We start from the raw sequence: 144,179 nt of genomic DNA, 5'->3' as shown, positions 1-144,179 counted from the left end.
GCCTTCCGGGTACTATTCTCCAATGTCTGATAGTGGAGAAAGGCTCAGACATGCTCAAACTTTGTCTCTTTTTTCCTCTTGGTCACAAACTAAAACAAAACTACCTAGAAGTTTGGACCTGGCCTGGGGCACTGGGACAAGAGGGGCCCACCCTGCCTCAGGCTGTGCCCATCAGGCTGGAAATGGGGTGCAAGGACAGTAGGAGGCTGAGTGCACAGCAAGCACAGGTCCTAAGTGGGGAGACACGGACAACAGGACAGGAATCAAGGGTGTACACGTCTAGGCAATTGTGATACTGTCTTCGGAGTTGATCAGTAGTTTATTTTATTCCTTCTGAGCCAAATTAATTTTTCCCTCTGTTGCCCCTTATCTATTGCTGAGTGAAATGATCCTTCATAGATCCCAGTGCTGACAGAGTAAGATTTCTTGCTTTCTTCTGAGGTTCTGGCATTTCATTCACTGGGTGCACCTTGCCTGGAGCCAAGATGAATAAGAATAGGCAAAAAAAATTAAATTAAATAAAGCAAGTAAAACAACTGGCACAAAGGACTTCAAGAGATAGTGCCTATTATTACCACTACTCTTATGCTCTGCCTTGTTTCTTTCTTTTTTTTTTTTTTTTGCGGTACGCGGGCCTCTCACTGTTGTGGTCTCTCCCGTTGTGGAGCACAGACTCTGGACATGCAGGCTCAGTGGCCATGGCCCACGGGCCCAGCTGCTCCGCGGCATGTGGGATCTTCCCGGACTGGGGCACGAACCTGTGTTCCCTGCATCGGCAGGCGGACTCTCAACCACTGCGCCACCAGGGAAGCCCTGCTTTGTTTCTTTAGTTTACACTCTTGATGCCCAGTGGGGCTGGACCTGAACCCCAGTGTGATAAGTGAGGCCTCTGACCCCTTTCTAGTCCTTTCCAGCCACTCCACCTCTCCCAAATGAGCTGTCCTCCACGACTTTGTCACCCAGCTGCTGCACCACTTTTGCCAGGCCTCACCCACTAGATTTGACCTACCAAGATATTGTAGTGATGCAAGTTCTTGGCCTCTTTGAATTAATCAGAATCTCAGGGGCCTGGGCATCATTATTTTTCAAAGCTCCCCATGTGATTCTACCATGCAGGCAGGGTTAAAAACCCACAATAGGGGATCGGAGGCTATACCTTTTTTGCTCAGTCCTTCTCACCCTGGTCCTGTCGTCTCCTAGCACCCTCCCTTCCCTACTGGACACTGCTGCTGAATTCCCTGCAAGTCTCACAACCAAGGTCACCCCACTTTCTCCGTACACAGAGAATACGTGTATCCATGGTAGACACGAAGATGCATCACTCAGATATGCCTTCAAGAAAGGACTTGTGGGGCTTCCCTGGTGGTGCAGTGGTTGAGAATCCGCCTGCCAATGCAGGGGACACGGGTTCGAGCCCTGGTCCGGGAGGATCCCACATGCCGCGGAGCGACTGGGCCCGTGAGCCACAACTACTGAGCCTGCGCGTCTGGAACCTGTGCTCCACAACAAGAGAAGCCGCGACAGTGAGAGGCCCGCGCACCACGATGAAGAGGGGCCCCAACTTGCCGCAACTAGAGAAAGCCCTCGCACAGAAACAAAGACCCAACACAGCCAAAAATTAATTAATTAATTAATAAAAGAAAAGAAAGAAAGAAAGGACTCGTTGCCCAGATTTGGAGAGAACATGATCACCTGACAGCCTCCAGCTATTTACTCCTTCAGGATCGCCTCAGCTTTGGCCAACATTAGCCTCTTCTGGGGATGCTGCAGCCAGGGACTGAGCGTGACTGTGGTACCAAGAGCCTGACATTTCTGCGCAACAGGGACTCCTCTGGGCAACCTTCATCCACGGGCCAAGATTTTGTGAGATGGGCGTCATGTCAGACTGCCCCCCCCCACCCACTTCCACTTCTATTCTTTCTTTTTAGAGGTCTTACTCCCCAATAAACTTTCCACACTCATAATTCCATCTCCTCGCCAGAGGACACAGCTGACTCATATGCCCTATTTCACTGGTTCTCAGAGTGTGGTCCCCCGACCAGCAACCTCAGCATCACCTGGGAACCTCAGCATTACCTGGTTAGAAATGCCAACTCTAGGGTCCCCTCCCAGACCTACTGACTCGGAAACTCTGGGGCCCAGCATCTGTGTTTTAACAAGCCCTCTACGTGATTCTGAGGCACAGAGTTTGAGAATTGTGGCCTTGCTGTATTTCAGTAAAAGTTCAAACCACCTGATATCCTGTAGAGTGAAATGAAATCACCTACCCAAGATACTGAGTGCTGCTACTAGAGGTGCTGCTAGCGCCCTCCACTGGTCAGGGATATAATGCAAAATATACCAGACATTTGCCAGTAGCGAGCTACACTTTGCCCTACCCAAGGTAGCACTCTTAGTATTTTACACACTGGGTGTGCCCAGTCTGTAACTCTCCAAGCCCATAACCCCAGCAGCCTGGTCACTCCATTGCAAGCAACAGAATCAGTGCAGCAAAATTAACCACAAGGTCAAAATCTGACTTTGAACTGTAAAGATACAGCATTCAACATTTATACTGCCAACTGCTTTCTATAGTAGCTCAAGTATTTAACTTACAGCACCTCCTGATATTTAATTTTTCAGAGCTAACAATGTATCTGATGTTCATAGGAAGTGGACTCAGATATCGGATTAACCTGCTCATAAATTCTACATTTATCTTACCAGGACCTTGTGAGCCAGGTTGTAAGAGCACAGCATGTTTACAAGATTCAGAGCTGACTGCCCGCACCTAATGGCTGGGGCATTTCTTGCTGTGACCCACCCTGAAGGAGAAAGGAAGCAGATCTTCAGACTCTTTGGCCCCTCTTTGTAATGGTTCAAACAGATTCTCTTATTAAAGTTTCCTCCTTAATTACTGACATACGTGCAATTCAAGTTACTTTCTTGCAATTATGTTATTCAGCAATAATTGGTTTTCTAGTTTTAATTGGGCCTTAAATTAGCAATGGCTTTCATGAAAGCCATTACAGTGATTTCTAACTACAGTTTCTGCTGCTTTTTGGGTACATTATATTTCAAACAGAATGATTCACCAGTAGAAGAAGTCACAGCTGTGGCAAACTCTTACACGGGTTTCTATTAATGATTACAAATTGGGCGCTATTCTGTTGTACCTGAACATTTGCTGCAAATACTATCCATTGAGCCTTGCTATGTCACAAGCGAGGCTGCCTTCTGCCCAGGGTTAGAGCACACAATTCTCTTCGTGATGAAGATCCAGCCATGTGACCAGCTATTTAGCTCAGTTAAATGGGGAAAAGGATCTATTTCTTACCACTTGCTACTGCAGATAAACATAATACAAAATAAAGAAGACCAAATTATTCTTGAAAGCTATCGAAATCAAAATTTTGTTGAACCTATAGAAAGCATAATTCCATTGGTTTCTTCCTTTCCTAATGGGACCATCTACTCAAATCAACCCAACAAATGTGCTGAGTGTCATGTATGCACTACTCATTGCAAAGGACACTAAGCTAGTAAGAGACAACATATGAGCTTTGGAGTCAGACCATGTGGATTAGAATCCCAGCTTTGCTACTTCTTGGCTGTGTAACCTCAGGCAAATTACTTAATTTCTCTGAGGTTCTATTTTCTCATTTGTAAAATATATCACAAGGTGGTTGTGTGGATGAAGTGATTTACTACATGTAAAGTACTTTTAAAAGAGCCTGCCATGAGGTAATCACTTATTAAATACTAGTTCCATTATTCTAGTTCAAGGTGGCAAGGGCTTATCTATATTGCTCATCACTGTATTCCCAGCATCCGGAATAGTGACTGACAGACAATAAGTGCTCTACGACTACAGAAAGTACCCTAAGAGAGAAGGGATTTAAAGGAGAGAGTAATTGTATCTAGTCTGGGGTATACCAGTCAGGACATTTGGTAGTAAACAGATGGAACCTCCAAAAGGAATAATTGAGGAACATTTCATGCAATAATTCCATACAAAGGAATGGGACAAATTAATAGAAACAAACAAAAATGGTAAACCACTGCAGGGTTAGCAACAGCAGAGCACAATTACTACCCCTAGACCTGAAAAGGCAGAAACTGTAGAGAGGGGCCTCTGACGGGAGTGGCAGCCTTCAGTATGGAGCGCAGTCTCAGCTACCTGCGGCCACACAGGAAGGGTGTCAGGGCAGTAAATACCCTGACTTCTCTCTCTATTGCCCCCTGATATTGTCCCATTGGCCAAACCCAATTAGAAGCCAGAGGGTAAATGACACAATCTATGCAGGTCAGCCTCCTAGGCACCCAGCACAGTGGACAAGGGTAGAGAGTGAATCTGGAGAAGTAGATGGAGAACATTTAATTTACAGGGAAATTAGGAAGACGTTTTGTAGGGGTGGAATTTAACATGAGCCTTTAAGCAAGGTTGGGTTATGTATGCAAAGTGAAGTTGAAAGGGTGGGGAAGGTGTCCCAGGTGGAGAGAAGAGCATAAGTAAATCAAGACAGAAAATAGATTCAGGAGTCAAAATTAATCCAACTTGGCTGTACAATACAGCACATGTTTGTAAGAAAAGATAACATTTAAAATGTAGATTGGGACATTTCACAGAATGTCTGAAATGACAGGGCAAGACGGGGGACTTGATTTTGGAGGCAGAAGAGGCCACTGAAGTTGGGGGTCCAGCAGATACGGATCAATTCTATCGTTTAAGAAGTCTGATTTTATAGGAGTTCATCAAAAAGACTAGCAAGTGAAAAGATGAGTGGTAATAAGATAATTTGAGAAGTTTTAATAATTGTTCAAGGGAGAGAAAAATAAGGATATGAACCCAGATGTGAGCAACAGAGGTGGAACTAAGGAAGCAGACGGGTTATGTGGGACGTGGGGGACAGGGCTCAAGAGTTCACAAAGAATCAAAGACCATTCCAATATGTCTGACCTGGATGGCTGGACACTTAAAAGGAGGAAGGTAAGGATAAAGGAGATGAGAAAATGTCCAGCTCCTGGGGGCAGAAGAGTAGTGACAAACAAGTCATTGAGTGTCCTCTCATGTATTCCCCACAGACCTTGTACAGACACACTTGGATTCCAGCCAGCTGGATTCCTCTCCAGCTCATTTCTACTTGTACTCATCCTTGTTACCCTGACAGCCCACCGGTTAACCTGATTTGGTTTCCTTAGTATGTGACTCACTTCCAGGTTCCTGGCTCCGTATCATCCTGAAGCTCAATCCTGGTTCTGAACCCTCCTCAGGACTTCAAGCTATTTGTGTACTTCTTCATGGTGCAGAGATTTTTTATGTATGGTTTCTTGCCATATCCTAAGTCCCCAGAACATACTTGATACATAGTAAATACTTAATAATAAATGAATAACCGTGGTATATTATCCAAATGATTTGGAAGTAGCTGAAGTTAATTTCTTTTTTAAGTAACAGATTTTACTGCTCTAAAATAGACATACGTTCAATCAGTTGGTGGTAGGAGGTGGATTGGCGGGGCTATACAAGAACTGGTTGGTGATGGAGAGGGGATTCTACACCTTCCAGGATGAGTTCATGGCAGAGGTTAGACAATAGAAAGCCCAGAGAAGTCTGGGGGAAGATCCAGAACAGGGGTACTTGTGCTTTGCTTCCTGGGTAAAGCCCGAGAAAACAAAAAGCCTCTTAGACCCAGAACCCCCTGCACCAACTGGGTCTCCAGTAGATTAAACATGGCTCAAGTATACTTAAGCAGAGAAGAATTGACAGCCCACAACCATCAAGTTTACTCATCCCTGAAGTAATGTAGAAGAGTAAAGAAAGTAACCTGTGTCCTTAAGAGGGGTACAGCCACTTCTGTACCTGAGAGGCCTTGACATCTAGACAAGAAGGATGCAGGTGACCAGTATGGCCCTGGTGCCCAGAAAGCAGGGTGGAGCCTGCAAAGTTCAGCAGCAGTTGCAGTGTGGTTAGTGCCCCCAAAGTAAAAACATCTAGCCAGAGGTGTTAGTAGTGGACACAGCATATGACCATGGAAGAAGGAGTTGGGGAAAAGATGCTGTCTACCAATGACACATGGTTACTACTTGAGGCCCCATGATTGGAATAATCTCTGGGCAAAAACAAGTTAAAAGGAGAGGGTGAGAACACTGAATGGATTGAGTTTCCCTGGAAGTGACTACACAAAGTTTTCTGCTCCAGGTGAAATGAAAGTTTGAGAGCTAAGGTAGGTTGAGTTATAGGGAAATAAATTTTTTAAAGTTCTATTTTTGTACATCTGACCTTGTAACTGCAAAATTTATACCCATGTAGTAGCTATCTTATAACATTTTACCATTATTATGCACTTGACTCGCATCTGTGTCAGGCTCAGTGGCTGTACATCAGGTACAGTCTTCACAACCTCATTATCAGTAGAACACCCACAGGCGTGGAGACCTGATCTGTGGCCCAGGTCAAAATTCCTGCCAATATCTGGCCGTGTGAGCTTCTTGGGTCTTAGGCAGAGCTTACTCTTGTATGTAGTAGCTTCCAGATAGCAGCTTGTTTGGTCATCTCTGTGTTGTGTCCCAGTTCCTCAGTCAATTTATTGAATCTGATTGATTTCTGTGGCCAACCTTTTCTCAAACTCCGGCATGGATTTGGTGGTTACAGACAGATTCAGGGAACTGGACTGGAGCCAAAAAATGATTCCAGAAGGATAGTGAGCTGGTCTCTCATGCAAATACAGATCTGACCTGAAAACCTTTTGTTTGTTTCAAGGTTCAACTCTGCAGACTGGCATTTAAGAACCTACACAGACCAATCTCCAAACAGATGAAAAGCACCAGGCTTTTCATCTGTCTCAGCTGTCTTTTACATCTGTTCCATTTATTGCCTGAAAACTCCTTACTTCACCTTCTACTCTCATACACCCCTCAAGTGCCAGGTCTAGTGTCACCTCCTTTTTTGAAAACTTTCCTAACATCCCTGGGCAATTAATCACTTACTCTTTGGGCTCCCACAAATTTGGTACACACTTTCTCTAAGGCATTTTTCACAGTGTTCTCTAATTATTTATGTTTGTACTTTTTCTTCCATTAGTCTGTGAGCTATTCAAGGGGAAGGATTCATCATGTGTCTAACTTGTTTTGAATTATTCCCAGTGTGCCATGCATCTTCCTGCATAAGTGTGTGTGTGTGTGTGTGTGTGAGAGAGAGAGAGAGAGAGAGAGAGAGAGAGTGTGTGTAGAAAATTCCCTGGGAATCACATAACCCTAAGATCTTCCTATAGAATATGACATGATTAGGTCTAGTGCATTTTGAATTGTTCTCAGCACAATCTCATTCCTACCTGAGTCCCATAAAGGAAACCTCTGTCTCTGAGAAGTTAGATGACTTGTTCCCAAAGCATGGCTCCCAGTCCAGCAGCATCAGCATCATCTGGGAACTTGTCAGAAATGCAGATTTTAACAAATTGGGTATAGAAGGAATGCAGTGCAACATAAACATGTAGGACAAGCCCACAGCTAACATCATACTCAATGGTGAAAGACTGAAAGCTTTTCCTTTAAGATCAAGAACAAGACATGGGCGCCCACTTTCCCTACTTCCACTCACCATATTACTGGAAGTCCTAGCCATAGCATTTAGGCAAGAAAAAGAAATATAAGGCATCCAAACTGGAAAGGAAGAAATAAAATTGTCTTTTTTTGCAAATGACATATTACATATAGAAAACCCTAAAGAATCCACCAAAAAGAAAAAAAAAAGCCTGTTGGAACTAATATACAATTTCAGTAAAGTTGCAGGATACAAAGTCAATATGCAAAAATCAGGCACATTTCTATACACTAAATGATAACAAAGTATTTGAAAAGGAAATAAAGAAAACAAACCCATTCACGATAGCATCAAAACAAAAACATACTTAGGGAATAAATTTAACCAAGGTAGTGAAAGATCTGTACCCTGAAAACTATAAGGCATTGACGAAAGAACTTGAAGAAGGCACAAACAGATGGAAAGATATCACATAATCATGGATTGAAATAATTAATATTATTAAAATGTCCATAATACCCAAAACAATCTAAGATTCTATGTAATCTTTGGAATTAGAATCAAAATCCCAATGACAGTTTTTACAGAAATAGAAAATATTGTAAAATTTGTATGGAACCGCAAAAGATCCCACATAGCCAAGCCAATCTTGAGAAAGAAGAGCAAAGCTGGAGGCCTCACTTGTCCTGATTTTAAACTATACTACAAAACTTGTAATCAAAATAGTAAGATACTGGCATAAGAACAGACACATAGACTATGAATGGATCAAGGCCAGAGCCCAGAAACAAACTCACACATATATGGTTAACTAATTTTTGACAAAAGAGGCAAGAATACTCAATGGGGAAAAGATAAGTCTCTTCAGTAAGTGATGCTGGGAAAATTGGATATTCACATGCAAAAGAATGAAACTGGACTCCTATCTTACGCCACTCACAAAAATTAACTTGAAATGGGTTAAAGACTTAAGTGAAAGACATGAAACCATAAGACTCTGAGAAGAAAACCTAGGAAAAGCTTTCCTTGACATTGGTATTGGCAATGATTTTCTGGCTATGACACCAAAAGCACAAGAAACAAAAGCAAGAATAATCAAGCAGGACTATATCAAACTAGAAAGCTTCTACACATAAAAAGAAATGATCAACAAAATGAAAAGATAACCTACAGGACAGGAAAAAGATGTTTGCAAATCATGGATAAAGGGCTAATATCCAAAGTACATAAGGAACTTATACAAAAAGCAATCTAATTAAAAAATGGGCAAAGGAGCTGAATGGACATATTTCCAGAGAAGAAATACAAATGGCCAACAGGTACAAGCATTCCTTGTTTTACTGTGCTTCTCCCTTTTGCACTTTGCAGATGTTGTGGTTTTTGTGGGGTTTTTTTAACATCTTTATTGGAGTAAAATTGCCTTACAATGGTGTGTTAGTTTCTGCTGTATAACAAAGTGAATCAGTTATACATATACGTATGTTCCCATATCTCTTCCCTCTTGCGTCTCCCTCCCTCCTACCCTCCCTATCCCACAGATGTTGTGTTTTTTACAAACTGAAAGTTTGTGACAACCTTGCATTGAGCAAGTCTGTCAGTGCCATTTTTCCAACAGCATTTGCTCACTTCATGTCTCTGTGTCACATTTTGGCAATTCTTGCAGCATTTCAAACTTTTTCATTATTATTACATTTGCTATGGTGATCTGTGATCAGTGATCTTTAAATTTTTTTTTAATTTTTAAATTTTTTAAAATTATTTTTTAAACTGAAGTATAGTTGATTTATAATGTGTTAGTTTCAGGCATACAGCACAGTGGTTCAGTTATACATATATACATATATGTATACATATATGTATATATTTTCAGATTCTTTTCCTTTATAAGTTATTAAAAAATATCCAATATAGTTACTATACTGTGTAGAGCTATACAGTAGGTCCTTGTTGGTTATCTATTTTATATATAGTAGTGTGTATATGTTGATCCCAAACTCCTAGTTTATCCCTCCATCTCATTTTCCCCTTTGGTAAACATAAGTTTGCTTTCTATGTCTGTGGGTCTATCTGTTTTGTAAATAAGTTCATTTGTTTTTGTTTTTTTTTTTAGATTCCACATATAAATGATATCATATGATATTTGTCTTTCTCTGTCTGGCTTACTTCATTTAGTATGACAATTTTTAGGTACATTCATGTTGCTGCATATGGCATTATTTCATTCTATTTTTTTTGCGGTACGCGGGCCTCTCACTGTTGTGGCCTCTCCCGTTGCGGAACACAGGCTCCGGATGCACAGGCTCAGTGGCCATGGCTCACAGGCCTAGCCGCTCTGCGGCATGTGGGATCTTCCCAGACCGGGGCACAAACCCGTGTCCCCTGCATCGACAGGCGGACTCTCAACCACTGTGCCACCAGGGAAGCCCTATTTCATTCTTTTTAATGGCTGAGTAATATTCCACTGTATATATGTACCACATCTTCTTTATCCATTCATCTGTTGATAGACATTTAGGTTGCTTCCATGTCTTGGCTATTGTAAATAGTGCTGCAATGAACATTGGGGTGAATGTATCTTTTCGAATTATGGTTTTCTCCGGATATATGCCCAGGAGTGGGATTGCTGGATCATAATGGTAACTCTATTTTTAGTTTTTTAGGGAACCTCCATGCATAGTGGCTGTACCAATTTACATTCCCACCAACAGTGTAGGAACATTCTCTTTTCTCCATACCTTTTTCAGCATTTATTATTTGTAGACTTTCTGATGATGGCCATTCTGACTGCAGTGAGGTGATACCACATTGTAGTTTTGATTTGCACTTCTCTAATAATTAGTGATGTTAAGCATCTTTTCATGTGCCTGTTGGCCATCTGTATGTCCAAATGTAGACATTTGGAGAAATGTCTACTTAGACTCTGATCAGTGATCTTTGATGTTACTATTGTAATTGTTTTGGGGTGCCACAAACCACGACCATATAAAGATAGCAAATGTAGGGCTTCCCTGGTGGCGCAGTGGTTGAGAGTCTGCCTGCCGATGCAGGAGACACGGGTTCGTGCCCCGGTCCAGGAAGGTCCTGGTCTGGAATGAAACCCATAATGTCTTGGAGGTATGCCTGTATATATACAATGGAATATTAATTAGTCATAAAAAAGAAGGAAATCTTGCCTTTTGTAACAACATGGATAGATCTTGAGGGCATTATGCTAAGTGAAATAAGCCAAACAAAGACAAATAGTATGATCTCACTTATATGTGGAATCCCCCCAAAACTGAACTCATAGAAACAGAGGGTAGATTGGTGGTTGCCAGGTTTGGGGATTGGGGGAAATCGGTGAAGGTGGTCAAAGGGTACAAACTTCCCATTATAAGATGAATAGTCCTGGTGAAGGTGGTCAAAGGGTACAAACTTCCCATTATAAGATGAATATCACGTACAGCATGATAACTATAGTTAACAATGCTGTATCGAACACTTGAAAGCTGCTAAGACTATAGATCTTAAAAGTTCTCATCACACACATACACACACACAAAACTATGTGAGGTGATGGATGTGTTAACTAACCTTATTGTGATAATCATTTTGCAATATATGTATATCAAATCATGATGTTGTATAAAAAACTTACAACATTGTGTAAGTTGTGTAACAAACTTACACAATGTTATATGTCAGTTATATATATATATATACACACATATACACACATATACACATATATACACATATACACATATACACATATACATATATATATATATATATATATATATATTATTGTTGTTGTATGGCCACTCTGCGGGTTGCAGGGTCTTAGTTCCCTGACCAGGGATAGAACTTGTGTCCCCTGCAATGGAAGCATAGAGTCCTCACCACTGGACCACCAGGAAATTCTCTCAATTATATCTTAATAAAGTTGGGGGAAAAAGAAGTGCAGGTTCTCAGGCCTCACCACAGAGCTACTGAATCAAACTCTACAGGACCCAGCAACCTGTGTTTCCACATTCCTTCCAGGGGATTCTGTGCATGTCAACCACTGTCAAAGACCCACTCCAGGTATCTCTGTGGTTACTAAGGCAGGGGATTGGGGACTGGCAGGGAATGGGGACAGCTGAGGTGGGTGGACGGTTGACGAGGAGTGAATCTACCGCCACAGTGCGTTTTTCTAAGATTCGGGCACTAGTAAAATCCATGTGGGATAAGGTGAATCACTCTTCCATCCCCCACCTGTTGCTGTCCTGACAGATTTTTCATCCCAGCATTTTTGCTAAAATTAGAGCCCTCTGAGGAGGAGGGCTGTACCTTCTCGCCATGGATGAAATCATCCTGGTGCTTTGATGGATAAAGAGAGATCGACATTCTCTGAGAGCTGGCAGGCTTCCGGGCATTCTCCGTTGTCAAGGCAGCGCCCATGGAAGACTCTGCAGGGGAACACAGAGCAGTCCCATCACCCCAAGGATATACGCTGCGGCACTCTTGACAGGCAGGAAGACAGGGGAGTGAAGGTTTAGTGTTTCATAATCATTTGGAGGAAATTGTGTTTTATTTATGTTCATTTTTGATTGTATTTGAATTTTTATTACAGCTATTTTTCAAAGATGCAAAAGCATTGGAGGCAATCCTGGGGGAACACGCACCTCAAAAGAATGTGGCAGGGGTCGACCTGATTGGCTGAGGGGGTGAAAATTATTCATATTTTAAAGAGCAGTCTGAAGTTGGCTTTCAAAGGGACCAAATCTGAATAAAACTCGAAAGTTTTAAATCGCGACTATGAAGGACCTGGTTTTAAAAAGATGATTTAGTATAAGTGAATCACAGCGCCACCTAAGTGATGTGGAGAGGAATTCAAACTGAGAAAACAGAAGGAAGAATTGGGGATGAATCTCAATTAAATGGGCTGATTAATTGTGTGGACCACATCAGTGGCTACTTTTTCAGAATCCCCCTTCTCTGACATAATTGAGCCTGCAGTTGGGTCCGTTTATCGTCCCTGGATCTCAGCTCAGTGGCACTAACTCTTCCAGCTGCCTCCATTACCAATGCTGGTCACCAGGGTTACTTCCCCAGTGGGACTGATGGTGTGGCTACCAGCACCAATCAATGAAGTGGGCCAGAATGACTAAGCAGTGCACCTGTGTGTCTGCACTACAAGGAGGTGCATTTCATGTGGAGGCACGATCAGTGTCCCACTCCTACTTGATTAGCAAATGACTTTGATGCTATTGGAACTAAAATGAAAATGGACGTTTTAATTTGAAATTTTTCATGTTGTGATGTTTGCCTCTACAAACATATTTTTTGCAAGAATGTTGAGTTTTAAGATATAGTTTTCCTTTTCCATCATGGTATGAAGTTAGTTATGGGAAAAATATGTTCTCAATAAAATGAGGAATGGCAAACGGAGACAAGGAGCATTTCTTCTCCAATGTATCACTGAAACAGGACACGGGCAAATATTTTAGGGTACAAAGGTATGTGCCAGTGCCGGATGCTGGTACTTTTCTTACAGTATCTGATTTCATAATTCTTGGGCTTCCCTGGTGGCGCGGTGGTTGAGAGTCCGCCTGCCGATGCAGGGGACACGGGTTTGTGCCCCGGTCCAGGAAGATCCCACATGCCGCGGAGCAGCTGGGCCCATGAGCCATGGCCGCTGAGCCTGCGCATCTGGAGCCTGTGCTCAGCAAGGGGAGAGGCCACAACAGTGAGAGGCCCGAGTACCACAAAAAAATAAAAATAAAATAAATAAATACATAATTCTCCCTATTACGTGATAATATGACAACAAAAAAGTTGGTTCTGAGAAGAAAGTGCCTTTGGACCAAGAGTCAAATAAGAACATTTTTGTTGATAAAAACTGTAAATTAAAAAGTTTTAAAAAGGCATTTTGATTAGCAATATTAGCTGTCACTGATTGAACTGTGCCCAGGACTTGATGTTTATTCACTCGTTAATTCAACTCATATTTAGTGAGCTACTAATGTGTGCCAGGCACTAGCGTGAGCTACAATGGTTAACAAGCCAGACTTGTGTGTACATTCACCCAGCTTGTCAGAGCAGGTGCCTACTGTAGTTCACCGCTGAGGAAACTAAAGCCAGAGACATGAAGAAACCTCTGGAGAGTTCTGCTTTTGAAAATACTGATGTCTGGGCTCTACCCTAGATCAATTAAACCAGAATCGCTAAATATGGGGCTGGGGGGCCAGTCTTTTCTTGTAAAGTTCCCTTGGGGGTTCTGATGTGTAGCCAGGGCTTGGGGACACTGCTGCGAGGTCACCCAGGCCGCCCATGGACAGGAAGCCATGAAGTCAGGTGCACGTAGAACATTGCTATTGACTGAACTCGGTGTCCATGCAGTGGTGTCACTGGTTAGCTGGGGGATGCTCCCGGGGCCTCATGGATTCTCAGCACAATCTCTGCTCTAGGCCTCTCAGTTTCTTGAAAAGTTCTGTCAAGGTTCCCAGTTTGAAGACAAATATGTGATCCTCTAAAGGCTTTTCACTTAATAGCCTACTACACGCCGTGCAGCGTGTGTGCTTTGTAACTTCACTTAAGAGGTTTGTTATATATATATCCTGGTAAGAGCAGTGGCAGAGATAGTGGGGGAGGGAAAGCGCCGGGGAAGGCTCCCCTTGTCCTCTCGGAGGAGAGCAAGTTATCGCTTTGTTTTCAAATAATGCAGTTGGTAATGAGTTTTCGGATGTGCGTGAGCTGTAAATCGTTCTGAAAATTGAACTGAAGATACAGTATCGTAAATCTCTTCTTTGGTGGTGGAATATTTATGGGGAGGGCAATCTAATCAGTTATGTGGGTATGCTGTGTCTGACGGCTGACTGAGCGGGACCCTGTACTGAGGATCTATCGCCTATTAGAAAATTCCTCTGGGTGAGCACACGCCTGTGTCAGCTGGAGGACTATTTTTAATGGGAATGATCAGATGATCCTTTAATAGAATCAATCTGGAATGCACTGGTGGAGCAGGTAGGGATATCTGGGGCAGCACAGTGCCAGGACGGCAAGGACGGGCAGGCTGCACAGTCACCTTCCTGGGGCAGACCCCTCACCTGGTTGCTGTGGAATTTGGTTCCCTAAATCAATGCTTGTTTATTCTAGGAGCTCAAAATTCTACAGAAAGGCACATTTCATTAGATTTGTTCTGAAATTCATTATCATCACTATAAATACCTCTGTGTGGAAAGTAATGAAATAAAGCCAAAAGAAGTAGTGAAATCATGGCAAGCTGTGAGCAGTGAAGAATCAAGGCAGCAGTATATACAACACTGTCGTGATTTTTCTTCTGAATAATTATGGCAGTTATTTCAAAGATAAAAATCTATAATTACTATTTATAGTTTTCAGACATTTGGGGGGGGGTGTTGTAGTGAGACACTTTTTTCAAACAAAATCTGATTTGCAGCCACGTTATGTAAAACGGGTCAAAGGTTGAAGCTGGGGAAGTGACTCAAATCTTGGCCTACTTAGCCTCTAACAGCAGTATCTCCCTCCAAAGTACCTCCCTCGTCCCCAAAGTACCTCCACCACCCCAAGGTCATGCCAATCACTAACAGCTGACCTAGTTAGGACTCTCTCCTTTCATAGATGAGGAAACCAAGTCCAGGAAAAGTCAACTGGCAGAGAGAGAACAGAGACAAGGATGCTTGAATCCATTCTTGCGCTCCTTCGGTTAACCCACACTGCCTATTGACACAGAAGAACTTGGTCACTTTGGGAGAGATAACTCATTTGATCAATTTCACCTCCTTCAAGTCTTTTCTTAAATTTCACCCTCATTTTCCTAATCAACTTTACCCTGATCACTTCATTTAAAGTTTCAAGTCTCCCTCTAGCTCCCTGTACACCTTACACTGTTATATATATATATATATTCTCACAGCACTTATCATCTCCCTGCCTATGATATCATTTATATAATTTGTTTGTGTTTATTGTCTGACCCCCGCTCCTACCAGCCCCTCCCCCAACCACTCTCCACTGGAATCTCAGGGTCATGAGAGAAGGGCTTTTTTTGCAGGGGGTCTATTTGTTCACTGATGTATCCCTAGTATATAGAACAGTGCATGGCATATAATAGGTGCTCAATACATATCTGCTGAATTAATAAATTTTATGAAAACTGACTATAGATTAATGAGATGGTCTCCACAAGTTATCCATGACTGTCTTGCTCATGACCATGTATAATCAGGTTTTATTGGGGAATAGAAAAGGTTCAGCAAGTCAAATTAGTTCAACCATTTTCACCCTCCAAGTGAAAGGTAATTGCCCTCTGAATCAACACTCTGTGTTAGTTTTGCTTTCAGTAGCATCTGCCTATTGTGGACATGAAGACAGGCATGATAGGACTAGGCTGGTGGCTCTTTTCTTTTTATGGCTGAGTAATACTCCATTGTATATATGTGTCACATCTTCTTTATCCATTCATCTGTCAATGAACACTTTTAGGATGCTTCCAGATCCTTGCTATTGTAAATAGTGCTGCAATGAACATTGTGGTACATGACTCTTTTTGAATTATGGTTTTCTCAGGGTATATGCCCTGTAGTGAGATTGCTGGGTTTTCTCAGGGTATATGCACTGTAGTGGGATTGCTGGGTCATTTTAGTTTTTTAAGGAACCTCCATACTGTTCTCCATAGTGGCTGTATCAATTTACATTCCCACCAACAGTGCAAGAGGGTTCCCTTTGCTCCACACCCTCTCCAGCATTTATTGTTTGTAGATTTGTTGATGAGGGCCATTCTGACTGGTGTAAGGTGATACCTCATTGTGGTTGATTTGCATTTCTCTAATGATTAGTGATGTTGAGCATTCTTTCATGTGTTTGTTGGAAATCTGTATTTCTTCATTGGAGAAATGTCTATTTAGGTCTTCTGCTATTTTTGGATTGGGTTGTTTGTTTTTTGGATATTGAGCTGCATGAGTTGCTTGTATATTTTGGAGATTAATCCTTTGTCCGTTGCTTCATTTGCAAATATCTTCTCACTTTCTGAGTGTTGTCTTTTCATCTTGTTTATGGTTTCCTTTGCTGTGCAAAAGCTTTTAAGCTTCATTAGGTCCCATTTGTTTATTTTTGTTTTTATTTCCATTTCTCTAGGAGGTGGGTCAAAAAGAATCTTGCTGTGATTTATGTCAAAGAGTGTTTTTCCTATGTTTTCCTCTAAGAGTTTTATAGTGTCTGGCCTTAAACAAATGACAATGAAAACACAATGACCCAAAACCTACGGGATGCAGCAAAAGCAGTTCTAAGAGGGAAGTTTATAGCAATACAGTCTTACCTCAAGAAACAAGAAAAATCTCAAATAAACAACCTAACCTTACACTTAAGCAATTAGAGAAAGAAGAACAAAAAAAAAACCAAAGTTAGCAGAAGGAAAGAAATCATAAAGGTCAGAGCAGAAATAAATGAAAAAGAAATGAAGGAAACAATAACAAAGATCAATAAAACTCAAAGCTGGTTCTTGGAGAAGATAAACAAAATTGATAAACCATTAGCCAGACTCATCAGGAAAAAGAAAGGAGAAGACTCAAATCAGCAGAATTAGAAATGAAAAAGGAGAAGTAACAGATGACGCTGCAGAAATACAAAGGATCATGAAAGATTACTACAAGCAACTATATGCCAGTAAAATGGACAACCTAGAAGAAATGGACAAATTCTTAGAAAAGCACAACCTTCCAAGACTGAACCAAGAAGAAATAGAAAATATAAACTGACCAATCACAAACACTGAAATTGAAACTGTGATTAAAAATCTTCCAACAAACATAAGCCCAGGACTAGATGGCTTCACAGGCGAATTCTATCAAACATTTAGAGAAGAGCTAACACCTATCCTTCTCAAACCCTTCCAAAATATAGCAGAAGGAGGAACACTCCCAAACTCATTCTACTAGGCCAGTGGCTCTTAATTCAGGGAGTCGATGAACTTGGATGGGGGAAAGATTACTATTTTATTTTAACTTACCTCTAGCTGAAATTTAGCATTTTATTCAGCTACAAATGTAGGCAACGAACTGCAAGAGACTTTGTTAGCAATAGAAATCACAATTTTTTCATATCATGTTATTGTTTCAGATATATCAAAATATTTTCAATTATTCCCACTTCAAAATTATGGTAGCTATTACACTGGTCTCTAGATTTTATTATTTAATGCATTAATAAAGAATCATATATACTACTATATCAAAAATTTGTTTAAAATGTTTGATATTTCAGTATATTTTGCTTCCTGTGTAATACTATGTATTTTTAAATTAAATAATTAATTTATTTTTTGGCCACACCACACGACATTGTGGGATCCTAGTTCTCCAACCAGGGATCAAACCCATGCCTTCCGCGATGGAAGCATGGAATCCCAACCACTGGACCGCCAGGGAAGTCCTGTAATACCATGTATTGTATTTTATGCTTTCAAAACCATTACTCTAAAAAGGAGTTCAGGCATCATCAGATTGCTAAGGAGGCCCATGGTATTATTTGTACCAGGAGAGAGTACAGTGGGAAGTCCTTGCTGCTGGATGACTCCAAAGAAACATTCGAGACCAGACTCACAACAAGAAGAGCCGCATCCTGCTCCCCTCTAGCGAGTGTTCTCTAGGTGCCAAGTCTGGTCTCTGCAAGCCCAGTTTCACCAAGATACTTGGGCCAACCCAATGCAATTCTGTAGTAATCAGGATTTCCAGCCCTCAAGAGGTGGATCTTGAAGTTATCAGCTATGTGAAGCCCTCCCGGCTACTCTATCTGAAATTTCAACAACTGTACTCCCATACATACTTCCTAAACCCTGTCTTGCTTAATTCTTACTGTTATTTATCATACTATGTATTTTGGTTATTTGGGGTATTATCGCTAGAACGTAAGCTACATGAAGGTAGGGAATTCTGTGTTTTATTCATGCCATGTCTTCTATAATAAGTGTGCCTAGAATAATGCTTGGAACAGAGATAATAAATAGACATCGGTCGAATCAATGAATGCATCTTGACGCCTTTATTTTGAACTATGTTGTGTCTGTGGGGGACACCGGCATCTCTTGTCTTTCTAACTGACCTGTCTTCCTAATATTACCCTGCTGTGTTTAATAGATTGGATGATTAGGTGAGTGCTTTTGTGTATTTCAGTGACCTCAAGTTTCCTCACTGGATTGGACACCTGGCCCAAATCACAGGCCCTTGGGCTGGACCCTTAGTTCTTCATTACACTAGTCAAGATAGACAAATAGGGGGCACTTGGGCAATCAGTCCTGCACTCATGGCAGACATAACTAATTGATTACAATGCTCTTTTGCTTGGCTCAGGGTTGGTTTCACAGTCCTTCCTAACCTAGTGGTCAGGAACTACTATTCTTTGGAATGGCACCCAGGATTTACTCTTTGGTCAAGTCCTGAGCTAAATCCTATTTCCTCACCCTTCAGCTACTGTCTGGGATCCTGTTCTAGTTTAAACTCACTCCTAGAATCTTGATGCCTCCCTGTACCACTTGCACAGTCCATGTCTGCCTCACCAGGTCCAGTTCATTTATTCAAGAGACTCAGCTCTAGGTAACTTGGTATATCAGTGAACAATATACACAAAATTTCCTGTACACATTCTTGCATGGGGAGAGAAGCATTAAATAATAAACACAACATAGTTAAATTATGTAATATTTCAGAACATTAAAATGCTATGGGGGGCTTCCCTGGTGGCGCAGTGGTTGAGAGTCTGCCTGCCAATGCAGGGGACACGGGTTCAAGCCCTGGTCTGGGAAGATCCCACGTGCCACGGAGCAGCTGGGCCCGTGAGCTACAAATACTGAGCTCTGCGTGTCTGGAGCCTGTGCTCCGCAGCAAGAGAGGCCGCGACAGTGAGAGGCCCGCGCACCGCGATGAAGAGTGGCCCCCGCTTGCCACAACTAGAGAAAGCCCTCGCACAGAAACGAAGACCCAACACAGCCAAAAATAAATAAATGAATAAATAAATTAAAAAAAAAAAAAAAGACCAGATAAGTTTCTTTAAAAAAAAAAAAAAAAAAATGCTATGGAAAAAACCTAGAGCAGGACTTAGAGTGAGATTTTGAATTTTCATTCCCCTGCAGGGGGCCAGCTGGACAGTTTTGTTCGATTGGCCCTGTCCCTTGTGGCCCTGTCTTCTCTGTTTTATTTGCCTAGTGCTCAATCCCAGCTTGGTGTGGGGACAAGTTGTGACACACATTGTAGATGCTCCAAGGAGAGGCAGGGCAAAGCAGGTCTGGGCTAAGCACTGCTGTGGGGAGCTGAGAAAGTAGCTTCTGACATGTTAAATATATATATGGAAAGGAAGTAGAAGTAAAGCTGAAAGCATGCTAACAACAAACTTTATTCTTGCCACAGTTTCTCCTAGGGTTAGTTCCTGCAAAACCTGTTTGAAAATTCAAAATCTAACAAACCTTCATTCTTTTTCATCTTTCCCACTGAATGAGCTTCCTACCTTGAGGCTATCCAAGTTAGAATTAATTAAAAGTTCATTTCCTCAGTCTCACCAGCCACATCCTAAGTGCTCAATAGTCACATGTGCTAACAGTTACCATATTGGACAGTGAAGGTATAGAACACATCTATCATCACATAAGATTCTGCTGGACAGCATTGCTCTGGACTGTGAGCTTGGATGGGTCCAGAGCTGAGTGGGTAACTGGGATTGGGATTGACATATACACACTAATATGTATAAAATGGATAACTAATAAGAACCTGCTGTATAAAATAAATAAATAAAATTAAATTAAACAAAAAAAATTTTCTGCACCATGAAGCTTACATACTGGAGGGAAGAGACAGACTATAACAAATGAACATAATACTTCTTGTTATATTATTACATTTAATATATTATGTATGCCATAAGATTATATCTTATAGGTACTGATTAACTAGTATATTAGAAGATAATAAATGCTATTTAAAATGCCAGTGTTAGACGGGCTTCCCTGGTGGCGCAGTGGTTGAGAGTCTACCTGCTGATGCAGGGGACGCGGGTTCGTGCCCCGATCCGGGAGGATCCCACATGCAGCGGAGCGGCTGGGCCCGTGAGCCATGGCCACTGAGCCTGTGCGTCCAGAGCCTGTGCTCCGCAACGGGAGAGGCCACAACAGTGAGAGGCCCGCGTACCGCAAAAAAAAAAAAAAATTCCAGTGTTAGAGGCCAAATGCAAACCAATAAGTCAGATTCTGTGGGCATGAGGTCCTGGCATAAATATTTTTCAGAAGCTCTCCAAATGATTTGAAAGTGCAGCCAGATTTGAGAACCACTGCTTTCATCCATGGAAAATATCATTATTGCTCTGTGGGAGTTCTTCCTTTTGTTTTGTTAATTCATTTATTCATTAATTCATTTATTTAAATAAATAAATGTTTGTTTATTAAAAGGTAGCACCTCCATTTTCCAGCTTTGTTGTAAACACCAGGGATACAGTAATGAAGAAAAGAGACAAACTCCTTGCTCTCATGCTGTTCACACACCAAACAATTGTTTTTTTTCCTTCATCATCTCATTTAATTCACACAACACACATAGGCAGTGACCATTATTATCTCCACTTTCCAGGTGAGGAAACTGAGCATTCATCCAGTTAAGAAACTTGCCCAAAGTCATACAACTACTAAGTGACAGAGCTAGGACTCACACCCAGGCCTGGAGGAATCAAAAGACCATATTCTCATAGCCTCTCTCATAACTGCATTTTCCCAGTGACAGGCCTTTATGCATGCTTCTTGCCATCTTATTTTCAATACTTCTTATAGACCAGTTTCATGATATAATTTAATGGAATTAAATCTGAACAGCTCAAAATGATGTAATTGATTGCATTCAGTTTCCATAACAAATTACTAATTTGATTCACACCAGCTGATGTGACACCTAGAAGGAGGGAGTAGAGCTGGGTGGGTAGTTAGGCCTTATTGATCCATGATATATGTGCTAACTAACTGTGTAAAAGAAATGTTATTTAAAAATCTCCAATGGGCTGTGATTAAGCAGACCACACAGCTATCATCAGCTTACCTGTTAGACACCTGGAAATTACTATAATCTGCCTGATAAATTCTGAAATTAATTTTCATTAACTCTCCCTATATGGGAGATTCAATGAGGATATCTCCATGTATCGTATGAGATACTCTCAATGCATGCCTCATATATGGATCATACGTTTATGTGAGATCATATATTTATAGAAATTCTAAATTTTTGGTCAGCATTTCACATTCAGTACAACTGTGTGTCATTTTAGAGATATATACTGTTATGGGCTGAATTGTGCCTCCCCTACACGTCAATGTTCAAGCCCTGGCCCCCAGGACCTCATAATATGACTGTATTCAGAAATAGGCCTTTAAAGAGGTGACTGAGTTAAAATGAGGCCATTAAGGTGGACCCTAATCCAGTGTGACTGGTGTCCTTATAAAATGAGGAAATTCGGACATACAGAGTGACACCAAGGATGTATGTGCACAGAGGAAGGGCCATGTGGAGACACAGCAAGAAGGTGGCAATCTTCAAGCCAAGGATAGAGGCCTCAGAAGACACCAAACCTGCTGAAACCTTGATCTTGGACTTCTAGCCTCCAGAACTGTGGGAAAATAAATTTCTGTTGTTTAAGCCACCCAGTCTGTAGTTAATTCTGCTATAGCAAGCTAATACACAATGCTTGTTACATTCAATTAAACAAATGATTACCATTCTATGCCTGACATAAAACTATACTGTTAGGGAGATGTTGTGGACCCTTTCTTCAAGGAACTTACAGTTTCTTAGAAAGACACATACATGGATGAGACAGAGAGTAATAGGAGGTCCAGTAGAGAAAATAAGTGCTACTCCGAAGCGAGATGGAGCAGCAGGGATCCCCCAAAGAAGAGTTTGAAAAGAGGGAAGTACCGAGGTTGGGTGGGGTAGGGGGTAGAATGGACAATAGCTCAGACGGTGAAGGCTTATGAGAGAGTAAAACAAAGAGGTGAACGGCATGAGCTTCGGAGCACTCATTGCCACTTACTGGATACGTGACCTTCAGGTGAGGGTGGAAAAATGCACTCTTTGTGGGGCTGCGGTGAAGATTCCCTGTGACGGTGCTGTAAGAGTGATTTGCTGACATATATTAAGCTCTCAGTAAGAGTAGTGGAATTTGGGGAGAACAGTGAAGAGAGCTCACGCAGAAAGAAAAGATTCAGCCTGAGAAACAGTGAAAGATAAGGGGTATTCTTGGTGAGGACTTGAGACTAATCTTATTGGGAGATTAATCCTCCCAATAAGATTTTCCCTAGGAGGAATATTTTGCTCCCAAACTTACAATACATCCATATAACAATAGCTGACATTTGCTGAGTACCCATATGTGCCAGGAGCTATTTTAAATATTTTGTTATGTATTAATTGCTTCATATGTATTCATTGCTTATTATTATGAGTATGATAATCCACTGAGATAGGCCTGATAATAATGACCCCCACTTTATAGATGAAGAAGCTGAAATGGAAAAAGCTGACGTGGGGGCCCACAGTTGCAGTTATAACCGCGGAGGGAGTCAAGAGCTGGCAGTTCTGCCCCAGGGTCCGACTCTGCCCACGCACTGGGACCTACACCCTCCTCAGAAGCACGCACAGTGCCCCGCGGGCATGAGCCCTTAGCACCCTTTAACTGATTAATGAGGAAACTGAGGCAAGAGAAGCGCGCTGACTAATTACCCAAAACTGTATAGCAAGCAAGTGGCAAAGCCAGAGCTCAGAGTACTTAGAGCCTGTGGCCTGTGCCCTCCCCCAGCTTGGCCCTGGCTCTCATTTCAAAATATGTCACTTTCAGGGATCATTTTCTTTTTTCCCCAAGAGAATATGTTGACTTTCACCAGACTCAGGGTACTTCCCCTAGTTCTCCACATGACTTGGTGACTCTCAGAACAAAAAAAAAAAAAAAAGGAAAACTCTCAATGTATAGATTCTGCGACTTCAGGGAGAAAAAGAAATTTTAAATGCAACTTTTTTTTGTATGTATATGCACAAAAAAAGCTAGTATAATATTTACGAAGGATCTAACTGAGGCAGAGCACATTCACTGCACTTTCTCATTTCATCCTCACACCAGCCCCTGCAGATGGGCAGATGTCGTTATTATTCAGTGGTAGAGATGAAGAGACTGGGGATCAGAGAGGGTGAAGTAACTGGTCCAAGTCTGACAGGTCCCCAGTGGTGGAGCAGGTGGATTCAGAACCAGGTTTGTCAGACAGAGGTCACACCCCTAACTCCATGCTTTACTACCTAACTAACGTTCCCACTAATGTGCTCCTCTGTCCTTCCACTCATGCTTGTTCCCACTCTTGAAAGCCTTCTTTTCCCTCCAAATCCTAATTGTGTTCCAAAGCAGCAGTTTCCACCTTCCCTGCCCCACCTGCAGCCCTTTACACCAGGACACACAGGCCTCAAAATGACCTAAGGTGGCTGGTTTATATATATACATATAGCTGATTCAGTTTGTTACACAGCAGAAGCTAACACAACATTGTAAAGCAATTATACTCCAGTAAAGATGTGAAAATAAATAAATAAATAAATGTAGTTTCCTGTGCCCCACCCCTAATCCAATCAATTATAACCTAGGAGAGTGGGGCTTGACTCTGCATTTTTAACAAGGTCACTGGGGGATTCTGAAGCTCACTGATGTTGGAGGGCACTGGTCTGCCCTATGCCACATGAAATGTGTGTACTAATTACAGGGTGACCCAGGGACACTTGGAGTCTGGCAAGAGTTGTACCAGCTCCAAGCAGGTTTGGTCTCAAAGATAACTGTTTGGCATCTCTCATAAAAGCAAGATTATAAATGTTTATTGGGCTCTTAGGTTGGCCAACCAAAGCAGGATTATTCATAATGTGGCTTAACTATGGAACCAGTTGAACCTTGGTACTGATAACTGAAGAAAGATTAGGTACAGAACACAAAGTAAAAAAGAACATGGTGCCTTGCAAAACACTTATTTCCTGGGGTTCATGTTTACTGTGTATTTACAAGTCAAAGAGTATGCATACCCTTTCGGCATTTCCACTTCAAACAACATATAGATGTGTAAGAAAGGAAAATGGATACCAGAGATTTAAATCAAGTTCTGAAAGAAGCCATTTCTAAAAGCCAGGTGGCTAATTCAAATTAAAATACATTTTGTTTCTTTTCTGAATATCAAGGAGGAGCAGAATAGACACATTTTCAATAACATTTATGAAGCATTGATTTTCCTTTCCTTCTAAGCCAGGGATACTCCATTCATTTCACAGATACCTCTCTAAATATGAATATGATTAACAATGATGATTTGATGACAGGAGTACGCAGCTTCTTCGTCAACATTAATAAACATTTACTGAGCACCTAGTATGTATAAATCATACAGTGAAATAGGGATTTGAAAAATATTTAGACTTAATGCCCATGAAGACCTAAAGATGACAGTATCTGAAAGAATGATTAAGCTGAGACCTGGAGCAGATCTGGAGCATTTAGGGAGCATCTTCATTCAGTCTGATCAAAGAAATAATAAAACCAGTGGACTGTAAGTTTTCCTCAACTGCTTCATCAACTAGCAAGGTTTAGGGAGCAGGAACTGTCTCCTCCTAGCAGCCCTCCTAGCTCTCCAGAGCACCTGTGATTGCACAAATTGTTCCTAGGCCCAGTCGATGTGAGGAAAAAAAAAAAAAAAATCCATGCATCTTCCATAACATTATTTTTGTAGTATCTGTTAAGAAAATGCATATTGTTGAAAGGTAACAAATTCAGTATTATCTTAAAATAACTTGTATTTCATTAAGCACAGCAGTATCTGCATTCTACATATATCTAAAAAGCAGTTAGTTAAATCATGTGGTTTATTCAGGCTACAGACCACTCTTGGTGCACTGGGGAATTTGAAGTTCTTTTTAATAATTTCAAGGGTCAGAAGCAGAGGCTTGAGTCCCACAGGCTAAGATCTGTTGCCCCAGCCTGTCATCTCGAGGGATTCCCTCCCAGGCTCTTCTCATTAACTGGTCTGTGGAAAGACAGCCCTAGTGCCCCAGTGAAAACAAGGAAGTCAGACGTGTAAGGAAATGGGAAGGCTGGCAGCAAACGCTGGGTTTCTACAGATGGTTTACAGCAGCAATTTTTTTTTTTTTTTTGCGGTACGCGGGCCTCTCACCGTTGTGGCCTCTCCCATTGCGGAGCAACAGGCTCCGGACGCGCAGGCTCAGCGGCCACGGCTCACGGGTCCAGCCGCTCCGCGGCATGTGGGATCTTCCCGCACCGGGGCACGAACCCGCGTCCCCTGCATAGGCAGGTGGACTCTCAACCACTGCGCCACCAGGGAAGCCCTACAGCAGCATTTTTTAAAGCTGTCAAGGTCTTCACCATGTTTAGAATTGGGGACTGAACCTAGACTGGCTCAGAGCAACTACTTCATCCTCTGCAAAGATCTGATTTCACCCCAGAGGCCACCTTGACTGGCTTAAAGCATGATAGGTAGTAAAAGGTTGAGGAAAAAAAGCATTGTCAAGTATCTCATAAATGTCCAGTTCTCTCTAAGGGAGGCGAGCATTGTCCTTAGAAATAGTTACACTATAAAACTGTAGGCAGCAGGGAAGTGGGTTAAAGCAGATCATTCTTGAGGTTTATTTCTCAAATGTCAAACATGATTTCAGTTTGGGGTCATCCACGGAGCATGAAGGTTGTGGATAACAGTATTATTAATATTCCATAAATTCTTTATATAGTACTCAGTGGAAAATCATCATTTGTAATATTTATCTGGTGCTTGAATGAGAACATGCAATAATATGACAATTCAATTTTCTACTTTGACATTTCAGATATGACCAAGTCATGATAATCAATCAGCAATACATTTATCATCTACATGAAGCCAATTATGCGCCAATAATCAGTAGAATTTCAAACTTGTAACCTGGACCCGTGTGCAGTGGCAACAGTGAAGGTGGAGACGTTTGCTATAATTATGCTGTTATTGCTTCTAACAAAATGTTTTATACCTGAAAGAGCAGGCAGTGCTTTTAAAACCTCAATTCCACTCGGGCTCTTTATTATTAATTGACTTTTGAATCATAAGCTTTTTAGAAGGGCAGTAGGAGATGCAGTCGTCATTAAGGCAGCAGGAGTGCATGGCTTTGGAATCAGAAACACTGTGGTTCAAATCCCCGCTCTTCATTTATTAACCAAGTAACCTTGGGCAAGTGATTTAACTCTCTAAGCCTCAGTATCTCCAGCTATAAACGGGGTAGTAATAATTACCTCACAAGATTGCATAGGGATTCACCATGATGTAGGGCACAAAGGTGCTCAAAAAACAGGAGCTATCATTAGAACCAAAAGAATATAACCAAAGCTTAAAGGTTTAGATCATGTTTTTAAAAGAATAAATTTAAAACTCTCTATATAAGTGAACTAATGTTGAAAGAAGAAAAACATTTAAAACAGAGCACTCATTATAATCAAGTATCTTTTAAAATATTCTGATTACTAGACAACAATTATATGCACTATTTTAGTAATATCATAAAATGGTTGCACTTTGTTCTTTGTTTATTGCATTCTGAAAGCCCATGTTAGAATTATAGGCATATAAACTGTAGCTATTAAGAATGCCTGTGGAAGGCACTTACTGATGCATCATTTAGCCCATATCTTGTCTTTGGAAGAGAGAAATATAAATGGCTGCTTCTTTCAAAGGTCACCCAGATACATAGTGTTCATTTGAGGTCATCTATATATTTTTGTGTATGTGTACATGTGTGTGCACATTTTAACTCAACTTTCCACAGCACCTCATAGGAGTTTTTCTACCCCTATGAGACAGTTAAGAATACTGTCTGGGGGCTTCCCTGGTGGTGCAGTGGTTGAGAGTCTGCCTGCCGATGCAGGGGACACGGGTTCGTGCCCCGGTCCGGGAAGATCCCACATGCTGCGGACCGGCTGGGCCCGTGAGCCATGGCCGCTGAGCCTGCGCGTCCGGAGCCTGTGCTCCACAACGGGAGAGGCCACAACAGTGAGAGGCCTGCGTACCGCAAAAAAAAAAAAAAAAAAAAAAAGAATACTGTCTGGGGCAAGGAGGGATTTGGAGGTATCCAATATGCATGGGATGTGGCACTATAGGAAGCTTCCCATGAACCTTTTCCTGGTCCCAAAGAGTGGACCTCAGAACTCACAGAGCTACAGAGTTGCTGCCAAGGGATCCTTGAATCAATATGAACACAATCATTCACAGTGTGCAGAGTACAAAAAGCATATTATCACAAAGGATGTGTGTTCCAGTTATCTATTACTGTGTACGAATAATAACAGCCACCCCAAAACTCAGAGGTTTAAAACAAAATGTATTCTCTCCCATAATTCTGTGGGTTGACCAGGGGTTCTGCCACTCCACCTGGTGTTAGCTGGAGCTCCAGGATGGCCGCAGTCATCCAGGGACTTGATTGAGCTGGAACGTCCAAAATGGCTCACTTACATGACTGCCTCTTGTTGACTCTTGGCCAGCAGTTCAGCTGAAGATGTCAACCAAAGCACCTACACGTGGAATCTCCTTGTAGATTGGGCTTCTTAGTTGGGTGGCGGGGCTGAAAAAGGTAGCACCCACAAAAGGGACCATTACAAAGAGGTCATAAGAAAGCAGCAAAGTTTCTTATGACCTTGTCTTGGACACCACACAGTGTCATTTCCACCTCATTCTATTAGTCAAGCAGCTCACAGGGCTAGCCTGATTCAAGGGGAGGGTGATTAGATTTCGATTCGGGGTGGGAGAACTGCTATTTTTCAAGTTTTTCTATGTGTAATAGCTAGAATACTAATTTATTGAAGTGCATATTGAATTCTTAGTAAATTTTAGTCATTAAATATTTTTCAGTCAGCTCATAAAAATGTATAAGCAATTTAACAAGGTGATTAGGAGTTCAAGCTCTGCTGTCAGACAGCTCTGAATTTAAATACTGACACCTATTGGTTGTGTAGCCTTGAGAAAATCACTAAGCCTCGATTTCTCTACCTCTAAATTGGCGATGGAAATGGACTTGACAGAGCGGTTCCCAGGATTGCACAAGAACATGCATGGCAGATGCTCAGGACTCAGAAACAGTGAGCCCTTGTAGTTGCTGTAACACTGGGATCACAGCTCTAGCTGACTCTCTCCTTTCTTCTGGCTCCCAACCCCCTCCCCCATCCCTCCCCTCACGTCATCTTCTATCGTACTTGAATGGATGGATTGCCACAATGCCAGACCCGTTTGTGGCTGGGAAGCGTCTATAGGTAGAAACTTACTGGAAAGATGAATTTTAACATTTGCTCATGCAAAAAAAAAAATTTATTAATGTCAAACAAAATTTAAGGGACATGATATTGTTGGAAAAAAATGAAAAACTTAAAAAGTAGCCCTATTATCATTAAGTATCTTTTTTCAAAAATTCTTAAAATCCCATACATGACAAATAAGCCAGGAGTCAACTACTACGTATTAATCACACGTGGTGGGTCAGTTCTGGTCCACTTGCCACATTTCTTGGGACTAAATTGACAAAGAGGCAGGAGTGGGCTCTAGGGTATAATGAGTTAAAAGCAGTATCTGAGTGCAAAGTGGGCAGATCAGGTCTGAAGCCCAGGAATGCAGGAGGAAGAGGGGCTGCAGGCCAACACAGAGCAGATAATTAGGAACCAAAAGAAATTCTGAATTCAGCCTGCACAGTTAGGGTGACAACGGTAGACTAAATAAATGGGGGGCAGGAAACCAAACTGGGCAGGAGCCAAAGGTCAAATAGCAGAAGTATTGGAAGTTCACAGAAAGGCTTTCTTGGGGCTGTTCTTCTTACTGCCTATTCTAAGCAATTCTTCCCCTACCTGGAGTAGAAAACTGCTCTGGTGTGGCTTCTGACCCAAGCTTAGTCCAGTCAAACCCAAGTTCAGCCCAGCTAAGAGCTCAATGTAGGAACTGAAACTCTGCTAAATTGAAATCTTTTAGTGAAAGGAAGGAAGGGAGTTCTCTGGCCCTAAACTATGCAAGTGACTGTCTCATGAGGTGAGGTGGTCCAGCAAACATCATGCATGAGGTTTCATTCCCATACTCTGAAGCCAACAAGAGTTATGCACATGAGCAGAACCATGGAACCTGCTTTATAACGTGTTTAGGAAACTCTGAGGGTGAAAATATTTATGAAAGTTCCATGGACAGGACCCCTCTCTGGGTATCATAACCCTGGTATGTCATGGATAAAATAAGTTTCCAACAAAACGCTCCAATATAAAGCTTTTTTTAAAAGGTTGATAGAAGACTGATAGACCTGCCTACGTCTGCATTCCACACTGCAGTAGCTCTTCTTATGTATTAGGACTCCAGTGCATAATGCTTTTTCAGTAATAGCATTTTTCCCAGTTCTTGGACTATAGCTACAGATCCGCAAGTAGCCTGTCTTCATCATCCTCATGTTTGGTGCTATGTATTAATAGTGTTGAAAAATGATTTATAGACAATGCATTAGCCACTGAAATTAGACTCACAGTAAGACATTCACATCTTATTACATACAGTATTTGTTATATTGTTGACAGTAACTTTTATATACTTACCCTGTCTTAATTTATAAGCTAGAAGACAGAGCTGTCATTTAACATTCCCATTCTGGTGCATTTCCTATTCTGTTAGCGCCACCAAACAAGAAACAGCTTGCTAGGACTGCTGGTCCCTTGAGAATTTCCCCAATATGCTGATAGCCACAGCCGTCATCTATTCACGACCTTGATGTGAATGTCTTATATATTTTTGTTTAAACTCAAGAGATCGTAGTTGGATGATTAGGTGGTTCAAATGAATCTCATTGCTTTTTGCCCCCATCCCCATCCAGAGACCTTCTTTTCTAAAAATGCTCATTGGCCACACTACACTGTCACTGAAAAGAAGGGCCTACCTTTGATGATGCTGAAATGACTGTCCCACACCTTCAGGTAGCCATTTATTACTTAAAACCATGATACCAGAGAAAACGACATTTATATCTTGCAGAATTAAATTCTGCTGACTACTCCCTGCCAACTACTTGCATTTAAATGTACACTTAATTAGATGGGAGTTTATCCAGGCAAAGGTGCAGATCTGCAGTCACCAGGCCATGTGGAATTGACTGTCACTCATTAAAGTTATCCTTAAGATAAAGATTTAAATCTATTTCATTTCCTTTCTTGGTATCACTAAAGTAAATAGGACTAAGACATGAGAATTAAAGGAGATTTTCCGGCCAAGAACATTGACAGCTGAAATATAATCAGTTTCTAAGATTTATAATGCTATTGACTTTTCTTGTGCATCATAAATTTCACTGCTGACTCTCTGCCTGAGTTTTATTATAATATCATATCATATTAGGGAGATCAGAGTAGCTGGTGACAAATGAAAATCACTGATACGAAAACAAATTCCCATTATCAGCTCATCAGCTAATCATATTAGCATCTTTATATCTTATTATCAACTTTTTTATATAAAATAACATTTCCTAATGACAGGGATTTCACTAATGCTGCATGAGTGGGACTAATATCATTTGAGAGTTCTCGTCATGCATATCCTACTTGAAAGCAAAGTATATTTGTTTTCTACACAGACTTTGAAAATTTCAAATGAGTGTCTAGCAATTCAGGCAAAAATGATGGTTTATGGAAAAGCTATCTTCCTGATCGGCATTGAGGGTCTTTCACCATTTGGTCCCAAACTTCAATTAACAGCATATTGACCCACAAAATTTGAAGGTAGTTACAGCAGATTCTTTAAAACCCCCATCAGCTAACCTATTGAATGCAAAGTGGAATAGATCTAATTTCTTTAGTTATCACTCATATTATTCTCAAAGTCAAATCAGCATAAAGTTTAGCTGAGTTAACTGTTACCCGATTGAAGTGTTTGCCAAGGCCACTGAATGAGAGATTTTTACCTATTTCTTAGCAAAATTTCTTAGACTGGTTGAAACCTGATAAAGGGAAAAAACAGCATTTCTACAATTTATTTTTTAGAATGTGACCGAATCACTGGAGTTTGTGGCTATATCTGCAAGATACTGAACCAGTCAATCACCTCAGCAATTCAGTATGACAACCAGTCAATGCAGTGAGAAAATCAATTTCATCAGCTCATTGAACTGAACTGATGCCTGTGGACACATGCAAATCGAAGGCCCTTCACAGCTTCCCATCCCTACTTTGGCAGCTGCTTCTCTCTCGCCGGTGGGATAAGGTTCTCACATAGCCAGAATTCCACAAAGGGGGACCCCAGGTCTTGCATGTATTTTTAAGTTCCCTTGGCACCTGGCACCAAATGAGAAGACACTGGCGAGGCAGCACCAAATACCTCTCCTGGCCAACTGCAGCCCAGGGCCCCAGAGAGCAGGCTGAGCTCCCTTGATGAGGACTTCCCCGGCTATCCTCTCAGTCCTTCTAAAATCCAGGGTTCACCTTTGACCCTGCTATGAGAGTATGCTCCCAATGATTCTCAAACTGATGTTTCAGTCCTCTCCAGCATTTCATCCAAGAAGCTGACTTACCAGGCCCTCATTTCATACCTCCATAGTCAGCCAAGAGCTTCCAGAATTCTAGAGTGGTTAAACAGCTCAACTTCTCATGAACCCTCCCTACATGTCACTGGCTGAAATGTAAGTGCTTGAAATGGAGGGGTCTGTCTTTATAACCCATGCAATGAATAGCAGATCATGGGGTTCAGTAAATATTGAATGACTGGATTAATTAACTAATTAACTTAAAGCAGTGGCTCCCAAGCTTTAGTTGGCATTAAAATAAATTACCTGCAATCGTTTTTAAATATGGATTCCTGGACCCCATTCCCCCCAAAATGTTTACTTAATAAGTCCTGGATTGGATGCAGATTTTAACAAGTAAAAATCCAAGACTGGATTTTTAACAAGTACACTGGGTGACATGTTTTGATTTAAAGTATCAGTTGTCTTCCAGTGATCTGACTCTTACTTTATTTATTTATTTATTTATTTATTTATTTATTTATTTATTTATTTATTTTTGGCTGTGTTGGGTCTTTGTTTCTGTGCGAGGGCTTTCTCTAGTTGCGGCGAGCGGGGGCCACTCTTCATCGCGGTGCGCAGGCCTCTCACTGTCGCGGCCTCTCTTGTTGCGGAGCACAGGCTCCAGACTCGCAGGCTCAGTAGTTGTGGCTCACAGGTCTAGTTGCTCCACGGCGTGTAGGATCTTCCCAGACCAGGGCTCGAACCTGTGTCCCCTGCATTGGCAGGCAGATTCTCAACCACTGCGCCACCAGGGAAGCCCCCTAACTCTTACTTTAAAAAACAAAGAAAACTATGTAAATGTTTGCTATAAGACAAATTTTCTAAGTTGACCCATTTCTGCTGCAAGTGTCTATTTTTGCTGTTGTTTTGATGCATCATTTATCTAAGCCTAGGAGAACGACCAAGCATTTAAAATGTATTTCCAGCCCGGAGTTTCAGTGGGAATTAGTTGGGAAGCCGTCCCTAGTGAAATGTGTGAAAACATTTTCACACAGAATACCTGAAAGTCTTAACAAATGTCTCCCCTCCCGTGGCTTTCTCATGACCTCCGCCTCATGAATTTCCAGGCACCCAGCATTGGAAGGGAACATGCCCAAGTCCCGAGCAGTTCCCACCTTTAAGGAGAGGTGAGAGGAGTCAAGGAGAAGCCTAACTATGTTGTCAGGCTGAAGGATCAAGTGAAACGAGGAACAAGCCAGCTTCCTGGGAAGCTAGTAGAAGCCAGTAGAAGAGAGGAGGTTAGAAATGTCATGTCTCTGCCGGCCTCTCAGCTCCTCCTGGCAGGGGAATTACCCCCTGTTCTGTGCTCCTTTTCTCACTAGCATATGTCTACATTCCAGTGCTTTTTACAGTACAGTCTACTTCGTAGCCCAGTTTCCACGAGTCCATAAGCCCTTCAAGGCAAGGCCTGTGACTGACAGTATCATGATTAAGAGCTTGTTCTAGAGGCAGACCCCAAATTCAAGTCCAGGTCTGCTACTTCCTGGCTGTGTGGGCTTGACAACTTACCCGCTAAGCTTCAGCTTCTTAATCTGCCAAATGGACAGAATAATAACTTCCCTGGAGGAATGGTTGTATGAATTAAGCGAAATAATCCATGTGAAATGCTTAGCCAACCTGCTTTGTAAGTGTTGGGTACGTATTAGCTCTTATAATTATTGTTCATTTTGTGTCCCCAGGAAAACTTGTGATAAGCGGAATGGAAATGAGGATTCTGATACCCATCCTACCACAGCCAGCCTCTGGCTCCAGCTGGGCCCCTGAGGAAGACAGACATCAAGGCCAGGCACATGTCCACTGCTGGTCACTCTAAGTTCTGGCCACGAGCCTTATGTGGAACACCTAACCCTGGTGTGCCTGGACCAAAAGCCCAGGCCAAGAGATCTCCATGGCCTCTTCTGGGTCCGTCCACTCTGATCCTGGCTCTTAAAGTTTCACCACTCCATGGAAAGAAGATGTACAGAAAAGGGATGCTGAAGGAGAGAATGGCCTTCCCTAAACCACACTCCTAGGTCAATCCTGGCATAACTATTAATAAGACACCCTCTCCCAAGCACACCCAGGTTTGAAAGATAAATTCTGTGGTTATCCAGCCCCTACACATTGGAGGGCAAGAGTTCCTCCAAGTCACTTGCACCAAGTTGAAAATAGCTCAAGCCTGTCGTGTGACACCAGCCTCATGGGCTAACAGGGAAAGAAGCTATACAGGAGAAGAACCTCCAAGGATGTAAACTTCAGGCCCTACCTCCGCTCTGAAAGGCCTGCCCTGGAGCCTTGTGGCCCAGGTGTAACCCTGGGAACTCCTTTGCCCCTGGACCCCTGTCGAAGCCCCTCTTTCTCAGGGGGAGGGAGCCCGGGGACACCTAGCTCCCAGGAGAGTTTTAAAGAGGCTTTTAAACTGCCACTCCTAGTAGGGTCCCCAAACACTTAAAGAAACTCAAAATATGAACTTTCACTTTAGGAAAAGCCTTTCCATGGACTTGAAAGCTAGCTTGTTTTTGATGATCGTAACATTCTTGGGTAAGAGACAAAAGACAATCTAATAAACTGCTGGTTGAACAGTGGTCACAGACTATCAAAGATGCAAGTCCAAAATAACAATAGGGCTTCCCTGGTGGCCCAGTGGTTGGGAGTCCGCCTGCCGATGCAGGGGACACAGGTTCGTGCCCCGGTCCGGGAGGATCCCACGTGCCGCGGAGCGGCTGGGCCCGTGAGCCATGGCCGCTGAGCCTGTGCGTCCGGAGCCTGTGCTCCGCAACGGGAGAGGCCGCGGCAGTGAGAGGCTCGCGTACCGCAAAATAATAATAATAATAATAATAATAATAATAATAACAAAATAACAATAAAAACCGCAGTCAGCCACAGTAACTCATTCCTGTCAGCACTTTACATTCACAATGTGCATCCATGGCCTCATCTCTGCCTTTCAACAGCACTATGAGCTCGGCATTGTCAGCCCAAAGTTCACAAGTGAGAAAAAGGGCACCAAGAAAAGTGTTTTGCCAAGATTACACACATGTAAGCGGCAGGCCTGCAACCTGAATACTTGGCTTTTGATTTCAAATCTTTGATTCTCTTTAATACAATCTGTCGCATCATATTCAGATTAAACTTGAATTCAATTATATAGAAAAAAAGAAAAGGGAAAAATACAGATAGAAGGAAAAGCCAAGGAGAAACCATTTAAGAAGTGCAGGCAACATCTCTGACCCACCCTTTCAATACAAACACGCCATGGAAGGAGCAAATGATTAGGGACAGGACCACACTATTCACTAAGTTTACCTCTGTCCTCAGATGCTTTCATAATGGAGCATCTCATCTTACTGAATGTGATTCGAAGATTTAAAGGTTTGTATTTTGGGACAACAAACTCCTCAACACAGATTAGCTAGTTCATCTCATGCTCAACCCAGGGAAACAACCATATATTAGCTATAGGAGGAAAAACCCCAGGGAGGGACAATGACAGGCCCCACATGGCACCTGCCCAGAGCTGTGGCTGCTCCGGTGTCCAGCGTCCCACAGTCGAGGAAATGCTTTCACAGACCCCGCCTCACGCAATCTTGTCAGCATCCCAGAGACAGGGAGAGAGAGTGCTTAAGATACTGCGTTGTGTTTTTTCTGTCTGCATTTGTGCTACAGGGAAGGAAGGGATAAAGCGGTTAAGACTCAGGCTGATCAGGCCCCTAGGAGTGGAGCTTTCAGAGATGGGCAAGGGTTTTGTGCCCAGGCTTTGTCCAGAAGCCACTGAGCTGCCTGCCTCCAAGGCACAGGGCTTAGTGCAGATGCCAGCTGTGACCACACGGGACTGATACTGGATGGTCCTCCCCAAAAAGCAAGCACCACTGAGCCTCCTGGGTTCTTGTCAACCCAAGGGAGTTGGAAGAAGCCCCAGTAATGACTATAAGTAAGTGTCTTGCTCACCTTGGCAGATAAGCACCCACAGTTATGTTGATGTTCACTCCTTGTTTGTTTTTAAATTAAGAGAATTTTTTTAGAGTAAAGTTCACAGCAAAATTGTGGTGAAGGTATAGAGATTTTACATATACCCTCTATGCCCCTACACATGCATCGCTTCCCCCCTGTTATCAACATTCCTCACCAGAGTGGTACATTTGTTTCAATGTTTCAATGGATGAGCCTACATGGCCATATCATAATCATGCAAAGTCCGTAATTACCACTAGGGTTCACTCTCGGTGCTGTGTATTCTTGGGACCAATGTATAATGACATGTATTCACCATTATGGTATCACATGGAGTATTTTTACTGCCCTAAAAATTCTCTGTGCTCTGTTTATTCACCTATCCTTCCACCCCCCAACCACTGACAACCACTGATCTTTTTATTGTCTCTATACTTTCGTCTTTTCCAGAATGTCATAGAGTTGTAATCATACAATATGTAGCATTTTCAGATTGACTTCTTTCAATTAGTGGTATGCATTTAAGTTTCCTCCATGTCTTTTTATGGCTTGATAAGTTCACTTCTCTTTAGTGCTGAATAATATTCTATTGTCTGGATGTACCACAGTTTATTTAACTGTTCACCTACTGAAGGACATCTTGGTTGCTTCCAAGTTTTGTGTTGACTTTTTTTAATGAAAAAATATGAAATTTCTTGCAGATCTTATTTTGTGATTGCAAATTTTTTTCCACCTGTGAATGAGGAAAAAATAAGATGCCAAACATCCAGAAAAATCATATATTTGAGTTATAAGGGCAACATTTGTTGTGGAATGAGGCACTCAGTTTATTAGGCAGACTGTTGGCTAATGTATGCTTCTCCTTTGTTTCCTGTACAGACCTCAGTTGTTTAAAGTGACTTTGGGGTGTCCCTGTCTTTACTGACTTAGTGGTCTCTAACACCAATTACCATCCCAAGTATGTGACATCAAAACAACTTGTATGGCTCCTTGGAGACACACAGAGGAAGGGGTTCCCAAGGCACACAGTCATTAAGCAAGATTTTGTGCCCTGGTGCCAGGGTCTTTCCTTATTATATAAGAAGTAGCTCAGTTTAATGGTTCCTTGCCATCGAAGAGTCTATGAATAAAAACTCACTTGATATTCATCTAGTTGAAAATATCTCCTACGTATGTCCTGTTCTGCTCTCTCTGCAGCATTCTGAATTTTGGCTTTTGCTTGCTTTTAGTATTTGAGGATTTGTTTTCTTGCTTTCAAGCTCAGCTATAGTTAAGGGTTTCTCTTACATTGAATCCAGCATGTCTCTGTGTTCAGAGCCTGAGGAGGGCTTCCCATAGCACCCAAGTTTGCCATTTTCAGGGTAGTCTCCATAAAAAAGTTCATTCAATCAAAATTTTTGAATCCTTAAGAGGTGTCAGGCAGTATGTAAGGCACAGGGGATGACATAAACGTGAGCGAGATGAAAAGCCTGTTCCCAGCCAGCTCATAGCCTAGAGGTAGACCACAGACGAACTGCAGTACAATGGGGCCCCGGGCCAGCCTAGGCACATGCAAAGGGAACAGAAGCAGAGCACTGACCGTTGACTGTGGCAGGAAAGCTGAGGAAGGCTTTGCATGTACAGCTGTGTGTGATGACTGTGACCAGCCAAAATCTACCCATGATCAGCATGTCAGTGATAGAAATTAACTTTGACATTTCTGATCCGAACCTGTTTTAAAATGCAATAGGGCATAAAGTAAAGTGGGTTGTTAGACTGTTCAAGACACCTGGGTCAAAGTTCTCATTCTGAATCTATGGGCACTTGAGAGAACCCTTGTACACTTCTAAGCATCACTTTCCTTATTATTTATTAACCCTTATTAACCAGTTGGGTTAAATAATCTCTAAGATCTCATCTAGCTGAAAATTATATGATTATTATACTGAACTGTTGTCATTTTCCCACAAAAGCATCCATTATTTAAGGAAATAAAGCTAAATGTATGTGTTTGCCAAGGTCAACAAGTGCAATTTAACTAAAGAAACAGACCCAGAAGAAGAAACAGACGCAGACCAAAAGACTAAAGAGAGGAGAGATTGCTGGTGAGCATCAGATGCAATTAGCACAGCTGGAACACAGCAAAATGAAACTGCTTGTTTAGTATCAATGGGCAGAAAATCGTTTTGACTGAATTATCTGCCCATCACCGTCGCAGCCACAAACTTCTCAAAGTTACGAGTCACATCTTGTCATTGCAGCTCACTACCAAGCATCAAGGGACCCTTAATAAATACAAATTGGTTACGAGAAAGAAGAGAGCATCCTTTTCTTGGTATCTGTTGGGGGCTGCTGAGAACAGTCTTTCAACCTCCCACGGCAACGATCGGGTCCTTTCTCCTCATAAGCAGCTGGTTCCCTTAGCGGTAATGAGCACTGTTAACCCAATGCATTAAGCCCCCTAGATCAAGGATAACAAAAACTATGTCCTCGAGAGCACAAATCGGTATGAAGTGAGGTGAATTATGATGCTAAAACGTAGCTTCAATTGCTCACCCAGTTCTGAATTTGTTGTTTACAATATTCAGCTCAGCTCTGCCAAAATTGGGTTCCAGTCCCATTACCGAAGGCAGGCAAAAGGGGAAGCGCAGCGCCACCTGCTGTCTGACTGAGGGGAGAGCTGACACTGTGAAGGAATTACTTCTGTGTTCTGAAGGTGTTTCTTCCACGTTCTGTAAAGCAGTTCTCTCTGATATCAACGAATACATGAAATTTACTTGTTAAATTTTTATTATTTATTATCATTTATTTATGTGTGATATTATAGATGAGGGTCTCAGACGAAAATGAGGTTTGAAGTTTAAAATCTAGTTTATAATATTTATGAATGTCATAGAATCACAGCATACATTTTTTTAAATCACAGCATACCTTTTTTTAATAAAGCACCTGACCTTAATTACAGTTCTTTCCTTTGCATTCTTTATAAATACCACAAAATTAATGCCATACACAAAGGGAAATATTGCAGAAGGATAATGTATTCAAACAATGTTATAAAACAGCACCTTTTGAGTTAAGATAAATATTTTTAAAATAACATATTAGAACTTAAAGAATGATTAAAAAGTAGTCTTCTATCCTTAAAATAGCTGAGGTTTTGCACTGGGTTACTGATCTTTCCTTAGCTGGATTCAGTATGTAATTCTATTTTAATGAAGCCTATTTTCAGAGCTGACAGTGGTGCACTGGGATTCTTTCAACTATGAATGAATATGTCCTGGACAGGACTAGATACTGGTCTCTAACTTGGATGATTTAGGGCTTATGTGACCAGAAAAAAATGGTAAACAGGATGTCAAGGACAGCCACAAAAGTCTCGGAACCCTTACCTAATGTACAGCCAGCCCTAAAATTCTGGATTGAGACCACAGCAGAGACCTGGACAGAGAAGCCCAAAGGCAGCTTCCTCTGGCATCTCCTGCCAACATCTTATTCCAGGTGTTGATTTTTACTAAGTTTCTACTCCTATAACTTGAGGTAGGAGTAACAGCAAGAGATAAACAATGCTTGTTTTTTATTATAAATATTCCCAAAAATATTGGGAAAGAACAAGATGCTAGAAATAGTATTCATGAAACAAATTATAAATTAAGCCATAAGAAACTACTGCTACTTGACTATTTTTTACCTTAAATAAGGCAATTTCACATACCACTTAGGAAATAGGAAACTCGAGGAAAGGTACACTAACATGGATGTGACTAGTGAATAACATTCCTTGTAAGTGCAGTTTTTAACTGCACAAAGTTTGTTCACAGCCAAAGCCATGTTTATGCAACATTAAGTTTGTCGAATATTTTAGCTTGCTTCATGAGTTTTATCAAACAGAATACACTAACTCAAATAAGCTTCCAGGAGGGGCTATCAATTTGGGTGATAAGACTTAGTTTCTCATCCTTCTTTACTAATTAAGTTTCTGTCAAACCTTTTGTGTTATAATATAGATAAGAACTACATATGAAATTAACTAATAGATATGCTATGTTGCAAAAGTCCATTTTTAAGGCAGTTGCTTGAAGGTAAGAAAGTACCTCCTCAAAGAAATAAAAAGTGGTTAATTTCCCAAGCCAATTCATGAGTCTGCGTAATTCATCATACAGTTACATTATGACGTTATTTTACAAACCAAAATGGCAAGCCCAGGAAACAGAAAGCTAAAAAGGAGAAGGAAAAGGATCAAAACGTGGCATTGTGATACTTAGTGTTCGTGACACCATTTACAGTATTCTGCCATACTATGTTATTTTTAAGTACTAAAATACATATTTAGTTCTGGATAATACTGTTGCTTCAATATTTGAAAAAATGTGGAATCTGAATCCTTTATGTATTCAAAAATCAGTGACTCAATTCTTCAATTTATGCCACGAAACAAACCTGTGCTCATTTTTTAGAGCTGGGTAAGACCACACCCAAAAGGTTGCAATAAGTAACCAAATGTGCAGTTGCAAGGCTTCCACTGAAAGGGTAAGTCTTCTTCCAATTCAAAGACTTTCTGAGCAAGTAAAATATGAATCTGTCAGTATTGACATTGATAAAGATCTCTCAATCTCAGTCTTTAAGACACTAAGGAAAAAAAAGACAAACCTGAAATGTTTTTTTCAAAACAAAATATTGAAGCTTATGATAATAAAAAGATTGTCAGTCTCAAAAATATTCAAAAAGTACTCCTCAAAGAGATGGCATTGTTTGAAGATGAAAGAGTCAAAAGTAAATGTCTGGAGTTAGCTTCTAACTTGCTTCTCCACTTCTGACCGGTACATAGAAAGAGCATTAACAGCAGCTGAAAAAATTTGTACAAAAACATGCTTGCAACTGAATAATGATACCGTTGACCTAATTTCTTTTAAGTTAGTTCTTCTTAAAAGAACTACAAATTACAACAGATATTTGATTTTACATTTTGTGACTAATTTTCTTCATTTTATAAAGAGCCCATTTAAGTAAAGCATTATTTTATATATTTCATTTTTTAATAATTTTACTATTATAATGCTTATTTATTTTCATGAATTTATATTTTACTTGAGGTTTTCTAGGTTTATAATTTTTATATTTGAAATGTATGACTTTTTAATCCAACTGAGTTTTAAGAATTACGAAATTTTGTTTTAAATAAATTACAGGTGATACATGTATTTCAGTGTTCATTTCACTTAAAATCAAAATAAATACTGAAGTGCCAGAAATGTCATTTTTTTCTGGTATATCATAATGTCTAGTGGTGCTCAGAGACAACATGTTGAGGAGGAAAGAACGAACTAGGACCCAAGAGACCTATATTTCAGGCTGAAATAAGACCTGAGGCCATAAATAGTGAATGGTACCCCTTCACCAATATGTAATTAAAAATTAAAACAATACTAAGTCATAAACTAAACTCAACAGTCTTTATTTTTCTCATAATGAATAATAATTTTGTTGTTAAATATTAAAAAATATGACATGCTTCATCCATCTACAGTTCAGTCCTCCCCAGTCTCCTTCTGCTGCCGACTCTGCCTCTGTTCACAAGTGACTTCACCTCTCCAGGCCTTTCTTTATAAACACAATAAAGGATTTTGATTAGATGACATCCAGCCTCCTATCCAGCTCTAAAGAATTACTCCCTGCTTCTAGTCACTGCAGAGTCAGTCCTAGGCAATTGTGACATTGTGATTTATAATAAGATATATATATATTTGGTCTTCATCCCCATTTCTGGCACAGAGCTCCTAAAACCCTTGGAATTTCCTAAGAGGTGAGAGGGATTAAGGTGTCTCTTGTTATGTTAATTAGGTGACTTTTGACCCTACCTAAGGATGGGAACTGGTTGCCAGGAGAACAAGCCATGTGATTAAAGGGTTGGAATATTTAATGCCACTCTCAGACCTCCAGGAAGGGGAGAGAGGCTAGAGATTGAATTCAATCACCAATTCCCAATGATTTAATCAATCATGCCTATGTTACAAAGTCTCCATAAAAAACAGAAAAAACGGGATTCAGAGAGCTTCTGGGTTGGTGAACATGTAGAGATTCAGAAGAGTAGCACTCCTGGAGGGGGCATGCAAGATCTGAGACATTTTCCCACACCTCACCCTATGCATCTCTTCTATATCTAGTAAGTAAATGTTTCTCTGGGTTCAGAGGGCCGCTTTAGCAAATAAATTGAGCCCAAGGAGGGGATCATTGGAACTCTGGATCTATAGCTGGTCTGTCAGAAGCACAGGTGACCACCTAGAGTTGCCACTGGCATCTGAAGTGGAGTGGATGCAGTCTTATAAGACTAAGCCCTTAACCTGTTGGATCTGACTCTACCTCCTGGTAGATAGTATCAGAATTGAGCTGAATTGTAGGACACCCAGCTGCTGTCAGAGAATTGCTTGTTGATATGGGAACCCCTTTCCCCCACATTGGAAGTTGGTTGCAAAACCTCTTAGCAAAGCTTATGAATACCTTTGAAATCTTCCTACCTCCCTTTAAGACAGAAAACTGTTGAACTAATTCATAGGACTGTGTGAATGCATGATAGATAGCCTTAACACTTCCAGGTGGGCATTTATTTTAATATTATTAACCATGAGTCTCTAATTAAGAGGATTTCAGGCATTTTTTAAGAATGATTTTTTTAGGAGTGATAAGCATGGTATTTGCCGAGAACAAAGGCTTTGGTGCATGACTGATATGGATTTAGAGATTGACCAGTTCTACCAGAGCGGCAGGTACATGGATTTGGCAAGGGCATGGAAAAATAAGCACTCTCAAATATTCCTCTAGGGAGAGTAATTTGGTTATATGTTTCAGATTTTCAAAGGTATGTATCCATCGGCTGGACAATTCCACTTGAGGAGTTTGTCCTATAAATGTATTCACAAAAGGCAAAATTTAGGTAGAAGGACCTTTATAAGGCTGAGTATGCTACGGTGTAGACTGAGCTAGTTATCCTCAGCCCCCCTCCCCACCCTTCTATACTCTGTTCTGTGCTACTGAGACTCTCAGTGTGCAAACTGCCTTTTCCAGCCACCCTTGTCAGCTGGCTTCCCATTTGGTTCTGCCAGTAAGAGATCCTGGAAGGTAATGAGAAGGCCAGAGAAAAAAGACAAACCTTCTATTTCTGGCTCTGCCCGTGTGGTGGTTACTGCTGGTGGCTGGCATATACTGTCATGGGAGCAGAAGTCCAAATTCAGTACCCCAAGAACCATCTTTTCAGCTATTTCAGTGTGACCTAAGTGCACAGATTCAGCAGGTCCAGAAGCAACTGGCTGCAGTAGTATCTCCAACAGAACAGCGCTGGTGCGGGTTTCTCCTCAGGGTATTAGTGCCCTCTGATCTCAGATTATCACGCCATCTTCCATTTTTCCCAGGGCTCCCTAAATCTTCTAACTTTTGCTGTTCCAACCCTTCTAGGACCTTTCTAACCAGTTTCCTATGTTGAATTCCCTCTGTTTGAAATACACAATAAATTCTGTCTTTCAAAATGGTCCTCAAATGATACAAAGATCATTCATTCCAGTATTGTATTTAATAGGAAAATACTTTAAAACAATATAAGTGTCACTCAACAAGGGACTGGTTAAATAAACTATGACACATAAAAACAATGGAATACTATACAGCTGGCATAAAGACTGATGCATCTCTATATGCACCAGTATGAATAACCTCCAAGTTATTACAGTTAAAAAAAAAAAGCAAGGTGCAGAATACCATGATAGTATGCAACCATTTGTGTCAATCTCTCTTCCAGTTGAATTTTAAGTTCACAGACCCTGTATTCTGGCCAACCGGATGGTTTAACTGGCACCATGGCCATGCTGAGGCCAAAATACCTTCCTAGTTTTCTCTTTGCTATTTCCTCTTTTTACCTCCTTCCCCACAAAATACTGTTTCTGTCTATGGTCTGTGGTTGATGAAATTAATGTGGGTCTAAAATATATGATTGGATTCTTGGATCATTTCTTTTGTTTGAGACGAGAGTATAAGACTACAGTAAGTCTCCTACACGTGAACAAGTTCCGTTCCGAGAGCATGTTTGTAAGTCCAATTTGTTCGTAAGTCCAGCAAAGTTAGCCTAGGTACCCAACTAACACAATCGGCTGTATAGTACTATAATGTAATAGATTTATAATACTTTTCACACAGATAATGCATAAAAAACAAATACACACAAAAAATAAAGAAAACTTTTTTAATCTCACAGTACAGTACCTTGAAAAGTACCGTAGTGCAGTACAACAGCTGGCATCCAGGGGCTGGCATCGAGTGAACAGGAAAGAAGAGTTACTGACTGGAGGACGGAGAGGAGGTGGGAGATGGTAGAGCTGAAGGATTGTCAGCAATAGGAGATGGAGGGCAAACTGCAATTTCACTCACGCCTGACACTGATGGCACAGGTTCTGGTTCCTTGCTGTATTCAATTCTATCTACCCTCTTGAAAAAACAATCCAGTGATGTGGATGAAAACCAAATATATATGAGAAATATATTTGGTTAAGTGAATGACCAAACATATATTTCTTATAAATCACAATATCACAGTGGGACTTTAATTTTATTATGGTGATGAGAAGAAGGAAAATCTACTTTTTGTACTTTGTTTTGAACAACAGAAGAAAGATTTAATAGTCAAGTGTGCTTTAACTTTCTAATAGAAAAAAATATGATATTAATGAGAAGAGGAACTTAAACTTTTCTGTGAAATCCAGGTGTTTACTTGACAGTCAGGGGATGCTCAAATCAAATTCGAGGTGTATTGCTGGCAGATATGTCCAGTGCTCTAGAGACAAAGGAAATGAGTGACTTCTCCAGGGTAGAGAGACTTCTACCTCTACCAGAATTTATTGTATATGTAGTCTTCAGGTTTACTTAATTAATGCTCTTCCTTGACCCATTTCAGAATTTCTGGGAGCAACATAAAAGAGGAATTTACAAAAGCCCTTCAGGGGCTTCACTACCTTTTTAATTAGTCCCAAGAAGTAGCTAACATATTTGAAGTGACTCCATAAAGATCCAAGCAGGATTTATCAGTCTGGAGTTGGTCAGAGAACAGAGCCACTACAAGTTTTAGGAAATAAGGAGTTTAACATAGGAATTAAAGTCTGCAGCTGAAAAAGAAAAAAAATAGTGACTAACAACCTCGATTTAAACTAAGGCAGTGGAAGAGAAGTAGCCAGAGCTCACATAGGGAAGCCTGAGAAACTGTTGCTCGTGGCCACCAACACCGGCAGGGGGAGCTCTAGAGAAACCTGCCAAGCCATCACGTGTGGCCGCCTGATTTGCTGTGAATAATGGCTCTTGCTTTCACTTTCAAAATCTCAATACAAGTTTCTCTCTTGCCCAACTCTCGCCATACAGGGAAAGAGTTTCTGAGAAATGTAGTTCCAGCTTTACATGGTGCCTAGTTGGGAATGAACAATCTAGTACAGGGAACTTCACTCTTTCCTCCACCAAAACCTTTAGCATTGGACACAGTTGGCTGCTTCCTTCTTTTCAAAATACATTCTTCCCTTGGGTTCTGAAATATCACTTTCTCTTGGATCACATTTTACCTAGTTTCTATTTCTCAGTCTTTTTTGATGCTTCCTCTTCATCTCCCAAAGATCAGTCCTGGGACCTCCTTGCTGATCTCATCTGGTCTTATGACTTTATATAATATCTGTACACAGATGACTCCCCAATATACGTCTCCAGCTCAGATGACCCAAAACTCTTGACTCATGTATCCAAGTGCCCTCTTCTCTGCTCACACGTCTAGTAGCCCAAATCAAACTCTTGATTACCCCCAAGAAAAGGTTCTCCCTCAGCCTCCCGCATCTCAATAAATAACAACACCATTTGCTCATATCAACAGTCGTTATTTTATTTTTCTCTCATCCCAAAGCCGATGCATCACCAAACCCTATCAGCTCTATGCTCAAGATATGTCAAGAATCTGTCCACATCTCATCACCTCTACCTCTGTATCCCTGTGCAAGTTCCCATCTGGATTTCTGCAATGGTCTCCTAATCCACCCCACCCCAAGTCTATTCCCAGTACAATAGGCAGAGGGATCCACCTAAAACATACAACATACCTTAGATCACATCACTTCTCTGCTCAGAATTCTACAATGACTCCGTTTCATTTGTTATCACAAAGGTTTGCCCTGACCACCTTTTATAAAACAACAACCCCATCAGCATACCCCTTAGTGTCTATCACCATCTAACTACTATGTATTTATGTAGTAGTCTATTTCTCTGCTGTGGACTGTGCTGCATCTCTCTAAGGTTTCTATGTGAAGCCCTAAGCCCCAATGTGATGATGTTTGCAGACAGGTCCTTTGAGAGGTAATCAGGGTTAGATGAGGTCATGAGAATGAGGTCCTCATGATAGGATTAATGCTCTTATAAGAGACACCAGAGACCTTGCTTCCTCTTTCTCTGCCATGCGAGGACAAGCTAGAAGGCAGCCACCTGCAAGCCAGAAAGAGGGCTTCACCAGGAACTGAATCTGCCCACACCTTGATTTTGAACTTCCTAGCCTCCAGAACTATGAGAAAATAAACTTCTGTCGTCGAAACCACCCAGTCTGTGGTATACTGTTATGGCATCCTGAGAAGATTAAAACAATCCGCTCTCCCCAACTAGATTATAAGATTCATAAGGAACCAGATTTTGTTTGTTCACTGCTGTATCCCCAGCACCTAGTTGCCACTCGACATACAGTGTATTTGTGCAATGAAATGACTGAATGAATGAGTTGCCCAATATCTTAGCTAGAATGTGGCAGAGCTTGAACTAACTCAGATGCTAGCTGATAAAAACACAATGAAGGATAAGTTTTCTATCTTAATTGTGTGAATCTAATTTGCAAATGATAATACAAGCAACCCATCGTGAATATTCTAGTACATTCAGAAAATAAAAATATTAATTCTTTCTCTCAGCCTTTCTCCTATATGAAAGACGTGGTCATCCACTTGGGAAAACCTCACAGCATATCTATCCCAACACAAACTGCACCCAGTAAACAGCATGTGAGGATTCAGAGAGCATAGCATTAAACTCTACTCCCCATTCAAACCACAGAAATATGTTTCTTTCTTGAAAGCTTTTGCCGAGCTAACTCCCAGTACAAGGGCCAGCCAGCACTCTTGAGGTCCTGACTTTAAAACGATGGCATAGCTCTTTAATTCCCCAAGAGGGAGTGCATTTGTTAACGAGACGTGATTCACAATGTGAATTAGCTTCTGAGAGTCATTCATCTGGTTCTGCTAACACAGAAAACTCAAAACCATTCAGACTTCTTTCCTTGAGACTACTGAAAATAAGATTCCTTTCAAAGCAGTAAGTAGTAATTGTCCCTGAAAATCAAGGCCAAATGGGCCAGAAATGAAAAGCAGGATGTAAATTCTGAGTTTGGGCCCACCAGAGCCAATTACTGTAACAGGGACAATCTTGGTGTCTTTATTTGGAAGCTTGAGGTAGGCTGTTTACTGCAAGTTAAATGAATTGATGTGTTCTCTATGTGTAATTGAGGAGAAACCTGTTGGGTCACAAATTCATCCAGTAATTGCCTAGGATTCCTATGAGGGCGCTTACATAATTTCCTTTGTATGTGTTTTCCAAAAGGACATAGTCTCCTATCCAGTGTTCTCTAAACCCCATTGATTTTCTTGGTCTACAGTGTGTTGATTTTCAGCCCATCATGTATAAGGTGAAAGGAAACAATAGTTGTATATAGAAAATATTGATCTGCAACCATTGATTCAAGGCCCCATGGTATCAAAAGATTAGTTACTTTTAAGAGAAGTACTAAAGGTGACTTTCAGCTACTTTTTATTGACTAACACAAGCCAGATAAATCCTTCTATTCAAAGCCATAGACTCTTCTCCAGAAGCCATAATGAATAGACTATTTTACTCCCTTGCTTGAGATCTGAATAACACGGTGAACGTATTTTCCAAATACATATAAACATGTGCTGCACTATTACCGGATAGTTCACAATATTTAAACTTAACTATAATAGTAAATAATACATTTAGTATTTACTGTGTCCCAGGAATTGTTCCAAGTGATTTACATATATTTATTTATTTAGTGTTCACAGTACCCTCTGAGTTAGGTACCAATATCATTCCCATTTTACAGAAGAGTAAACCAAAACATAGAAAGATTAAGTAACTGGTCCAAAGTCACACAGCTAGTAAGTAGCAGAGCCAGGCTTTGAACTCAAGTAGCCTGGCTCTAGAAGCTATACTTTTAAGCACTACACAATGGTACCACTCAAATTTTAAGGAAAATGTGAGAAAATTCATGGGTCAAAGATGCAAATAGGGTTTCCCTGGTGACGCAGTGATTGAGAGTCTGCCTGCCAATGCAGGGGACATGGGTTCATGCCCCGGTCCAGGAAGATGCCATGGAGCGGCTAGGCCCGTGAGCCATGGCTGCTGACCCTGCACGTCCGGAGCCTGTGCTCCGCAACACGAGAGGCCACAACAGTGAGAGGTCCGCATACCGCAAAAAAAAAAAAAAATTAAACGTAGAATTGCCATATGATCTAGCAATGCCACTTCTGGGTATATACCAGAACGAATTAAAAACAGGGATCTGAACAGACATTTGTACACCCATATTCAAAGCAGCATTACTCACAATAGCCAAAAAGTGGATGCAACCTAAGTATTCACTAATAGGTGATTGGATAAACAAAATGTCATATATACATATAATGGGAATATTATTCAGCTTTAAAAAAGGAGGATATTCTGACACATGTTCAACACGGATGAACATTGAAGACATTGTACTAAGTGAAATATGCCAATCACAAACAAACAAATACTGCATAATTCCACATATATGAGGTACCTAGAGTAGTCAAACTCATAGAGACAGAAAGTGGAATGATGGTTACCAGATGCTGGGGTAAGGGGGAAATGGGGAGTTACTGTCCAAGGGCATACAGTTTCCATTTGAGAAGATGAAAAATGTTCTGAAGATGGATGGTGGTGATAGTCGCACAAGAATGTGAATATATTTCATTCTACCAAACCGTACATTTAAAAATGGTTAAATTTTATGTTAAGTATATTTTACTACAATAAAAAAGAACACATGTGTTCATTTGTGCATGCATGTAAATAGATAGTAGATAGATCAATAGATGATAGAGCCTCTCTTTTTTGTACTAATTGAAACTGTGAACACTGTTCTGAACCTTCTTTTCTTCTCACAACAACATATCTTAGAGAGAATTCAATATCAGCACATTCTTTTAAATGGCTGGTTGATATTCTATAGTACAGGATACTATAACTTATCTAAGCTACCTGTTATCAATGGTCATTTAATTATCTACAGTCTTTTGTTACAATATACAATGCTACAAGAGCAACATAAAATCCTCTAGAATAGAAAGTACACAATAGAGCTTGTATTAGTCAGGATAGACTAGGTAACATGGTGTTAAAAGAACAACCCCGAAACCCTTTACTAGACTCTCAGATTCTCTTAATACAGCAGGAGTTTGTTTCTTACTCATGTGACACAGCCTGCAGGAATCAGCAAGGGCTCTTGCTCCACAGAGTTTCACCATCTTCTTCATCATCCAGAAAACAGCCTCCCTCCTTGATCACTGGGCTTCCTACAGTCTCAGCCCAGAAGTAAACTCATATCTCATTAGCCAGAACTAGTATTTTCTCCCTCTCAACTGAAAAGAGGCTGAAAAAATGTAGGAGAATAAAATAATCTATTTCAGTAACTCTTCCGTACTTCAATCACACAAATAGAAATAATTTCCTCACTAAGGTAAATCCAAAGTTTGCAAATTATTTATGGAAGGCTTTTTAAACTCTCAAGTGGTTATTTTTCATTCAACAAATATTTATATCACTCCTACCATATGCTGAGTGCAGGAACATGGTAGGCACTCAATAAATATTTGCTGAATAAGCAAATAAATGATCCCTAATTATGTTAGTAATTGCTACCATTTCTCCTAGAACAATCCAACTACTAGAAATGGATAGGAAAAGAATAAGAAATGACTTCTGTCTTCTCACCTAGTCACTTGACCAAGAGCCCAAATTAACTAAACTTCCTATTTGAGGGCAAACCTCCTCATCAGGAGAACCAGGAATCTGACTAAGCTCTAAGCTACAATTCAGCTACGGTTATTGCCCAATTCAAAATTCTCATTGTTTCAAGGTCAATCCATGAGCCATGGTTGGCACTTAAAACATTTCAGCATACACCTCACATTTGCATTCTGCACAAACATTATGCACAGGTAGAAGAAGAGGATTCAGCTTAATCCAATAGCTAATTAGCAACACCTGCACCAAGGAACTATTAGCATCTTGCTATTAGGTTACTGTCTGCATTACAGGATAAGTGATTATGCCTGTCAAATTATGACAGGACTTGTTTCATTTTTTAGTTCATGTATAAATTTAAATGCCATTTTTTTAATGTCCCACAAAATGTTTAGATATGACATTGCTCTTTTTGAATTGCAGTTACAGATTTCAGTTGTCAATGACAGATTTACAATTAAATTCCTAGAAAACTTAAAAGTTGTATTTACATGAATAAGCATATCCTTTTAATTATTAGTATCAGAGTATCTCCTCTACTCAGTCTACCTGTTCTCCCTAAGGCTCTAGTGCCTAGATATAAACTCTAAAGGTAGTAACATGGGTTAATTCTCAAAATTTTATGCCTATGCCTAAAAGAACACCCAGCATGTGTAGGTACTCAATGTATATTTGTTGAATTAATAAACTCAGCTTCTGCATCTATGTTGATGACTCTCAGATCTCCACTCTTAACCACTCTCTAAGCTCCTGGCTTCAACTCACTTACAAAATATATTTCAGTATTTCACAGTTCTACAGACAGTATATGCTCTACTATGATAACCATTTAATTATTTTCTAGGTTTACAGTCACTCAGCTCAAGATCAAGAATTCACAGTATCCCTTGTCCACATGTGAGCAAAATCTTTTTTCCTCTAGAGAGAGGAGTCGTCAAGATGATGGAGTAGGAAAACCCTGAGTTCACCTCATTCCACAGGCAAACCACAACTGCAGTTATTTACAGAGCAATTATCCATGAAAGTGACCTGAAAACTAGCAGAAAAGACCTACAGCTAAGAACAACAACAAGACAGGCAGATGGGGCAGAGATGCAATACAGTCAAGACCCACACCCAGATAGGCAACCCACAAATGGGAGGATAATTATAATTACAAAGGTTCTCCCCAAGCAGCAAGGGGTCTGAGTCCCACATTGGCTCCCAAGGCCAGGGGTCCTGCATCAGAAAGATAGACCCCCAGAACATTTGTTTTTCAAAGCCAGTGGGGCTTACTTTCAAGAGAGCCAGAGGGCTGTGGGAAATAGAGACTCCACTCTTAAAGGGCACACACAAAATCTCACACACTCTGAGACCCAGGGCAGAAGCAGTAAGCTGAAAGGGGCCTGGGTCAGACACACCTGATAATCTTGGAGAGCCTCCTAGAGAGGCAAATGCAATTGAAACTCATCCTGGGGTTATAGACCCTGGCAGCAGCCATTTTTGGAAGCTCATCCCACCACAAAGACACTGGTACTGGTAATCCTCCCTCTAGCTTATTAGTGCTGGGACCTGGCCCCGCCCTATAGCCAGTCAGCATCAGCCCTGGGATGCCCTAGGCCAGGTCCCTACCCACCAGCAGGCCAACTGTCATAAGACCCCCTGAGCACCCAGCCAACCTGAGAACCAGCCCAGCCCACCAGAGGGCCCAGGACCTAGCCCCATCCACCAATGAGCCTGCACTTGCCCCAGGACCCCCAGGGGCCCCCATAGCTAGCCATCAGATTAGACCCCCACGAACAAGCCAACACCAGCCCCTGGACCACCACACCTCACAGACAATCAAGTCAAGACCCAAATTACCCACCAGCAGGCTGGCACCACTCGTAGTGGATACCCAGGACCCTGGCCATGCCCAGGGAAGTACAAAGAGTCCCAAACAGAATCAACCCAAAGAGGACCATACCAAGACACACTGTAATTAAAATGGCAAAAATTAAAGATAAAGAGAGAATACTAAAAGCCGCAAGGGAAAATCAACAAGTTATGTGCAAGGGAATTCCCATGAGGCTATCTGCTGATTTTCAGCAGAAACTCTGCAGGGAGTGGCATGATACAAAATGATGAAAGGGAATAAAAGAAAAAAAAGCCAACAACCAAGCATACTCTGCACAGCAAGGCTTTCATTGAGATTTGATAGAGAGATAAAAGTTAAAAGAGTTCAGCACCATTAAACCAGCTAAACAAGAAATAAGGTAAAAGTACTCGAAGTGGAAAAGAAAAAGCCAAAACTAGAAATATGAAAAGCACAAAAGGAAAATTCTCATTGGTAAAGGCAAATATACAGTAAAGGTAGTAGATCAACCACTTATAAAGCTAATAGGAAGGTTAAGACAAAAGTAGTGAAATCACCTATATCCACAATAAGGAAAGGGATGTACAAAAGAAAAGGATATAAGATATGATATCACAAACAATAAACATGAAGGGGGGAATAACACTGCAGAACTGTTAAAATGCATTTGAACTTAAGAGATCAGCAACCTAAAATAATCATGTGTATGTACCTATAGATTGCTATATATAAACTTCATGGAAACCACAAACCAAAAATCTATAATAGATACACACACACAAAAAAAGAGAAAGGAATCCAAACATAACACAAAAGGCAGTCATCAAGTCACAAGGGAAGAGAGCAAAAGAAGAAGACAGGAACAAAAAAGAACCACAAAACCAATTAACAAAATGGCAAATGAGTACATACCTATCAATAATTACTTTAAATGTAAGTAGACTAAATACTCCAATCAAAAGACATAGAGTGGGGCTTCCCTGTTGGCACAGTGGTTAAGAATCCGCCTGCCAACATGGGAGACACGGGTTCGAGCCCTGGTCCGGGAAGATCCCACATGCCACGGAACAACTAAACCCATGTGCCACAACTACTGAGCCTGTGTTCTTGAGCCCACGAGCCACAACTACTGAGCCCACGTGCCACAACTACTGAAGCCTGTGCACCTAGAGTCCATGCTCTGCAACAAGAGAAGCCACCACAATGAGAAGCCTGCACACTGCAACGAACAGTAGCCCCTGCTCACTGCAACTAGAGAGAGCCCGCACACAGCAACAAAGACCCAACGCAGCCAAAAATAAATAAATTAAAAAACAAAAAGACATAGAGTGGATGAATGCACACAAAGACAAGACCCATATATATGCTGTCTACAAGAGGCTAACTTCAGATCGAAAGACACACATATCTGAAAGCGAAGGAATGGAAAAATATATTGCATGCAAATGGAAATGAAAAGAAAGCCAAGGTAGCAATACTTATATCAGACAAAATAAACTTTAAAACAAAGACTTTAGCAAGATATAATGAAGGATATTACATAATGATCAAGGCATCAATCCAAGAAAATATAACAATTCAAAATATATATGCACCCAACATAGGAGTACCTAAATACAGAAAGCAAATATTAACAGACATAAAGGGAGAAATTGACAGTAACATGGTAGTAGTAAGGGACTTTAACACCCTACTTACATCAATGGACAGATCATCCAGACAGATAATCAGTAAGGAAACACTGTCCTTAAACAATACATAAGATCAGATAGATTTAATAGATTATAAAGAGAACATTCCAGCCAAAAGCAGCACAATACACATTCTTTTCAGGTGTACATGGAACATTTTCCAGGAGAGATCACATGCGAGGCCACAAAACAGGTTTTAGTAAGTTTAAGAAAATTGAAATCATATCAAGCATCATTGCTGACCATAATACTATGAGAGTAGAAATCAAGTACAAGAAAAAAAATGCAAAACCTACAAACATATTGAGGCTAAACAATATGTTACTAATAACCAATGGGTCACTGAAGAAATTAAAGAGGAGTAAAAAAATACCTGGAGATGAATAAAAATTAAAACCTAATGATCCAAAATCTATGGGATAAGGCAAAAGCAGTTCTAAGAGGAAAGCTTATAGCTATACAAGTCTATCTCAGAAACAGGAAAAATCTCAAATAAACAACCTAACCTTACACCTAAAGAAACTAGAAAAGCAACACACAAAACCCAAAGTTAGAAGAAAAGAAACCATAAAGATCAGAGAAGAAATAAATAAAATAGAGACTAAAAACAACAACAAAAGAAAAGATCAATGAAACTTAGAGCTGGTTCTTCAAAAAGATAAACAAAATTGGTAAACCTTTAGCCAAACTCATCAAGAAAAAAAGGAGAGGGAGCTCAAATAAATAAAATCTGAAATTAAAAAAAGTTACATCTGACACCTCAGAAATACCGAGGATCATTAAGAGATTACTATGGGGCTTTCCTGGTGGCGCAGTGGTTGAGAGTCTGCCTGCTGATGCAGGGGACACAGGTTTGTGCCTCAGTCCGGGAAGATCCCACATGCCATGGAGCAGCTAGGCCCGTGAGCCATGGCCGCTGAGCCTGCGTGTCCGGAGCCTGTACTCCGCAACGGGAGAGACCACAACAGTGAGAGGCCCATGTACCGCAAAAAAAAAAAAAAAAAAAAAAAAGAGAGATTACTATGAAGAATTATATACCAATAAAATGGACAACCTAGAAAAAAATGGACAAATTCCTAGAAATGTACAATCTCTCAAGACTGAACAAGGAAAAAACAGAAAATATAAACAGGCCAATTACCAGTAATAAAATTGAATCAGTAATTTAAAAAAAAAACTCCTAAAAAACAAAAGTCTGGAACCAAGATGGTCAAACAGGTGAATTCTACCTAACATTTAGAGAAGAGTTAACACCTGTCCTTCTCAAATGATTCTGAACAACTGCAGAGGAAAGAATGCTTCCAAACTCATTTTACAAGGCCAGCATCATCCGGATAACAAATTAGACAAAGATGTCATAACCAAAAAAATCACATGCCAATAACACTGATGAAAATAGATACAAAAATCCTCAACAAAATATTAGCAAACCAAATTCAACAATACGTTAAAAGGATCATACATCATGATCAAGTGGGACTTTTCCCAGGGATCCAAGGATGGTTCAATATCCACAAATCAATCAATGTGATGCACCACGTTGACAAATTAAAGAATAAAAATCATAAGATCATCTCCATCAATACAGATAAAGCTCTTGACAAAATTCAACATCTATTTACAATAAAAACCTCAACAAAGTGGGTATAGAAGGAACATACCTCAACATAATAAAAGCCACATATGACAAGCCCACAGCTGACATCATACTCAAGGGTGAAAAGCTGAAAGCATTTTCTCTAAGATCAGGAACAAGACAAGGATGCCCACTCTCATCACTTTTATTCAACATAGTATTGGAAGTCCTAGCCACAACAATCAGACAACAAAAAGAAATAAAAGGAATCCAAATTGGAAAGGAAGAAGTAAAACTGTCACTGTTTGCAGATGGCATGATACTATGCAAAGAAAATCCTAAAGATGCCACCAAAAAATTACTAGAACTCATCAATGAATTTGGTAAAGTTGCAGAACACAAAATTAATATGCAGAAATCTGTTGCATTCCTATACACTAACAACCAACTACCTGAAAGAGAAATTAACAATCCAATTCACAATCACATCAAAAAGAATAAAATATCTGGGAATAAATCTAAGGAGGTAAAAGACCTTTGTATGGAAAACTATAGACACTGATGAAAGAAATTGAAGGTGACACAAACAAATGGAAAGACAGCCTGTGCACGTGGATTGGAAGAATTAACATTGTTAAAGTGCCCATTCTACCCAAGCAATCCACAGATTCAGTGCAATCCCTATAAAAATACTAATGGCATTTTTCACAGGTCTAGAACAAATAATTCTTAAATTTGTATGGAAACACAAAAGACTTCGAATAGCCAAAACAACCTTAAAAAAGCATTATGGAACAGGAGATATTACACTCCCTGATTTCAAACTATACTACAAAGCTACAGTAATCAAAATAGTATGCCACTGGCACAAAAACAGACACATGGATCAATTGAACCAAGAAGCAAACCCACATTTATACGAGCAATTAATCTATGTCAAAGGAGCAAGAATATACACTGAAGAAAAGATAGCCTCTTCAATAAACAGTATTGGGAAACTGGACAACTACATTCAAAAGAATCTAACTGGACCACTTTCTCACAGCATATACAAAAATAAATTCAAAATGGATTAAAGACTTACATGTAAGACTGAAACCATAAAAATCCTAGAAGAGTATGCTCTTCTAGGCAACATACTCTTTGATGTCAGTCTTAGCAATATTTTTTTTTTGGATCTCTCCTAAGGCAAGGGAAACAAAAGCAAAAATAAACAAGTGGAACTATATCAAACTAAAAAGCTATTGCACAGAGAAGGAAATAATCAACAAAACCAAAAAACTGCCTACTGAATGGGAGAAGACATTTGCAAATGATATATCTGACAAGGGGTTAATATCCAAAATATACAACATCAAAAAAGCAAACAACTCAATTAAAAAATGATCAGAGGACCTGAGTAGACATTTTTCCAGAGAAGCTATACAGCTGGCCAGCAAACACATGAAAATATTCTCACCATCAGTCATTATCAGGGAGATGCAAATCAAAACCACAATGAGGTATCACCTCATACCTGTCACATGGCTATTATCAAAAAGACAACAAATAACAAGTGTTTGCAAGGATGTGGAGAAAAGGAAGCCCTCATGCACTGTTAGTGGGAATGTAAATTGGTACAGTTGCTATGGAAAACAGTATAGAGTTTCCTCAAAAAATTAAAAATAGAACTACCATATGAGGGGGAATTAGATGAAGGTAGTCAAAAGGTACAAACTTCCAGTTATAAGATAAATGAGTACTAAGGATGTAATGTACAACATAATAAAGACAATTAACACTCACAATATTATAATGAAAGTTGTTGAGAGTAAATCTGAAGAGTTCTCATCACAAGGAAAAAGTATTTTTTTTGCTATTTCTTTAATATTGTATCTATATGAGATGATGGATGTTCACTAGACTTATTGTGGTAATTATTTCATGATGTAAGTCAGATCTTTATGCTGTACACCTTAAACTTATATAGTGCTGTATGTCAATTATATCTCAATAAAACTGGAAAAAAAATCTTTCTTGCTCTAGTCCTGGAAATGGGCTTTAGAGCTAGTGTCTTAAGCTGGGACCACACAGGCGGTTTTAGAAATCTAAGAGTCTTATAATATTCACACAAAATTTGTGTTTCATGGGTTTCTCTCTCTCTCGGTGTAGGAGTGGGGTTGTTGCAGGACTGTATCTGTGGTGTTGGCATGTTGGTGATCCCAGTTGCAACAGAACATGTTTGCAGTGGCAGTGTAATGGCAGTGGGGGTAGTTCAAGGTCCATGTTCATGGTGTCCATGCAGGGCTGGTGGTGGTTGCTACAGGACCATGTGGGCAGTCAGGACCAGCTACATAATTCACAGGGCCTAGTGCAAAGTGAAAATGTGGAGACCAGTGTTCAAAAATGATTCAGCAATCCAAGGCGGTGATAATAGAGCATTAAACCAAGTGTGAGCCCTTCTGAACATGGCTCCCTGTGCAACTGCTCAGCTTGCAGACCCAGGAGGCAGGCCCTATTAGCAGTGTCAACAAGGTGCAGATGATGGTTGCTATGGGTCCACGTTTGTAATGTCAACAAGTACTGATGCTTGTTGCTGCAGGACCAAGTTAGTGGGGTGTTTGTGTTTGACGATGCACAGCCTAGCTCCTCATGACACTGCCCGCCATGTTCAACTATTTCCAGGTGTCAGATCAGCTAGGAATCCTCACTCACCTATATTTGATAAATGCAGGTTTACTGGGTTTTGCTGTTAAAATTGCAGGAGGCACTCAGCAGGTAGCTCCCCTTTCTTGTTTTTTTTTTTTTTTAAGACACATTAGTGTTTTGTTGCTGTTGTTGTCATTTTTCAATTTATTTGGTTGCACAGGGTCTTAGTTGCAGCAGGTGGGATCCTAAGTTGAGGCTCACAGTCTCCTTAGTTGTGGCTCTCCGGCTCCTTAGTTGCAGCATGTGGACCCCTTAGTTGCAGCAGGGGGGCTCCTTAGTTGTGGCATGTGAACTCTTAGTTGCAGCATGCATGTGGGATCTAGTTCCCTGATCAGGGATCGAACCTGGACTCCCTGCATTGGGAGCACGGGGTCCTATCCACTGCGCCACCAGGGAAGTCCCTCCGCTTTCTTGTTATACCTTCAGGAAGACCAGGTGGATGCTGGGCAGACACACCATGGCAATATTACCTGGGATTGACCAGGTCTTGTTCCAACAGGAGACTGACCTTCTCATCCTGTGTGTGGGCTCCTTATGGAAGAGCTGGGAGCTGCTGAAGGAAGACTTCCTTTTGGCCCTGACCCAAGGCAGAGATCCTGGCTCAGGACTGCTTCTCTACCTTCACCCTGATGAAGCTGTGGCACTTCTCTTCACTGGGCGGGGCAGCCTAGGGTTCAGACACATGCAGCACCCCCTTCTCATGGACTACAGAGTTAATGCCATCACCTTCTACTCTACAACTTCTAGTAGGGGTGCTTGGCCCTGGCTCCGCCCACCTCCAAGCCCAGTAGACACTGGGTCCTGGAAGGGAGGAGGCTTTTTCTCCTTTTCCTTAAACACATACACACACATACACACAAATAGAAGAAAATAAACACATTTTACCCACTTCCAAAAAAAAAAAAAATGGGGTGGCAGCAGTGGCTTCAACAACACTAAATTCCAGAAATAGCAACTGTATCTTCTAGTGCTTCACAGAAGTATAGCAACGGATTCCTCACCAGACACTTCTGTAAGTGTGGGTTTGGACATTTCTTCCTGGTTGCCTAGTCTCATTCCCGATTCTACAGCTCTCCCAGAGGTTCTGTGAGCTACCGATGTCTTAAAAACATAAAGTCTCCTTTCTATTTCAAAATCTGATTCATTTCTGTAGCTTATAACAGAGAACACCAACAGATATGTGACTTACGTACATTTGCTGGGAAGCGGGCTATGGCTTTCATCAGATTCTCACAGAGGTTCTCTGTTTTTAGAATCAAACCTAACTGAATTCCAGTGTCAACTCTGTCCCTTCCTTGCTTCATGTCCTACTTCCCTCTTATATAAAACAGGTTTAATAAAATCTACTTTGCAGTATTTTCTGAGGAATAAACAATAATTCAAGGGGGAAGTATCTGGCATACATGCACTTCATCAAGGTTAATTCCCTTTCTCTAGACTCCTTTAAACTATAAATAAAACTTAAGTTTCATTTTAAGAAAGGGGGTTGTAAGGTAGCGTTTAAAAACAAAGATCAGTGATAACATAAACATACTTAATATTTGTTAAAAAAATCAGGTATTCTAAATTTATTAAAGATTTTTTGAAAATACAAATAAAATCTACAGAAAACTGAGATGAGATTAAAGTATTCTATAAACAATACAGGGAAAGATCAACAAAAATCTGGGCATAAGAATTAAATACCATTATAGTTCAAGATCGACACAAATGTTTCATTTCTAGGACTGATAGGTCAGGTGAAGTTCATTTGCATAATACCACTGAATTTCAGAATGGCATTTGATAGAGTTTCATTATATTTGGTGATGACCTTGTTAGACATGAGATAAGACCTGTGCTGGAAGTGACTCTGTGTGGTGGATTCATAACTGGTTGAATGACCAGAGTCTAAAACACAGATTATGGATTGAGGGAGCAGGGTTTAATGAGGCACATCATAGGCATACATATGACTTGGTTGTATACATATGCTTCTTATTACTTTGGTGAGGCCAGTTGAATCAAGAAATACATAGTAAAAGCCTACTATATGTCATGCATTGTACTAGGTACTGAATATACAATGGTGAAAAAATACGTATTCCTGCATTCAGGATCTTACAGGTTAGTGAGGAAAAGAAGTCAAGGATATGACCATTATAATGTAGTTTGATAAGTGCTAGGATTAACATAAATACAGAGTACTATAGGAGCTCAGAAGTGGGCCACGTCACCCAGTAATAAACAAAGTCCTAAAAAAGGTGATGTCTCAGTCAAGCCTTGAAGAATAAAAGTTAGCAGAGGAGAAAAGAAGTATCACAAAACAGTATGTGCAACAAAACAGTATGTGCAATCACAAAACAGTGTGTGCGACAGTATGTGCAAAGTATCACAAAACAGTATGTGCAGCAGAATGTCTCAATTCACTCAAATTGAGATAAAGCATGACCTGTTCCAAGAACTATATTTCTGATTGTATGTATGGAGCAGGGTATATGATGGTGGAGTTGATGAGAGATGAGACTGGAGGTGACATAAAAGAGTGTTAGGGGATCATTAGGTAATATAAGAAGAATCCATGAAGATTCTGGTAAGCCAAAATGATAAGCTAAATACAACAAGAAATTTAAGAGGGATAAATGCAAGTTTCAAAGTCTAACTACTCAAGGATGGGTGGAAATGTTTAAGAGCATGAGAGAAAGGCACAGGGATTTTAGGTGACCACAAGATTTATATGATTTAAATGAGTGAGAAGGTAACCCATAGAAGAAACCTCTTCAAAATCCTAAAAGGAAGAAGTCAGAATCTGAATTTATGGTGTGATACTTGCCTCACCATAATTCAAATTTTGTGTCATTGTATTTACCTTCAAATGTCTAAAGGGATTTTGACATGGAAGAAGGGTCAGACTTGTTCTCTGAGGCCTCAGAGGACAGACCCGGCATGAGGAAGTTATGTTACTGAACTCAGGTTCGGCTGCTCATCACTCAAAAGCAAACAATCGAGGGGCAAGTGTCGGTAGAAAGGAAAGTTGCTTTATTCATAAAAGCGAGCAATCTGAGGAGGAGGTGGACTCTTGGCTAAAGACCATCTCCAAAGATTCTGCTCAGCCATGGCGATTTTTTAAAGGAAAAGGCGGAAACAATCTCAGTTAATCATTAAGGTAAGAGATTAGATTGTCATTTATCCGTTGTGTGCAGACCCACTGACTTCTCCTGATTCCTTTGGATGCTGTCTTGCCCACCTGGTCCACCTGCAACTGGCTGTCCTCTGGCCCCTGTGGTCTGCCTGCAAATTCGCTATACTGGGGGTAGAGAGTCAGTCATTCTTTAACTACTTAATTCTTCATTCCTACTCCTTTTAATCCAGGAAAGGAGTCAACAGGTTAGGCAAGGCGGGAGTTAAGTTAAATGTTACCTAGTGATCTCATTTTTATGATTAAGGTCTGAGGAAAACAGAGACGAACAAACAGAAAAGAGGCAAAAAAGCCACTTACAAGTCCCCACGGTCGGACATCATTCCATTTCCATGAGACTAGGGGCAAAGGCCCATCTGCCGTAACTGCTTCCTGCTGAGAGGGCATCAAATTCTTAGAGTGAAAAATGTCGACATGGGTCTGTAGCATCTCTTTGCTGACAGTTTTAGTTGCCTGCTTATATACATGGGCAGAGCAAGCTCCAATTATTCTTACGCCAACAAAGATATAGATTATTATGAGCAATAGTGTTAATCCCATTCTTGTATCGTCAGACACTGAGTCTGTGACTCCATTGTCCTAATCGTTAACTGCTTGAGCCTGCTCTTTTGTGATTCTGGGAGGCCTGGGAGACTTCAGCTTTTCTACAAATGAGAGGCAGGGGACATAGAGGGGCCTTTGTTCTTGGGGGTAGGGGGCACTGCAGGGTTCTGCTCAGTTCCAGTTAGGGGAGAACACATGTTCACTCAAGAGAAGAAAAAGTTTCCGCCTAAGCCGTCAAAACCAGAATGGGCTGACTGGTGCGGTGGGGGTAATTGTGTTGAAACATGTTCAACCGGAGGCTCGTCCATGATCATTTAGGTGGATGTCTCCAAAGACCTTCATCCACGACTGACCAGGTGTAGAAGAAGCAGAGATGATAAAAAATGAAGAAGAGATGTCCCTGCCTTCAATCTAATATCATGCTTGACATAAAGAGTTGTGTGGTATTTAGTAAGGCATGTTAAAATCATACTGTCACTCAAAACTGTCCTATTTTGGAAAGATTCTTTCCCCTAAATATTAGCTTTTACAACTCCTTGTGTATTTTTTTTTAATTATATTGCCAAAATATTTGGTATTTCATTTTTTTGCAATTAAAATAGCATTGATTTATGACCTAACATAAGCAAACACACTCTGACTCTAAAGACTGAAAAGCTGTTCTCTGTGCATGCCACCATGAAAACCCATCCAATAATCAAGGCTCCACGCTTCCTGTAAAATGGACTCAGACTTTGCCTCCAGCTGTACAATATAGAACCCTGTAGACAACATTTTTAAATTTGCCATTAAAAGTATAAGAACGTTTTCCAGACCCTACAGAAAACTACTCTTTCAGACAATGGGAATCATTTTTTTCATAGCACAAAACTGAAAAAGGCACTATAAGTCAGAAGCTTTATACTCAGAGAGCACATGTATTCATTTATTTCAAATTCCATCTGAGAATGAACCGCAGCAGCGGTGACCTACAATTTGCTACAGACTGATTTAGCCTAAAAAGACCCAAAATAGCCTTTCTACTCAGCATACAGTATCTACTCATCTATTCTGAGAATCTAATCTTTGCTGCATACTTTCTCCAGGTATGGATATTCTTTGTGATATTCACTTGACTTTGATCACCAATTTGATAGTTTAGCCTCTACTGCAGAAAATGTTCTCCAGTTTAAATACCTCGTCTTAAATCTATTACAGAAAACTGTAATAGATTAGTCAAAGCAAGGCACTTTTATCTATTTTAGAGAATTTTAAGAATAAGACATTTTCAACTTGCTAATTTTCATGGGTTTTTTAGAAATAATAATAAACTGATTTTTATAATGGACTCAGTAAAAACAATAGTTTGCCAATCTTCTCCTTTATATCAGGGACTAAGAAAAGTAGGGGAGGGAAGAAATAAAGCACAATGGTTTTTAATATTTCTCTTGCATGAGGTAAGAACTCAAAATACCTTCCAAAATAAATGTTACCCACTTTTCAGAGATGGTACAAAAATTGGCACAATGTATAATCAATAGGGCCTGGAAGTTTTACTCTGTTATGCTGATTCTATGAAATTTCTTTAATTCTGTACAATATAAATCATCTAACAGTATTAAAATTAAATGTAATTTGAAATTAATGATGTGAAATTTTATTTCAGTTATCATTTAATCAAACCACTTTCATAATTTAGCTAGTCACCTTGGCTTCCCAGAAACTAATGAAATAAATAGCGTCCCAGTGGCAGGGGGGATGGATTTTGGCATCTGATCTTTTATTACAACTCAATCCCTGACTACCTCTATAAACTTGGACAAGTCACTTCACTTCCCTGGTCGCAGGTCCTTATCTGAAAATAGGTACATATTACCTATGTGTCTATCACCATTGCTGTCACTGGCTATGGATTGGAGGTTCCAGTGAATCAAATTGAGTTTGATTAATTTGCTAGAGTGGCTCGCAGAACTCAGAGAAACATTTTACTTGCTATATTAACAGCTTATTATAAAAAGGTATAACTCAGGAACAGCCAAATAGGAGATGCATGGGGCAAAGTATGGGGAAAGGGCCCAGAGCTTCCATGCCCTTTCTAGGCACGCCACTCTTTCCGAATCTCCACGAGTTCACCAACCTGTCCTTTTGGGTTTTTATGGAGCCCCATTACATAGGAATGCTTGACTAAATCATTGGCCATTGGTGATGAATTCAACCTCCAGGCTCTCTACCATCCCAGGAGGTCAGATTGTAGGACTGTAAGTTCCAACCCTCTAATCACCTGGCTTATTCTCCTGGCAACCAGCACCCCCAATTAGGTGGGGTCCAAAAGTCACCTAATTAACATAACAAGAAACACCGTAATAGCTCTCATCACTTAGGAAATTCCAAGAGTTTTAGGATCTCAACTGGGTGAAGACCAAATATGTATTTCTTATTACAAGTCAATATCATAGCACTATGCAGGATATACGCAAGGGGTGGACACAGAAAGTAACAGATAGGGTCTTATTTATACGATATGATCAGAATTACAGTAAAGATGACAAGAAAATGGGATCACAAATATAAAACACTTGGCCTATAAAAGGCATTCAATAAATATTATTACATTGCTTTAGAACAAGATATGGAAAAAATTCTGAAATGCAAGTAGGTAGAATTGGAAATTTAAAGGAAGAGCAGGCTAGATATTTTCAAATTCTTTTCTATAAGATACTTAGAAAAACTGGATCAAATATAATAGTCATTCTTTCCAACACATAGCTGAATTCATTAAAAAAGAAAAAAAAAAAAGGTATGGAAAATTCCCAAGGGCCAAGTCTAAAAAGCAAGTTGTAACCCACAGTTGTAGGCTGACACTGAAAGTGCAGTTGGCTTTAAAGCAGTTGACACTTCCCATTTCTAAATGCTTGAGTTTTAAGGGCAACCTCGAGACAGAAAACAAGATCTTGAACTTGCAAAAGATAGGGATTTGGAGTTGAAGTCCCAGTGCTCACACTCACTGAAAAAGAAGGCTAGAAAAAGGCTGTCTGCCTATCAGCAAAGAGGAAACACAAAGAGATTTGTCTGTCTCGGCACAGACTTAGAGTGTTCAAAAATAAAAATAACCTCTGAGGGGCTTCCCCGGTGGCACAGTGGTTGAGAGTCCGCCTGCTGATGCAGGGGACATGGGTTCACCCCCCGGTCTGGGAAGATCCCACATACCGTGGATAGGCTAGGCCCATGAGCCATGGCCGCTGAGCCTGTGTGTCCGGAACCTGTGCTCCGCAACGGGAGAGGCCACAACAGTGAGGGGCCCGCGTACCGCAAAAAAATAAATAAATAAATAATGACCTCTGAGATTCATAACTACAGGTTATGAATCTGCATTTGGGATTAAAATTCAGCCTCTAATTGGTTTGGGAAACCCCAAAACAGTAAATTAACATATAAAGTTCAGGCAAACATGATAATCGCAATCCAAAATTACAAAACACACCAGCCATGTGGAAAACTTATCTGAGATAAGAGATTAGGCCCTCAAGAACTTCAGCTATTGGAAATATCAGATAGAGAATATAAAATTAGAATGCACAAAAAAGGCATATAGTGACTCCAAAGTAAAAATCTGGAAGAGATTACACTGATGATGGGGTAGAATACACACAAAAACTTAATTAGAAATACAAATTAAGCTGAAAGATTTGGGTGAGATTTGGGGAGAATGGGTGACTGTAAAATGTAATGGTATTGTCTGGAGCGTGTCTGAAATTTAGGCAGAGTCCCAAACTGTCTCCAATAAAATAAAATTCATATATCACAAATTTTTTAAACTTTTAGGACTGAAAAATAAACTGTTGAAATAGTCTCTTCTTCAGTGAAACAAAGATTCCTGTGAATATAATATAATGTAATATAATAGGATGCCTGAGGACATCTTAGGCTTTCATTAGAACTACCTTATTTAGAAATGAAACAGCTATTCATTTTACAATTTTGATCAAGGATCATTTTGACCAAGAACCGCTATTAGAAAAGGAGCTTCACAAAATTGGTATCTTGTTATGTAAGCCCAGGGTTGATCAGGAGTGTGCGAAAGAACAGATGTAAAAAATGTGGGTGTGTACAAGTCAGGACACTGTCGTTTTTCCCCACTTTGTATCTGCTGAGACAGTAGTCTTGCATATCTGCGCCCAGGCTGGCATGAGCAGAGGAAGGGGAACAGGGAAGAAGCAGGACACAGAAAGCACAAGTGGAGTCAGCACTTGGGCTACATCATATGAATAACATGACTTTTCTGTGTGGCTGTGTGAAAGTGCTTGGGCTGGAATTATCCAACCAGAACAACACCCAAGGGAGCCATTTGCCAGGAAAGTGGTGTGGCAGTAAAAGGAGGTCAAGGGAAGAGGCTGATCTGGACCCAAAGATCCCATAAGAGGGGACTTTGCAGTGGGGACCCCGTCAGAAAGCCGGCACCTGCACTCTGCAAGGAGTTATCTGCCATCAGCATTACCAGAAAAGCAACAAGGAGCAGATTGTAATCACCCAAAGAAGACAAGGGGTGCTTTCCTTCCCTGCCATCCCTTCCCCAAGCTCTAGAAAGAAGACAGAGGAAGAGTAACAAGTCTGACCAGCACTGGGGGAGAGTTTTGGATCAGATATGAAATTAAAGTTTTTAACTGGACTAGATTATTTTAATAACAGAAACTGACCAGAAAGGTATAGGATTTGCCCAAGGTGTTGTTAGGAGGTTGGAAAGTAGTATTTGGCATAGAATTATTAAAGGCGGCTTGTACTCTACTGTTTTCCATGTATTGTAGTTAAAATTGTGTAAAAAGCAGAGAACGATACGGTACTCAGTTTCCAATCCCTCTGTTAAATAGTAGACCTGCATTAGAAATGCCAATTTTTCTTGTGGATTGAAGTTTACAGTCTATCTAGAGGGATGCGGTTCTCAGACTTAAACGTTAATGCAAAACACTTCACATAGGGACAAAGGGTTAAATGCTGAGTGCGTAGCACAGACTATGATTTGAGAGGACAATACTGTGAGCCACCCAGTCAGTTTCACGGACAATATAGGACCTAAGCTGTGCCCGAGGAGATGGATATAATTTGCATTGATAAAGCGATGTTGGGAGGATTTTGCAACAGGAAGAGGTAGCATGGGCCAAGGTGCAGAGGTGGCAATCCAGACATCATGCTCCTCCTGGCTGCAATGGGATTTGTGTGAGGGAACAATGGGACAGAAATTTACAGAAAGAGTTCAAGGTCAGATTTCAACAGCCAGGACGTATCAGCCAAAGGAATTTGCATCTGATTGGATAAATAATAAGAAACCATTAGTTTTGCACAAAGGCTTTTGAGATGATTGTCAAAGGAAGACAGAGAAAGAAACATTTAGAAAAGGAAAGCAAACATTTATTTTCTAAGAGGGCAAGAGAGTCAGACTTCAGAAGAATTGGCTGGCCAAAGTATTTAAATTTAAAAGCTGCAAAATTGCCCAGGTTACCGAGTTTACATTAGTCTGTCCATGAAGGAAAAACAGTAGCTTTCTCACATGACTATCATATTCAAAAACTCACGACGTATCTTCAGACACCAACATGGCAAATATCAAGTATAAAATGGTTTACAGGAAATATTCAAAGTTTTGCTATGCAGGGGCCAAACCCAGTCAAGGTGACCTCATTATTTTGGGTTTATGTCAGAGCATTACATGTTTTCTCTGACTGTCATATATGATGTGCCTAATCATGATGGAAGCAGGGTAAAATGTCACTTTTTGCTTCTATGGGATCAAAGTGGAATTTGAAGCCAATAAACTTGACACTGGTGTTCAGTGGTGTTGTTGAGATGAGCAGAAGTCTCTGTAGGTCTGAGCCACTGTGTTTTCCAGCTTCACCACGAAGAAATTGAGGCAGAGGTGTCAACTGACGGCTCAATGACATATTCCATGACGTAGCTGGGCTGCGGTATGCAACTGACAGCATGGCTTTCCGTTCCACTTCTCCAGCCCTTCTGATTAGCCTGCTGAACCATTTTACTTCTCTTTCAATGATAACTACCAGCAAATTAATTCAAGTGTGGGTGTTTTGGAGTTGCTATCAACAAGACAAATGATACAAGCCTCACCAGCAGTGCCCATAATTCAGTTATTCTTAATTAGGCAGTGCTAATCTGAGGAAGAACCATCCTACAAGATCCTTGATGCCTCCCTGGATATATCAGCATTATTGTCAGAGCATCTGCCTCCTTTATGGCTAGTTCCAAAACATATGATTTACTTCTTATTTTATTATATTGTGGGGTTTTCCCCCTTGAACCTGGAATGTGCAGTTGGTGTCCTGTTATTACATTTTCATCCGGCCACAGAAGTAGCAGTGTGAGGTTACAGATATGCCTCGGTGGTGTCATACCGATTCAGACACTAAGAGATTCCCATTATTTCCGCTACCTGGCTCCATCTGCTTCTGTGCTGATGGAAGGAAGTTCTTTCTAAAGTCTTGACTGTATTGGTTTGGTCTTTGCTACACAATGGACTTTCTGTTGTTCAATAATTATTAAGTATAAAAAATACTATACTCCTCTATAATATGCTTTATAAAGCAGAGAATTTTTTCCATACATGTCATTCAAAGATGCAAATTCAGACCTTCCCATGTCTTCATTTGTGTCACAAAATGATTTTTTTTAACAGAATGTCGACTTGGATTTTTCTGTTATCCTGATATTGCTGTTAATTTAGTCACTCTTTGTACTGATCTGACATACACAGGAGGACCAAGTGCCAAAATAGATGAACAGCTCCACTCCTTTGAGATTACAATTGTGTCTATGAGCACATGTATAAAACTGCATTAGGGCAGTGGGAGTTGGTGATGGGGGTAGGAGGGGAAGAAAGAAGGATAAATTATAGATGTTTTAGACTTGGGAGTAAAAAGAGACTCTCAAAATGCTCTGAATAAAATTACATCTTTGTTGATATTTTTCCTTATATAAAACGTTTTTACTGTTCTTTGAAATTATGATAAACATGGTTACATCACAAGTAATATCTGAACAGGATTGAGAATACTTCAAAGATGTTTTGCTCATCAACTGACATCTTAAGAAATTCATTTAAAAATTAAATTGTACATTAATACAATGTAAATTAAAATACAGATAGAACTTCCCCTTTAAAAGTAATTTTTGAGATCAAAGCTTGTCCTTGGAATTTTTGTCTTTTCTCCACTGGTGGCAGTTTTCCCCTCTGCTGGTTTGATGGCATTTTATTGAGAAGCATTGTGTTGTCAATAAATAGGGTGGTAACCCTGAGGTAGGAGGGGCCGTCTGCCCAAACTGGATTCTGGGATGAGACGTATGTCAATCACTACAGCCTTTATGGTGTGTGTGGTATAATACATATGCCATACAACTTAACATCTTAACCACGTTTAAATGAACAGTTCAGTAGCGCCAGGATACATTCACATTGCTGCGCAACCCATCACCAGAACTCTTCTCATCTTTCAAATCTGAAAGATTTGAATCTATTCTTTTAGATTGACTGTGAGTCAGCATTTTAAACACGAGTTTAAAACTTTCCTGAAGGCTGTGTTTGCTGCAGTAGCAGGGGTAGCAGGGGTGTAGGCAGCTGTAGCAAAGCGAAAAAGAGGCTGAGGGGACAACCCGAAGATGGCGGCTTAGAGCACCCAGGCCAGACTTCATTCATGGAAACTCCAACTTCCTCGGCCATCCTCCCGTTAACAGTCTTCAACCTTCCTTTTTCAACCACAGCTCTGTACTTCCACCCTCTTCAAGCCACAGATGCTCCACCTTCCAGCCCAATGTTTATAAACAGCACTGCATAGGAGAAGTATTCCGAGGGTTAGGAGGTGGGGGAACGGCTTCTGTGAGTACAAATTTAGGAAATGCTGCATACTCTTCCCCTCTTGGAAATTCCCAATGTTCATTTACATAATAAAAGCTCCGACAAGTCTGACAGTGAAGAAATCGATGTAATTTTATAACTTTGTCTAAAATAGTCCTTTCCAAATTACTTGACTATGTACCTTATAACATGATGGTTAAGAACACAGGTTTGTGGATTCATGAAGCTCTAGATTCCAGGACCAACTTTGCACTTACAAACTACACCAAGTTACTTGCCCTCTCTGGGCCTTGGTTTTCACATCAGTGCAATAGGTTAAATAACATCCAGCTTTTCAAGGAAAGAAGGAAGGAAGGAAAGGAGGGAGGGGAATCCTATAAACTCAACTCTATGATGACATGGATTCAAAAGTATAGATTTAACCTAAATGTAACAGTAATAGCAAAAAAAAAGTAAGTCAAGATCAAAAAGAACTACAAGACGCTGACAAAATATTCCAGATTCAAAGAGACTAAAGAAACAAGACAATTTAACACAATGTACGAGCGTGGGTTAGAGCTTGAACCAGGAAAAAAAAAGCTATAAAGGACATTATTAGGGTGATTGATAATACTTGAATATAGGCTGTATTTAAAACAATAGAATAGAATTGTATCATTGTTAAATTTCTTGATTTAAATTATTGTACGATGGTTATGTAAGAGAATGTCCTTATGTCTAGGAAACACACACTGAAGTATTGAGGGTAAAGGAGACATATGTATCCAACTTACTCTCAAATGGTTGAGGGAAACCTCAGAACCACAAGAGAGAGGGGTGGGGTGGGGGGAAATGATAAGGCAAATGAGGCAAAATGTAAAAGAATTAAGGGTATACAGGAGTTCCTCGTGCTATTCTTGTAACTTTTCTAGTTTGAAATATATCAAAATGAAAACTTACCTAAAATTCATGATAATAGATATAAACATATATAATGGCTAGCTCAGGGCTCATCTTCTCAAAAACACCTGTGTCTAATGATGCCTTGTGCTGGGTATCTCCCACTTGTCCCTCCAGTTCGGCCTCCACCACCTTCCTCGCCCCTGTTTGATCTCTGGGGGTCTGTCTTTAAGGACTCTATCAGTGGGCTCTGTGCTCTCTGGTCTTTAGCTGGATTGGCCCAGTGGGAGATGCTCTTTGGGTTCTGGCAACCTCTACCTCCCTGCTCTGCCCCTTTGGGCTTAGAAGTGATAATAGTTCCCCAGCGCTATGAGCCCTGGATATTCCAACATTCCGTGTTGTTTTCCCTAAACCTTGACCACACATTTGTAACTTCATTTACCACACCTCAGCTACCCAGTTTGAACATGCTTCAGTATATATACTCTCTAGACGCTGGAGACACAAAGACGGCTGAACATGAATGATGCTTTCTGACTGCTCACAATCCAAAGTAAAAAATGAATGCTGTTAAATAAAACACATTTGTGATACCCTCAGTCATAACCTGAATTACTAAGGAAACTTCCCTCAACACTCTCTCACCTGGCCTTATAGTTTGGAGATTAATCCTTCCTAAGTGTCCTCCAGCTCTATCTGAGCAGTCCCCAAAGGGGGCCACCTCATGGGCACCCAGGATCAGGGTCTTCAGTGTCTTCTGCTCTGGCCTCCTCGTGTTCACATGCCACTGTGTTTGATGACAATGACACATGTAGGATCACATGCCCCCGAGCCCAGTTAATGTGGCCATAACTCCTTCCTCAGAGGAATGAACCTCCCTCTTGATTTCATAACAGTATATCAGAGAAATGTAGTCAAGGTTAATGAGAAATTACTAAAAGTCTTAGAATAATGGAATATTATAACTTTACAACCACCACTCTGCTCTGGAATGTCCTGCTGTCCTTCACCTGACCCACTCACTGCATCAGTCCATCACCAGAAGCACCCCAGCCTAAACTTTCAGTGTTAAACAATTGAGAAGATTAACGAACAAATCAAATAAATCCTCAGAATGATGGGAGACTAAGCAGCCATTAAAGTTATGCTAAAGATCTATGTAAACAATAGTGTTTACAATGGTTGAAGTGAGAAAAAATAGGTTACAGAACTCCTTGTAGAGTATGAATTCATACATACACACACACACACATACACACATATAGGTACATATACATATAGAAACATATATACACAAAGACATATATGTATGCACTTATACACACACACATGTCATTGTCAACTTTGTTAACCTGGGAACTCTGTTTCCCAGAAACCTCTTCCCTGTCTGGCTCTGAGCTGGAGTTGGCAGCCACACGCTGAAGGAATTCCCAGTTAGATACACTGCCAGATAGACCCAGACTTGCCTGGTGGTTTCCAACTTGTCCTAATTCTCATTCCACACCCAAATCTTCTGCTGCTGCCACAGCAGTACCCTATACCAGCCTTCACTCCCAGAGGCAACAGCTTCCCAGAGACTTCACCACAAGCCTCAGCTTTTTAGTGGGATGTGGTAGGGCTTCTCAGATTTCCTGCAAGCTCTGCTTGTCCAACCACACTGGTGCTTCAGGAGAGTAGCTAGTGGCTCTTTCTCAATCCTCCAACTCCCCCTTCTGGACTCTCACTTCTCCAGCTCCCCCCATAACTTGTTATGGTCTAATTCCTATAACCAACCCCTTCTTCTATAACATCCACAGCGACTCTGCTTCCCTGACTGTACCCTAACTGAAATAATACATGAATGTGTGTAGGAAAATGTCTGAAAAGATAAGTGCTAAATGGAAATCCTCATTATGTCTGAGTGGTAGGCTTATAAGGTTTTTTTCTTTTTATTTGTTTGTGTTTAATTTTTTTTTAATAATGACCATGGATTAACTAAGTTTAAATGGTTAAAGAAAAATATATTTTACATGGCAACAATCCAGTAACAACCCATTCTTTTTTTTTAATACTAGTTTCAGGTGTACAACATAGTGATTCAATATTCTTACAAATTATAATCATTTTAAATTTATTATAAAATATTGGCTATATTTCCCATGCTGTACAATATATCATTGTAGCTTATTTATTTTGTACATGGTAATAATCCCCCTCCCCTATATTACCCCTCCCCACTTCCCTCTCCCTACTCCTAATCACTATTTGTTCTCTATCTGTACCTTTGTTTCTGTTTTGTTATATTCATTCATTTCATTCTTTTAGATTCCACATATGTGATAACATACAGTACATACTATATGTTATGTCCTTCTCTGTCTGACTTATTTCACTAAGCATAATACCCTCCAGGTCCATGCATGTTGTTGCAAATGGCAAAATTTAGTTCTTTCTTATGGCTGAGTAATATTTCATTATATATATTATATATACAATATTATATATAATATATATATATATCTTATATATGTTGGCTAACACTGCTATGAACATAGGGGTGCATGTATCTTTTCAAATTAGTGTTTTCATTTTTTCCAGATATATACCCAGGAGTGGAACTGCTGGATCATATGATAGTTTTATTTTTAATTTTTTTTGAGGAACCTCCATACCATTTTCCATAGTGGCTGCACCAAATTACATTTCCACCAACAGTGTACAAATGTGCCCTTTTCTCCACATCCTTGCCAACATTTGTTATATGTGGTCCTTTTTTTTTTTTTGCGGTACGCAGGCCTCTCACTGTTGTGGCCTCTCCCATTGCGGAGCACAGGCTCCGGATGCGCAGGCCCAGCGGCCATGGCTCACGGGCCCAGCCACTCCACGGCATGTGGGATCCTCCCGGACAGGGGCACGAACCCGTGTCCCCTGCATCGTCAGGCAGACTCTCAACCACTGCGCCACCAGGGAAGCCCATATGTGGTCCTTTTGATGATAGTCATTCTGACAGGTATGAGGTGATAACTCATTGTAGTTTTGATTTACATTTCTCTGATGATTAGCAATGTTAAGCATTTTTTTATGTGCCTGTTGGCCATCTGGATGTATTCTTTGAAAAAATGTCTATTCAGGTCTTCTGCCCATTTCTTAATCAGTTTGTTTTGTTTTTTGATATTCAGTTGTATGAGCTGTTTATATATTTTGGATATTAACTGCTTATGGGTCTTATCATTTACAAATATTTCCTCCCATTTATTAGGTTGTCTTTTAGTTTTGTCAATGGTTTTCTTTCTTTCTTTCTTCCTTCCTTCCTTCCTTCCTTCCTTCCTTCCTTTCTTTCTTTCTTTCTTTCTCTCTTTTTCTCTTTCTCTCTTTCTCTCTTTCTCTCTTTCTCTCTTTCTCTCTTTCTCTCTTTCTTTCCACATTGTGAAGCTTGCAGAATCTTAGTTCTCTGACCAGGGAATGAACCTGGTGAACCCAGGGCCATGGCAGTGAAAGTGCCAAATCCTAACCACTTGACAACCAGGGAATTTCCTGTCAATGATTTCCCTTGCTGTGAAAAAGCTTTTAAGTTGAATTAGATCCCATTTGTTTATTTTTGCTTTTGTTTCCTTTGTCTTAGAGGCAAATCCATGAAAAAATTGCTACCATTTATGTCAAAGAGTTTTCTGCTGATGTTTTCTTCTAGGAGTATTTTGGTTTCTGCTCTTACATTTAGGTCTTTAAACAATTTTGAGTTTATTTTTGTATATGGTGTGAGAAAATGGTCTAATTTCATTCCTTTACATGTAGCTGTACAGTTTTCCTGTCACCATTTGTTGAAGAGACTATCTTTTGCCCATTGTATATTCTTGCCTCCTTTGTCATAGACTAATCGGCCATAGGTGAGTGGGTTTATTTCTGACCTCTCTATTCTGTTTCATTGATCTATGTCTCTGTTTTTGCACCAGTACCATACTGTTTTGATTATTGTAACTTTGTCATATAGTCTAAAGTCAGCACATGTGACATCTTCAGCTTTGTTCTTTTTCTCAAGATTGCTTTGGCAATTACAGGTCTTTTGTGATTCTGTATAAATTTTAGGATTATTTGTCCTATTTCTGTGAAAATGTCATGGCTATTTTGATAGGGATTGCATTAAATCTTCAGATTGCTTTTGGTAGTATGGACATTATAACAGTATTATTTCTTACAATCTATGAACATGATATATCTTTCTATTTGTGTCATCTTCAGTTTCTTTCATCAGTGTCTATAATTTTCCATGTAAATGTCTTTTACCGCCTTAGTTAGATTTTTCCTAAGTGTTTTATTCTGTTTGATGTGATGGTAAATAGGATTGTTTACTTAATTTCTCTGATAGTTTGTTGTTAGTGTATAGAAATGCAACACATTTCTGTATATTAATTTTGTATCCTGCAACTTCACCAAATTCACTGATGAGTTCTAGTAGTTTTTTGGTGGCTTCTTTAGGATTTTTATGTACAGTTTCACGTTATCTGCAAACAGTGACAGTTTTACTTCTTCCTTTCCAGTTTGGAGTCCTTTTCTTTCTTTTTCTTGTCTGACTACTGTGGCTAGGACATCCAATACTATGTTGAATAAAAGTGGCAAGAGTGGGCATCCTTGCCTTTTTCCTGATCTTAGAGAAAATTCTTTTAGCTTTTCACTGTTGAGTGTGATGTTAGCTGCAGGTCTGTCATATATTGCCGTGATTATGTTGAGGTATGTTCCCTCTATACCCACTTTGTTGATAGTTTTTATCATAAATAGAGGTTGAATTTTATCAAAAGCTTTTTCTGCATCTATTGAGATAATCATATGATTTTTATTGTTCAATTTGTTAATGTGGTGTATCATATTGTTTGATTTACAGATTTTGAACATCTTTGCATCCCGTGGATAAATCCCACTTGATCATCATGTATGATCCTTTTATTGTATTGCTGAATTCAGTTTGCTAATATTTGGTTGAGGATTTTTGCATCTATGTTCATCAATGTTGTTCGCCCGTAATATTCTTTTTCTGTGATACCTTTGTCTGGTTTTGGTATCAGGGTGATGCTGGCCTCATAGAATGAATTCAAGAGCATTGCTTCTTCTGCATTTTTTGGAGTAGTTTGAGAAGGATATGTGTTAACTCCTCTCTAAATGTTTGGTAGAATTCACCTGTGAATCTATCTGCTCCTGAACTTTTGTTTGTTGAGAGTTGTTTTATTACTAATTCAATTTCATTAATGGAAATTTGTTAACTCATATTTTCTATTTCTCCCTGGTCCAGTCTTGGGAGATTATACATTTATAAGAATTTATAATTGTACATTTATTCTAGCTTGTCCATTTTATTGGGGTATAATTGCTGGTAGTAATCTCTTATGATCCTTTGTATTTCTGAGATATTGGTTTTAACATTTCCTTTTTCATTTCTGGCTTTTTTTTTCTTGATGACTCTGACTAAAGGTTTATGAATTTTGTTTATCTTTTCAAAGAATCAGCTCTTGGTTTCTTTGGGCATTTCTTTCTTTCTTTTTTTTTTTTTCCAGTGGTTAAGAATCTGCCTTCCAGTGCAGCGGAGGTGGGTTTGATCCCTGATTGGGGAATCTAAGATCCCACATGCCTGTGCAGAGCCATTAAGCTGGTGCACTCTAGAGCCGATGTGCCACAACTAGAGAGTCCACGTGCCACAATGAAGAGCCAGTGCAGCTCATCTAAAAGATCCCACACACCACAAAGAAGATCCAGCGTGCCACAGCCAAATAAATAAATATTTTTAAAAATGAACATTTAATCAAATGAATCTGTACGGTGCAGCACGTAATTACAGAGCTGTGGATATGATGCTAAGCTATCAAAAGGAAAAGTATGAGATGAATTGGACTCCTAGAGCCCGAGGGTAGTGAAAAACACATTACAGCACTCTAATAAACTGCCCATCTCAAATGACCTAAAGTGGTATTAACATAAAAACAAGCAGAAAGTCCCTTTAGAAAAGAAAATTAAATGATTTATTCAGTAGCTAACTGCATTTTCCCCAAAAGACAATATAGTAGTAGAAAAAGGAAGAACCACAACAGCAAAGCAAAAGGATACATATTTGTTGCTTTGAGGTTAAGAATAAGAGCACTAAAGTCTGCTTTTGCCGCTTATAAGTTGCTTTGCCTTAGGCCAATAACATACCATGTCTCTCAGTTGCTCCATCTATAAAGCGGGGATAGTACTATCTAGCTCCTGGAACTGTCATAAAGATTTCATGAGATAATAAATATAAAGCAAAAAGCATCATATTTAGTGCTCTACCTTAGAAAAGACTTAGCTCCTTCAATAAACTCATGTGTGGGGTGAAATAAGGAGATTTCTGAAAGCAGATGGAGCTTAAAACACCCAGAGTTTAGCTAAATGAGTCTTTCACGTGTAATTAGGGCCACTAAAAATGTAAGATACTAAAGTAGGAAGCATAGATAGAAAAGAAAATCAAAACCCTTCATGTTGGGACTTCCTTGGCAGTCCAGTGGTTAGGACTCTGCACTTCCACTGCAGGGGACTCGGGTTCGATCCCTGGTTGGGGAACTAAGATCCCGTATGCCTCACAGCACGGCCAAAACAACAACAACACAACAAAAAACTCTTCATGTTAAAAACAACAAATTGCCTAATTAAACATAGCGAATTGAACTCACATACTTACCTTTGTTTCTTCACTAAACTGCACCAAAATGATAGTAAAACAGGAGAAGCATACACCCACATGGACACCTTCATACTGCTTTCCTAGTGGCTGTACCAACTTGCATTCCTACCAACAGTGCATGAGGGTTCCTTTTTCACCGAATCCTTGCCAACACTTGTTATTTGTTCTCTTTTTGATGCCATTCTGACAGGTGTGAGGTGATATCTCATTGTGGTTTTAATTTGCATTTCCTTGATGATCAGCAGTGTTGAGCATCTTTTCATGTGTCTGTTCGCCATTTGTATGTCTTCTTTGGTAAAATATCTATTCAGGTCCTCTGACCATTTTTTAATCAGGTTGTTTGGGGTTTTTTTTTACCTTGAGCTGTGGGAATTATTTGTATATTTTGGATATTAACCCCTTATCAGATGCATCATTTGCAGATATCTTCTCCTATTCTGTAGGTAGCCTTTTCATTTTGTTCATAGTTTTCTTCACTGTGCAAAAAGCTTTTTAGTTTGATGTCATCCCATTTGTTTGTTTTTACTTTTATTTCCCTCGCCTGAGGAGACATATCCAAAAAAATTGCTAAGATCGATGATATCATAGAGCTTACTGTCTATGTTTTCTTCTAAAAGTTTTATGGTTTCATGTCTTACATTTAAGTCCCTAAGCCATTTTGAGGTGTTTTTTTGTTTTTCTTTTGTTTTTGGTTTTTTTTTTGTATGTGGTATAAGAAAGTAGTCCAGTTTGGTTCTCCTGCATGTAGCTGTCCAGTTTTCACAACACAATTTATTGAAGAGGCTGCGTTTCCCTGTAGTATATTTTTGCCTCCATTGTCATAGCTTAATCGACCGTACAAGTGTGGGTTCGTGTCTGGGCTCTCTATTCTGTTTCATTGATCTATGTGTCTGTTTTTGTGGCAGTACCATACCGTACTGATTACTGAAGCTTTGTAGTATAATTTGAGATCAGGGAGTCCCCAGAAGTTTTCTTAAAATCTGGGAGCAGGCCTTTTCATACCATTTCTTCATCCATGCTAGCTAGAAAATAGACATGCTAGATGGAACCAGAGGGCATTTTGTTACCATTGTTAGAAATCATTTATTGGGAATGACAAAGAAGCGGCCAAGAGGGAGGCTGAGTTCCTGATGTTCCAAATTAGCCTTGACAACCCACATTCATGTGAGAGAGAAATAAGCTTCTATCTTCTTTAGGTCATCATTATTTTTGATTTCTGTCACTTGTAGTCAAATCTCATCTCAGGTAATCCAACCTAATACACAAGCTTAGGAAGGTTTTCTTTGCAAGTTATTAAGTTCTAAAAACATGTATATAATATGGATATATATAACATGCTTTTTATTTATTGTGTTATTTAAATCCTATAAATACATCTGTTATTTTTGGTCTTGATGTACAAATTCTGAAAGTTTATTAAAGATTGATACTATGATGGTAGCTTTATCAATGTCATATATTTCTGGAAGATTCTGCTATATGTAAACATCTTCTGTGATGTTTGATGCATAACAATTAGTGTATATTTTGGTAGACTACTATATGAAATTTTTAAAAATTTCTTTGTCCCATTTTAAACTTTGGATCTTGATTTTACTCTTTCTGATATTACATTTGATTTCTTTTTAAAATTTTTCTTCTATGCCTTTCCCCATTCCTTTATTTTCCTTCTTCCTTTGTCACTTTGCTTAGGTATTGCAGGATTAAGCTCAAAGTGTCAGAAGACTAACTCTTTCAAAGGGTGCTAGGCCTGCTGGGAAATGGCCCTTAAATTCACCCATTTTCATGGTAAGCACTCAGAAATATTGTGGGATTATTTTGTCTCTGCTGAGTGGGAAGGCACAGAGTTTGAGTTTCTAGTAAGAATAGGAGGGAATAGGAAGAGGTGGGGAAAAGAAGGAGATGAAAATCCTGTGAGAATGACAAGATAAGATCTGTCCGAATCCTTATGCAATGCAGCTACTCATATCCACAAATGTATGTCCCAGGGAAATTACTGGAGACTAAATAGCCCATACCACCATTAGGCAGCTTTCTGTGTCATCTCCTGCCTTGTCTAAACAAATCCATAAATTTCCACATCCTTTTCTATAAAGAAATATTACATCCTCTAATGAAATGGGCATTTTTCCAACAATTACATTATCATTTTGTTGCTAAAGTTACCAGATATATTTCTCACAGAGAACATGAAGCTAGGTTTTATTTAAACCAAACATCAAGATTTTGGTCTGTATTTTAATAATTTTGTTTATATAAAAATGGTACATGCTTATTTTAAGGAATGTCTAGCATGAAGAAGACTAGTAGGAGGAAAGGCAGTTAAAAAAACAAAGTTAACATTTATTGAGACCTCTTTATATGTCAACATTATTTTAAGTACTTTGTGGATATTAACTCATTTAATCCTCACAATGGCTTGATGAAGTAGGACTATTACTGTACACATTTTACAGATGCCGAAACTTAAAATTTATTAACTTGCTCAAAATTACGGTTATTGAGAGGCAGAGCTGCTGTCTCAATCCCCCAACCCCCAACCCCTGGCTCCTTAGTTTCTCTTATACTTCTCAGCAAAAAGTTAACAAAACTATCATCACCTCAAACTCCACCATCCACATAACTATCAGGTGAACATCATTTCACGGATCTTTCTTTACATATATACGGGTGGAATGATAAGTAGAAATACTTTTATGAAATAGGGTTATACCATGCGTGTTATGAAGGAATGAATGATTACAAATAGACAAAAACTAAGAGCATATCTTGCACCAAGCATTGTGATTCATCTAATTTTGTGATTAAAACTTTAAAATAAATAAAAATTTTTAAATGATGTTGGTATCCTAATACATTTTTAAACTAGTAAAGGCTTAACACTTTATATACCCTCCTTGCTTTCCACCTCCCAATTTTTTGTGGATTACATTATTAGATTAGATTAGATTCAGATATGTTATCGTAATACCCCCGCTATTTCCAATTAGCCCCATAATTGAATGCTTCACTGTTTATTGTAAATTCTTTTATTATGGCGTCTCCACTGCTGAGGTCTCTGTATTGATTCATCAGTTATTTGTCTGCTTTCATTTATAAGTAGGTTTTTCAAGAACAGCTCAAGGGTTTACCACCTTTTGAGTTCATGCATGTTTGAGAATATATGCATTTTGCCTTTATATTTGAATGAGATCTTCTTTGTTATAAATGTTAGAGTCATTTTCTTTCATTCAAAACCTTGTAGACATTTCCTCTGTCTGTTGAATGTTGCGCTCCAGAAATCTAAAAATAGCTTGATTTTTCTTTTTTCATTCTTTTTTTTGGGGGGGGGTGCCTAGGAGCATGATTTGCTTTTTCTAATAAAAAAAGATTTATCTGAAGAAATCTGTCTTTATTTTTGAAATTTTACAACTTACCTAGAATATATCTGTTAGTACTCAGAAACAAAATTTCCTGAAATAAGATGTGCTCTTTTAACTTGCTGATTATTCTTTTATAATTTTCATTCCAAGAAACTTTCCTGTTCCATGTGTTCATGCCCTATTTCTAGTTTGTGGTCCTTTTGGATTTTTCCTAATTATGATGATCTATCTTTCTTTTTCATTGGCATTTGACTCACTGTACCTTTCCTCTATGTCAGCAATTTAATTTTCAACTGTCTTTTCTGTTCCTTTCTAATTTACTTAAACTTTTAATGACCTCCTTTTAATACTCAACTTGTTTCTTAGACCTACAATCTCTTTTTAAAATCTCATTTAATTGTTTTATTTCATATTTGAGGCTTACCTTAATGAATTCATGAGCTTAATAAGTTGTTCCCTAGTATGAAGCACTTGAAGGAAATTTGTTCTTTAGGATATAGTTTCTTCTAGGTTGGATTTTTTTTTTCCTGTAGTATGACGCCATAGTTACCATGCCACTTTTTAAATTTTATCTTGCTCATTCTTGGACAGCTCTGATGAGATCCTCTATACCCTGTGATAAAGTGTAAATTACTTCTCATTCATCCAACAAGACTTTATTGAACACCTATGTGCCAGGCATGTATCAGTGAATAAAACAGAAAAAAAAAATCCCATTTATATTCTGGTGAATGGGAGAAGGGGTCGTTGATTAAGAAGAGAATGGTAATAAATAATAAACATAGTAAATATATTACATGTTAAGGTGATAAGTACTATGGAGAAAAAAAAATAGAACAAAGTAAGGAGAATTGAGAGTACCAAGGTAGAGACAGGTACAAATTGCAACTTTAAATAGGCAGTCAGTGTAGGTGTTCTGGTTGTCTATCATTGTGTAACAAACTACCCCAAAACTTTAGTGGTTTCAAGTAACAACCATTTTATATTATATGATTTTGTGGGTCAGGAATTTGGGCAGGGCTTCTGTTCTACCTGATGTCAACTGAAGTCACTCAGTGGTTTTCAACTGGTGGCAAGTTTGGGCTGGAGGATCCAGTATGACTTCACTGGCCCAAGAGGGTTCAAGATGTCTTCACACACATGCCTGGACTTGGCAGAGATGCTGGAAGCCTAGTTTCAGCTGGGACTCTCTCACTCCTCATGTAGTCTCAGGATGTCTCCAGGTGGTTTCTACAGAAGTGTAGTCAGACTTCTTACAAGAAAACTCAGGATTCTAAGAGTCCAAGGTGGAAGTTGTTAGTCCCAAAGATAAGCCTGCCATACTCTACTGGTCTAAGCCATCACAAACCATTCTTATTAATTCAAGAGGATGGGAAATAAACTCTCCCCTCAACAGTAGTGTCAAAAAATTTGCAGCCATCCCTTATTCTTCTGGTAGGTTTCACTGGGAATTGACATTTAACCAAAGATTTGAAGGAGATGAAAAAGTTGGCCAGGGAAATATTTAAGAGAAGATTTGCGGAGAAAGGAAACAACAGTGCAAAATCTTCTAGTTGGGAGATTGTTGGGCATGCCAGTGTGGTGGAGAAAGAGTGAGCAAGGCAACAGTATTAAATAAAATTAGAGAAATAATGCTGGCAGATCCTGTAAGGTCTTGTAGCCACTTAAAGGCTTTGGCTTTTACTATGAGTGAATGGTGTGTCACTGAGTGATGAGCAGAGACATGACATGATATGACTCATCTTTTGAAAAGGATCAGTCTAGCTGCTCTGTTAAGGATAGACTGTGGCTGGTTGCTGCTGGCAACAGGGTCACCATTTAGAGTCTGTTGCATTAATTCAAACAAAAGGGAATGATGGTCTAGACAAGTGTAGTAGAAGTAGAAGTAGGGAGGAGTGGTTGGATTCTGGATTTAATTTACAGGTTGATGCAATAGTATTTTTAATAGCTTAGATGTGTCATGTGTATGAACAAGAGGAAAGTAAAGAATGACTCCAAAGATTTTAGCCTGAGCAACTAGAAGGATAGATTTGTCATCATCTAAGTAAAGAAGATTCTAAATAGAGTAGGTTTAAGAAAAAAAATCAAGAATTCTGTTTTGGGTATGTTAAGTTTGGGATGAATACTAGATATCCTAGTAGAGATAGCAAGCAGAAACAAGTAGTAGAGGAGACTGGAATTTGGCAGACATCTTAATTGATGATATAAATTGGGGACATGGTCCATGTTTGTAAAGGCATTGAATGGATGAGATTGCTGACAGGCTCTGATACACTCTAGCATTAAGAGAGTGGGAAGAAAATGGAGTGCCAGACAGAAACCTGAAAGAAGTATTGAATGAGGAAAGAGGAAGACAAAGAGTACAATGAAATGGAAGCCAGGTGAAGATGTTTCAATGAAGAAAGTGCTTCTTCAAATTCTGTCACATGCTACTAATAGGGCAAATAAGATGAGGATTAGCAATTGGAGATTGGAATTAACAACACACAAGTTGGGAATTCCACGGCAGTTCAGTGGTTAGGACTTGGCACTTTCACTGCTGAGGCCCTGGGTTCCATCCCCGGTTGGGGAATGAAGATCCCGCAAGCCATGAAGCGAGAGAGAGGGAGAGGGAGAGGGGGAAGGAAGGAAGGAAGGAAGGAAGAAAACACAAGTCACTGTGATTCAATGTTTTTATAGAACGCTGAAACTAATACAATATTATAAATCAACTATAATTTTTAAAAAAAGAACACACAAGTCATTGGTGATCTTGACAAGAGAAGAACTGGAGACAGAGAATACAGACAACGCTTTCAAGGAGCTTTCCTGGGAATGATCTAGTAGAGTGGAAAAAATTATAAGGTAAAGAGAAAGCAGGAAGAATTAATGGAACATTGTTCTTGAGTTACACAAGAGAGGACAGAATCTGTTACCGAATGCAAGTGTGTGTGCCCGACACACAGTGAGGCGAAACAATACCAAAATGTCAGAGTTTGGAGCAGAGAAAGGTTTATTGCAGGGCCATGCAAGGAGAACGGGTGGCTCATGCCTTAACCCCCCTACCTCCCCCCACTCCCCAAAAGCTTTCAACAAAGACTTTTTATAGGAAAAGTGAGGGAGGGGCGTGGTTAGTTGCTGCAAACCTCTTGGTGCCGGATCCTTTGTTCTTGAGGTCAGGTCACGGTCAGGTCACGATGTTCCTGTAAACCTCTACCAAAACAAAGGTTATTCTCAGTTCTGACAAGAAAGGGCAAGGTCCCAAGGCTTAACTTTAGCCCTCTGAGGTCCAGGCCCTGGCTAAGGGGAGGGGGTCCCTGCGCAGGACAGTTACCCTGACAGAGAGCATTCGTCCCGCACCCAGTCTGGGTCTTCCTGCCGGTGCCCAGGCCCAGCTAAGCAGGCAGATCTCAACTGGAGGTGCCCTCAGGGCCAGGTCCCCAGATCATGCCCAGCGGTCATCACTGAGGGAGCCAGGTGCCCAGGAGCCAGCCGGCCCTCAGGCCACCCAAACAGGGGCCAGGTCCCGAGGTCTGCGACCCATGGAGACAGCCGCCGGCATTAGGCCGCAGAGATGGGAATAGAGGAGAGGTTCACTGCTGCTTCAAGGCCTAAGCCCAGCCAGTGGGCAGCCATGGCGAGGGCTCTGGAGCTCTGCAGGACACACCCCCAGCCTGTCCCTGGGGCTCCCAGCTCAGCCACCGGCCCGAGGCCGCAGGGCCTGGGGGGGCCCCGGAGAGAAGGCCACGATCCATCTCTCATTGCACTCTCTGTTGTTGAGGACCACTGCGAGTAACCACCGCGTGCGCTAACAGCTAACCCGCCCCGCCTGTTACAAATCTAGCGCAAAATTAAGGGACTGGCTTTAGACGGGAGGTGTAGCAACGTGGGGAAGCCAGAATCTATGGGAGCAGACTCAGGTTTATTACGGATTTGAGATCAATGTTTGTGCATGAGTAATCAATGATCCAAAAAGTGGGCTCTGAGGGTATGTGAATCATATGACCTATCATCTGAAGTTGTGTAGTAGCTTCACCGTAACCTTGCTAGCATGGAGCTTCCTCTCATTCTCTCTCTCTCGCACACACACACACACACACACACACACACTTTCATTAAAGGATTTTCACCTCTTCTGGTTTAATTTCTTTCACTATCAACGAGGGTATACATTTTTGGGGGACATAATTTTACTTAATGTCTTTTTAAATAAAATGGCCAGAGTTCAAACACTTTTCCAAATTTACAAAAAACTTCCAGTTTTATAAAACATCCCTCAATTAAAATTCACTGAGCGGGCTTCCCTGGTGGCGCAGTGGTTGAGAGTCTGCCTGCCGATGCAGGGGACACGGGTTCGTGCCCCGGTCCAGGAAGGTCCCACATGCCGCGGAGCGGTTGGGCCCGTGAGCCATGGCCGCTGGGCCTGCGCGTCCGGAGCCTGTGTTCCGCAGCGGGAGAGGCCACAACAGTGAGAGGCCCGCGTACAGCAAAAAAAAAAAAAAAAATTCACTGAGCATATCTGTGTGTCTACCATGTACAGTCACAGTGACAGATACCACTGAAAAAACAGAAATGATTTTTGCCTCCAGAGTTTGTACTCTATGGAACTGGGCTGTCCAAGATGTTAACCATGAGCCACAAGTGGCCACTTGAAATGTAGCAAATTTGAATTGAGATGTGCTGTATGTGAAAAATATAGGCTTAGTACAGTATGGAAAAAGTATGATCTCGCTAACATTTTTATATTCACTACATGCCCACATGATAATATTTTGGATATACTGAATTAAGCAAAATGTATTATTAAAATTAATTGCAAGTGCTTTTTACCGCTTTTAATGTGGCTACTAGAAAATTTAAAATTAAAGGTGTTTGCATTATATTACTGTCAGATAGCACAGTTCTAATAGATTAAAAACCTCTTTTAACCAGTTAAATGGCCCACTTAAAATATTTTAAATGCTAAAGAACAGTAGGTAAAGCACAGGTAAAACTGAGGGTCAAGTTTTGTAAATTTCTACAAATAGATTTTTTAGAGCTATTCAAATGTATTTTAATACTATTCAAAATGTATTTTTAAAAAAGAATGGAAAGGTAAAAGAACCCTGAAGTAACAATATTCAGACATGCCAGTCTCACAGAAATGTAACTACTGTTATTTTATTATTATGTATTTCTTACATTACATATTATTACTTACAAAAACTTCCCATTTAATTTTAAAAAATTTTAATAATCTGATATTTACTTTGATTTTCAAGGTACACTACAGTTTATTCACGATTTAATGCACCTTAAATTACAACTAGAAAAATGGTAAAAGTAGTTAACGACTATTTCCCCTAACAAGTTAAAACTCATTACTTACGCTTTCATATTTCAGAAGTCCATACACTAATCTCTACTTAAGTACACCACTGTGACATAATATGCAGCTAAAGAATGAGGTAGATCTAATGTGTCAACAAGGAAAGATATCATAATATACTGTGTGAAATAAGGCAAGTTGTAGAAGCCATTGTAGAACCAAGCCCGTGTGTGGGTACACTGTGCGTACATGTGCATAGCAAGACAGGGAGGATACACACCAAATGCTCTTAGGGGTGGATTGTTAGGAGTCTTACTTTTTACTTCATATACTTTTAATTCTTCAGTATTGTTTGAATGTTTTTCAATGAGGGCATTTTGTAACTTATAAATGATTAAAAATATGATAAAGGTTGCTAATAACTATTAATACATTTCTCAACATAAATTTAGAACTTTTAAACTCTCTTGGAAGTAGTCATCACCTCAATAATCTTTTAAAACCCTTCAAGCTATCACTGTAACCAGAAAACCATTGTATAAATAATAAAATATGTAAAACTGAGAACTGTTGGATTATAATATTACTCAGACCCATTAAAGCACAATTACACCCTGGCACAGAAAAGGTACTCTTCTCTAGATGTGAAATTTGATCCTCTGGGTAGTTTTAAGAAGTACTTGGGGACTTCTTTGGTGGCGCAGTGGTTAAGAATCCACCTGCCAATGCAGGGGACACGGGTTTGATCCCTGGTCCAGGAAGATCCCACATGCTGTGGAGCAACTAAGCCCGTGCACCACAACTACTGAGCCTGTGCTCTAAAGCCTGCGAGCCGCAACTACTGGGCCTGCATGCCACGACTACTGAAGCCCGTGCGCCCTAGAGCCCGTGCTCCACAACAAGAGAAGCCACTGCAATGAGAAGCCTGCACACTGCAACGAAGAGTAGCCCCCGCTCGCCACAACTAGAGAAAGCCCGTGTGCAGCAGTGAAGACCTAGCGCAGCCAAAAATAATAATAAAAAGAAATACTTGGGCCAGTAAAATCATCTAGGTCTGTTGCCTACCCAATAGCTATCTTCTAAGCCCCTACCCTTCTACCCCACAGACTTCTAAAAGAACCCTGATGTGGGCTTCCCTGGTGGCGCAGTGGTTGAGAGTCCGCCTGCCGATGCAGGGGACACGGGTTCGTGCCCCGGTGTGGGAGGATCCCACATGCCGCGGAGCGGCTGGGTCCGTGAGCCATGGCCGCTGAGCCTGCGCGTCCGGAGCCTGTTGCTCCGCAACGGGAGAGGCCACAACAGTGAGAGGCCCACGTACCGCAAAAAAAAAAAAAAAAAAGAACCCTGATGTTATTTCCTTTCCTGTGAGTATACATTCTTCAAGGGAGGCTATATTTAAGTTTGGGGCAAATCATGGTCTGAGCCAACCACTGAAGTTTTATTCTCTTTGCAAAGTAATTGTTTTGGACACAGATATTGCTATGGCTATGAGAGCACGTGAATGGAGACAGGTGGCACCTTCCTCTTATAAAAAGATGTATTTTTGCATCTGGTTGTCACTTGAGACGCAGAATGTTGGCTGTCACTTGGGGGCCGTGAGGGGAGACACAGCTCACATGGTGAGAACAGTACTGTAAAGACAAAAGGTACCTAGGTTTCTGATGACATTGTCCAGTTGCCGAATTAGTCAGTCCAGGAACTGCCCTGACTTTTAGTTATCAAGCTTCCCAAGCCTAAAGATTCCAAAATTGCTTCTGACTGATAGAATAATTCAGACACATCACTTGAAGAAATTAGGTATTTATTGAGTAGATGTTTATTTAGTAAGAACAACACAAAGTTTCTCAAGAAAAAGATGATTTGAATCCCCCCAAAACAGAACAGAGCAACTTTCCATTATTCTCAGGTTACATCCCAATCTATAATCTTATACTGACCCTCCCTTTAATAAATGTCAAGATACACAAAATACTTGGAGGAAGATATCCAAATTATCCTAAAATTGTCATATTTTCAGGTAAAAATCAATTTAAGAGTAGTAATCTCTGTGTAACACAGTACACCACAGCCGCCTTCCTGCAGCTTTAGAATCATTACTACTCAAAATATTAACATATTTATACAAAATGCTTGTGAAAAATGGAAACACCTTCCAGTTTCTGACTTTAGGAACAAGTACGAACCACCATCTCCTTCATAAATCTTCTGTTACAACATCCATCAAAAGCCACTGGCCCAGCTCTCAGATACTGACAACAATGGATGTGATGCAATGGATGACACAGTTTACAGCTACGCTACAAGCCCTGAATTATTTTTGCATAACATTCCAATATTCCCTGAAGAGATTTTATACACAGGTTGAAAACAGCTATTTTCCATCATAGTCAAAGTCAACTTACATTTTAAATGAAAGGTACACTGTTGCTTTTCTTCAGTTTTTACAAGGAGTTGCTATGATGATGTGTGTTTGAATATGCTCACAAATTCAGATTGTATATGCAAACTACACATAATCAGAGGCTCCACATCAGGTCTTAAGTTTGGCATTAAAATGTCTGACCACAGACCCTCCAAATAACATTCACAGCATTAGAAGTGACAGAAATTTTCCTTTCTTTTTCTCTCCGTATCTTTTCAAAGGTTCTCTTTTGTTTGAAACTGGGTTCATAGAAAATTCTTAAGAAACAATCCCAACAGATATTTGGAATTAATTGGTAGAGATAAGGTGACAATAGATATTTTCCATTTAGAAGTTTGACATCGACTTGTAATCAGTTTTAAATTGCCTAGTCCAATATGCTATTCCATGTTCTCGTAATTCTGTAATTGCTAGATGTTTGGATTAACATCATATTCATTTTTAGTTAAAAAAAATTCTTGCATCACCTTTCACACCTGCCTTAAGTTTATATAATTTAGTTTTAAAAATCTAGTTTCATGTTCAATGAATTAAGAAACGACGAACACCAGGACAGTTTAGCCAGACTTTAACAGGCAAAAAAGGGTTGCTTTGGCAATGTATAAAAGGATAACTGTTACAGTACTAATCATTATTTAATCTACTTTTATTAAATATTAAAATTCAATAAGGCAATTGTTTAAGATGCTTGAAATTACATTTAATAAAATGATAACTGGCCCCACACCTGACATACTGCTTCCCTAATTCTTCTCTATTTTATTCTAAGGAACGAAAAGTTATTTAAAAAAAAAAAAAAATCAGGGGTCTCCCTAAATCACTACTGATTAACACTAAGGTGTTTATTACTTACAATATAAACTTCTGAAAAAGAAGACACTGAATACTTTCTTTTTAGGTTTTTCCATTTAATGTACTCCTGCTGCCTCCTGTTCTCTTTAATCCATTCCTAACACTTCAACTGGAAGTATGCCTATTGAGGAATCAGGAGATGTGATGTACTGTTTAAGCTGCCATTCATTCAAGGCAGGGCAGTGGTTCCCAAATCTAGCTTCTTATCAGTATCATCTGGGAAAACCACTGTGATAGATTCCTGGGCTCCCTTCAGATCTGATATGGCCATCCCCTCCTCCTGTGTTATCTATGTGGTCAGTCCTGCATAATCCAGCATCTGGGAAGACTAAAAGAATGTTAAAAAGGAAGATATTTGTCATCGTGTTTCGACAGGTCTTAGCTCACAAACTTGGATCCAATTAACAAAAAAATACACACAAAAAAAATACAATGTTGAATCACAGCACTAAATGATCAGTGAGTAGAGTGACTGGGAAAAGACTTTAGGATCAACAAATCAAACAAAGGTATCCTGGCTGCCCCTTCCATGAAAGCCAGCACAATTCCTGAGCCCAGAGGGCCTCGTGAACTGAAACAGAGGAAGGCAAGCAGACAGTGGTACAGGCTGGGGTGTTGCAACTCAAAAAGTGACTGTTCCCACACCTCCACTCTCTACCTCTACTTCTCGATTTCCCCACTCTCATCCCCTCTCTTCTTGCACTCTGCCTTTGGCCATTCTCACTCTTATTCCCTTCTCTTTCCTCACTTTTCTCACTTCCTCTCTTTTCCTTCTTCCTTTGATCATTCCTTTACATCATTCTTTCCTTTGCTTTCTCTTCCTTAAAAATTCTTCCTTACATAATCTAAGCAAATTCATACCAGAGATAAAAAAACATTCAGCCTAAAACAGAATGATCTGTTCAGGAGACAACAGAGCAACACAGAACTTCAACAGTAATGCTGGTGTGGCATGATACAAGCCATGCAGCAAATCCATTCTCTCTTCTGGGTCTCAACTTCATGACTTCTGAGTCTCAACTTCATGACTTCTGAGTCTTATGAGGTGGGAAGGGCATATTGATTGTTCACAAACTTATGGCACAGAGAAGGTTAAATGATATGCCTCGGGTCCCTAACCAAGAAGAGAATCCAGATCTAGTTCACAGTCTGGTTTTCCTTCCATTACACCAATAACATCTGACTGAAGGCAAGATGAGAGAGCAGGGAGTAAGCAGTAGTATTGTTTCAGGCTCTGAAGTGTCCAAAGGTAAGTGGGTTACCGTATACATTATGAACTACTCTTCATAGGGAAAAAAAAAGTATGTATTTTCTTAAAATGTAAATCACAATATATATTTTCTAAAGGTTTTCCAAGTTCCTCTAAGGTGGCTACTTCATATAAATGAGGGCTGGCTACATTATAAAGTCATTCCGCTTTGGTAATACTGCAGCCCAGAGATAGTTCTGAGGTCAGAATTGTTCTAACACATAGACTCAAAGGATATAGAATGTAATTCGTATAAACTGCATAGATACACCATCTTATGGAAAGAAATATAAAACGTTCTCTAAGCTGTTCTAGAATTTAACCTCATTAATGCTGAGAACTGCACTTCTTGAGACTTCTCAAGGAAAAAGTTACCTTATCTAAAGATAAACTCAGAAAACTCATTTTAATATTGTTAAGGACTTTTTGTGATACCCTAACTTTCAGGTAAACACAGTCCCTAAGTGGAGAGTTTTCGCCATAAACCAATTTATGGTAAAACGCTCAATTAGGTCAGGTCTGAATAAACCACATGAAGAACCTTCCAACTGATCCACAATGTAGAGTGTGTAACCGTGTAAACAGGTACAACAGGCGTGAGACCACAGCACACAGTCCAGTTAATCTATGACCACACTCTACGCAGTCCCAATCATACTAGAGCCTATGCGGCTAAGAATCAAATCTAAGCAACTTCCTAATATAAATTTGTATCGTGTCAATAACCCCAAGTACTTCCGCTAATGTTTCAGAATCACATTTATAATCCACCAACTGTGCCGAGAATTGTGGTCCTAACTTCAACCTTCAAGTTGGCAAAATGATTTCCAGGGGTTCCCAAACTGACACCAAAATCATCTGAGGTGCTTATTACAAATAGAATCATAATGTGACTTATTTTTGCACTCTGATTCTAACATTGTAGTCAGTAAGGGAAATCTGCCTAAGAACGGGATATTAACCGAAGCCAAAGGAGGTATGATGTCACTGTAGTTACCGAAGTGTTCACAGAGGTGAAATAACATGATGCCTGGCATTTTAAGATACTTCAGCAAAGGAAAAAGGGACAGATGACACAAATGTGGTAAGATACTGACGTGTCTGATCTGGACGAGGAGTCCCACTGTACTGTTCTCTCTACTTCTGTGTAATGTGCAGACCCATCTAGACATGGGGTACCAGAGTCACCAGAGGTGAGGCCCAGGAATCCATTCTCAGCAAGGTCCCCACAAGAGTCTAATGTAGCCAGGCCGCCAATGGTCTCACCTGGGGACCATTAAAAATGATCCTATACCCTCCAAACTTCAAAATTCTAGGGACCTCATTTTTTATTTAGCAAATCAACTTCACCAAGTTCACAAGTTCTCACAGTCACCACAGTGCTCTGCCAGGGACGCACAGACTGTGCTCTCTGAACGCTTCTGTCCAAGAGTGCTGGGCTGGCCATCAGCTTCTAATCTGCCTTTCTTAACACCTTCCTCTCCCAATTTGTCCCTGACTGAACTGCAAAGACCGAGGACCGTCTTCCACGTCTCCACAGAGGGCTCTGTGTCTTCATAAACCCAGTCACCACTATTTTCACAAAGGTGATAGTCTTCCTTCATGATTTTCTCTTCTCTATTTAAGCGTTAAAATGTCAAAAGGAGAAAAAGAAGTTAACCATACAGTACTTGGTAAAATGAGACGTGTGCCCCAGCACAGTACATGCTAAGTACTCAGAATCTACAGCTATAGAAGACAGGTCAAAAACACTAAGCGAAGTAATATTTTCTTACTGTCAAGATAAAAAAAAAAAACTGTCTTAAGTGATATTCAAAGAAGGAGGACATGCACATCAAACCAAATCAAAACTAGTTTTTCCATAATCAGATGTGACAATCTTCTGAAGCCAATCATCCATGAAAGTTGTCTCACTTAAAGTAAGGCTCTATACGTATATTTGCTTCTTCAAAAATATCTTGCAAAGCCATTTTGAGGTAGAAGGAAAAAGGTTTAAGTGGACCACTATTTTCTGCTCCACTGTAACTATAATGACTGCTCACAGGAAGTGCACAGCTTATGCATTTTGGTCCATCACATTTTCCACCATCATATAAGTACACTCGTTAGGTTCTCATTTTATTATCAGTATATTTATTGTGTCCAGAATGCCCAGTAAAGCTGAAAATTTTCATTTAAAGTGATAAAAAATTTCCTAAAATACCTAATTAATAACCTTAGATATGACTTTTGGCAAGACAGTTAAGCACATACAAATGAAAATTCTACGTTTCACAAATACACACAGAGACTAATAATCAAAACTTTCAGTTTTCCCTCTCAATTTTAAATGTGCAGTTTACTTATAAACTAAAAATAATTTTAAGCATGATTGTCACAAAAATATTTTAAAACAGAGATGAAATGTATAAAGGCACACACAGATTGTCGATAGTGACGTCAGTTACATCCCATTTCTTTAGAAACAGAACATTTTCTGCTCCTGTAAACAACTTTCTTTTCTCACACATTTAAAGTGAGGTTAGTGCTGACATAAAATTATTGCTATACTCACAGTTTGAGTGTTTCCACTGTGTATGAGGTACATTTTTCTCCAACCATACATCCCTACTGCTCTTACCCACTTGAGAGTAAGAGTCAAACAAAGTCTGTAGGCTATAACCATTCAATAATATCTTCATCAATACTAGAATGATAGCAAATAGCATTACAAAACATCAGAAATCAAAAATATCTTCTTGTTGGGGTCCAAGACTTCAACTTATTCTTCATTACATGAAAATACTGCTCATTAAACTTCTTCGGGAAAAAAATTATTCTGAAGATGAATAATTCTTTCCTGAACACTTCATCTAAGACTATTCCTTCACACACATCCTCTGATATTTTGTTGTTTTAATTCATTTGACTTAGCGGTCACCAAGAATCACCTTTCCTTTGGTGGTCTATCAAAACGATCTTGTATGCTTTTCGTCAGCTGTTTGATAAATATTTTGTAAATTTTTCCACAGTATGTATGCACTGTCTTTTGTAGTTCCAGTTCTAAAGGCTTTAATAAAGAATGGATGTTGTCATCTTCAAAAGAACACTAGAGAAAGAAAATAAGACAAAGATATATATAAAAATTTCACTCTATTCCCAACAACTTCTTCTTCAATCAACTTTACATTGACAACCTCCGTTTAAAGTCTCACAGAAAGTATGTGCCCAACAAATAATTTCAATGAGTTTAACAGACTACGATCTCACAGGAGGAGGGAGAGAGTACGGGTAACTCACTGGGAGTACTGGGGAGAGCCCTTCAGAGAGGAGCGTGGAGGCAAGAACATGGTCAAGGGCAGAGAAGACCAGAGATACTGACAGGTGTGAGGTGACAACCAAAAGCTCGAGGTGTCTGAGAGAGACTAATAAGAGCCAAGAATCACTCTGATAACACTGGTGAGGCTGGACTGGGAAGGAGTGAGATGGAGGCACAGAGCGGGAGGAATGCAAACTGACAGCACAGGTCAGTGCTTCCCACAGAACTCTAACTGCACAAAGGGATCCCAAGGATAAAGATGTTTGAGAACTGCTAAATACCAAGCACTCTTGGGGGGATTCACAGTGGCACATGAAAAACTATAAAAACAGAAAATACATCTGTTGGGTATTGTTTGGCCCACTAATTCCAAAATATACTTTTTACCCTTTTCACCAAAAATATATTAATAGCCCAAGGAATATATTTTGGAAAACACTGTTGTTAATAGTTAAGTGCAAATAACCTGTGAGCTTAGTATTTTCAACCAGGTACATTTTTTCATTTAGTATTTGCAACTACAGTCAGAAAGACTGATGGGGCTTGAAAACAGAACATTTTACGGGAAAAGTTTGAAGTCAGTGAAAAATGCAAAATCCTGAAGGAAATTCAGAACCTGAAATCTAGGAGGGCTGCATATGACCTGAGGTTCACTACGCTGCCACTGAGGGAGAGGAAATAAAAGCACCATTTGAATCACAATTAGTGAGTCTGTAGGAAGCCACAGCCCATCTAGGGAGAACAAGCTGAACGTAGATGCTAATTTAGAACATGGACGTGTAGAGCTGCAAAGAGATCCTAAACCTGGGTGCCTCTAGTGCAAGAAAACTATGAGCATTAACTGCATGAAACCTTCACTCTTGGGGTGGTTTTTCAAACCTAATTCCATATACTGAAGATAAGTATCTTGAAGTATTTTTGAAAACCAAAAAAAAAAACCCAAAAAAACAAAAAGAGGAGAGGCTTAACTGGGAAGAACGTAACAAAAATAACAACAGCTAGCACACAGGGATCTAGGAGAGACTGCTGAAAGCTGGACTGGTTAAAAGAGGGCCCTTCCTACATGCCAGGCATTGTTCTAAGAGCTTTATACGTATTAATGCACTTAAGCCTCATACCAACTTCATGTAACAGGACATCACTATCTACAAAGCAACTTAAGGCAGGGGGAGAATCCTCCCAGTTACAATGCTAGTTAGGTGGCTAAGCCAGGAGTCCACCTCTGCTGCGAAAAGAAATCGATAGCTAGTGGGAAGCAGCCGCATAGCACAGGGAGATCAGCTCCGTGCTTTGTGACCACCTAAAGGGGTGGGATAGGGAGGGTGGGAGGGAGGGAGATGCAAGAGGGAAGAGATACGGGGATATATGCATATGTATAGCTGATTCACTTTGTTATAAAGCAGAAAGTAACACACCACTGTAAAGCAATTATACTCCAATAAAGATGTTTAAAAAAAAAAAAGTCAACAGCTTTACAACCGCAGAGCACTGCTTATCCAAAACAGCAAACGCAACTGTGCCAAGTCAGTTTCAAAAACTCTGTTAAAAGATGCAGCTCTGTTAACAGTGGTAAACTGTGCTGTGCTGTATACAGACACGTCTACATTTGTCTGGGGTTATGCTGAAGAAGGTCAGGTTTACCTTACCTTCCTCAAGGTTTAACACCTGTATTAAGTGATACTGTCAAGTAACATTTCACTGTGTATAAGCAACATACTTGGACAACTGTGGCTGAGAGGTGAGTAATAATGGGAAGAGCAAACTGTGGTCTTTTTCTTACTCTACAATGACAAAAAATGAAAACATAACAAAGGTGTTTAAAAGTAAACTCCCAGGAATACCAGAGATTCAGTTCATCCACTTTCATGTGATTTAAATCCCAGTTTGTGGTTAAATTTCTTTTTTCTTCACTGGGAAAGTCTTTTGATGAGTATTTTCCCAAAATAAAAATAGTGCCTCATGAATTAGAGCTCTTTTAGTCCAACATATAACACAAGTAATTTGCCCTTTACGGGAGAAGGTGATAAATCACCCAGATGTCTACCTGTAGTACACAGCCGGAAGTCACGCCCTCCACCAGCCACAGACTCTGCAGTGTCCAGGAGTTGTGCAGCATGGAACGCACATCCAGACGTTCCCTTTCCCAGAGGCCACATGTGCCCTTACCTGACTGTGCGCCTCTTCCGATACTGAGTGCTACGTTTGACTGGTCTGCACCATTCCTGCCTGCCTGGTACTCATCCTTCCAGCTCAGTCCAAAGTCAGCTCCTCTGAGAAGCTCTCCTGACACAGTTAATCACTCCCTCCCTCTTCACTGGCACCGCACCCAGCACACAAACTTTTAGGAAGGTCATGTTTTATATCTAAGACTGTCAGTTGAAGGCAGTGAGTAAATAGTGAGGCTATGATGACCACAAGTAGATAATTAAAAGCATTTTCAAAATACAGAACATGTTTTAAAAGTATGGCAGAATGGCAGGCAGTTCAATCTGACAAATGCTGAGTGCCAACTATGTACAAGAAGGTCGTGCAGGAGGGAAATGGTCGAGAATCCCCTGCATCTCTGCAAATCTACTGCATCTTATGCAAATAGAAGAAGGGTGTGAAGTAAATCATAGGTAACACAGAAACACCAAGAAATCTAATAATTCAAACGAAATACAAGAAGCAGAAAATATTTCACAGAGCAATAAAATATTTTGTTCCCATTGCAAATCTGCAATTTTTAATCTTAGTATTTTTATTCACTCAGCAACTAATATTTAACAACTATGTGTGGGCCGTAAAAACTGATTTGCTGGCAGACAGAGCCATGCATTTACATTTTAAAAATGGTTCACGTCCTTACTGTTCACAGCATTCGATGGCTATGACTAAGCTTCTGTCTGACACTTGCATAAATGCCCTTGTCTAAACTGCAATTCTTTTAAATTACACTTCTCACTGAATTATAGATAAGGCAAGATAAAAACACTAACCAAGAGCACCAAAAAAGACTGATTAACTTCATTAAGTTGAAAAATGGGTAATATGGCTATTAATATGGACCCAAAACAAACATTAATCTTTAATTACTTCAGTATTTGAAATAGTTTTTAAAATAAGATTTATTTTTTAAAAACCAAGTGTAATTCATCAGCTTAAAACCAATACTCAATTTTTTTAAAGTATACATTTATAGAAGATCAGAAAAGATCAAATAAAACTAGTAAGATTTAATTCCTTAATAATTTTTTTTAAATGATAAAGGCAACAAAGAAATCACATTTTTATAGGAGTGCTTTTCTATCCTGCAAAATCTCAGAACCCCAAATGTACCTTTTGTCATTTTTATCACCTCTTGACAACCCATGATAAAGCATTATTAAAATACGATATTGATTTCTGAAGGCATGCAAGGTCGGCTACATGAAAAAATGAACATCACTAACTTTTATAATTCTTCAGTGAGTGTAGCTGTATCGTGATAAACTGAGTATTCAGAAACCTTCTCTCTCAGGTTTATAGGACAAGAAACTTAGCAAAAACACTAAAACTGTAGCCTACAATGCTGTCAGCACTTTGCCTACCACCAGGTTTGCGAAACTCATTTTTCCAGGAGAAAACTTCAGCTCCTTGTCACTGCAGACCGTCACCTTACACAGCACGTCATCACTGCATCTAGCCCAGCCCTGCTGCTGCCTCCCTTCATCCATCACCCCAAACAGCTCAACGCCTGACCTCCTCGCGGACCTTCCATAACCCCTGAGGCTTTTTCTCAGGCAATTTTGGCCCAGCCTGCTCACCTGGCACACTCTTACCCATTCTTCAGGGCTCACTTCAAATGCCTCATCAACAAAGCCTTCCCTGGCTCTTCGGGGCAAAACTTGCACTCTTTCACAGTCCTAGTACAATCTGTGTCTCAGTAGGTTACAGTTCAGTGTCTTTATCCCCATTCCTATTACTGAGGCTGTACTAGCAAACAATGAGAGCAGTCACGAGCAGATACTGAGCATCTAGCAAACAGGGGCATCAGCTCTTCTCCTGACCCCCACGCTTACACCAAACCACTCCTGTTATTTTACTTATGTTTTTGTCTTCACGTCCACATAAGATTAGACACAGTCTAGCAGAGCAGTGAACACACCCACGTGAGAGATGAGTGCTCACATACACTTCTCCCCAGGTATCAATGAATTAGCTGCATGGATAGCACCTGATATAATGTTCCTTAAGCAAAATCATAAATCCAGTCCTTATTTGGATTTGCCCCAAGTCTTGGTCCCCAACATATTCAGAGACCTGGTTCATGCGTCATCTCCCCCTGTCAATCCACCTTAATTAAACAAGAGCACCGTAAGAACAAGGAAAAAAAAACAGAGAAGAACAGACATCTGGGGTGGTGGGGCCAGTATAATTTTTTCCCAAACTCAATATAAAGTAAACGCTTAAAAGAGAAAACCCCATTTACAAAGGCAACAAAGAAGATAAAATACTTAAGGATAAACTTAAGATATGTTCAAAATCCACAGTATGAATACACCCTGTTAGGGAGGCTGTGTGCAACAGGCCTCGTCATGAACGGTTGGCGGGAATGCAAATAATCCCCATGTAGGGAAAACAGGTGGTATCTTCAATTAAAATTATCCCATGTCCAGGAATTTACCCTGAAGAAACATCTCCCAACAATACATATATATGTATGGCAAAGTTATGCACTGCTGCGTTATTTATTATTCAAAATGCTGGAAAAGACCAAAATGTTCAAACATAAGAGATTAATTGAATAAACTCTGGTACATGCACAAAATAGAATATCATACAGCTGTTTAAAGAAAAAAAGCAAGAAGAAAATATTTATAAATGCCCAAATTTCCAGAATACTGTAAAAAAAAGGCAAAGCGCAAATAAAGATGAACAGTACGCTACTTCCCATGTAAGAAAAGGGGAATTACAAAACATACACGTATCTACCTACCTGTACAGGAAGGACAAACCAGAAAATGAAATTGGTGATGGGGTGGGGGGCCTGGGGTGGAAGGATGGGGAAGGAGTGCTACTTCTGAGTAAACCGTTATATAGTTTCGACTTTTTGAAGTATATTAATATTCCTCATATCAAACTAAAGTTACATCAACAAAGATGAGGGGGAAAAACTTAAAACTGAAAGCACACAGAAACACATGAACACAACTGTATTTCAAATGAATGAATAACCACACTGAAAGAAGGAGAAAAGAACTGACACAAGTAACTTCTGTACATAGTACTGAGTACACACCCTTGTCTGGGGCAGGGGAGGGGCAGAGGGAGGACTAGAAACAAATCCTTTATAGTAGGCTGGTTTTTCAAGAACAGAGGAGCAGACATAGCAGTATGAATGGAGTATTTTTGAAATTAGTTTAAGTGTACTGTAGAACTAAGCAAAAGAGGAAATATTTTATGCTCGGAGCCAGGATTCTAATTGTGGAAGAAATGAGATAAAACAGAAACAAAGTAGGAGAAGGCAAGGAAGGGGCCTAAGGGAATGGAACTGGAGGCACTGGTGTGAGCACATGACTGTGTGTGTTTGTATATTTGTATTTCCCAGCTCCGCTGCTGAAAGGGCTTAGAAGGGAAGACACCCTTGTAGCAATAAGTATCAGAGTTCCTTTGACAGCTGATTTCAGGGTGAGGGCAGGGAATGTATAACAAGACGAGCCTGGGATATTTTGTTTGGACAGAGAATGCGGAGGTACTCAAAATAATGATGGGAATATGTCAAATGAGCACAAGAGGTAGCCAAAAGGGCTCCCAATCGCCAAATCTGGCACAACTTCAGCATCAATATAAATAAAATTGAATACTGCATTATAAATCATGGAAAAAAATACATATCAATGAGTTCACACTGATAATGTATACATCAATAAGCGGGCAAAGGGGAGTGCTCTTCCTTACAGCAGAACGCCAAGTGCCAGAACTAGATGTGGAAGGAGTGCTGGGTTTATAACTGATGAACTAGGGTAAAGGATATGCAAATTCTCTGTAAGCTTGCGAGTATGTCCACAAAAACATTTTTTTAAAAAAAGCTTACATTTCTCAGTGCTTCATAAATAGCTCTAAACGCTGGTTGCTTATCATCATGGTAAACACCTCTGTTCCCATGAAGAATAAAGATTCCTTCTTCTTCGGCTTCTTGGCAATTGCTTCCATATATGCAATGATCTGGTCGATAATTCCATTGACACGGAAAAACAAAAAGGCTTTCTAGGCAGAGACAAAACAAAAAAGCAAACATACCCTAATTCCACAGAATTAATACTTTGCAAAATTTTAGTTTAAATTTAGTTTACTCTGTCTTAAAAAAAAAGAGTGATAGCCATTAGTATAAGCCAAAATCAAATAAATGCATTTCTCCAGTTCTGACTAAATATTAACTATGATTTTTTTTACAAATGCAAAGAATAAATTTAAATGATTACCTGGATTATGAAAAAATATGATATTCAACAGATCTTGATCACCCCATGTGATGTTCAGTTTGTATTTTTTAAGCAATGGCATAAGTATATCTCCCCATCGTAGTCGCACAGAGGTCATATCATTCTGTTGGTAAATACATTAATGAGATTCTCAGGCTTCCAGGTGTAAAACGGCAGCATAATGACAGTTCCCCATTCTTCCCTTAGCAATTGTTACAGAGCAAGGGGAGAAGTGTAAACTTTCTTTTTTTTTTTTTTTTTTTTTTTGCGGTTCGCAGGCCTCTCACTGCCGTGGCCTCTCCCGCCACAGAGCACAGGCTCCGGACGCGCAGGCCCAGTGGCCATGGCTCACGGGCCCAGCCGCTCCACGGCACGCAGGATCCCCCCGGACTGGGGCACGAACCCGTGCCACCTGCATCGGCAGGCAGACTCCCAACCACTGCGCCGCCAGGGAAGCCCAGAAGTGTAAACTTCTGTTTCAAAACCAAGTGACCCTAATGTAAACGTAAATGTCAGTAAAACTGTCCAGCTGGAGTGCAGAAGATAACAAAAGAAGGTATCTGAAGCTGCACAAAGAAGTGATAAAGCTAACAGATGTTGGGGAGGAAAGGGAAAGAGAAAGTAGGTGGTAGTTTAAGTACTATGACTGTGACCTCATCTTAAAAAGCAGATAGCTTTAGTACCTATGTCATATGTCTAGACACAGTACCTATGTCTCTATCATACAGCTGCTGAGGATCAAACCTGTTAATATATAAATAAAAAGTACTAGGAAAAGTACCTGACACAGTGTTAGCTATTATTGTCACCATGATCATTATTATTCTTAGTCTGATTTGCCAACCCTTTATAACTGGCATTTCAAAGAGGTCATTTGAAATTGATAGATACTGAATTTCGTCAGATGCCTTTTCAGCCTCTACGGAACTACTCATAGCTCATACCTAAGGTAACAACAGAGTTGAAGAGGGCTGGGGATCATGTGAACCCGGGGTGAAGTTGAATACTAAGTCTTTTATACCAATTTGACTCTGAAACTCTCCAGACTTAAACCCGTACTCCTCAAAGTACAGTTTGCAGTGTGCTGATCAGTGAATTTTTCATGTCCTCTACAAGATTTAAGTACACAAATTAAGAGTAAGATTTAGAAACTTTTATAGCAATTTTATGTCTATTTAGTCTAATATTTTCCTAGTAATTTATTTACATTATTTTTAGAAAAGCATTCCCTCATGACAGATTGTAAATAATGTTTAAAAAAACACGGATTCTTCTCCATAGATAGCTTAAAAAACATTATTACAAGCTATTCTAGGATATATAACAAACACAATGGAGGTATAAACAATCTATCCTTCGAGAAAGAAAAGTCAGAATTCCTGGGAAAAAAACTACGTATTTAAACTAAATATCATCTGCTATAATTGTATTACCTTTGTGTGAAGTTTCTCAGAATGCAGTAAATACAGTAAACTATACACAATCAGAAATAAATCTGGAAAATGACTGAAACAAGTTTTACTTAAGGAAATATTAAGAAAATACTTTATTGAAAGGATGACTCTGAAATAAGTCACAGATCATGTTCACTAAATGTTCTTAGGATCTGAAAAGGAAACTTCTGAATTGCTCAAAAGGACCAAGACCAGAAACAGATTAAATAGACAGGACTGGTGGACCCCTTGTACCATGTCAATGTTCAAGTCTTCACTGGATTCTACTTATGAAAAAAAAAAAATGTATAGAGAGACAGAAATATACCTATTCAAAGAAATACATCTATTCAAAGAAAAGAAAGATAAAATTACAAGGTCCAGGGCAGTTTTAGGGAAAAAAAGAAAAGAATCAAGGGGTGGGAGGTGGGGGGACCTTTATAATACACGTAACGGAAAAGTTCTACTAGAAAAATACTGGACAAGAAGCAATAACACTAGTTTTATTTGCTGAGGATACAACCTAGAATATCCAAGACAACCAATGAAAACTATGAGAAATGAGTTTAATAAAGAGGCATCATATATAAAAAGAGCTCAAGTCAACAGAAATGGAAAAATGGCAAAGTACAGAAATAGTCAAAGGATATGGCCATATAGCCATTCACAAAGGAGGAAACAAAAATGGCTAAAATTTGTATGAAAAGATTTTCATCCCACATTGGTGGTACAGTGAGGAAAGTAAAAATTAAAATACATGAGATATTTTTCAGCCATGTAACTATATATTCATACTAGTACACACAAACAATAAAATCAAAACATTCTTTCTCCACAATATCACACATATTAAATGTGACAGACTATATGTACTGACATAATCATTTATATATTTACTAAGTGAAAAAAGCAAACTGAAGATATATAAAAGAATTCTACATATAAATGCTAATGTACATGTATATCTGTTTCAAAATACTTTTTTAAAGGGTCTGAAGAATACACAGCAAAGTTTATAATGCCATTTGGGCAAAGGAATGAAACTGAGGAGAGTGGTGTGTAAAGGGCGGACTTGTATTTTTACTCTATATGCAATGAATTGCCTGAATTTTTATAAGCATGATTTAGTTTTGTAAATTTTTTTTTAAAGAAAACATTTCTAATCTTACAGTCCAGTACCTTGAAAAGTACAGTAGTGCAGTACAACAGCTGGCATACAGGAACCGGCATCAAGTGAACAGGTAAGAAGAGTTACTGACTGGAGGAGGGAGAGGAGGTGGGAGATGACAGAGCTGAAGTAGTTTTGTAATTCTTTAAAAAGATGTAGTTCTAATTTACTAATTTCAGCAAACCTACCAAAATGCACATGCATTATATTAAGATAAATTAGTTTCATTTCTAGAACTATGTATGCTTTTGAAAATAGACAGACTCATTATTATCGTCAGTTTAGGTTACAAACAAATATAAAACTGACAGGTGGCTATTCCTATTATGTTCCAACAATGCTAGAAACTGAGAATTCATCAATTCCCAAAGATTAGTTACTCTCCTAATCTCTGAAAAGTTCCATCCCTTTTGGTAAGATGCTCATTGATATTGTTTTAAGCTCTACATGTAACACAGTAAAAGCCCTCCATCACATACATCTTTCAAATATGTAAAAACGACCCTCACAGCCACCTCACAATAAGTATTCTCTTTTTTTAATTTTTCAATAATTCATTAATGGCCTAGTTTCTAAAACTTCTGTCTGTCCTCTGCCAGTAATTATGTACTGAGTTGCTACTTTACGCCAGACTCCATGCTAAATATTCTGAATACAAAGCTGCATAAAAGATACACCCTGCCCTCAGCAGATGGAGAAAACAGGCAAAAATTACTTTACAAAGTAATATATGGCACGACATGAACAGGGTACAGTAAATATACAAGAAAAAAATTCTCAAGATGCCTTGTATATTCTCTGGTTTTTAGCTAATAAATAGAAAAAGGTTAAGAAATATCTTAATAGAGATTCAACACTGCAAATACAATCATAATACAAAATACAAAGCAGTATCTTAGCCAGTGTTATATCAATGTCTATCAAGCATTATGAGAAAAAAAACAAAAAAGTTAAAATTTTACTATTTTAATTTTTAAAATATATAATTATAATACATCAGGTTGGAACTGAATAATCATGAATGGTAGGACTGCGTGACAGCAAAGCAAAGACTTTAAAACATGGCCATGGCCACTGTCCTAAGTGGGTAATCTTACAGCTTTTCATGTGATAGGCACTATGGGGTAACATTCATGGATCTGCATGAAACAGTTTGAAAAGTTATTACAAGTAATTCAGTTACATCACTAGAGCTCTAAAATTTAAGATCTGTGCCAGAAATTATAGAGTTAGTAGGAAAAAACGAGGCAATGTTTGCTAAAGGTATGTTTGGAAATCAGGAAAAATAAAGAAAGATATATGAAAAACAGAACTAAAAATCAATAAATTTTGTAGAAACATATCAGCAATCATAAATACAATATTTAGAAACAGAGTAAATCTGTGTTGTTCCCACTGGGCAAGAATAGAGCTGTTTGAAACAGAGGGATAGTAGGTATGAAGTAAATTGTGCCTACTAAATTAATGTACTATCACACTCCTCATATTTTTCTTCATTAAGTCATTAATACATAGGAAAAAACAAAAGCTTGAAAGTTTAGAAATTATTTCCACTCTTATATCTACATCTCTAGCTGGTTTAGAACATGCCACAGACAAAAAGAAAAGGGAAAGGGGAGAAACAAACATATTTAAGAATGATATTTAAGTAAGTAAAAGGTAAAAAAAAAAATAATCAGAGATTTGAACTATATAGCTGCAATTTGAAATTTTCTTAAAAATCAAGTAATGGTGTTAGACTAAATTATCTCTAAGGTTATTGCAACACTACACTTCTCATAATTCTAAGAATTTCAAATGAAGAGCTCCTGAGCAGTCACATTATTCCTTAGCACATAATCTTACAGCACCATCTTCTGGTATAATATTACTGTGCATAGTCTAACCATCAGAAAAGTAAGAGAACTTATGGTATGACACCTGTTTTATTTAGTAAAACTTTATGGTACATGAAATTTTAAAACTCAAAATATATTAAAAAATTGGGTAATTGAAGAAAGATGTTCACTTGTAAGCAAAAGCAAAGGTTACACTGGCCTCATTAATGCATTCATTTGTGGAAGACAAAAGTGAAATGAAATCAAGATTTCAGAAAGGTACAGAAAATGGGAAAGCTAAAAAAACCCCTAGGTTTACTAGATCTTTACAGAAGACAAGAGTGATGGGTATTAACTGTCTTAAGAATGAAATGGCGAGATGTGGGTGATGAACGCTACAAGCAGTACTGCTGCCTAGAGCAAGGATAAGAAGGGACAAGAGATTTAAATCAGACATGCCGAAAGGAGTAATAAGTAATGGTGTAAATTCTGGTCCACCAGAAGCCATAAGAAAAATACCAGACAAATATATATACACATACAAATATATATTACATATATATTCATACCATAAAAGACATACTATCCCTTGATGTTTGATTTAGTACTAACTAGATGTAAAAGGATAAACACTGAGTCTCTATCAGTGTTTCAGAAGCCACTGCTTTTAGCTAACACTGAAGTGCTTACTATGTGTCATGCTCTGTACTAAGCATTTTGAATGGGTCTCTTTTAAATAGACAACCTACATAAGTCCATTTATTATCTCTATTTTTCAGCTGAGAGCACTGACATTTGAAAGTTAACTAGTTGGCTAGTGGTTGTGGTGAACAGGTGGCAAAGCTAAACGTAAGGCTAAACCACTTGACCCCAATGCCCCCAGACTACAACGACTTAAGGACTCATCAGCATGAAAATGGTAAACAGTACAACACACTCAGGTGTTCAGAATATGCAGAATAAGAGAAGTTAAATAGCCTCACTCTTCTACTGACCCCACAATTTGAGCGATGAGAAACACACAGCAACTTTTTTTTTAAAGTTAACTTCCAATAGCACCAAAATAGCCAACATTTCCTATGTGTTAGCCTCCCTTCTAACTAATTTAACCCTCACAAAAGCCCTATGACATAGGTACTGTTATCTATCATCCCATTTCACAGATGAGGAAATCAAAGCCCAGAGATGTTCAAAACTTACCCAAGGTCTCAGCGTCTGAACCAAGCCAACGGTTCTTAGCTCTTAACCACAATCTGTGTTCCCCCAAGACGTACCACAGTTTAGATTCAAGTATTATGAGGCTGCACAACTACAAAATGGCAACCCCTGCCTGGAATACCAATCTAGGAAGGTGATGTTCATACTTGCTGCACTGTTACTTCACTGTAACACCATCTGCTCTGACCTACTGTAATGCTCTAATAAACAGAATACTAAGAACACACTTTTCTTCAATTATTCTAGATAAGTGGAAAAATTCTGAATAGCTCGATCTAGTTCTTAATAAAGCAAAATTAAATTGGAAACCAAACAATATGGAGGGAAAAGAGAGATAAGTTAACCTGGATCGGTGACTTACCTTGAAATACTTCCTTCTCATTCTGGTCATGTTCATCAACATAACTCCAGAGTTCACTCCAGTTTTTCCATAGTATGGATGTCTGGCAAAGCGATTATACCAGCCTATTCGAGGCTCTTCATGTTCTGGTGCCATTGCAGCAATTTGTGTGGAATTAAATTTCTTTAGTAAAGACCAAATATCATCAACGGGCCGTAAAAAAAGGATATCAGTGTCGACATACAATAGTGAGTCAACTTCTTTCAGGATTAACTGTGAGGAAAGATATTTGGATCATTAACTATAACTCTATTTAATATAAAACATGAAAGAGGCTTTCGTTATTTAAAAAATACCTAAGAGAGAAACTAATTGACATTAATTTTTAAAAGTAGTTTTTCCCAAGTCTGTCATTTTTTACAAGAGCATATATAGATAGTCTGCTAATCTCTTTAATTAACTTTTAGAGAAGAAAAGCTATAAAAACAAATCAGAACAAAAACTCAATACTAAAAATTGGAAGAAAAAATAAAAGCAGTAGCCTCAAAGACTAGGGTGGAAATGTTTTTCATAATGGAAAATAACATTAGCTTCAGTGAACTGATATATCGAATCTTAATTTCCTGAGGTAAATACAGAAATTAATCAGTACAAATGAAGATCTTCTCAACTCGTCCCCTCAGCCTGTAACACTAATGGCCAGCACCTTTACCTTATTCTGGGCTCAGCTAGCAAATGGTAGAGCCAAAATTGAAATCCACACCACCTAACTCCAGAACCCATGCTCTTATTTCTGAGCTTACTACCTCCCAACAAATCGAAGAAAATGTGCACTCACGTAGCAAGGGCAAAAGACAAGAGTTGTCTTGGAAGACTCGCTATATCACTTTCCGAGAGACGTTAAACCTCCAACATGCATCTCTTATAGGAATTTTCAAGGGTACATTTTTATTTCTGCCTTACCCATATACTTTAGAATGTGACTCCTGCGAATTTAAATGTATTGCCTATCCCAGTGTATTAGTAAGACTCAATGATTAGGTTAACCTAACGGTTTTTGGTTAAGAATACAAAGACGATAAGAGCTTGATCTTCATTCTGCTCCTTTTCAAAGCTGCTACCTCCTCCTGCAGTTACGAAGATGAGCAGTTACGAAGCTGAAATCACTCCATGCCCCCACTGATTTAGTATCAGGCTGGGGAAAAATATCTGACAGTTGGCTACAGAGCCTGAATAGAGAAGGCTCACTTGTTCAAAGACTACAATTAAAAGGATATGTACATATGTGGATGTCTGTTCCTCTCTCACTTTTTGCGGGACGAAGAGTGAGGGAAATTGTTTTTATATCAACATTTTGCTTCTGTACCATGAGACAAATGTGTGTTTACAGACTTTTGTATTGTTAGCAATCTAGGAAGACACTACAGGAAGCTCCAGGGTTACTGTTGGGAGCCACTGCCAACTGGAGTTCATACATAAGGTTAAATAATAACCACGTCAGTATTTTTCTATGGTTCCTTTTGGCGGAACAAGGAGTTGGCAGAGCTTACATTGGTTCTTTTAATCCATCTATTTTAGAGGAGAAACTTAGTAAAAAAAGGATTTTACTTAGAAAAATGAAGAATCAATTTACTTAGATCTGGTTAAAAAGATGCAGAAGTAAGAGTGAAGGACGAAGACAATTTGACAGGCTTCAAGTATTTAATTTTAGTATTCAAATTCCATTTAGGAATTTAACCAGATTACATCATTAAATGATCTGGCAAATTTCCTATCAAGGCATCAACAATTAAACTTGTTAATAATGCAGAATAAAACAGAAGAGCAATGACTGTAACCTCATGCTTCTTTCATCATTGTTTTTCAGTGACATATCTGTGTTTATTTAATGTCATAATGTGCTTGTTTAATGTCAGCCTCCCACATCAGACAACAGGCTCTATGAAAACAAGCAATCTGTCTGTTTCATTCATTCCTATATACCCAGCACTTCATTACAGATACTTGGTAGAATAGAGGCACTCAAACTATTAAGTAAATGATGTAACATTGCAATGATTCAACATAAGACTTTTTTTAATTTTTAAAATTTAAGGCCTACATTAAGTACCTAAAACTTCTTAGGCTTTTCCCCTTTAATCCCTTATTTGTGTGCTTCTTACAATGAAAGCAGGTAATGAGAAAGATATCCTAGGATCCAGATTTTTTATGCTCAGCAATAAAGCTACTGGTTAGGCAGACTCAGCTATCAAAATGTAACTTAATTTTAAATTTTAACTGACATCCTGGATTTGATAAACTCTATTCTTAATATACTAAGAATTGCCTTAATCCACTTAATAATAACAAGTAACTTAAGTTTCTTCCCAGTAATTCACCTTCCAGAAACCTGTGAGCTTCTTAAACTCAGTATTTCTAACTACTGTAACTATTTTAAACATTACAGTGGTTCTAACAACTACTGAGAATTTTAAAACTATCAGTGAATTCAATTCAAAATGGAAGAGGTAAGCTGGCTTCTGAATATTTTTATTTATTTTTTCTTTTTTGGCTATACCATGCGGCTTGCAGGATCTTAGTTCCTGACCACAGATCAAACCCGTGTCCCCTGTGTGGAAGCTTGGAGTCCCAACCACTGGACCACCAGGGAAGTCCCTGAATATTTTTAGATTAAAAAGAAATAATCAGGGTTTATCACCAGAGACCACCACCAAAGAACAGCCCCATTGAATAAATGGTTCCCATTTCCCTTTGAGTTCACGTGGCTCAAATTTTGTGTCTGTGTTAAAATATCAGCTAGAAAAGGTGAACTGGCTTGCTGTTAAGACAGAAATGATTATCTAATGATCTACTTCATTTCCCAAATTATAAATGAAGTCTGCACCTGGCAGGTGATCCTGCCACTGCATTCCTCCTGGCAAAGACTTGGCTCCATTAAGACCTGATGACCTCTAACTCCTTCTTAGAGATGAAAGTTTATAGCAACTGAATAAATTAAAATGTAAGAAATAGTATTTCAGCAGAAATTATTTACATTTTTCATTTTTAACAGAGGTTCTTTTATTCTATCTTTTATTTGTTCTATGGGAAGTTTTTCTTTCTTCTAATGTTCAAAGGGAAAATCATACATGTGTGTTTATTTAACTGATCTATATGGAACTCTTCATTAACTTGTGTGTGTAACAGCAACATGCAAACAAACCAAAAAAACACTGGAGAAAAAACTTACTGGCAAGAATAATCTCTGGGAAGCACACGGTTTAAACAGCTTTTTCCATTCTGCTGCATTCTCACTTGGAAAAGTTATCGGGTATAATGAATAATTAAATGTTTGTAGAAATGACCAGCGGTTAAGCTAAAATAAAAAAACAAATAAAAAATAAAAGATTCTCAAGTGCTCATGGAACATTCTCCAGGATAGATCATATCTTGGGTCACAAATCAAGCCTTGGTAAATTTAAGAAAACTGAAATTGTATCAAGTATCTTTTCCGACCACAACGCCATGAGACTAGATATCAATTACAGGAAAAGATCTGTAAAAAATACAAACACATGGAGGCTAAACAATACACTACTTAATAATGAAGTGATCACTGAAGAAATCAAAGAGGAAATAAAAAAATACCTAGAAACAAATGACAATGGAGACACAACGACCCAAAACCTATGGGATGCAGCAAAAGCAGTTCTAAGGGGGAAGTTTATAGCAATACAAGCCCACCTTAAGAAGCAGGAAACATCTCGAATAAACAACCTAACCTTGCACCTCAAGCAATTAGAGAAAGAAGAACAAAAAAACCCCAAAGCTAGCAGAAGGAAAGAAATCATAAAAATCAGATCAGAAATAAATGAAAAAGAAATGAAGGAAACAATAGCAAAGATCAATAAAACTAAAAGCTGGTTCTTTGAGAAGATAAACAAAATAGATAAACCACTAGCCAGACTCATCAAGAAAAAAAGGGAGAAGACTCAAATCAATAGAATTAGAAATGAAAAAGGAGAAGTAACAACTGACACTGCAGAAATAAAAAAATCATGAGAGATTACTACAAGCAACTCTATGCCAATAAAATGGACAATCTGGAAGAAATGGACAAATTCTTAGAAATGCACAACCTGCCAAGACTGAATCAGGAAGAAATAGAAAATATGAACAGACCAATCACAAGCACTGAAATTGAAACTGTGATTAAAAACCTTCCAACAAACAAAAGCCCAGGACCAGATGGCTTCACAGGTGAATTCTATCAAACGTTTAGAGAAGAGCTAACACCTATCCTTCTCAAACTCTTCCAAAATATAGCAGAGGGAGGAACACTCCCAAATTCCTTCTACGAAGCCACCATCACCTTGATACCAAAACCAGACAAGGATGTCACAAAGAAAGAAAACTACAGGCCAATATCACTGATGAACATAGATGCAAAAATCCTCAACAAAATACTAGCAAACAGAATCCAACAGCACATTAAAAGGATCATACACCATGATCAAGTGGGGTTTATTCCAGGAATGCAAGGATTCTTCAATATACGCAAATCTATCAATGTGATAAACCATATTAACAAATTGAAGGAGAAAAACCATATGATCATCTCAATAGATGCAGAGAAAGCTTTCGACAAAATTCAACACCCATTTATGATAAAAACCCTCCAGAAAGTAGGCATAGAGGGAACTTTCCTAAACATAATAAAAGCCATATATGACAAGCCCACAGCAAACATCATCCTCAATGGTGAAAAACTGAAAGCATTTCCACTAAGATCAGGAACAAGACAAGGTTGCCCACTCTCACCACTCTTATTCAACATAGTTTTGGAAGTTTTAGCCACAGCAATCAGAGAAGAAAAGGAAATAAAAGGAATCCAAATCGGAAAAGAAGAAGTAAAGCTGTCACTGTTTGCAGATGACATGATACTATACATAGAGAATCCTAAAGATGCTACCAGAAAACTACTAGAGCTAATCAATGAATTTGGTAAAGTAGCAGGATACAAAATTAATGCACAGAAATCTCTGGCATTCCTATATACTAATGATGAAAAATCTGAAAGTGAAATCAAGAAAACACTCCCATTTACCATTGCAACAAAAAGAATAAAATATCTAGGAATAAACCTACCTAAGGATACGAAAGACCTGTATGCAGAAAATTATAAGACACTGATGAAAGAAATTAAAGATGATACAAATAGATGGAGAGATATACCATGTTCTTGGATGGGAAGAATCAACATTGTGAAAATGACTCTACTACCCAAAGCAATCTACAGATTCAATGCAATCCCTATCAAACTACCACTGGCATTTTTCACAGAACTAGAACAAAAAATTTCACAATTTGTATGGAAACACAAAAGACCCCGAATAGCCAAAGCAATCTTGAGAACGAAAAAAGGAGCTGGAGGAATAAGGCTCCCTGACTTTAGACTATATTACAAAGCAACAGTAATCAAGACAGTATGGTACTGGCACAAAAACAGAAAGATAGATCAGTGGAACAGGATAGAAAGCCCAGAGATAAACCCACGCACATATGGACACCTTATCTTTGATAAAGGAGGCAGGAATGTACAGTGGAGAAAGGACAGCCTCTTCAATAAATGGTGCTGGGAAAACTGGACAGGTACATGTAAAAGTATGAGATTAGATCACTCCCTAACACCATACACAAAAATAAGCTCAAAATGGATTAAAGACCTAAATGTAAGGCCAGAAACTATCAAACTCTTAGAAGAAAACATAGGAAGAACACTCTATGACATAAATCACAGCAAGATCCTTTCTGACCCACCTCCTAGAGTAATGGAAATAAAAACAAAAATAAACAAATGGGACCTAATGAAACTTCAAAGCTTTTGCACAGCAAAGGAAACCATAACCAAGACCAAAAGACAACCCTCAGAATGGGAGAAAACATTTGCAAATGAAGCAACTGACAAAGGATTAATCTCCAAAATTTACAAGCAGCTCATGCAGCTCAATAACAAAAAAACAAACAACCCCATCCAAAAATGGGCAGAAGACCTAAATAGACATTTCTCCAAAGAAGATATACAGAATGCCAACAAACACATGAAAGAATGCTCAACATCATTAATCATTAGAGAAATGCAAATCAAAACTACAGTGAGATATCATCTCACACCAGTCAGAATGGCCATCATCAAAAAATCTAGAAACAATAAATGCTGGAGAGGGTGTGGAGAAAAGGGGACACTCTTGCACTGCTGGTGGGAATGTGAATTGGTTCAGCCACTGTGGAGAACAGTATGGAGGTTCCTTAAAAAACTACAAATAGAATTACCATATGACCCAGCAATCCCACTACTTGGCATATACCCTGAGAAAACCAAAATTCAAAAAGAGTCATGTACCAAAATGTTCATTGCAGCTCTATTTACAATAGCCAGGACATGGAAACAACCTAAGCGCCCATCATCGGATGAATGGATAAAGAAGATGTGGCACATATACACAATGGAATATTACTCAGCCTTAAAAAGAAATGAAATTGAGCTATTTGTAATGAGATGGATAGACCTAGAGTCTGTCATACAGAGTGAAGTAAGTCAGAAAGAAAAAGACAAATACCGTATGCTAACACATATATATGGAATTTAAGGGGAAAAAATGTCATGAAGAACCTAGGGGTAAGATAGGAATAAAGACGCAGACCTACTGGAGAACGGACTTGAGGGTATGGGGAGGGGGAGGGGTGAGTTTTGACAGGGCGAGAGAGAGTCATGGACATATACACACTAACAAACGTAGTAAGGTAGATAGCTGGGGGGAAGCAGCCGCAAGGCACAGGGATATTAGCTCGGTGCTTTGTGACAGCCTGGAAGGATGGGATGGGGAGAGTGGGAGGGAGGGAGACGCAAGAGGGAAGACATATGGGAACATATGTATATGTATAGCTGATTCACTTTGTTATAAAGCAGAAACTAACACACCATTGTAAAGCAATTATACCCCAATAAAGATGTTTAAAAAAAATAAAAATAAAAAAAAAAAATAAAAGAACTCGGTTTAGATTTGTTTCTCTTTCTCTGCAAAATCATAAACCAACAGATTATTTTTCAAAAGTTAAAATTTAAGATGTTATACATTGTATGTCATACACACTTAAGAGAAAGTTAGATTCTTCTTTCCCACCATTTTGTTTTCACTCAAAATCTTAAAGTCATTCCAATATGCTAGAAAGACTCCACCGTAAAGATCTGAGGGACAATTGAAGTTATAAGGATATCAACCACAAAACCAAAGTGGAAAGAGCCTTACAAACTGTTCGCCTCCATCAGCTTGACCTAATGTATAAATCCTCTCAATCCCTAAACAAGTTAAACTCAGAAAAATTAAGCACTAATTTTATTACCACAGTAACAGAAAATATTTACAATCCAAGTCAGACCAATGTGAAAAACTAATTAGAAAATATTTATCTATATAGATTCAATATTCCTGGTAATAAAATATTTTGATAAATACATATCCAGTGCTGATTTTTTTTTTTTTTTTTTTTTTGGACCTCTCACTGTTGTGGCCTCTCCCGCTGTGGGCACAGGCTCTGGACGCGCAGGCTCAGGGGCCATGGCTCACAGGCCCAGCCACTCCGCAGCATGTGGGATCCTCCCGGACCGGGGCACGAACCTGTGTCCCCTGCATCGGCAGGCAGACTCTCAACCACTGTGCCACCGGGGAAGCCCCAGTGCTGATTTTTAAAATAATCATTACAAAAAGCAAAATCTGATTTTCTGATATGAAAATTTATAATGAACACGTTTACTCTTTAGCATCCCGAGTGCAATTCAAGACACTGAATTGCTTCAAATTCAGTTTAAGTATTACCTATCACTGCTGCTTAAACAGAATTGTTGATTTAAATTTCCTACAGAGCATTCACAATTTTTGCAGGAAGAAAAAACTAAGCATTTTATATAACAGGCTGAAGATGATCTCTTTTTGAATTATGTCTGTGTTCAAGTAATTTTTACTTTTTAAAAAATTTTTTAAATGCTCAACACATATCTATTTTTTATTGTTTTATTTTATTTATTTTCAGTTGCATCGGGTCTTAGTTGCGGCACACAGGATCTTTCATTGTGGCGCTCAGGCTCTCTACTTGTGGCGTGTGAGCTCAAGTGAATGGGCACAGTAGTTGTAGCGCGTGAGCTATTTGTGGCACGCAGGCTCCAGACAATGTGGGCTCTCTAGTTGTGGCGTGTGGGCTCCAGAGTGCATGGGCTCTGTAGTTGCGGCACGCAGGCTCTCTAGCTGTGGTGTGCGGGCTCAGTAGTTGCAGTGCAAGGGCTTAGTTGCCCCGCAGCATGTGGGATCTTAGTTCCCTGACCAGGAATCGAACCCACATCCCCTTCACTGGAAGGCGGACTCTTAACCACTGGACCACCAGGGAAGTCCCTGTTCAAGGGATTTTTAAAAACATTAATTCCTCGCTCTTTCTTTCCTTCTTTCTCTCCCTCTCTCTCCCTCCCTCTCTCTCTCTCTCTCTCTCTCTCTCTCACACACACACACACACACACACACACACACAATCAATGCCTTCCAACATAGTTTAAGGGAATAACTTTACTTCCAACACACTGTTTTGATGTATCTGTTAATTAGTTTCAAACACTAGTATTTTATTTTCCTTGGGTGACTTATAAATCACTTAAAGATCCTTTCAAGGGACTTCGCTTCACAACTACAGAGCCCACGCGCTCTTGAGCCTGCGTGCTGTAACTGGAGAGAAGCCCACACGCTGTAACCAAGAGCCCAGGCACCATAACGAAACATCCCATGTGCCGCAACTAAGACCCGACACAGCTAAAAATAAGTAAATAAATAAATTTAAAAGATACCAACTTTCAATACCAACTTCAAAATGAAATCTTAGTCGTTCTTAAAATTCTCATATCGAATCATCTTTTCTGCAGTAAAAGCACATTCCACAAAATATTTGATTCTCCTTCATCAAAAGCAAAACCAAAGTCTCAGAGTTAACCATGATAGTTAAAGAAAAACTAAGTTTAAAAATATAGTATATATTATACAAGCAATAACTCAGCCAGATTTGAAGACAACACAGAAGCCGCATATAAGATGAAGCAATAAATTTATTTTACTTTTATATTACATTTTCAAAGGTTTCCACAGTTGGTAGCAATCTCTTACTATTCTCTGAACTGTTAGGACGAGATTAATTCCTCAGTTAATATTTTAGGAAACAATCCAGATAATAAGATTAAGATCACAAAAGCACATATCACAAGTACAGATACCAGAAATATTTTAAAACAGTAAGTAAAGCTTTTTTTCTGCGTTGTTTTTTAATTGAAGTACAGCTGGTGTACAATATTATCTAAGTTACAGGTACACAATTTTTAAAGGTTACACTCCATTTATAGTTATTATAAAATATTGGTTACATTCCCACACTATATATAGGATATACTGTGGTGTAAAATATATCCTGTAGCTTATTTTATACATAATAATTTGTATTTCTTAATCTCCTACCCCTATATTGCCTGTCCTCCTTTCCCTCTCCCCACTGGTAACCACTAGTTTGTTCTCTGTTAAGTGTGAGTCTGTTTCTTTTTTGTTACATTCACTAGTTTGTTGTAATTTGTAGATTCTACACATAAGTGATATTATACAGCATTTGTTTTTCTCTGACTTATTTCACTTAGCACAATGCCCTCCAAGTCCATCCATGTTGCTGCAAATGGCAAGATTTTCATTCTTTTTTATGACTGAGTAGTATTCCACTGTGTGTGTATGTGTGTGTGTGTGTGTGTATACCATCTGTTTATCCATTCATCTGTTGATGGACACTTAGGTTGCTTCCATATCTTAGCAATTGTAAACAATGCTGCTATGAACATTGCGGTGCATGTATCTTTTCTAATGAGTGTTTTTATTTTTTTCAAATATATACCCAGGAGCAGATTGCTGAGTCATATGGTAGTTCTATTTTTAATTTTTTGAGAAACCTCCATACTGTTTTCGACAGTGTCTACACCAATTTACATGCCCACCAACAGCATATGAGGATTCCCTTTTCTCCACATCCTAATATTTCTTATTTGTGGTCTTTGTGATGATAGCCATTATGACAGGTGGGAGGTGAGATCTCATTGTGGGTTTTTTGTTGGTGGTGGTGTTGTTTTTGCGGTACGCAGGCCTCTCACTGCTGCGGCCTCTCCCGTTGCTGAGCAACAGGCTCCAGATGCGCAGGCTCAGCGGCCATGGCTCACGGGCCCAGCCGCTCCACGGCATGTGGGATCTTCCTGGACAGGGGCACGAACCCGCGTCCCCTGCATCGGCAGGCAGACTCTCAACCACTGCGCCACCAGGGAAATCCCTCTCATTGTGGTTTTCATTTGCATTTCCCTGACGATTAATGAGCAACATTGAGCATCTCTTCATGTGCTTGTTTGTCCATCTGCATGTCCTCTTTGGAGAACTGTCTATTCAGTTCTTCTGCCCATTTTTTAATCAGGTTGTTTGTTGTTTTTGATGGTGAGGGTTATGAGCTGTTTATGTATTTTGGATATTAACCCCTTATTAGTCATATCATTTGCAAATATTTCTCTCATTCAGTAGGTTGTCTTTTCGTTTTGTCAATGGTTTCCTTTGCAAAAGCTTTTAAGTTCACTTAGGTCCCATTTGTTTATTTTTGCTTTTATTTCCTTTGCGCTTTAGGAAACAGATCCGAAAAAATAGTGCTATAATTTATGTCAAAGAGTGTTTTGCCTATGATTTCTTCTAGGAATTTTATGGTTTCTGGTCTTACATTTAGGTCTTTAATCCATTTTGAGTTTATTTTTGTGTATGGTGTTAGAGAATGTTCTAATTTCATTCCTTGTAAAACAGTAAGTAAAGCTTTAAGCCTCTTGGAATCAAAGATTTTAGCAGAAATCTAAAAGACTTGAGGTCACAAGTAGTGTTTTTCACTTAATATGCAAAATGAACTAATTTAACCTGAAAAAAAACATCGAATACTTTTCCTACATAGATCAAGCAAAAAACCCAAATCAGTTTGACAGCTTAATTGAGTGTAGATAGAGAGATAAGAGATGGTGCGGGGATCATCATTACCATCTTCACCACCATCTCAGGACACAAGGTAATGAGATTTCAGGTTAAGTTTCTTCTTCGGATATGTTCTGCCTCCTATATTTATCTGTTCTCCTCTTCTTGCACAGGAATAATTTTTTTTGTTAAGGTTATGTGGCAGTCCTGATTAAAAGGGTATATTGTCAACCCACACAAACAACTAGATATGGTCACATGACTAAGTTGAAACCAATGAGATACTGGCAGGAATGTCATGTGCAACTTCTAGAAAGTTTCCTTAGAAAGGAGGAGGAGAACCCCCTTCTTCACTCCTTCCTCCTTCATGTTGGCTAGAATATGAGTGTGATGGCTGGAGCTTGAGTAGCTATCTTGGATCATGAGGTAGAAGCTTTATGTTAAAGATGGCTCAGCCACAAGAGAGAAAAAAAACAGAATCCCTGAAGACACAGCACTGCCATATATCACAGACTGCCTACTTTTATATAAGAGAGAAATAAACTTCTATCTTGTTTAAGCCACTGTTATTTTGGGTTTTCTGCCATTACAGCGAAACTGACTGTAACTAATACAAAACCAAAATAAGAAACTTTCTTACCAGAGCAAGAAGCTACTTCCCTCCATATTGTCAATTAAGAGTTCCCTCCACTCAAAACAGAATTAAAACCTTTGTGCACACTCTGATTGAGGCACTCTCAAGCCAAGGATGGGAACACAATTAAGAAGTAGGACTTCTCAGTCAAAACATCCTGGAACTATATAGTCAGTAAAATAAAACCTCCATGCTTGGCAAAGGACTCTAAGTAGCCTAACTCCTTTTCAAAAACAAGTCTTCCTCTTACACCCTAGATTTGGAAGTGCAGATGGAAGTGGCAGCAGGGAACAGTCCCCACTCTTAGAGGGCAGAGCTGCAGAATACTTTTTTTTTTTTTTTAAGGAATTTTGCCTTTTTTAAAAAAAAATTTTATTCATTTATTTATGGCTATGTATGGCTCTATGTTTCTGTGCTAGGGCTTTCTCTAGTTGCGGCAAGTGAGGGCCGCTCTTCATCGCGGCGCACGGGCCTCTCACTATCGCGGCCTCTCTTGTTGCAGAGCACAGGCTCCAGGCTCAGTAACTGTGGCTCGCGGAGCTAGCTGCTCCACAGCATGTGGGATTTTCCCAGACCAGGGCTCGAACCCGTGTCCCCTGCATTGGCAGGCAGATTCTCAACCACTGCGCCACCAGGGAAGCCCTAGAATACATATCTTTGTTCAACAACATTTTACTATATATACCATTAAATATTCAACTATACAGGCTTGACTAAGTCTCAAATACTTACTATGCCTTTAAAACTATCATGCAGTTGATCTTCAGCAAAAATATGGAACTGAAGAGGTTTGATGCTGAAGATAAGTGCTGACTTCAACATGGTTAGAGTTTCTTCCAGTCTTTCCCCACAGGCAACTACGGCTAGGTGCACTCTCTCAACGGGCTGCATTTTCAGACTATACCTGATAGAAAAGAAAACCACATTTTCCAACAGTGTTAGTACAGGGTAACATGTTAACGACATGGTATTCTGACCGTGTTCAAAGATTGAAGTTTGAACAACAAGGTCCTACTGTACAGCAGAGGGAACTATATTCAATATCCTGTAATAAACCATAATGAAAAAGAATATGAAAGAGAATATATATATAACTGAATCACTTTGCTGTACACCAGAAACCAGCACAACATTGTAAATCAACTATAATTCAATTGAAAAAAAAAACAAAAAAACTGAAGTTTGAACCTTCTATTTAAAAAGCAAAGACAAATCAAATTACAAAACAGTATAATGTTGAATCAATCATATATATATATATATATATATATATATATATATATATATATATATCTCCTCAACCAGCCTTTCTCAGCTAACGTTCCTCACCAGGAACCACAAAACACAAAAAATGACCACTTCCGCATTCCCCCAAGAATGGTACATAACTAGCATCATTCTGGATGCACGGGTGAGAAGTTAATTCACTACTCACTCTGGATGCTGTAGGACATTAGGGCTTAATTCTCTCAAGGAAACCCCCACTTGAGAAAGGGAGCAGCACTGATTTGAAGGTCTTCCATTTAATTTTTAACTATTTTACTTAAAAAAAAAATCTCAAACACACCAAAGTAGAGAGAAGACAACAGTAAATCTCCATGTACCCATCTCTCAGCTGCAACAATTATCCATTCAAAGGTATTCTTATTTCCTCTAAAACCCCTCCCCACAGCCCCTTCCACTAACCAACAGATCATTTTGAAGCAAACCCAGATATAAATTCACCCACAAATATTTCAGTATTATATCCAATCTTCAACCATGCTGATTACAAGAAGTTTCCTTCACATAAGTTTTTTTGTTTTGTTTTGTTTTTTTTACTGTGCAGTCCCATTTATCAAGTAATCAGTGAGAAGTAAAAATTTCTGAGGTGGTCTAAAAATACTAGTCAAACACTAGTAGCACATCATTTTGGAAGGAAGGAAAGATTCCTAAACCCCAGTTATCAGCCTAGGCTATGTTGGACCCTACCTCTAACACAGAGCAGCAGTGCAAGCACCTTACCACTGAACTAGTAATACTCCACCATCATACAAGGAACAGAACTAATTATGTGTGACTGCATTGTTATTAAACAATTAACATTTACAATATGAAATAAAGACCTCATCTGTAATTAGGACATAAAATAATCTTTTTGGAACTGACAGCTAAAGGTATGTAGGAGTAGAAGACAACATAAAACAACCTAGTAGCACATTAAAGTATTATGAAGTACAAACACTCCAAAATTAAAAACATACAAATTTGACTTTAACTCAATTTTTAGTTACAGAGATCCTTTCTGTAAAATGTATAAGGGGATTACAAATAATACTGTTTAATGTTAATAGTTGTATGTATCCATTACTGAAATTTTGTAGTAGCAGGGATGGGTGATTAATCATTTTTCTTAAATTTATAAGCTAAAATTATCGTGGTTACATTCCTTAGCACAGGACTTTGGAATCTTGAGTATTCATGTGTCCGTGTGTCAGAGTGGACCCAGAACTGTTTCCTGAGGAAAATCTTGGTATTGCTCAAGGGTAGTCCCTCAACTGGCCAGGATATGAGAAAACAGAAAATGATGCTAAATAACATTAAATACAAACAATTGACTATATAAAACACACCTAAATATCAAATTCATACAACTTAATGTTTTAACATTAAACATTTGGAATTATTAATTTTTTATCCTATTAATGATAAAGTCTGAATATATATAACGTGCTCCTGCATCTACTATGGATCTATTCAGTCATATTAACAAGCTTGTTTGCCAAGGGCCCAGAGACATTTAAGGACAGCAGTTGAAACTGACGCTTTTCTGCTCTGAGTTCCTGAGGCCTGAAAATGGGTTCACTTCTCTTACACGGGACATCTCTTACCTACACAATTACTGGTAACTGTCAGCCTTCAGCAGAGGAGCAGAAAGGCTTTTCAGCATGAATACTTATCTTCTAGAAAACACAAGAGTCATTTCCTTCCCTGATCCCTCAACTGGGAGGCTGAGACCCAATACCCTGATAACCTACCCTTTATTCAGACTAATGGGCCAATTATTCTAAAGATGACATTCTTTAAAAACAAACAACAACAACTGTTTTTAAGAAAAAGAAACCTTCCCTGGATAATTCATGAAGTTAAACATTATTACACCACTTTGTTAATGGTATTCAATGGAGAAGTCACATAAAAAGTGGTATTGTTGGAAGGGGAATTTACTATTCGAGAAGTGGTGGTGATAGTTCATTCTTCATCAAGTTATTAAGATTATCATTAAATTAAGATATAACATCAGGTACATACTTTGCCTTTAAGATTTACATCTATCTACCAGGAACTGGTTTTTATGAGTGGTTTGAGGAGGGGACAACTGCATAATTTTGCACATGGCTATCCAGCTATCCAACCATCTTCTGTTACAGGGTTACCAGAGTTTAGCCTTCCACCACTCACCTGCTGTGCTACCTCTTTCACTCATAAGGTACAGCATAAGCTTGGGTCTTTTGAAAGCTCTGTTCTTTTCCACTGACAGGAATTAGAAAGAAGCCGTGCCTGTGTCCTCGTCTGCACCCTCTATCCATTCCCCTCGTTTCTATTGAGCCCCTCAGTTTACAACTTTGGAGCCCTGTCAGAGGGGAGACTATCTACACTTTCTATACCTAAACAAGGGGACATGAACCCAGTTCACCTCAAAGCAGCGGAAGCCACAACGACACAAGTAAAAGAGAAGGCAATCAAGACACAACAATCTCACAGAGCTCTCCATTGTCTCAGCTTTCTGATAAATGCCTCCAGGTCCTGTTCCTCATGAGGGTATAAAGACCCTCATTAAAGCACCAAGATTTGAGAATCTATAATGGGCTCGGATTGCTTAACTGGCCATAAGTAGATCCTTCCCCAAAGCTAAAAGCCTAGAGATTTAAAGAGTGAGCCATAACAGTCATGTGCTGTTTGGCACAGAACTCTCAACATACAGAAGTATAACAAACCTTCTCAAGAGAAATAAGTCAAATGTTCTTCAAGGAAAAAAAGTCCTTCTAACGTCAGTCCCAGGGACTCCTGCTCTCAGGCACTGCAGAAAGGCTTGTTCTAATCACACTGCTAGCACTCCTTCCACCAATTTCTATAAAAGCAGTAGTACTGTCAACAATATTGCATTTGTTTTTCTGTATGTGTCCCTTTTTAGCAAAAGCATTATATACAGTACAGACTCCAACAGCTAAACTGACAAGACAAAACATATTTTAAAGATGTCTCTGCTCACCACCCTGTCCCTAGACCCAGGAACAGGAAGTAACTGCAACTGGAAGAAATCTAAAGTAAGCTTTTACACTAGAGGAAGGGATAACTAAAACCTTCAAAGAACTTGTAGGGAAGTAGCCATTCAAGTAATTTTGGTTCCAACTGAATGGTGTTAATATTGTCAGGATCTACAAAAATATGCTATATATTAATCACAGTGTGAATAAGAGAAAGTCCCTGTGGATTTAAAGAAATGTTATCCAAAAAGGACATTTTAAAGTCATAACCTACTTTTCTACAGATATATGATTAGAAGAAATGCTTCAGATAATTCAAAGGTAACACCTGGGGGTCCCCATGACTAAATCTGGCATAGCCTGAGCATAGACTAGAATTGTGACAGCAATGATTGGTAACACATTCTATTAAAAAACTGAATCAGTGAGTCCAAAATGATACTAAATAAAGAGTAAGGCGGAGGGGGAACCCTCCTTTAAAGATGAATACCAACCAATAAATGTAGAAGGAATGACAGAATTACAAAAAACACTATTTTGCACTCACTATTGCAATAGATGATTTGAACAAGAATAATTAATGGATGCTAAAACCACAGAGTATCAAGGTATTATCCCCACACATTACAAAGGGGATAAAGATACTGTTACGGTGTAGAAATGTGACACCGCCACCTTAACCAGGGGATCAAACAACCAATCATGTTAACTGTCTGCCACCACACGCCTCCCCATAGAACGCCCAAAGAGCACAAGATCTCCTGCGCAATATTGCTGCCAAAGATCCTGAATCTAATCCTAAGGAGACAGGCAAATCCAAATAAAGGAACATTCTGTGAAACAAAACAAAAACATCATGTCATGAAAGAAAGACACCAACCACCACGCCTCCCTGCCCTGTCCCCCCCCTCAAAAAAATGTCTGGGAATTGTTCTAGAAAAAAGAAGACTAAATAGATTTAATAACTGAATGCACTTGTTCCTTGACTGGGTTCTGAATGGGGAAGAAAAGATACAAAGTTCATTAAAAGGAAAATAAGGAAATATGAATATATATAAATATAACATTCTGTCAGTGTTAAATAACTTGTAAGTGCCAATTTTGTTATGTTGGTACTGAAGACTATCCCTGTTCTTAGGCAATACATGCTGAATATTTAGGCTGTCTCTCAAACAGTTCAGCCAAAAAGTGGCAAAATGTTACTAATAGGTAAATATCTAGTGACAGGTATGTAGTGGCTCACTATGCTATTCTTATAACCTCTGTAGATTTGAAAACTTATCAAAGTAGAAAGCTGAGACGAGGAATCCAGAAAAAAAGTTAACACAATGTTTTACATGAAAATTCTAATACAAATACTGTAAACAGATTTACAAGCCTTAAGAATAGACTTATTTTAAGTAACATTTCTGCTGTAAAGGAACAATAATTTTTCTTTTTTTAGACAGCATCAAAACTTAAACATTAAAAATTTTTAATCAAAATTAAAATTTTTTAAATCGAAATTTAGCATCAAAAGCTTCCAGTGTGTTCTTCTAGCCTATAATTAAATTAGTGTTTTCTCTATAAAAGAAAACAACATATAACAATATTTAGACTAGTAATTAGCATTATAATTAAGTACACAGACTCAAAGTAAACAGATTAAATTTCTGATAACAATCTCCCCAAACTAAAAAATAACTGCCACGAACTTATCTTTAAAAACTTGTGGGCTTCCCTGGTGGCGCTGTGGTTGAGAGTCTGCCTGCCGATGCAGGGTACCCGGGTTCATGCCCGGGTCCGGGAAGATCCCACATGCCGCGGAGCGGCTGGGCCCGTGAGCCATGGCCGCTGAGCCTGCGCGTCCGGAGCCTGTGCTCCGCAACGGGAGAGGCCACAACAGTGAGAGGCCCGCGTACCGCAAAAAATAAAAACAAAAAAAAACTTGCAATTGAACAAAATTGGAAAACTATATTCAGAAACACTAATGATAATTTCCTTAATGTGTAGCTCTTAAAAAAAAGTTTTTCCTCTTACTATAAAAAAAAGAGTTGTGGTGAATTAATATACTAAGGTAAAACTACTTTAAAGGTTGTATATAAATCCCTCTGGGGACAAAATACAATACTTAAAAAAAACTCTGCAAGGTTTTATGCAAAGGATTAAAAAAATCTAAAAATTCAACATTTTGTAAGTATTAATTGTTAAAATATAATTTAAAATAGTCTGTAAAAATATACCTCTTAAAACTAGCATGGGACCACTCAAGATAACAGTTCAGGTAGCAAATACACAGACTATGAACTGAGAATCAATTCCCATCATAGAGAGAAAGATTAAATATTTTAAAAGCTCAAGTCACATAATAATATTAAAATTAAGAGATTACATAATAAAAAAAACTACAATTAAAAAATGAAACAAATATTTGTAATCAATGGCAAAGGTAGAATGTATTATTCTAAGAGTTCATAAAATAAGCATTAAAAAGCTCAATAGGTAAATATCAATACAGAAAGTACGAACAAAATTTAAAAAGCCAAATAAATGCAGAAATAAATTCAAGAAATAATCAATGAATATAAATCAATAATAAGCTATCATTTTACTCTAATAAGTGGCAAAATTATAACTCCCAATAATGAATGTTAAGGTTATGGTGACACCAGTACACTCACACAATGCTGGTACAGGCTTAAATCTGTATAATTTTTAGAACATAAGTGATATCCAATTCTTTTTAATGAATATTTGAACTCCTTTCACATGCTAGACACTGGGGATAAACAAGAAAGCCACAATCCTAACCTCACACAATTTATAGCTGTTGTAAAAAGACAGATTTTTGAAAGATTTAATCAGAAAGCATGGTTAATTGCTTAAATAAAAAACAATCAAGGTTGCTAACTGGGCTCACTACACAAACATCTAACCTAGTCTGAAACTGCTGGGGAAAATTACTAGTCATTTACTGGTTGCCAAGCACCTTGCCAAATAATGGGGCTTAAATAATGAACACCACGTGGTGTCCGTCTGCGAAGTCAACACTCCAGAAGTGGGTAATGATTCGCAACCACAACAGATGCAGCAGGTACAGTAACTACGAGGATACAGAGAAAGGAGAAGCGGTGGGCACGGAAGGGAGGTCACAGTGGCGGGATAAGAAGTGATTCCACGGTAGTTAAGGGACAGAAAGGAAGAGGCCGGCAGGAGCAACAACATGAAAGGAGACGGGCGGAAAAAGTTACTGCAGACTGATTGACGTGTGGGAAGCCCACCATGAACCAAGACACAAAACCCAGATGAGGGGAGGTGTGAGGGGCTAGCCCAAGTCAGCAAGGCAAAAATCACCACCGTGCAGCTGGAGACACAGCTCGGGAGCTCAGAGAACAGCTCTGGAATGAAGGTATCAGTTAAACCATCCAGGGAGCAGCAGAAGAAAGAGCAGAGTCCTAAGGAGTTAGGACCGGAGAGAGGAGTCCAGAGGCGGCGGGAACAAAACCTGAGACGACAAGAGCCAGAGACGGACAGAGTCCAAAGGAAGAAAGAGGAAGTGGTAACAAGAAAGCACATTTGGGCTCAAAGAACATTTCCGAGGTCAGAGGTGACTTCAGTGAGAGCGGGTTTTTCGTCAGGTGGTGGCCGGGTGCTGCTCCTAGCGGGCTGAGGTGTGAAGGTGTTCTTTTTTTGTTTTTTAAGGAAGTAAAGCCAGTAGATACTCATAAATGTTTGCTGGTGACGAGAAAGAACGAAGGATGCTTAAAGGAAAGGGGCTGGAAGCAAGCTGCGGTAGGGACTTTGGTTTGTTTCAAGGACAGAAGAGGCAGAAGAGGTGTGAGCGCTGTGACGCCACCGGGGAGCAGTCAGGGGCAGACAACTCATGCAGATACAAGTTACTAGAAGCACACGCACAGGAACGGCGAAAACACTTGCAGTGGGTATTGAGGCGATTTGGGCTTTTTTATGTTATTTTATGATCACTGTATAATAAATTAATTGGGAGGAAATAACCCCCCAGAGAAGTCTAATCAAAATACATAAAGAATTCAAATTGGAAACGCTGGGACAAGTCTGGGGAGAAGAAAATGGTGCCAGTTATAAGGGCCCACTGGTGCCAGGCAAAATGGGAGAGCTAACGGTAGCCGAGGGGATTTCAGAGAAGCTTCCCCAGGTGGGCAGAGTCAGGCAAAAATGAGGTGCTATTTAAACATTGAAATGGAGGGGGAGAATGACATGGCAATGGGACAGCACTTTAGCTTGTCGGCACATTGGAATAGACTGAATAAATAAGGGATTCCCAAGAGCAAAGTAAGAAACTAAGTGTTGGGCTGCAGCATGCAGGCCTGCAAGCCCCATACTTGCCCAGCTTCAAGACCAAAGGAGGACAGTCAGGCCAGCAGAGACATCAATGGCTTAATGGACGGGGGGAGCTTACATGTCGAAAGCAAGGTCCTGGAGCAGCACACTACTGTGTGCAGATGACATGGCAGCAGTGTTTGCTGGGGGGCGGGGGGAAGGGGTAATCACTTATAGGGAGAACTGACCTCAGGTTGGCTCACTGGTTACCAGGGAAACTAGCAGAGGAGCATGCGCCTCACCATCCCTTTGATAAGCTATCATGGAGGAGATGTTCTGATTTAAAGGTCAGAACCATCGCTAGTTGGGGCAGGGGCAAGTATGTAGGAAGGTCAGTCATGTGAGTAGGGTGTAGGTGAGGCAGGGACTGGTCGAGCAGGGGATGTACAGAGAGCAAGAGAACAGCCATCTTGGGTGGCCTGATCATACTAAGTTTAAGAGATTTTACATAATGATATGATACATGTAACAAAATGGTTACAGATTTATACTACGGATGTAATATTACAGGCAGAGAGTATAACTTTTAAAATCTCAAATTTAGGAGAGTAAAAAAGCACAAGGGTTTACAATATCACGTATCTATCCACATGTAATTCCTTCCAGGGAATACTTGGGAGCTTTGGGAAAATAGTGAGTTGGAGAGACTCAAAGAAAAGGAATACTAAGCAGAGGCTCCAGGATTCAGACTAGGTCAACTTCCCTGGGCTACTTTCTTAGCAGAGGAGGTAGGAAGATCATTACTCATGCCATAACTTACGAAAGGGCCTGGGTTGTATAAATCGGAGTATACAGGGGCTTTCAACCTTACCCAGCTCCCAGAGTGAGCAGATTTATGTCAGGTCGGAGATAGCTAAGTGGTGCTTGTCATTACTCTATTCGCTTGAAAACTCTTTAAAGGATGAAAAATATGGAGCTCCTACTCTCCAAAATTATGAACAAGCTGAATGGTAAGATTATCTTGAAAAAGTTAGTTTTTAAAAGTTTACATAATCTGACTCGACTGACCCATATTAGAATTTCAATCATCCAATCTTTTCCATAGCAAATGAGATACAATTAAAATATGTGATTTCAATGATTCATTCCCAGTTGTTCATGGGATGTATAATGTACTGGGAATACAAGAATTTAAAAATACACACTACTAATATTTATTAAGAATGCAGTTCTTCCCACCTGGAATATGTCACCTCTTGTCCTTAAGCCTGGCTAATTTCCTGTTCGTCATGCAGTCACTCCCTTAAAAACGCCTTCCCTGATGCCTCCCACCTGCTTCTCCCATCTTTGTGGCTATAACCTGTCACCCTCTATTAAGAGTCTCAGGTTGACTAGTGTGAAGCTCCCATCAGAATGTAAGCTCCAGAAGGATGGGGCCATGTTAATCAGACTCAGTCTGATTCTTAGCACCTAGCACTGTGCCTGGCAAATGGAATGACTAGAATTAAAATTCAAATGAATCATAAATTTTATTCTTGGGAAGGGCACTTTAGGCTACAGCCTCACTCTCCCCTGCTACTATCTCAGAGAGTCTGATATCCCATGCCTACCAATACTTGTTTCCTTCGTTGAAGGTTAGAGCAGGAAGGGACCTGAGAGTCAGTCAATCCAATGCCTTCATTGTCCAGAGACGCGAACAAAGCTGCACTAGTCAAAAACTTTAAAAAAGGGCCAATAAACAATGTCATACATTTGCTCCTTCAATAAACACTTATCTTTATCCTCCCATTCTCCAATATTCAACCCCTCTGCTCATAACCAATATAATCCTTCCCCAGTTGTCTCCATTTGCCTACAAAATGTTTTTTCAGTATACCAGCTTTAAGTCAGATAAATGCTGTATGTCTGTAAATGTCAGTGGAAATCTACCTTTATTATCTGGTTACCACTTCATTACCTGTTACCTAAAATTTGATCATAAATTGTCCTAAGAACAATGGTTTATCTTAGTAACATCTTTAAAATTTTTTAGATCATTTTATACACAGTATGTATTAAAAAATTAGTCATAACTACTTCAAAGTGGGAAAAAAGAATAGAAAACCCAATCAGAAAACAAATTATTTACTTGTATAATAATATTACAGGAAAAGAAACATTTTTATGACCATATGACCACATTTTTATTACACTCAAAAATTTATTAGCTACTATCTAATCTTACCTACACTGATCTACCAATTAAATATTAAGTGCCTACCTAAAAGCCGCTTCCCAAAAGCAGTTCATTCCACAAACATCAGAGGGCAGCATCCAATAGGGATTCCAGTAACACAGAGAGAAATCTTTACACCTAACAGAGTAAGACAGAAATAGTCCTATGTGAGTATTTTGGCTTAAAACTAACAAGGAATTTACTCAATAACATAAAAACTTACTGTTCTATTTTTTACAGCAACAAAACTGCAAATTCAACTTGCTATGGTAACTTGAGGATTTCTGGAAATTGATTTCTCCCTTACTTAGGGTAGCACTACTTTAAATAGAACTTTAAAACCTTTAGGCAAAAAATACCACAGACTGGAAATGTTTTTTAGTCATGAACGCTCTTAATATATTAAGATCTCCTCCTAAGATGACATAGAAAATATTGGAATACTTCTAAAATTTTCCTTCCTTCATGAACTGCACATATCCCCCTTAGAATAAAATCCATTCTGCCAAACAAAACATTTGCTTATCCTGAAGCAAAATTTAAGCCACAAATGCTGGTAGAAAGGAAAGAGAGAATCTTTAAATGCTTTTAAATTAATCCTCAATCCAAGCTTAAAACACCAAGTATCGTGTTTTAAGTTGGAAATAAGAGACCAAGTTGATATTCATGGCTCAGTTTCATTACCTACACATCTCAGTTTCACTATATTTCACAAGCTAAAATGGGGGATCAAATGTGGACTTTCTTCTTAGATTGCAGGTTAGAGCTAAAAAACCCCACAAATACACAACAACAACTGCTCACATTACAAAAAGTATGTTTTTCATTGTTATTCCTTTTCAAAACAATAGTCTAGTTGGAAATTCAGTACAGTGGAGGCTTGGGTTTACTAAAGCAAGTATGAAGTCAGAGTGAGTCACTAAACCAGGTCACCTCATGTGCCATCACCATTAATTCAATTATAAGTTACTGTTCTTACAGTGAAAGGTCTATGAAATTTCATATTTGCAACATCTCTGATCACACCTCTCACAAATGTCAACAGGCTAAGACAGGGGGTCTCAATCCAGTATGTACAATGAAATCACCAGAGAGCCCTACACCAGACCTGTTAAATCAGAAACCCTGAGGACAGGGTCAGGCACTGGTTGCTTTTAAAGTCCTGCCTAAGTTATTCTGTATACTACTGCATGAAGAACTACGTCAGAATTTTTAAATCAATGGAAAAAAGTGACACTGTAATTTGTTTTTTCTTGAAATGGACACCGTTTTCAAGCACAGCATAAAAAGTTAACATATCTTAGTTGATAAGTCAGAAAATGTGTGCAGATCAGTAAAATGTACAACCTGATCAGGAAATTTGTTGGTCCCCTTCCAGGTGTGGTCATGTAGTTTTTAAGTCTTGTACTTATTTGTAGAGACAGGCTGAGTGGAAGTGGCAACAACTAACACAGAGTTTTTTTCAGATTCAAGAGTTCTCACATCCATTTAAGCCTCACAACAAACCTGTTCAAATAGGTATCTCCATCTTTCAGATACAGACATCATCAAAGCTTTCTTTCAACAAATCCACAATTTATTTATAATCAACACCTAAAGTGCCCCTTTGTTCCAGGAAGGAAATAAGTTGGTTATTCCATCTCCTTCTGTCAAATCTTCCAACAGTAGAAAATGAAAATTAAAAATGAAGTCTCAAAGAAAATGACTAATTAAATTTTTTTGTAAAAATGACTGCTTGAAATTGTATATTAATACCATTTTCTGCCTCAACTTGTACTGCTCCCAGCCCTAGGCAATCATGCATCTATTTTCTGTCTCCATAGATAAATGGAATCATATAATATGTGACCTTTTGAGTCAGACTTTTTTCACTCAGTGTATTTTCAAGGTTCACCCACTGTAGCATTTATCAGCACATTTCATTCCTTTTTATGGCCAAATAACATTCCCTTTTATGAATGGATGGATATACCACATTTTCTTTATCCATTCATGAGTTAATGAACATTTGGGTTGTTGATACTTTTTGGTTATTATAAATAATGCTTTTATGAACATCCATGTAAAATTTTAACGTGAACGTATGTTTTCTATTCTCTTGAGTATATATATATATATATATATATATATATACATACACACACACACACACACACATATACACACACACGTGCGTGCACACACCCCTACGAGAGGAATGGCTGGATCATGTAATCAATGTAAACTGATTAATGCAGATGAAATTACAGGGAAAAAAATGTCAAGTTTTAGGTAACTTTCTTGACCATAACTCAATGTCAGAAAACACAGTTTACAGAAAGAATGTTCTCTTTCTGTCTTTCTTTAATGGAAATATAAAACATATGCACTAGTGAGTATACATCCTCCTTACCATTAAAAAAAAAAAACAAACATAAAACACTGAGCTGCTGCTAGCAAAAGGGGGCATAATTTATTCACAGTTTCTTATCTCCCAAATTTACATTCTTTCACTTCTGAAAACTTGGTTTTAAAGATTAAGATAGAGAGTAGAAACTCATACTGAGAACTCATTATGTACCAATAACTATCACTACAAGCAATAAATGAGGAAAAGCAACTAATCTGAGACAGACAGTACTTGTATTTTCAGGCCAGAAAAAAAAAAAGTTTAAAAATATTGGAAAAGTAAAGGTACTTATCCAAGTTCCGATTATTAGTTGCTTTTGCTTTTATTCCTTAAGATTATTGAAAATGGAACATCAGACATACAAAATTCAAAGAGGTAACTCTATTAAATAATTTTAATGGGGCAAAACTGTAGCTAACCTAAATGGGTATGTCTTCAGTAAACAATGACATCCAGAATCAGTGAAGTTCATAAATGCAAAGTTTTTCCATTGTGGATCAAACTGAAATAAAACTTTACCATGACTCATCCCCCTGTTTCATATGGCTTAATATTTCTAGCTCTAGGTGGCTTGTCTACAAGCAAACTGATCAAGGGATAGCACAGGGATCTCTGTGGTAATACAACAGTCTGTATCCTGACTGTGGGGGTGACGACACGAATTTCACTTACGTGATACAACAGCATAAAACTGCACATACACACGAGTGCAGGTAAACTGGTGATGTCTGAAGATGGTCGATGGGTTGTACAATGTCAATTTCTGGGGTTCTAATATTCCACTATGTTGATACACATATATTCCAGATACGGTAGCATTACACTAAGCTCGTGTAAAATGTTACTACTGGGGAAAAACTGAGTGAAGGATAAATGGGGTATCTATGAAGCTTCCTGTGAACTTATATTTATTTCAAAAGTTTAAAACAATAAATGAATCACAAATTAAATTCCTCCAAATTTCAGTACTTGAAAAATGTTTTAAAAATTGAGACATCAGAATCAAGAAGAACTACAATCCTGCAGCCTGTGGAACAAAAACCACATTCACAGAAAGACAGACAAGATGAAAAGGCAGAGGGCTAGGTACCAGATGAAGGAACAAGATAAAACCCCAGAAAAACAACTAAATGAAGTGGAGATAGGCAATCTCCCAGAAAAAGAATTCAGAATAATGATAGTGAAGATGATCCAGGACCTCAGAAAAAGAATGGAGGCAAAGACTGAGAAGATGCAAGAAATGTTTAACAAAGACCTAGAAGAATTAAAAAACAAACAAACAGAGATGAACAATACAATAACCGAAATGAAAACTACGCTAGAAGGAATCAATAGCAGAATAACTGAGGCAGAAGAACGGATAAGTGACCTGGAAGACAGAATGGTGGAATTCACTGCTGCAGAACAGACTAAAGAAAAAAGAATGAAAAGAAATAAAGACAGCCTAAGAGACCTCTGGGACAACAACGCAACAACATTTGCATTACAGGGGTCCCAAAAGGAGAAGAGAGAGAGAGAAAGGACCCAAGAAAATATATGAAGAGATTATAGTCGAAAACTTCCCTAACATGGGAAAGGAAATAGCCACCCAAGTCCAGGAAGCACAGTGAGTCCCATACAGGATAAATCCAAGGAGTAACATGCCAAGACACACAGTAATCAAACTGGCAAAAATTACAGACAAAGAAAAATTACTGAAAGCAGCAAGGGAAAAATGACAACATAAAAGGGAACTCCCATAAGGTTAACAGCCAATTTCTCAGCAGAAACCCTACAAGCCAGAAGGGAGTGGCATGATATATTTAAAGTGATGAAAGGGAAGAACCTACAACCACGATTACTCTACCTGGCAAGGATCTCATTCAGATTCGATGGAGAAATCAAAAGCTTTACAGGCAAGCAAAAGCTAACAGAATTCAGCACCACCAAACCAGCTCTACAACAAATGCTAAAGAACTTCTCTAAGTGGGAAACTCAAGAGAAGAAAAGGACCTACAAAAACAAACCCAAAACAATTAAGAAAATGGTCATAGGAACATACATATCGATAATTACATTAAATGTGAATGGATTAAATGCTCTAACCAAAAGACACAGGCTTGCTGAATGGATACAAAAACAAGACCCATATATTTGCTGTCTACAAGAGACCCACTTCAGACCTAGGGACACATACAGACTGAAAGTGAGGGGATGGAAAAAGATATTCCATGCAAAGGGAAATAAAAAGAAAGCTGGAGTAGCAATTCTCATATCAGATAAAATAGACTTTACAATAAAGAATGTTACAAAAGACAAGGAAGGACACTACATAATGATCAAGGGATCAATCCAAGAAAATGATATGACAATTATAAATATATATGCACCCAACATAGGAGCACCTCAATACATAAGGCAACTGCTAACAGCTATAAAAGAGGAAATCAACAGTAACACAATTAATAGTGGGGGACTTTAACACCTCACTTATACCAATGGACAGATCATTCAAAATGCAAGTAAATAAGGAAAGAGAAGCTTTAAATGACACAATAGACCAGATATATTTAATTGATATTTACAGGACATTCCATCCAAAAACAGCAGATTACACGTTCTTCTCAAGTGTGCACAGACCATTCTCCAGGACAGATCACATCTTGGGTCACAAATCAAGCCTCAGTAAATTTAAGGAAATTGGAATCATATCAAGCATCTTTTCTGACCACAATGCTATGAGATTAGAAATGAATTACAGGGAAAAAAACGTAAAAAACACAAACACATGGAGGCTAAACAATACGTTACTAAATAACCAAGAGATCACTGAAGAAATCAAAGAGGAAATCAAAAAATACTAGAGACAAATGACAATGAAAACACGACGATCCAAAACCTATGGGATGCAGCAAAAGCAGTTCTAGGAGGGAAGTTTACAGCTATACAAGCTTACCTCAAGAAACAAGAAAAATCTCACATAAACAATCTAAACTTACACCTAAAGGAACTAGAGAAAGAAGCACAAACAAAACCCAAAGTTAGTAGAAGGAAAGAAATCATAAAGATCAGAGCAGAAATAAATGAAATAGAAACAAAGAAATCAACAGCAAAGATCAATAAAACTAAAAGCTGGTTCTTTGAGAAGATAAACAAAATTGATAAACCAGTAGCCAGACTCATTAAGAGGGAGAGGACTCAAATCAATAAAACTAGAAATGAAAAAGGAGAAGTTACAACAGACACCACAGAAATACAAAGCAACCTAAGAGACTACTACAAGCAAATCTATGCCAATAAAATGGACAACCTGGAAGAAATGGACAAATTCTTAGAAAGGTATAACCTTCCAAGACTGAACCAGGAAGAAATAGAAAATATGAATAGACCAATCACAAGTAATGAAATTGAAACTGTGATTAAAAATCTTCCAACAAACAAAAGTCCAGGACCAGATGGCTTCACAGGTGAATTCTATCAAATGTTTAGAGAAGAGCTAACACCCATCCTTCTCAAACTCTTCCAAAAAATTGCAGAGGAAGGAACACTCCCAAACTCATTCTATGAAGCCACCATCACCCTGATACCAAAACCAGACAAAGATACTACAAAAAAAGAAAATTACAGACCAATATTACTGATGAATATAGATGCAAAAATCCTCAACAAAATACTAGCAAACAGAATCCAACAACACATTAAAAGGATCATACACCATGATCAAGTGGGATTTATCCCAGGGATGCAAGGATTCTTCAATACACGCAAATCAATCAATGTGATACACCATATTAGCAAACTGAAGAATAAAAACCATATGATCATCTCAATAGATGCAGAAAAAGCTTTCGACAAAATTCAACACCCATTTATGATAAAAACTCTCCAGAAAGCAGGCAGAGAGGGAATCTACCTCAACATAATAAAGGCAATATACGACAAACCCACAGCAAACATCATTCTCAATGGTGAAAAACTGAAAGCATTTCCTCTAAGATCAGGAACGAGACAAGGATGTCCACTCTCACCACTATTATTCAACATTGTTTTGGAAGTCCTAGCCATGGCAATCAGAGAAGAAAAAGAAATAAAAGGAATACAAATTGGAAAAGAAGAAGTAAAACTGTCACTCTTGGCAGATGACATGATATTATACATAGAGAATCCTAAAAGTGTCAACAGAAAACTACTAGAGCTAATCAATGAATTTGGTAAAGTTGCAGAATACAAAATTAATGCACAGAAATCTCTTGCATTCCTATACACTAATGATGAAAAATCTGGAAGAGAAATTAAGGAAACACTCCCATTTACCACTGCAACAAAAAGAATAAAATACCTAGGAATAAACCTACCTAGGGAGACAAAAAACCTGTATGCAAAAAACTATAAAACACTGATGAAAGAAATTAAAGATGATACAAACAGATGGTGAGATATATCATGTTCTTGGATTGGAAGAATCAATATTGTGAAAATGACCAAACTACCCAAAGCAATCTACAGATTAAGTGCAATCCCTATCAAATTACCAATGGCATTTTTTACAGAACTAGAACAAAAAATCTTAAAATTTTTATGGAGACACAGAAGACTCCGAATAGCCAAAGCAGTCTTGAGGGGAAAAAACGGAGCTGGAGGGATCAGACTCCCTGACTTCAGACTATACTACAAAGCTACAGTAATCAAGACAATATGGTACTAGCACAAAAACAGAAACATAGATCAACTGAACAAGACAGAAAGCCCAGAGATAAACCCACACACCTATGGTCAACTAATCTATGACAAAGGAGGCAAGGATATACAATGGAGAAAAGACAGTCTCTTCAATAAGTGGTGCTGGGAAAACTGGACAGCTACATATAAAAGAATGAAATTAGAACACTCCCTAACACCAAACACAAAAATAAACTCAAAATGGATTAGAGACCTAAATATAAGACCGGACACTATAAACCTCTCAGAGGAAAACATAGGAAGAACACTCTTTGACATAAATCACAGCAAGATCTTTTTTGATCCACCTCCTAGAGTAATGGAAATAAAAACAAAAATAAACAAATGGAAACTAATGAAACTTCAAAGCTTTTGCACAGCAAAGGAAATCATAAACAAGATGAAAAGACAACCCTCAGAATGGAAGAAAATATTTGCCAACGAATCAATGGACAAAGGATTCATCTCCAAAATATATAAACAGCTCATGCAGCTCAATATTAAAGAAACAAACAACCCAATCCAGAAATGGGCAGAAAACCTAAATAGACATTTCTCCAAAGAAGACATACAGATGGTCAAGAAGCACATGAAAAGCTGCTCAACATCACTAATCATTAGAGAAATGCAAATCAAAACTACAATGAGGTATCACCTCACACTGGTCAGAATGGCCATCACCAAAAAAATCTACAAACAATAAATGCTGGTGTGGGGAAAAGGGAACCCTCTTGCTCTGTTGGTGGGAATGTAAATTTATACAGCCACTACAGAGAACAGTATGGAGGTTCCTTAAAAAACTAAAAATAGAATTACCATATGATCCAGCAATCCCACTACTGGGCATGTATCCAGAGAAAACCATAATTCAAAAAGACACATGCACCCCAATGTTCACTGCAGCAGTATTTACAATAGCCAGGTCATGGAAGCAACCTAAATGCCCATCGACAGATGAATGGATAAAGAAGATGTGGTACATATATACAATGGAATATTACTCAGCCATAAAAAGGAACAAAATTGGGTCATTTGTTGAGACATGGATTGATCTAGAGACTGTCATATAGAGTGAAGTAAGTCAGAAAGAGAAAAACAAATATCATATACTAACGCATGTATGTGGAACCTAGAAAAATGGTACAGATTAACTGGTTTGCTGGGCAGAAGTTGAGACACCGTTGTAGAGAACAAACGTATGGACACCAAGGGGGGAAAGCTGCGAAGGGGTGGGGATGGTGGTGTGATGAATTGGGCAAGTGGGATTCACATGTATACACAGATGTGTATAAAATTGATGACTAATAAGAACCTACTGTATAAAAAAGTAAATAAAATAAAATTTAAAAATTAAAAAAAAAAGGGCTTCCCTGGTGGCACAGTGGTTGATAGTCCACCTGCCAATGCAGGGGACACGGATTCGTGCCCTGGTCCGGGAGGATGCCACATGCCGCGGAGCGGCTGGGCCCGTGAGCCATGGCCGCTGAGCCTGCGCGTCCGGAGCCTGTGCTCCGCAATGGGAGAAGCCACAGTGGTGAGAGGCCTGCATACCACAAAAAAAAAAAAAAAAAAAAAAAAAAAAAAAAATTGAGACATCATGCTCTGGATTAAACAAAGCATTTAACAGTAACACTCTCCACAATAACAGTCCTCAAACTTAAAGTTTACTTAAATGGAACAGCAGAAGGTCTTTCATACTTTTAAATCAAACTGAAAAAGATTTTTTTCATTTCTAAATGTCCATGATAGCCATGAGGCTTTAGTGAAAACCACCTGCATCGTGGAGAGTCAGTGGTAAGTCTAGGCATATCCAGCATAAGAATGTGGAAGTCTGAATGAGGTGCCTCACCAAAGATGCACCTTAAAGGCACGGATACCTGCACTGTGACTGCAAGAGAAATAAAGATGCTTACAGTCATGTTAAAGGAGACCATTCCCATGGTTCTAACCACCATTATTTAAAGATCAGTACCTGCACAACTCATTTTCAACTAAAAATTGTCTTCAGACATCTAAGTCAGGTCTTCTTTTTCATAAATATCTAGTGTCATGAATATTCAAGAAGTGTGAAAAGAACTGCTTATACGCAAATGGCAATGAACAATTATCTAACCACTTCAAAAATAAGTTAGCATCACACTGTACAACCTAAACTCTCTCGAAAAAAAAAAACTGAATTAAAGATTTAAATGAAAAAAAAAAGGAAAAAAAACCCACTGGTAGAAAGTTTTTCTATGCATGACAAAAATAAAAATGATAAGGAAAAAACTGCCAATCTGAACACATAAAAATTTTAAACTTCACGTGGCATACACTCTGAAAAAAATTTAAGTTAACATGTTAGAAGGAAGTATTTCCAACAGGTATGACACACAGATAATAATCTTAATGTTTTAAAATAGGATTTCTATGTCAAAAGTACACATTATTTTCTCATTAACCTAATCACTTTCCCGTTCAAAAGCACAGAACAACATTAATTAATTTACTAGTCAGTTTTGTGCTAAGCACTTTACAGCTATGTGAAGTATAATCTTCAGTAAACTGAAATACAAGGTGCAAAATACTGGTTTTTATCTAAGATGTCTCTGCATCAACAAAGCAGAGATTAAGGTGGGTTTAGTAAATAATTCAGCCTTCTTCACTGTTCACTGCCTAACTCCTCTCTTCTTCAAAAGTAACTGCAGGGAAGAGGCAAAAAATTTCTCCCCCAAAAAACAATAGCGCAAAAATAGTGGTCAAATCAGTCTCAGTTAAATCAATGGTTCTCAATCTTTGGCTTTATAACAACAACCTGGAGCACATATCTAAAATACAGATTCCCAAGCCCCACTCCCAGGGACTCTGGTTTAGCAGGTCTGGACTGGGGCCTGAGGACATTTTTCCCAGAGGTCAGAAACTGGAAAAAAAAAAAAAATCATTTAAAATTTAAATGATCAAAACCATCACTGAATTAGCTATAATTTTATTGTGCCAGGCACCATACCAAGTAATCTACACAAGCTATTTTTTTCAGTTCCCACAAACAACCCAATTATCACAGATACTCTTACCTCTTTGTAACTGATGAGGAAATGTGTTCAAGGTTAACACAGCCAGTGAGTGGCAAAGCTGAAGTCTGTTTCCAAAGCCCTAACTCTTCCCACTCTACATTTTCAGTATATCCTACTAGTTAGTGTTCTGGGACCCAGCAGAAACCATAATTTGATGGCCTGACCAGATCTGAAAAGGAAAGTAAGGTGACTACCTCCGAGTTAACAGTCATTCACAGTAAGGGTATGACGGGTCCAGAAATGGTATCACTGAAATGCCTGGTAGTTTCTTGGTTCCCTACTACCGATATGCTGTACAGCCTCAATGGGATGAAATCTTGATAATCGCTGTCATCAGTGAAATGTGAGAATTTAATCACCCAGAGTATCTAAAAAGCCAGAGCATGGTTTAACTCCTTCTGAAGTACTGACATCTGGTCAGTGCTTTAAGATAAGTGCTTTAGATTGAATACCTTAAATACAGTCTGTCCACACTGAGCATCTTCAGAGAGTCCCTCTGTGTGGAAGAGCCACTACCTCCCAAGCATTCCTCTCCACTGGTGCAGCACTCCTCTCCAGCGCCAGTCATGGGATTGTCTGCAGTATGGATGTGCAAGGAACACAGCCCAGAGAACCAGAGGCCCCCATCCCAGGCAACATTGGCTGATCCAAGGATGGGCGTGTGATGCAAGTCCAATGAGAGCCTTTTTCTAGAATTTTCTAGTTGAGATTAGAGATGAAACACTACAAGAAGTTGAAAGACCCCAGGAACAAAGCCTGTCTACAGCAGAAGAGGAAGAGTCCCCAGTCTTTGATGTCCCTGGAACTGCCCGGGGAATTCTTCCTTCAATCCTGTTCCTTCCAGCAACCCATATAAGCCTATAAATATCTGTTTTGCTGAAGTCAGTTTTAATGGACTTTGGTGACTGACAACTAAGAATTCTGATTATTATAAATTAATTAAGGTAAATACAAACTACATTTTACAGGTTAAGAAAAGTGAAGCAGAGAGGTGGTCAAGGTTTCACAGGAAACAGGGCCAGAATGAGACCACAGGTTTGTCTGACACTAAGATCTACCCATTTTCTAAATACCAAAATAATGGATTCAAACAAAATGAACTCACTAATAATAAATTTCACTGAAAAATTGTTTCCATCATTTTCTAGTTTTTACTTTGAGAACATGCAAGGACATTTCCAAGTATTTTGTTGTCGTGGAATTCTGTGCAATGAATATTTTCTATAAGGTTTGACCACTGGAACCTATTGGGTATAACCATAATCCCATGTTTCAAATGAGAGAGAGAAATAATAGTTTTAATCTCTGAGGTAAGACAGCTTTAAAAAAAGTAAGAATGCAATGATAATCAAGTCCTACCAAAAAAAGGAAGATGTTGCTTGCCTCATAGCCCCATTTTCCACTGATGTAATGCTATCTAGACTAGATTCTTATCACAGCAGCTTTATAGAAAGAACACTTGCAGAGCAATCAAAGGATACATAGTTTCTAATGCTGGTACTGATGCCCTCTGCACCTCCACCAAACTATACATAGGAAAAGAGGTTAAGAATACCTACTCCATATCCCATGGTAGCCAAAAAAGTTGACTGAACTCTATGAGAAATCTAAAAAGATGTTATAAATGATAATATTTAAAATGAAGAGTCCTGATGTCTTAGGAATCTTCTGACCTTAATCAAATCATAGGCTACAAGCAATCCAGCTTTTCCAGGGTGCTCCTCTGCCCACACTTCTTTACAAAGAATGATACACCTTCAGGTGGTTTTTTTTTTTTTTGCTTTTTTGGGTTTATTTTTTTTTGCGGTACGCGGGCCTCTCACTGTTGCGGCCTATCCCGTTGCGGAGCACAGGCTCCGAACGCGCAGGCTCAGCGGCCATGGCTCACGGGCCCAGCCGCTCCGCGGCAAATGGGATCCTCCCGAACCGGGGCACGAACCCTCATCCCCTGCATCAGCAGGCGGACTCTCAACCACTGCGCCACCAGGGAAGCCCATACACCTTCAGTTTTAACTCACATGTGTGCCTCATTTAAAATGAGGAATTACGTTGCCCAGAGGACCTGTAATATACAGCTTTTTAGCTGACTCGACTCTGACACATCAAACTTCAGATTTCAGTAATGGCTCTATAAAACATTCATTAAAACTGAAGCACTGACTTTCTGAATTTCAAATAATGTAATTTTGTTAAAATTAGCTAGCCAAGCAGATACAATTTATAAAAATTTGTCACAAAATATTAAGTATCTCAGACAAGGCACTAAAAATGAATGTTACTCTATCAGATTGAAATGCTAATATCATAGTCCACTTTCATTCAATGTTTTGATAAAAATGTTGCTTCCTGACAATTCCACCCAATGCAAAAATAGCTTCTTCCCCATAACTTTAAATAAATGCTTCACTGGAACATAACAGACCACCATTAGCTTTTCATGAGCTCATCCAGGTCTTCAGTCACGGCCTCTCCCAGAACAGATAATAGCGTTGACAAACCTGGCTCTGGAAAGTAGCTCTGCTTTTATTAACAGAGTCCTGACTGTAATCAAATCACAGGGTGAAAACAGGACAATCCAGCTTTTCCATGCTGCTCCTCTGCCCAAACGTCCCCTTTCATTTTGGGAATGGCCATCAACTCTCAGAAGAACATTAACAGCCTACAGCTGATCTGCGCTCCCTCCTCCTATCAGCCCGTAGGAAGTTTTTCATATCAAAGCAGCCTTTGCCTCTTACTAAGGGAGCACACGGAGTAAGAGAGGTGCCCACAAACTGAGGAGCCTCGTTTTCAAGGAAGTGGAAACGCTCAGATTTTGTTTAGCATTCGTAATGCGTTGCTTTTTCCATTTAAATCTCATGTTGATTCCAACTCTGACAGTGATCTGTGTAAATCCACTTATGTCATTATGCTTTTTAAATTCCGATTTTTAAAGAGAAACACCTCTATCCCAACACACAAAAGACGTGGGCATGTTAAGTATCGCTTATTTTTCTTAACTTGCTGTAAGTTTCACGACAGCCCGATCGTTTCCTAAAGAAAAATTCACAGTCCGCAGAAATGCTCTATCCAAATTTAACTAACCGGCAAATAATGAAAATTTTAAGCGTTAACAGGAAATTTAAATGTCCCATTCAGGAGGGGGGAAAAAACTGAACTAGGGCGCCAGCCCGATGTTTAAATATCTCAACTTGAACGCCATGGAAACAAGAGGGAATTCCCACTAGCCAGACAGCGAGAAGGCTTTGGTAGGACCCTCTTATTTTCAACAAATTCTAAGAAAAAAGGAAAAAGAAAATGCAACTGTCAACTAAGAGTTGAAAATTAATTTCTAACTGCTGTGAATAGTGCCTAAAGAATGGGTCTGAAGACAAACACAAAAAGCGTGGGGTGCTCTCGGGCTGGAGCAGCGCTGGGCTCACCCCCAGGGTGAGGAGGAGGGAAACGAGCAAAGGGGATCAGAGTCTGCGGCAAAGAAGCGGGAGACGCGGGCCTGGTGGCGGGAGGCGCGGGGCTGACCCGCAGGCAGCCCGGGCCGGGCGTAGCCCAGCTCCCCCGCGCCCCCCGCCCCGGACCCCGACAGGGAACGGCCCGTACCTGTCAGACGGGCCGGGATGCGCCGCGGGGCCCGCGCTGCCCGCCCCTCTCCCGGCGCCGCGTCCGCCGCCCGCGAGCCAGGAAGCCGCTGCGGCCTGCGGCTTCCCGCCACCGCCGCCCGCTCCTTCCTCCAAGGACACGGCGAGCTGGCTGAAGGCGTAGAGGAGCGAGCAGAAGCCACAGGCCAGGCACAGCACCACGACGCGCAGGTAGCGCCGCATCACGCCGTCCCCGCACCGCCGCTGCCGTCGCCGCCGCGCCCGCCCGGGCGAACTGGCGCGGAGGGAGCGACACCACGCAGCCGCCGGCGCAACAAGTTCCTCCTTCGCCACGGCCTCGCGCCCGCCCCCCTTCCTCCCTGCCTCCCTTCGCTCTCCGCCCACCACCTTCGAGAGCGCGCGGACACCCCGCCCCGGAGCCCCGGCCCCGCCTCCGCCGCGGGCCTCTCCCCAGAAGGTGGGCGGCCGGACGCGCCGGCGCACTGAGCGCGAGGGGGGGCAGGGCGCGCCGGGTGGGCTGGGGCCAGCAGGACGCGGGACGTGGGACGCGGCTGGCGCAGGGTCCTGGGCCACCGGCGACCCCGGGAGGGCGACTCTCGAGCCCTGTGGCACCCAACTGCGGGCGAAATGATTGGGGCATTTGAGGCAACCGACCCAAATTCAAATGATGGTTCTTCCACGTGGTAATTTGGGACGCTGAAAGCCCTAAATTCTGAGCGTGTTTCTTCGTCTCTAAAATGGAGATGACATCCACATCATAGGGTGCTTGTAAAGATTAAATTGCTTAACGCACGAAAAAACCCTTGCTCTTAGACGGCACTTGATTAAGCCATTTCTCACTTACATCCTTCTCAGCAGGGACTTCCCCAGCCTCTAAGATTCTATAATACAGTCGGTAGAGCCATTTTCACCCAGATGTCTAATTACCTCCTAATGCCCTTTAGGATGCATATCTTGCCTCCCATCGAGGTTGTAAGTTCCTATAAGGCTGAGGTTCAACCTTTTACGCCTTTTTGATCCTCCTCACAGCTCACCATTCTCATGTCCAAAACAATTAATATTCTCCCTAAAGAGCTTTGCCTTTAGCTTTCCATTTCTTTTCCCTCTTTCTCAGCCATATTTTCACTCCATTCATTTATTGAACATTTACAAAGCATGTGCCAAGCACTGTGTGAGTACCTTGGGGTACAAAGACGCCTAGTTGGGGCATGGGGGTGGGACAGTGGATACTTGTTAAGTGCAATACGACCATACAGACATTAGGATATAAGCCTGTAAAGGTGTGGGCACACATACAAAACGGAGCAATCAGTTCTGCCTGCGGGCATGGTTAAGAGACACTTTATAATGTTAAAATGAAACACAGACGCCAGACTTGAAAATTCCCTGAGCGAGCAAAACCAGTTAGTCATACAAGCAAAGCTTAATTTAGCTTATTTTGCGGGATAAGAGGTTAACTTGACCTGGGTTACTTTTTGCTTATGCATGTGAAAATCATAAGCAGACCTTAAATAGTTCCCGAAAATTGGTATGAGGTAACCACTAACCAATTCCCTTTCATTTAAGAAAAGTCTAGGAGTGGTGGGCAAAATGGGTGAAGCGGGGTGACTTACCCGGTGGTCCAGTGGCTAAGACTCTGCACTCCCAGTGCAGGGGGCCCAGGTTGGATCCCTGGTCAGAGAACTAGATCCCGCATGCCGCCACTAAAGATCCTGCACACGACTAGGAAGATCACATGTGCCACAACTAAGACCCGGAGCAGCCAAATAAATTTTTTTTTTTTTAATGGGTGAAGAGAGTCAACTGTACGGTGATGGACGATAATTAGACTTGTGGTGGTGATGACTTTGCAGAGTATATAGGTGTTGAATTATAATGCTGTACACTTGAAACATATAATAAAAAATAGTTTAAAAAAAGAAAGAAAAGCAGTTGAATACTCGTTTGAAGTTTAAACTGCAAAAAAAAAATGAAAAGAAAAGAGAAAATTATAATATTTTAACCAGTCACTGTAGAGAATACACACTCACAGTCTTCACAGAATACCCCTGAGCCTCATTCCATATTTTGGTTTGAGTGCTCCCAGTTTGCTGTCTTTTTGGT

At 39.4% G+C, this 144,179-nt stretch overlaps 1 protein-coding gene and 1 pseudogene across 2 annotated transcripts; one reads left to right on the top strand and one right to left on the bottom strand.

Annotated features, from left to right (window-relative positions):
• Window positions 1-57,889: 57,889 nt before the first annotated feature.
• Window positions 57,890-83,960, top strand: LOC116761192 (annotated as a pseudogene).
• A 3,508-nt stretch (window positions 83,961-87,468) lies between these two features.
• Window positions 87,469-142,392, bottom strand: GXYLT1 (glucoside xylosyltransferase 1). Of its 2 annotated transcripts, XM_032646376.1 has the most exons (8): window positions 142,078-142,392; window positions 128,389-128,481; window positions 118,336-118,507; window positions 109,154-109,279; window positions 105,946-106,197; window positions 99,949-100,072; window positions 99,561-99,733; window positions 87,469-93,295 (listed from the first exon to the last, which is right to left on the bottom strand). In XM_032646376.1, exons 1-8 carry the CDS (start codon window positions 142,296-142,298, stop codon window positions 93,134-93,136), a joined length of 1,323 nt encoding a protein of 440 aa, XP_032502267.1. In that variant the 5' UTR covers window positions 142,299-142,392; the 3' UTR covers window positions 87,469-93,133. The 2 variants fall into 2 exon arrangements, with proteins under 2 accessions (XP_032502267.1, XP_032502268.1); XM_032646377.1 differs by lacking the exon at window positions 128,389-128,481.
• Window positions 142,393-144,179: the final 1,787 nt, after the last annotated feature.

Source organism: Phocoena sinus, chromosome 10 (genome assembly GCF_008692025.1).
Source record: "Phocoena sinus isolate mPhoSin1 chromosome 10, mPhoSin1.pri, whole genome shotgun sequence".
NCBI lineage: Eukaryota > Metazoa > Chordata > Mammalia > Artiodactyla > Phocoenidae > Phocoena > Phocoena sinus.
Note: the sequence above shows the minus strand (reverse complement) of the source record. Positions and strands in the feature narration are given on the sequence as shown.

What these genes read in the sequence shown, in the direction of transcription:
- GXYLT1 (XM_032646376.1), bottom strand. Translation starts at nt 142,298, where the DNA reads ATGCGGCGCTACCTGCGCGTCGTGGTGCTGTGCCTGGCCTGTGGCTTC. An exon ending in CCCAGAGATTATTCTTGCCA is followed by an intron (nt 106,198 to 109,153) that starts GTAAGTTTTTTC and finishes CTTTCCTCACAG; the next exon opens with TTAATCCTGAAAGAAGTTGA. An exon ending in TGAGAAGGAAGTATTTCAAG is followed by an intron (nt 100,073 to 105,945) that starts GTAAGTCACCGA and finishes ATTTACCAACAG; the next exon opens with AATGATATGACCTCTGTGCG.